Below are 110,641 nucleotides of genomic sequence, written 5' to 3'. Positions count from 1 at the left end.
AGGGAACCAACCCCATTGGAGATACTTATCTATGAAGGGAACCAACCCCATTGGAGATACTTATCTATGAAGGGAACCAACCCCCTTGGAGACGTTTATCTATGAAGGGAAACAACCCCATTGGAGATGTTTATCTATGAAGGGAACCAACCCCATTGGAGACGTTTATCTATGAAGGGAACCAACCCCATTGGAGACGTTTATCTATGAAGGGAACCAAACCCATTGGAGATACTTATCTATGAAGGGAACCAAACCCATTGGAGATACTTATCTATGAAGGGAACCAACCCCATTGGAGATACTTATCTATGAAGGGAACCAACCCCATTGGAGATACTTATCTATGAAGGGAACCAACCCCATTGGAGATACTTATCTATGAAGGGAACCAACCCCATTGGAGATACTTATCTATGAAGGGAACCAACCCCCTTGGAGACGTTTATCTATGAAGGGAACCAACCCCCTTGGAGACGTTTATCTATGAAGGGACCAACCACATTGGAGATGTTTATCTATGAAGGGAACCAAACCCATTGGATAAGAGGACTGGCCACCCTTCATAACCTGGTTCCTCTCTAGGTTTCTTCCTAGGTTTTGGCCTTTCTAGGGAGTTTTTCCTAGATACCGTACACCTGCATTGCTTGCTGTTTGTGGTTTTAGGCTGGGTTTCTGTACAGCACTTTGAGATATCAGCTGATGTAAGAAGGGCTATATAAATACATTTGATTTGATACATTTATCTATGAAGGGAACCAAACCCATTGGAGACGTTTACCTATGAAGGGAACCAACCCCATTGGAGATGTTTATCTATGAAGGGAACCAAACCCATTGGAGATGTTTATCTATGAAGGGAACCAACCCCATTGGAGACGTTTATCTATGAAGGGAACCAACCACATTGAAGAACCAAACCCATTGGAGATACTTATCTATGAAGGAACCAAACCCATTGGAGATACTTATCTATGAAGGGAACCAAACCCATTGGAGATACTTATCTATGAAGGGAACCAACCCCATTGGAGATACTTATCTATGAAGGGAACCAACCCCATTGGAGATACTTATCTATGAAGGGAACCAACCCCATTGGAGATACTTATCTATGAAGGGAACCAAACCCATTGGAGATACTTATCTATGAAGGGAACCAACCCCATTGGAGATACTTATCTATGAAGGGAACCAACCCCATTGGAGGGAACCAACCCCCTTGGAGACGTTTATCTATGAAGGGAAACAACCCCATTGGAGATGTTTATCTATGAAGGGAACCAAACCCATTGGAGACGTTTACCTATGAAGGGAACCAACCCCATTGGAGATGTTTATCTATGAAGGGAACCAACCCCCTTGGAGACGTTTATCTATGAAGGGAACCAACCCCCTTGGAGACGTTTATCTATGAAGGGAACCAACCCCATTGGAGATGTTTATCTATGAAGGGAACCAACCCCCTTGAAGACGTTTATCTATGAAGGGAACCAACCCCCTTGGAGACGTTTATCTATGAAGGGAACCAACCCCATTGGAGATACTTATCTATGAAGGGAACCAAACCCATTGGAGATACTTATCTATGAAGGGAACCAACCCCCTTGGAGACGTTTATCTATGAAGGGAACCAACCCCCTTGGAGACGTTTATCTATGAAGGGAACCAACCACATTGGAGATGTTTATCTATGAAGGGAACCAACCACATTGGAGACGTTTATCTATGATGGCAACCAAACCCATTGGAGACATTATCTATGAAGGGAACCAACCCCCTTGGAGACGTTTATCTATGAAGGGAACCAACCACATTGGAGATGTTTATCTATGAAGGGAACCAACCACATTGGAGACGTTTATCTATGATGGCAACCAAACCCATTGGAGACATGTATCTATGAAGGGAACCAAACCCATTGGAGACGTTTATCTATGAAGGGAACCAACCCCATTGGAGACGTTTATCTATGAAGGGAACCAACCCCATTGGAGACGTTTATCTATGAAGGGAACCAACCCCATTGGAGACGTTTATCTATGAAGGGAACCAACCCCATTGGAGACGTTTATCTATGAAGGGAACCAACCCCATTGGAGACGTTTATCTATGAAGGGAACCAACCCCATTGGAGATGTTTATCTATGAAGGGAACCAAACGCATTGGAGACGTTTATCTCATCACTGTTTTCTCTTGTAACTATTATAGAGATGACTGTTCTTTGTTTACTTACAAACCATTAAAGTGACAGATCATTGATAGATAAAGGGAGAATGATTTATTGCTGCAATTCCATTGATTTATACGGAATCTATTGTTGAAAATAATGATATGGAATCGTGCTATATACTGTAATAAGGTACCACATTCATCTGTACAAACAATCGTACGCAAGTATAAACATGGGACCACTGCTCAGGAAGGAGACGCGTTCTGTCTCCTAGAGATGATAGTACTTTTGTGTGAAAAGTGCAAATCAATCCCAGAACAACAGCAAAGGACCTTGTCAAGATGCTGGAGGAAACAGGTACTAAAGTATCTATATCTACAGCAAAACGAGTCCTATATTGACATAACCTGAAAGGCTGCTCAGCAAGGAAAAAGCCACTGCTCCAAAACCGCTATAAAAAAAGCCAGACTACGGTTTGCAACTGCACATGGAGACAAAGATAGTACTTTTTGGATAAATTTATTCTGGTCTGATGAAACAAAAATAGAACTGTTTAATGGACAATGACCCAAAGCATTCTTCCAAAGTTGGCAAAATGGCTTAAGGACAACAAAGTCAAGGTATTGGAGTGGCCATCACAAAGCCCTGACCTCAATCCTATAGAAAATCTGTGGGCAGAACTGAAAAAGCTTGTGCGAGCAAGGAGGCCTACAAACCTGACTCATTTACACCAGCTATTATTCTGACATTTCACATTCTTAAAATAAAGTGGTGATCCTAACTGACCTAAGACAGTGAATTTTTACTAGGATTAAATGTCAGGAATTGTGAAAAACTTGTATGTATGTAAATTTGCGACTTCAACTGTAGATGTTGCATAGATACACAACTTTTTTCCCATAAATAATTCCAGCTGTGCTGATGATGTGTGACGTGTGAGAGAAGAAGAGGGCTGAATGAACAACATGATAAGTGCATGCAATAGCTGGTGAGCTAACTGTGAGCCATCTAGGGTTTGGTCTCGCCCACCGTCCCAGTCTCATCATTCATTAATAGATGAGGTCTCCCAGGGGGTCGGTTTCCTCCCTCCTCACCTCTTTCCCCATCTCCCTTCCTCCCCATCTCCCTCCTCAGGGCGGCAGGAAGCCTGGCAGGTAGGAGCGTTGGGCCAGTACCCAAAAGGTTTCTGGATCGAATCCCCGAGGTGACGAGGTAAAAATCTGTTGTTCTGCCCCTGAGCAAGGCAGTTAACCACTGTTCCCCGGGCGCCGAAGACGTGGATGTCAATTAACGTAGCCCTCCGCACCTCTCAGATTAATTGCGGAAGACACATTACAGTTGTACAACTGACTAGGTATCCCCCTTTCCCCTCCCCATCTGTTCTCAGTCAGGGCCACCATTTGCATGCCATTCACTATTCTGACAACACAAGCCACTCCTACCACTGAAAAGCACACACCACAGCCTCTATCACCGGGCTTTTATGGTACGAGGCCTGAACTGACTCCTTTCAGGAAGTGACGCAGTGTACCTGAAAAATGGCACAGCAGTGGAAAGATCATCTCGTAATGGATCATCTCGTAATGGGCCGTCTCTGACTGCCTCCGGAGATCAGGTGCTATCCACAAACATCTACAGATACATGACGAGGTCAGGCAGGCAGGCAGGCTGGCAGTAAATCTCCTACTACGCCCAGACAATGTTATGTCTTTCCTCCGCATTAACTAGATGGGCTCGACAGAAGGGTGCTTTTTAATGGGGCTATCTGGTGAGGCTTACTGCCTTGGAGGCAGCCCTGCAGCCCAGCCTGGATCAACGCCCCCTGCGGTCAATCTGCCTTTCCTTCCCCTTGCAGATGCTGAAGAACTGAAGCTTTTCCCCCTGAAAACAACTAAATACATGAAAACTTGACTAAACAGTATGAATGAATGAAGCATGAACAACGTGACTCCTGGTTGTTTCCATGTTGGAAAGAACATGGTCAAAGGGCTTTATAAATACATTTGATTGATGTCTTCATCCATGGAATGAACTTCTCTAAGCAGTCGGAGAATATCAACGGTACTTCTGAAGTGTCTCCTCTTTCTTATTTTTATAATGCACGTCGATACAATGAACATGTCAGTACGGTGAATTACTGGTGTTAAACTTGATCATAATCAGTCAATTAATACCGGTATCATCTATTTTTGAGACTACTGTTAAGGGTTGATAATTGTTTGCTTTACAACCCATTAAAGTGACAGATCATTGATCGATACAGGGAGAATCATTTATTACCGCAATTCAATTGATTTATACTGAGTCTATTGTTGAAAATAATGATATGGAATCATGCAATATAATAACATGATAAGTTACTATCTCACACTGAAATATCAAGTGAGCAAAAATCAACAATTATTTATAACATATAGATGTTGCATATATAAACAACTTTTTTTCCATAAATAATTTCATTTTTTTGAATAAACATGTCAGATGAAAACACATTCCTCTCCATGCACTACCGTGGGTCCAGGTGAACCATCGCGTGAGTGTTCAGATTGTTTACTGTGCTGATGATGGGGGTGGCCGGTAGCCTAGTGGTTAGAGTGTTGGGCCAGGAACTGAAAGGTTGCTCGATCGAATCCCAGAGCTGACAAGGTGAAACTCTGTTCTTCTGCCCCCGTTCATCATCATTGTAAATAATACTTTTTCTTAACTGTCTTGCCAAGTTAAATATAAAATAAAACAATTGTGTGATTGAATACTTCTGTGATAGAAAATAATGTACTACTATCATCTTTGTCACTTTATGCAGTGGTGGAAAAAGTACCCAATTCTCATACTTGAGTAAAAGTAAAGACACGTTAATAGAAAATGACTCAAGTAAAAGTGAAAGTCACCCAGTACAAAAACTACTTGAGTAAAAGTCTAAAAGTATTTGGTTTTAAATATACTTAAGTATCAAAAGTAAATGGAATTGCTAAAATGTACTTAAGTATCAAAAGTAAAAGTACAGGTATAAATCATATCAAATTCCTTATATTAGGCAAAGCAGACGGCCACATGTTCTGGTTTTAATTTATTTACAGATAGCCAGGGGCATGCTCCAACTCTCAGACATCATTCACATATGAAGCATGTGCTTAGTGAGTCTGCCAGATCAGACGCAGTCGGGATGACCAGAGATGTTCTCTTGATAAGTGTGAATTTGACCATTTTCTGTCCTGCTAAACATTCAAAATATAAAGAGTACTTTGGGTGTCAGGGAAAATATATGGAGTAAAAAGTACATAATTTACTACAGGAATGTAGTGAAGTAAAAGTTGTCAAAAATGTAAAGTACAGATACCACAAAAATCTACTTAAGTAGTACGTTAAAGTAATTTAACTTAAGTACTTTACACCACTGCCATTATATGTCTCAATATGGTTCTCTCTCTCTCTCTCTCTCTATTTCAATTAGACAATTCTACATCAAAATGACCCATCTGTACCATGTAGACTAGGGCCATCTAGTCTACTTGTGCATGCTACAGAATGTATCACTGGTAATTCATATTGGCTGAAGATGTAATCATGCGTGCTGACAAGGATTCTCCACCATGCACGTTAAGTTACTCCCACACCTCACACAGCTGCCATGCCTCAGTCAGGCACATTATGGAATTATGTCAAAGTAAACACTGCAGACTGTAAACACTGCAGACTGTAAACACAGCAGACTGTAAACACTGCAGACTGTAAAAACTGCAGACTGTAAACACTGCAGACTGTAAACACTGCAGACTAAGAACTGCAGACTGTAAGAACTGCAGACTGTAAACACTGCAGACTGTAAACACTGCAGACTGTAAACACAGCAGACTGTAAGAACTGCAGACTGTAAACACTGCAGACTGTAAGCACTGCAGACTGTAAGAACTGCAGACTGTAAGAACTGCAGACTGTAAGCACTAAAGACTGTAAGAACTGCAGACTGTAAGCACTAAAGACTGTAAGAACTGCAGACTGTAAGAACTGCAGACTGTAAGCACTAAAGACTGTAAGAACTGCAGACTGTAAGAACTGCAGACTGTAAGCACTGCAGACTGTAAGCACTGCAGACTGTAAGCACTGCAGACTGTAAGCACTGCAGACTGTAAGAACTGCAGACTGTAAGCACTAAAGACTGTAAGAACTGCAGACTGTAAGCACTAAAGACTGTAAGAACTGCAGACTGTAAGCACTGCAGACTGTAAGCACTAAAGACTGTAAGAACTGCAGACTGTAAGAACTGCAGACTGTAAGCACTAAAGACTGTAAGAACTGCCGACTGTAAGCACTAGACTGTAAGAACTGCAGACTGTAAGCACTGCAGACTGTAAGCACTAAAGACTGTAAGAACTGCAGACTGTAAGCACTAAAGACTGTAAGAACTGCAGACTGTAAGCACTGCAGACTGTAAGCACTAAAGACTGTAAGAACTGCAGACTGTAAGCACTAAAGACTGTAAGAACTGCAGACTGTAAGCACTAAAGACTGTAAGAACTGCAGACTGTAAGCACTGCAGACTGTAAGAACAGCAGACTGTAAGAACTGCAGATTGTAAGCACTGCAGACTGTAAGAACTGCAGACTGTAAACACAGCAGACTGTAAGAACTGCAGACAATTTGTAAGTCGCTCTGGATAAGAGCGTCTGCTAAATGACTTAAATGTAAATGTAAATGTAAGAACTGCAGACTGTAGGAACTGCAGACTGTAAGCACTGCAGACTGTAAGAACTGCAGACTGTAAGAACTGCAGAATGTAAGCACTGCAGACTGTAAGAACTGCAGACTGTAAGCACTGCAGACTGTAAGAACTGCAGACAATTTGTAAGTCGCTCTGGATAAGAGCGTCTGCTAAATGACTTAAATGTAAATGTAAATGTAAGAACTGCAGACTGTAGGAACTGCAGACTGTAAGCACTGCAGACTGTAAGAACTGCAGACTGTAAGCACTGCAGACTGTAAGCACTGCAGACTGTAAGAACTGCAGACTGTAAGCACTGCAGACTGTAAGAACAGCAGACTGTAAGAACTGCAGACTGTAAGCACTGCAGACTGTAAATACTGCAGACTGTAAGCACTGCAGACTGTAAGAACAGCAGACTGTAAGCACTGCAGACTGTAAGCACTGCAGACTGTAAGCACTGCAGACTGTAAGAACTGCAGACTGTAAACACAGCAGACTGTAAGAACTGCAGACTGTAAGCACTGCAGACTGTAAGAACTGCAGACTGTAAGAACTGCAGACTGTAGGAACTGCAGACTGTAAGCACTGCAGACTGTAAGAACTGCAGACTGTAAGCACTGCAGACTGTAAGAACAGCAGACTGTAAGCACTGCAGACTGTATCATCAATCAATCAAATGTATTTATAAAGCCCTTCTTGCATAAGCTGATATCACAAAGTGCTGTACAGAAACCCAGCCTAAAACCCCAAACAGCAAGCAATGCAGGTGTAGAAGCATGTATGAATTGTCAAACTATGAATTGTCAGACTGTATGAATTGTCAGACTGTATGAATTGTCAGACTGTATGTACTGCCAGACCTACTCATTTAGCAGATAAGTGTGACTCTAGTCTCGCACACACACTCCAAACCTGTAAATATTGTGACATATCTAAGAGGTGATCATATTGTGACATGTCTATGAGGTGCTCATATTGTGACATGTCTATGAGGTGCTCATATTGTGACATGTCTATGAGGTGCTCATATTGTGACATGTCTATGAGGTGCTCATATTGTGACATGTCTATGAGGTGCTCATATTGTGACATGTCTATGAGGTGGTCATATTGTGACATGTCTATGAGGTGATCATATTGTGACATGTCTATGAGGTGCTCATATTGTGACATGTCTATGAGGTGCTCATATTGTGACATGTCTATGAGGGGATCATATTGTGACATGTCTATGAGGTGCTCATATTGTGGCATGTCTATGAGGTGCTCATATTGTGACATGTCTATGAGGGGATCATATTGTGACATGTCTATGAGGTGCTCATATTGTGACATGTCTATGAGGGGATCATATTGTGACATGTCTATATGGTGCTCATATTGTGACATGTCTATGAGGGGAACATAGCACAGTAGCACCATAGAAAGAACCATCTATTCTTCTGCGTTAAATGGATTATCCTTTTAGTGGTGCACAGCAAATATTTAATCATGATCGGCACCGCAGCACAGAGACCAAGCTAAGCTATAACTAACTTACTGAAGCTCGACCGCAACAAAGCTCTTTTATCCACTAAGTCAACAAGGTGCACAAAAATATTAATCAGACAATATAGCTTACTTTAGAGGCAATTATTTATCATAATTCACAGTCTATTATTAGTACTATAGGCTAAGCATGAAATGTTCATGTTCTTATGCTTAATTCTCAAAGATGAAGAGTACAACTGAAAATGTGGAACAGCTATAACCTGTGAAATACTGATACAAGACCATGACCGTAACACTTCAAGACCATGACCGTAACACTTCAAGACCATGACCGTAACACTTCAAGACCATGACTGTAACACTTCAAGACCATGACCGTAACACTTCAAGACCATGACTGTAACACTTCAAGACCATGACTGTAACACTTCAAGACCATGACTGTAACACTTCAAGACCATGACCGTAACACTTCAAGACCGTAACACTTCAAGACCGTAACACTTCAAGACCATGACCGTAACACTTCAAGACCGTAACACTTCAAGACCGTAACACTTCAAGACCATGACCATAACACTTCAAGACTATGCCACTTCAAGACCGTAACACTTCAAGACCGTAACACTTCAAGACCATGACCATAACACTTCAAGACCGTAACACTTCAAGACCATGACCGTAACACTTCAAGACCGTAACACTTCAAGACCGTAACACTTCAAGACCATGACCGTAACACTTCAAGACCGTAACACTTCAAGACCGTAACACTTCAAGACCATGACCATAACACTTCAAGACTATGACACTTCAAGACCGTAACACTTCAAGACCGTAACACTTCAAGACCATGACCATAACACTTCAAGACCGTAACACTTCAAGACCATGACCGTAACACTTCAAGACCGTAACACTTCAAGACCATGACCGTAACACTTCAAGACCGTAACACTTCAAGACCGTAACACTTCAAGACCGTAACACTTCAAGACCATGACCATAACACTTCAAGACTATGACACTTCAAGACCGTAACACTTCAAGACCATGACACTTCAAGACCGTAACACTTCAAGACCATGACCGTAACACTTCAAGACCATGACTCTTCAAGACCATGACCATAACACTTCAAGACCATGACACTTCAAGACCATGACCGTAACACTTCAAGACTATGACACTTCAAGACCATGACCGTAACACTTCAAGACTATGACACTTCAAGACCATGACCGTAACACTTCAAGACTATGACACTTCAAGACCATGACCGTAACACTTCAAGACTATGACACATCAAGACCATGCCCGTAACACTTCAAGACCATGACCGTAACACTTCAAGACCGTAACACTTCAAGACCGTAACACTTCAAGACCATGACCGTAACACTTCAAGACCGTAACACTTCAAGACCGTAACACTTCAAGACCATGACCATAACACTTCAAGACTATGACACTTCAAGACCGTAACACTTCAAGACCGTAACACTTCAAGACCATGACCATAACACTTCAAGACCATGACCGTAACACTTCAAGACCGTAACACTTCAAGACCATGACCGTAACACTTCAAGACCGTAACACTTCAAGACTATGACACTTCAAGACCATAACACTTCAAGACCGTAACACTTCAAGACCATGACCATAACACTTCAAGACCGTAACACTTCAAGACCATGACCATAACACTTCAAGACAGTAACACTTCAAGACCATGACCGTAACACTTCAAGACCGTAACACTTCAAGACCGTAACACTTCAAGACCATGACCATAACACTTCAAGACTATGACACTTCAAGACCGTAACACTTCAAGACCGTAACACTTCAAGACCATGACACTTCAAGACTATGACACTTCAAGACCGTAACACTTCAAGACCGTAACACTTCAAGACCATGACACTTCAAGACCGTAACACTTCAAGACCATGACCGTAACACTTCAAGACCATGACACTTCAAGACCATGACCATAACACTTCAAGACCATGACACTTCAAGACCATGACCGTAACACTTCAAGACTATGACACTTCAAGACCATGACCGTAACACTTCAAGACTATGACACTTCAAGACCATGACCGTAACACTTCAAGACTATGACACTTCAAGACCATGACCGTAACAGTTCAAGACTATGACACTTCAAGACCATGACCGTAACACTTCAAGACTATGACACTTCAAGACCATGACCGTAATACTTCAAGACCATGCCACTTCAAGACCATGACACTTCAAGACCATGACCATAACACTTAAACACCATGCCTATTATAGACTATGCCAAAAACAGTCCTCAAGTTCTAGGACCAATTTTAAGACTTAAACACTATATATTTTTGCATGGTCTAACATTCAAGTCTACACAAGTGTAATGAGATGAATACAGTTGTAATTGCCTGTTTCAGAGAAGTCTTAGAAAATGAGGTTAAAATGGATGAGAGTGTGGGCTAGTGAGGGGGAGGGCTGGACTGAGGGAGGTAGTATGTCGTCAATCTCATTAGCACACACATTCACACTTCCCTCCCTACCTAGAAGCAATTGACACTGCTACTCATCCCACAATGGCCTCCCTTCCACATACACAAACAAGGACGCATGTACAGACACTTGTTCAAGCAAATACACACACACACACACACACACACACACACACACACACACACACACACACACACACACACACACACACACACACACACACACACACACACACACACAGGTAAACAGGCAGACAGAATGACTGGCGCACGCAGACACAATTACATGGTCACATGCCCACCCAACACACACACTCTACTTAATCAATCGTGTTGGCACAGCAGTCCTTTCACAGCTGTTCTTCCACTTAGGCTGAAGACGGCAATATCTGGCTATTGAAAAATCTGTCCATTTCCAAATTAGGAGACGGACTCATATTACACAGGTCGGAATAAAGACGCATAAATACTTAACTACCTGCATAAATAAATTAACAGAGAAATAAAAAATAACAGGCAAGTTAGTTACAGAAAACACACAGACTCAAACAAAGCCTATGTGGGTAAGCAAGGCAGGCACTGAAATGCAGGACAAATTTGGTGTAAAGTTGGACAACATGGAAGGGTTAGATTTCTGAGAGCATTAGGAAGCTGCATAAAGTTAGTGTCTGGAGTGGAGGACTGTTCTGTGGTAAACAGATGGAAAAATGTACAGAGGCAATAGGATTTTCTCTCTGGAACCTTAGGTACTTGGATTTGTGAAACAGGATTAGGTGATGTGTAATAATATGGGTGCTGTAGGGGTAGACTTGCTTATACTCTGCTGTGTGTGTGTGTGTGTGTGTGTGTGTGTGTGTGTGTGTGTGTGTGTGTGTGTGTGTGCGTGCGTGCGTGCGTGTGCGAGTGAGTGAGTGAGAAAGAAAATATGTGGGTTGAGGAGGAAGTGGTAGGGATTAGAAGATCTCAAGGATGAAATGGGTTTTCTCAGAGGTTTAATAATTTATGTGACTGTCCTAATTTTAGGACTCTGGCTATGGTGAAATATGAATGAGCAGGTTTTGTTGGGATGGCCCTCTCAGTACTGAAAAACTGAACTCTACAATAAGTCCCCAGACAAAGACAGCTACTGCTACACATAACACAGGAGAGTCATGGTTATCACTCATGTTTTCCAATCTCGCTCCTCTATTACTGCGGAAATGTCAGCTTCGCTCGTAACTCACAAGTGCTATCTAGAAAAACACAATTTCCCAGTAATATCGATAGTCTTGTTTTGCGGCATATGGACACTGGTATTAAGGCCCATTTATAAGCTACACTACATGGCCAAAAGACACGCTAACCCTTCAAATGAGTGGATTCAGCTATTTTAGTAACATCCCCGGCTGACAGGTGTATAGAATCGAGCACGTCCATGCAATATCCATAGACAAACATTGGGAGTAGACTGGCCTGTACTGAAGAGCTCAGTGACTTTCAACGTGGCAACGTGACAGGACGCCACCTTTCCAATAAGTCTGTAACATTTCTGCCCCGCCCCAGTACACTGTAAGTGCTGTTATTGTGAAGTGGAAACGTGAAGCGCTGAAAAATCGTCTGGACTCAGCAGTGGCGACCCGTCATTCAGAGCCCCACTTCTTCAGCTACAATTGATTTATTTATTAATATATTGCATATTATACTTTCTTGAGCTGTTTTGCATGTTATTTTGGCATTAATACGTGTCACATAACCATTTGTAAACAATATAAAATATATATAGTTGAAGTCAGAAACGTACATACACCTTAGCCAAATACATTTAAACTAAGTTTTTCACAATTACAGACACTTAATCCTAGTAAAAATTCCCTGTCTTAGGTCAGTTACGATCACCACTTTATTTTAAGAATGTCAGAGTAATAGTAGAGAGAGGGATTTATTTCAGCTTTTATTCTTTCATCACATTCCCAGCGGGTCAGAAGTTTACATACACTCAATTAGTATTTGGTAACATTGCCTTTAAATTGTTTAACTTGGGTCAAACGTTTCTGGTAGCCTTCCACAAGCTTCCCACAATAAGTTGGGTGAATATTGTCCCATTCCTCCTGACAGAGCTGGTGTAACAGAGTCAGGTTTGTTGGCCTCCTTGCTAGCACACGCTTTTTCAGTTCTGCCCACAAATTTTCTATAGGATTTATGTCAGGGCTTTGTGATGGCCACTCCAATACCTTGACTTTGCTGTCCTTAAGCCATTTTGCCACAACTTTGGAAGAATGCTTTGGGTCATTGTCCATTGAACAGTTCTATTTTTGTTTCATCAGACCAGAATACATTTCTCCAAAAGTACGATCTTTGTCCCTATGTCCAGTTGCAAACTGTAGTCTGGCTTTTTTATGGAGGTTTTGGAGCAGTGGCTTCTTCCTTGCTGAGTGGCCTTTCAGGTTATGTCGATATAGGACTCGTTTTGCCGTGGATATAGATACTTTAGTACCTGTTTCCTCCAGCATCTTCACAAGGTCCTTTGCTGTTGTTCTGGGATTGATTTGCACATTTCGCAAAGTACTATCATCTCCAGGAGACCAAACACATCTCCTTCCTGAGTGGTATGATGGCTGCGTGGTCCAATCCAGAGAATGACACACACACACAGCTCTTTTTGTCCAGGGCCAGAGAATGACAGACATTGATTACAAAATGTTCCCACAAGAAGGACCTGTTCAAGTCAGCACAGCATAAGGTGAGTCCAAAATTGTAATGTATGCTGCTGCATAAATGATGTAATATGCCAGGGAGATATGTATACTGTAGATAAGAAAGTAATACTAAGTGTATGTTGTGTAGTAAGCTGTTAGTAGCCCATGTGCCTCACCCTAATAATTTGGTTCCTTTCCCTGTCATAACTTAGCCTACTGTTCTGACTTGGTGGTGCACATGTAGCCTAGAACCTGCTTTAGAGAAACGTAATCATCAAATATTGTAGGAGCTTTCATTGTGTGCTTATATTCCCTCTTTATTTATCCTATAGTTCTGACTTGGTATACAGGGAGAATACTGTAAGAATGGCCAATGTTCTGAATTCTGTTGCTGTACATTTCAAAGGTGCTGAGTAAATAGTTATATTGACTACGTCCATCCTAGATAGCTCATTAAAGTCTTAATTGAAATTACGGATTGCCACTTATCCACTCATCGTTGTTCCCTTATGCTATAGTTTGTACATATCAATTGTCAATAGAAACCACATTTGTTTAAGCAAGTCAGCCATATGAGCTGTTTTTTTAAAAGACAGTAAATGAGGCTGAATGAATTGTTTCGCTGCCAGACAAGGCTTCGCTGATAGCCAGGTGTAGTGGTGGTAAGGATTCACTCCATGGTGCTGAAAAGAAATCTCTGTGGTTGGGACAGCTTTATCTAGACCTTAAAAGTCTGTAGGCACAGTTTGTCACTGTTATATTGTTAACAATTAATGTTATACTGTTAACAATTAATGTATTGTTTAGTGTTGTGTAGTGGCTTTGCTGGCATGCATAAATAAATGTTTGGGAGGGAGTTTGCCCCACCAAGATTTGCATGCTAAAATCGCCACTGGTTCTCGGCTGCAACACTCACTACCGAGTTCCAAACATAATAACTGTTAGTCGGGAGCTTCATGAAATAGGTTTCCATGGCCAAGCAGCCACACACAAGCCTAAGATCACCATGCGCAATGCCAAGCTTCAGCTGGAGTGGTGTAAAGCTCGCCGCCATTGGACTCTGGAGCAGTGGAAATGCGGCCTCTAGATGAATCAAACGCGGCCCTGATGAATCACGCTCCACCATCTGGCAGCCCGATGGACGAATCAGGTTTTGGAGGATGCCAGTAGAACGCTACCTGCCCCAATGCATAGTGCACACTGTAAAGTTGGGTGGAGGAGGAATAATGGTCAGGGGCTGTCTTTCATGGTTCGGACTAGGCCACTTTTTTTCAGTGAAGGGAAATCTTAATGTTACATTCTAGACGATTCTGTGTTTCCAACTTTGTGGCAAAAGGGGGAAGGCCCTTTCCTGTTTCAGCATGACAATGCCACGTGCACAAAGCAAGGTCCATGCAGAGATGGTCTGTCAACATCGGTATGGAAGAACTTGTCTGGCCTGCACAGGGCCCTGACGTCAACCCCATCGAATACCTTTGGGGTGAATTGGAACGCCTACTGCAATTCAGGCCTAATCGGAACGCCTACTGCAATTCAGGCCTAATCGCCCAACATCAGTGATCAAAGTCACTAATGCTCTTGTGGCTGAATGGAAAGGGGGATACCTAGTCAGTTGTACAAATGCATTCAATGAATGGAAACAAATTCTTATTTTCAATGACTGCCTAGGAGCAGTGGGTTAACTGCCTTGTTCAGGGGCAGAACGACAGATTTTTACCTTGTCAGCTCGGGGATTCGATCTTGCAACCTTTCGGAATGAGATGTTCAACGACCAGGTGTCCATATACTTTTGGCCATGTAGTGTTATCTCTTCAATTTGTTAGCATTGGATATATGGCAAACCGCATGACCACAGGCACAAATGAATATCAAAATAAATAAGGAGATTAAAATAAAGCTAGGGTTGTTTGATGGAGTGCCTGCGGGCTGAGCAGTATGTTTGGGCTGACGGCCACCCCTCAGTCTGTTAGCAGAGGGCGGAGAGGCCTCCTCTCTCCCTGAACCTGCCATGTGTACCATCACCACCACCTCCCATCTGTCTCCAAGTATTTACCCAATGTACTGCAACAAAACGGCCACCTCAGTGAGGGCGCCGCCACGCTTCAAGCAACACAAAAACAAGGACATCTGCAGTAAACAGAGGGAGAGAGAGAGGAAGAGAGAGAGGAAGAGAGAGAGGAAGCAAGAGAGCAAACGACATAAAGCGGTGATCTAACACAGAGTGGAAGAGAAAAGACGATGCCTGAAGAAGAAAGAAGAAGCTAGTGTTGTCATAGCGCTGTGCTGCCAAGAAGGCTGGAGACATCCTCAGCAGACACCGGCCTCCACCATAGCGATAGATAGAGGACTCATCTATTTATCTGTGCAATTATAGCATCTGTGACAGCATGGGCAGCGCAACTGAAGCTATCTCCATTCTTAAGTAATCCATTTTCATCTTCACAATTGGCTGATCCCTCCTGATGACACGGTTGGACATGACTCTGACAGGGTCACCAGGAGGGATCCAGCCAATGAAGTTGGAAGTCACACCCAGTTGACTACATCAAAATGGTGGAAGCCCTCAAGGGCGCTGCCCATTCTAATACGGCCTTTTGGCCACAAGAGGCCTCTACCATTCTCTATGGCCTCCACTCAGACCTCAGTCGGTGGCATCAAGGACAGCAGCAGTGGAGCCGCAACAATGACATTTGTTTTCCAGACACTTCGGATGATTTGGCCCATTCTGCCGATTTCAGACATGAACCTATGTGATAAGGGAGCGTCAGATTTTGATACGAGGCTGCATCGTTGGTGAGGCTCAGGCTCGGGCTGAGAGGACCCTGTGGGCCCTACATTACAGTAAGTTGGGGGCTGGTGGGGTTGTGTATCCTCAGGTCTGGTAATGAACACGGTCCCAGGTGGCTGTGGATCCAGAACCCCCCACCCCACCCTAACCCACCGTACCGTTACATCACATAATTAATCACAACATAGACAATATATCAAGTGTTCTATATCTATGAGAGACATTGTCCCTCAGCACCCACTAACTCACTGTTACAGGCTCTGTAACCCCACACAGGCCTAACATGAGCTTTAAAACTACACAGGCTAGGCCTAATATGTGCTCTGTAACCCCACACAGGCCTAACATGAGCTTTAAAACTACACAGGCTAGGCCTAATATGAGCTCTGTAACCACACACAGGCCTAACATGAGCTTTAAAACTACACAGGCTAGGCCTAATATGAGCTCTGTAACCCGACACAGGCCTAACATGAGCTTTAAAACTACACAGGCTAGGCTTAATATGAGCTGCGTAACTCCACACGGAGATCCATGTTAGAAGTGGACAAAACTGTTGCCTATTATCTGCCACTAAAAGCAAGATGAGACTTTAATTTAGTTGTGTTGATGTGCGGAAGCGCTGGTTCTTCTCTGTGAAGTTTTAGCCTGGAGAGCAAAGACTTCTGGAGTTCCTTAGATGGCCTTGCACACTGCAGAGTATCCCCTCCTCTGTTTTCAATGTTATTGTCCATCTTTATGGTTACACGCAATTCTCTCAACTAAATACTGTGAACAGACCGTTTATTTTTTGTCAGTTTGTGACTGGGTTAAATTGTCTGTCTGCTTCTTGGCACATTTGTACCAGAGCTGCCGTCATCTCAGCCCATTATTTGAGGGCCAGCGCTCTTTGCGCAGTGGTCGACCAGTCTTATCCAGGATTAGTGCATTATCCACTTATTTGAGCTGGCTGGTTCAGGCCACCCTTGATAATTGTCCATAAAAACCTGACTGCTTCGTGTTTACTGTCCAGCAGGCCTCGACACACACACGCACAAGTAGGACTCGGTTCTGTTCTCTCAGTTGGAGACTCAGAACGGATACTTTTTTTCCACGGCAGGATGCAAGCAGCCATCTGTTCCCCATGCTGTAGGACACACAGCTCCCTCAGGCAGTGACTTTGGTGATTTTTTCCCACATGGTGGCAAAACTGTAAATTGGGTAAAATAACAGTCGTTACAGAGGTCTTGAGAGGTTTTCTAGAGAGAGAGGTGACTTTGGATTTTTTTTTTTTTGCATTTCAACATCAGGTTCAGAGTGCTCACTGCCTGGTATCTTCACTCCAAAGAGGATGAAAGTAGAGCAAAGGTTTCATTTTTTCCTCAGCTATTCTCCAAATTGTCCTGCCTGCGGCAGAGAAGCATGGAGCAGCTGCCAGAACCTACTCTTAAGCGAGTGACTAACTCATCCGTTTTACAACGGCTTTAGAGCCCATTCTACATGCTTATTATCCCATTAACACAGACGCTGCCTGCTAAGTTTGATACAAAAACAACCAAAGGCGACATAATTGTTAAGAAGGAAACAGCAAATTGAAATGAAAACTTTGTTCAATAAAAATCTTCATAAATGTGATACAAGGTCGTAAAGTGTTTTACTGTCTTTCTCTAGAGGAGGAGGAGGCGGGGAAACGGTTTCTTCTTTTGTTCAGAGCGATGTGGACTTGACAGGTATTACGTGAGGAGGAAGGGATAACGTGAGACCCTGGGAGAGAAAAACCTGTAGCTATCTGTTTTGGTAAAACCTTGACGCTTCATTTAAAATGGCTCCATTTTGTAAAGCTAATTGAAAATAATGTGCTTCATTTAGGAATGTCTGGCCCGCTAAGTGTGGAGATGAGGATTTGAACTGTGCCTTTGCACTTCTATCTGATGAAACTACAGGTGGGGTAAGAGAAGAAATAACAATGCCACTTTTCAGATAACATTTTTTATATTCCTCTAGTGCTTTAGATTACATATACATGATATCATGTTCTGTGTTTGTACATTAGTAACATTTCATCAGCATTCATATAGAAACATTCCTAAAAATAACATTCCCTGAATTTCACCAGCAACATTCATGTTGCACATCGGAAAACACAGGTAGAAAAATAGTTTCATTGAAGGATGAAATGTAGTTGGATTACAGTTCTATACACACACACGCGCACATCCTTTGCTCTCAACAAAACAGGGAAATGTGAGATCTCCCTCATTATACCACCACATTGTTATGATAGGTGTCCTGTCAGTGTGCATGGGGAATTTGAATGACAACACTGCTTCTTCCATAGCTGTCATCATATAGAAACAGAATGGAACCCGCATCAGGTGAGGGAGTCCAATTGGGCTTGAACCGTCTCCAGCTGCAAGGAGACAGAGAATGTTTGACAATTAGGCGAAAGGAAACATGCCTGCGGGTGTTAAGGAGTCAGTGATGTGGAAAGCAGAACCAACGTGCAGCACTGACCTGGTTGTAGAACTGAAGCAACTCCTGGTGGCTGAACTCCACAAACACTTTCTCCACCACACTCTGGAAGAGAAGAAAGATTCACCATGAGTCAACCAACATCACGGCCAACAACACTCCCTCCGCTCTCTATAAAAAACAACACTCCCGTCAAATATTTGTGCACTTCTGTCCATTGAAAGTAAGTACACCTAAACGTCCAGTAATTCATTTCCATCACTGCATGTACACTGAACAAAAAATATAAAAACGCAACATGCAACAATCTGAAACATTTTACTGAGTTGAAGTTCATATCAGTCAATTTGCTATCGTACACGTCAATCCAGAGCATGCTCTATTGGTGACAAATCTGGTGAGTATGCAGGCCATGGAAAAACTGGGACATTTTAATCTTCCAGGAATTGTGTACAGATCCTTTGAGAAATGGGGCTGTGCATTATCATCTGAAACATGGGGTGAGGCCAGCGGATGAATGGCACGACAATGGGCCTCGGGATCTCGTCATGGTAACGGTACATTCAAATTGCCATCGGTAAAATGCAATTGTCTTCGTTGTCCGTAGCTTATGCCTGCCCATACCATAATCTTACCGCCACCATGGGACACTGTTCACAACATTGACAACAACAAACCGCTCACCCACCACGGTTGGAAGGCTGGTTGGAAGTACTGCCAAATTCTCTAAGACAACATTATCCCCAGCACAAGGTGCTGTTTAATCAGCTTCTTGATATGCCACACCTGTCAAGTGGATGGATTGTCTTAGCAAAGGAAAAATGCTCACTAACAGGAATGTAAACTTCGCACACAAAATTTGAGAGAAATAAGCTTTTTGTGCGTATGGAACATTTCTGGGATCTTTATTTCAGCTCATGAAACATGGAACCAACACTTCACATGTTGCAACTATAAAATAGGAAATATATTGTGAAAAAATAACAAATAATAAGATACCAAGGAATTTAATCAAACCAAGACTTTGCTGTGAGAGTTATCCCAGTGTTGGGTTGTACGCACGCACGCACGCACGTAGCCGGAGCTGAGGGGCTGAAGACACAATGGGGGATGGAATGTGTCAGAGCACATTAATGAAACAGATATTAATTAGACCCAACATTATCATCCATAATTAAGAGAAGGGGAAATGTCGTGTCTTGCCAAAGCCCACTTGGTATGTGCGAACATGAAAATGTAGGGCACACACACAGACCCACCCATACACCCACACTTGAATTGAGGTTTGACAAGTTAACAGATTTTGTGCAACCATATTTGCACATTATAAATATGCGACACAAGTCAAATATTATATTGTGGCAAATGAATTCTGGGAATGAACCGGAAAGGAGCATCTACAAAAATCCCAAAAGATGACAAAATGCCAAAACATATTGGCTTTAGAATTGCCCATTCAATCTTCACCCCTTAATACTTTATTTGTTGGTTTCCAGAGACCTCAGGATGATACATAGAGCTGGTTGAACTCTTTAAAATAGCCAACAACAAACTTCCTGTGATGGGGAGGTGAACCAGAGGACAGACCTAAAGGGTGAGGGATGTGATCTTCTCCACTGACATATATCAAGAGGGGATCCTAAACATCAATGTGTCTGTCTGCCTGCCCGTCTCAGTCACAGAGGGGTTGGCTGTGTTTGGAGGTGTCAGTGTACATGTCATTGGTGGTGATGGGGAGGGAGGCACGGTTTAAACACAGCCCAGTGTTTCAGCACCAAGGCCTGAGTAGGATTTGACAGATCTGGGCTAACACTAATGGGTATACTTCAAGAACACATGAAACATTGAGGTAGCTAGGACAAGAGGATCCGGAGATACACCACTGCACTGCATCTCTCTGTTTGCATGGGCTTCCTGTACAAATGCTGGTTAGAGAAGGACAATTAAATTATGTATTGGGGAAGAAATAACCTCTGGGTACAAGGTATGGAAGAGAAACAACCTGTTTTGGGTACCCTCTCACAGGGTACAAGGTATGGAAGAGAAACAACCTGTTTTGGGTACCCTCTCACAGGGTACAAGGTATGGAAGAGAAACAACCTGTTTTGGGTACCCTCTCACAGGGTACAAGGTATGGAAGAGAAACAACCTGTTTTGGGTACCCTCTCACAGGGTACAAGGTATGGAAGAGAAACAACCCGTTTTGGGTACCCTCTCACAGGGTACAAGGTATGGAAGAGAAACAACCTGTTTTGGGTACCCTCTCACAGGGTACAAGGTATGGAAGAGAAACAACCTGTTTTGGGTACCCTCTCACAGGGTACAAGGTATAGAAGAGAAACAACCCTTTTTGGGTACCCTCTCACAGGGTACAAGGTATGGAAGAGAAACAACCTGTTTTGGGTACCCTCTCACAGGGTACAAGGTATGGAAGAGAAACAACCCTTTTTGGGTAAAGGTATGAAAGAGAAACAACCCCTTTTGGATACCCTCTCACAGGGTACAAGGTATGGAAGAGAAACAACCCTTTTTGGGTAAAGGTATGAAAGAGAAACAACCCTTTTTGGGTAAAGGTATGAAAGAGAAACAACCCCTTTTGGGTACAAGGTATAGAAGAGAAACAACCCTTTTTGGGTACCCTCTCACAGGGTACAAGGTATGGAAGAGAAACAACCCCTTTTGGGTACAAGGTATAGAAGAGAAACAACCCGTTTTGGGTACCCTCTCACTGGGTACAAGGTATGGAAGAGAAACAACCCTTTTTGGGTACTAGGTATGGAAGATGATAGTTTGAAGTGCTGCCATAGAGGTTGATCTATGATTTGTAAATGAATCATTATGATTTCATGTTATAATGTCAACCTATCCGATGATATTCAAGCAGCAGGTAGTGTGATTTTATGATAGGCCTAATCTCAGCAGGTGAGGAAAGGTTGACATAAAAATGCACTTTTCATGAATTATTTGTTATTGTGCACTAAAAAAAAAGGTCTGATTTGCAACACTTGTCAAAGCTTTATGGAGCAAGTGCTATGGAAAGGAGAATTGCTATTAGTGATAAAAGCACAGAGCGATAATACAAGACTGCTCCTACTTGTGACGCATCACCCTAACGATCCAAACCATTAAACACTGGACCTAAATAACATAAAAACACCATGTCAGAGATAAAATGTTGATTTAAACGAAGAAAGAGAAAAAAACACTAAGAATAAAAAACATTGTCAGAGAACACTCGGTAGATACCTAGAGAGAAAACGGGAATATACCTAGAGAGAAAACGGGAATATACCTAGAGAGAAAACGGGAATATACCTTGAGAGAAAACGGGAATATACCTAGAGAGAAAACGGGAATATACCTAGAGAGAACACTCGGTAGATACCTAGAGAGAAAACGGGAATATACCTAGAGAGAAAACGGGAATATACCTAGAGAGAAAACGGGAATATACCTAGAGAGAAAACGGGAATATACCTAGAGAGAAAACGGGAATATACCTAGAGAGAAAACGGAATATACCTAGAGAGAAAACGGAATATACCTAGAGAGAAAACGGGAATATACCTAGAGAGAACACTCGGTAGATACCTAGAGAGAAAACGGGAATATACCTAGAGAGAAAACGGGAATATACCTAGAGAGAAAACGGGAATATACCTAGAGAGAAAACGGGAATATACCTAGAGAGAAAACGGGAATATACCTAGAGAGAACACTCGGTAGATACCTAGAGAGAAAACGGGAATATACCTAGAGAGAAAACGGGAATATACCTAGAGAGAAAACGGGAATATACCTAGAGAGAAAACGGGAATATACCTAGAGAGAAAACGGGAATATACCTAGAGAGAAAACGGGAATATACCTAGAGAGAAAACTAGAGGGAATATACCTAGAGAGAAAACGGGAATATACCTAGAGAGAAAACGGGAATATACCTAGAGAGAACACTCGGTAGATACCTAGAGAGAAAACGGGAATATACCTAGAGAGAAAACGGGAATATACCTAGAGAGAAAACGGGAATATACCTAGAGAGAAAACGGGAATATACCTAGAGAGAAAACGGGAATATACCTAGAGAGAACACTCGGTAGATACCTAGAGAGAAAACGGGAATATACCTAGAGAGAAAACGGGAATATACCTAGAGAGAAAACGGGAATATACCTAGAGAGAAAACGGGAATATACCTAGAGAGAAAACGGGAATATACCTAGAGAGAAAACGGGAATATACCTAGAGAGAAAACGGGAATATACCTAGAGAGAAAACGGGAATATACCTAGAGAGAACACGGGTAGATACCTAGAGAGAAAACGGGAATATACCTAGAGAGAAAACGGGAATATACCTAGAGAGAAAACGGGAATATACCTAGAGAGAAAACGGGAATATACCTAGAGAGAAAACGGGAATATACCTAGAGAGAAAACGGGAATATACCTAGAGAGAAAACGGGAATATACCTAGAGAGAAAACGGGAATATACCTAGAGAGAAAACGGGAATATACCTAGAGAGAACACTCGGTAGATACCTAGAGAGAACACTCGGTAGATACCTAGAGAGAAAATGGGAATATACCTAGAGAGAAAACGGGAATATACCTAGAGAGAAAACGGGAATATACCTAGAGAGAAAACGGGAATATACCTAGAGAGAAAACGGGAATATACCTAGAGAGAACACTCGGTAGATACCTAGAGAGAAAACGGGAATATACCTAGAGAGAACACTCGGTAGATACCTAGAGAGAAAACGGGAATATACGTAGAGAGAACACTCGGTAGATACCTAGAGAGAAAACGGGAATATACCTAGAGAGAACACTCGGTAGATACCTAGAGAGAAAACGGGAATATACCTAGAGAGAACACTCGGTAGATACCTAGAGAGAAAACGGGAATGTACCTAGAGAGAACACTCGGTAGATACCTAGAGAGAAAACGGGAATGTACCTAGAGAGAACACTCGGTAGATACCTAGAGAGAAAACGGGAATATACCTAGAGAGAACACTCGGTAGATACCTAGAGAGAAAACGGGAATGTCAAATCCTGACAAACAGCTAAACTGCAATTAAATTGACGTATTGATCATGTTTACTTGTCAAAACAATCGCCAAAGCACTGAGATGCAGTGAGATGCAGTAGATGTCACTACAGTCCCTGGTTCGAATCCAGGCTGTATCACATCCGGCAGTGATTGGGAGTCTCATAGGATGGCGCACAGGTTTGGCCAGGGTAGGCAGTCATTGAAAATAAGAATTTGTTTTTAACTAACTTGCCTAGTTAAATAAAATACGCTGTATGTACCCTACTAAATACTTGCTGTATACTTTCGGTGAACGGGACTAAATTTGGAAACGTACAGATTTCCCTGGAAATCAATATGAACCCCCTAAATAAATGTGCAAGGCATACACGTTTTGCAGGGTTATGTGGCTTGACAGTTAAATGAGGCCATTTTGAATGCTCTTGCCTTTGCCTTGTGAATTGTTGATGGAAATCTTGACAGAAACAGGAGGCAGAGCTGTTGGGTTTCTGGCATCTCACCCTCAGCTCAACATTCTTAATTATGAATAAAAAATCCAACTCCTGGGTTAACCGTTGCCATGGACACAGAGCTCTTAAAAAGCCAGCTCGAAGGTGTATGGTGCTGTCTGTTTTTGGCACAAAATGTCAGACATCCCTGTGTATTTGCAGAGCTGGGAGGGATATGCTCTTAAAGGGAAATGTCAAAAATATACTACTTCATATTCATCATCTCCAGCATCATGCTGCTTTTGCAACAGCTAATGGGGATCCTAATAAAATACCCAAAATACCCAAACATATGTGACAACGCAGCGTTTCTATGTTTTGTAGTAAAACAGAGAAAGATGACGGTTTCCAATTACATCGGTCTGCATTGTGTGATTTTAACCAAATATGAGTAGGCATTGCTTACTAATTGCCTCCTAATTGGTTGAGGATGTCATTGGAATCAGTTATCTTCCTCAAACTTTTTTTACTACAAAACATAGAAACGTGTCATTTTCACATATGTTGATGTTGGGGTGGTGCTGGAGATGACTATGAAATTGTCTTTTTTAAACGTAAATTCCCTTCAAGTATAATTTTTTTGTCAATCATTTCTCACAGGTGGCAGAAAAATGGATATGTGTGAGGGAGAAAGCTGTAATATTCTGTTACCAACACAAGGGCATGAAAACTGCTCAAATGTCAATGTAATTTGTCTTTTAATTGAAGGTGAGAAGAAAATAATTGTCATGCTTGCTGGAATGCTTATTGAATAGTCTGATGAGTCGGGAAAAAACACACGGAGTGGAATTGGTAAAAGCCAAATGTGTTGGACGTTTAGGTCATCATGAATTCTATCAAACTTCTTCATTCACATGTCAACACAACCATTATGTTGCATGACAAATGTAAATGAAAAGTCACAAATCTGACATTCACTCAGATCCAATATACAAGTCAAACAGTCTTCCCTGTCACACCCCCCCTGGAGGGCCTGACACCTGGGGAAAGGTGTCTGCCTGTCGGTGTGCGTCTGTCCGCCTGCCTGTCGGTGTGCGTCAGTCTGCCTGCCTGCCTGTCGGTGTGCGTCAGTCTGCCTGCCTGCCTGCCTGTCGGTGTGCGTCAGTCTGCCTGCCTGTCGGTGTGCGTCGGTCTGCCTGCCTGCCTGCCTGTCGGTGTGCGTCAGTCTGCCTGCCTGCCTGCCTGTCGGTGTGCGTCAGTCTGCCTGCCTGCCTGTCGGTGTGTGCGTCTGTCTGCCTGCCTGCCTGTCGGTGTGTGTGTCTGTCTGCCTGCCGGTGTGTGTGTGTCGGTGTGCCCGTCTGTCTGCACCTATCTGTGTCTGTCAGTGTCTGTCTGGAGACAGTGGTCAGCCCAGGGAGAGACTACATCCTCTAAATTCCATCACACCATAAACATGCCAAGAGACAATGGGTAGGATATTTACAACGCTACAATTCAATGGGATTTTCAACTGTCATAAACAGATGGAGGGTTTGTGCAAATTCCTGGCTGTGGCCCCCAGCATGCAGTCAGAGATGTGTAGATTACGCCCACTGAGCTGAGGGGGCCCCAGGCTGGGAGCCAATGTGCCAATCTGCCACTCAGAGCTCTTCTGATTGGAGTCACCAGAGGCCCAGTCTGGATTCTAATGCCTGGTCTTGGTACTGGTACAGGGAGAAGTGAGTGACTTTTAGATGTCACAGAGGGACACTGTGGTTTATGACCATTAACTAGAAACCATGGGCTTTCGCAACAACCACAACTGACAAGGTTGTTTTGATATGTCTTCACAGAAGCATGACTGGGTGAAGCGTTGCTCCTGCCGAGCCTTTGCAGAGGCAGGACTGTGACGTTACATCTTTCACACCTTTGTTCCTGCTGTTGTAGACGCCCAGGGGCAGAGAGCTGTTTTTTCTTCTAGCTCTGCCTGCATTTCGAAAGCCCACATATAAACAGGCTACCAGAAGCCCACATATAAACAGGCTACCAGAAGCCCACATATAAACAGGCTACCAGAAGCCCACATATAAACAGGCTACCAGAAGCCCACATATAAACAGGCTACCAGGGAAGCATCCATCCATTGCAAGATTGGATTGACATTTGTTGAAAGCTAAGTCGAATCAATCCCCAGATGAATACAAAGATCCAATTAGAGAATAGGAGAGCATATGTCTACATGCTCGGCCAGCCAGACTTGAGCACTGCAGAAAGATAAACAAAAAAATGACAGAGGATCAGACAGAGGACACATCAGACAGCAGACGATCCTAATGGCAGCACTCCTGAAAGGATTGGGTTATCAGACTGTTACAAATGGAAACTCGGGCTTTCTGGAAAATAAGGATGTTTAAATAAAGACCCGTTCTGATGTGAAAACCTGATGCAAGAGGATTTCTCTAGATTAGAATATACGTTCATGACATAGGATATCAAAGAAAACATTCTCTGTGTCTTTTAACACCAGGTTTGACTGACACGCCAAATTCGTAATAGACGATGAGCATATATTTATGAACTGTACAGACATTTGGGATACAAAGGATGTCCTCGGTGGTCGAATGAATATAACAATGGCAGTTTTGCCTATTGGTTTGTATACTAATGATGTCAGAGGCAGAATTCCTGTTAGTGCTTGATTACAATAAACCACATCCTCTGTTGTGACTTCAAAAACAATGAGGCCGTCGCTGTGCTCCAACCACGACATGCAGCGCACACATCCGACTCCGGACCAACCTAATCTGCATTGCTCAACCACAACACAAAACCCTGAATGCTTTATTGAGAGGTTAATGTTGGTCTGAGCTTGAAGCCTCCAGGGAAATTGTTGGGTAATTTTGTTTAGCAGTTAAAGAAATAGAAGTGTCCCCCTTAGCTGACTGACTGACTGTACCCTAGTCTTACTGAACCCCAGCTGACTGACTGACTGTACCCTAGTCTTACTGAACCCCAGCTGACTGACTGACTGAACCCTAGTCTTACTGAACCCCAGCTGACTGACTGACTGAACCCTAGTCTTACTGAACCCTAGCTGACTGACTGAACCCTAGTCTTACTGAACCCTAGCTGACTGACTGAACCCTAGTCTTACTGAACCCTAGCTGACTGACTGACTGTACCCTAGTCTTACTGAACTGCAGCTGACTGACTGACTGTACCCTAGTCTTACTGAACCCCAGCTGACTGACTGACTGTACCCTAGTCTTACTGAACCCCAGCTGACTGACTGACTGACTGTACCCTAGTCTTACTGAACCCTAGCTGACTGACTGACTGTACCCTAGTCTTACTGAACCGCAGCTGACTGACTGACTGTACCCTAGTCTTACTGAACCCCAGCTGACTGACTGACTGAACCCTAGTCTTACTGAACCCTAGCTGACTGACTGTACCCTAGTCTTACTGAACTGCAGCTGACTGACTGACTGTACCCTAGTCTTACTGAACCCCAGCTGACTGACTGACTGTACCCTAGTCTTACTGAACCCCAGCTGACTGACTGACTGTACCCTAGTCTTACTGAACCCTAGCTGACTGACTGACTGTACCCTAGTCTTACTGCACCGCAGCTGACTGACTGACTGTACCCTAGTCTTACTGAACCCCAGCTGACTGACTGACTGTACCCTAGTCTTACTGAACCCCAGCTGACTGACTGAACCCTAGTCTTACTGAACCCCAGCTGACTGACTGAACCCTAGTCTTACTGAACCCTAGCTGACTGACTGACTGTACCCTAGTCTTACTGAACCCCAGCTGACTGACTGACTGTACCCTAGTCTTACTGCCCCCAGCTGACTGACCGACTGTACCCTAGTCTTACTGAACCTCAGCTGACTGACCGACTGTACCCTAGTCTTACTGAACCCCAGCTGACTGACCGACTACCCTAGTCTTACTGAACCCCAGCTGACTGACTGACTGTACCCTAGTCTTACTGAACCCCAGCTGACTGACTGACTGACTGAAGCCCAGCTGACTTGACTGACTGTACCCTAGTCTTACTGAACCCCAGCTGACTGACTGACTGACTGTACCCTAGTCTTACTGAACCCCAGCTGACTGACTGACTGTACCCTAGTCTTACTGAACCCTAGCTGACTGACTGACTGTATCCTAGTCTTACTGAACCCCAGCTGACTGACTGACTGACTGTACCCTAGTCTTACTGAACCCCAGCTGACTGACTGACTGTAGTCCTGAACCCCAGTCTTACTGAACCCCAGACTGACTGACTGACTGTACCCTAGTCTTAGCTGACTGACCGACTACCCTAGTCTTACTGAACCCCAGCTGACTGACTGACTGTACCCTAGTCTTACTGAACCCCAGCTGACTGACTGACTGTACCCTAGTCTTACTGAAGCCCAGCTGACTTGACTGACTGTACCCTAGTCTTACTGAACCCCAGCTGACTGACTGACTGACTGTACCCTAGTCTTACTGAACCCCAGCTGACTGACTGACTGTACCCTAGTCTTACTGAACCCTAGCTGACTGACTGACTGTATCCTAGTCTTACTGAACCCCAGCTGACTGACCGACTGTACCCTAGTCTTACTGAACCCCAGCTGACTGACCGACTGTACCCTAGTCTTACTGAACCCCAGCTGACTGACCGACTACCCTAGTCTTACTGAACCCCAGCTGACTGACTGACTGTACCCTAGTCTTACTGAACCCCAGCTGACTGACTGACTGTACCCTAGTCTTACTGAACCCCAGCTGACTGACTGACTGTACCCTAGTCTTACTGAACCCCAGCTGACTGACTAAACCCTAGTCTTACTGAACCCCAGCTGACTGACTAAACCCTAGTCTTACTGAACCCCAGCTGACTGACTAAACCCTAGTCTTACTGAACCCCAGCTGACTGACTAAACCCTAGTCTTACTGAACCCCAGCTGACTGACTGACTGACTGAACCCTAGTCTTACTGAACCCTAGCTGACTGACTGACTGTACCCTAGTCTTACTGAACCCCAGCTGACTGACTGTACCCTAGTCTTACTGAACCACAGCTGACTGACTGACTGACTGTACCCTAGTCTTACTGAACCCCAGCTGACTGACTGACTGAACCCTAGTCTTACTGAACCCCAGCTGACTGACTGAACCCTAGTCTTACTGAACCCTAGCTGACTGACTGACTGTACACTAGTCTTACTGAACCCCAGCTGACTGACTGACTGTACCATAGTCTTACTGAACCCCAGCTGACTAAATGTAGCCTAGTCTATCTGGGGCGGAGGGAATTTTCACACGCCTCTCCCACTGCCGTTCAGTACAGTACACAGCCTGGCGCAATAAAAGAGCACAAAGGCTGGGATTGTCCCCGGCCGCGGCCTAGCCAAAGAGCTGTAATGACAGGCTTTGCCACACAGAGGCCTCTTTCAGAGCAGGCCTCATCTCTGGGCACCAGCTAGGCCTTGCCTTCCCTCCCGGTGCCCCCACCCCCTCCCAAAATGGGAATTAGGTCTCCTCCTCTCCGGTTCCCTTGACCTCCGCACAACAGGAATACTCCAGGGGCAATGCAGGTACAACGTTGTTGTGACACTCTCTGTTAATCAGTTAGCCGGCTCTTCTGTTAACTCATGCACTGGTTCTTTTTTGGAGAATGGCCTTGACAAGTCATGTTGAACCAATCCAACCAAGACGTTTACAAAAAGGATGAAACCCAACGCAAGCAGATTACCGGACTTCAACTCAAACAAACCACCAGATCCTATATCCCTCTCATCCTTTTCGATCCAAAAGGGGGAGGTTGACGTATCTCCTAGGGTTTAAACTAAAAACTAATCTAAACATACATTCTCATCGGGCAGTAAGCTTTGCGGTGCCTCTGATGCATCTTAACTTCCATGACCAATTTTCTCTCTGGGGACTGCGGTGGCTGGGTGCTGTTGCTCTCTGTCTGAGCTCATTTCGAAAGGCTGACTTTGGTAACTGCTCTACCACATGAGAAATCAACTGGCCTTTGTAACGACCGAAAGCAGCTCTTTATTTTGTCTGGAAACAAGCGTCAGTGTTTTCCTTAAAGCAACGCAGGGAGCTTCCAGTGTTTCAAAGCTGGCAGTGTTTGAGGAGACAGCGCAGATGTCAGAGGAAAGAGTGAACCCCTCCTCCTGTTTACTCAGAGTGACACAGGCTGTAATAACACTCAACACTTTGATTCAAAGCTGCGGACAGAGAGGCTTCGCAGCGGACAGAGAGGCCTCGCAGTGGACAGAGAGGCCTCGCTGCGGACAGAGAGGCTCGCGGACAGAGAGGCCTCGCTGCGGACAGAGAGGCCTCGCTGCGGACAGAGAGGCCTCGCTGCGGACAGAGAGGCCTCGCTGCGGACAGAGAGGCCTCGCTGCGGACAGAGGCCTCGCTGCGGACAGAGGCCTCGCTGCGGACAGAGGCCTCGCTGCGGACAGAGAGGCTGCGGACAGAGAGGCTGCGGACAGAGAGGCTGCGGACAGAGAGGCTGCGGACAGAGAGGCTGCGGACAGAGAGGCCTGGACCCTAGTCCAGAGGCCTCGCTGCGGACGGAGAGGCTGCGGACAGAGAGGCCTGGACCCTAGTCCAGAGGCCTTGCTGCGGACGGAGAGGCCTCGCTACGGACAGAGAGGCTGAGGACAGAGAGGCTGCGGACAGAGAGGCCTGGACCCTAGTCCAGAGGCCTCGCTGCGGACAGAGAGGCTGAGGACAGAGAGGCTGCGGACAGAGAGGCCTGGACCCTAGTCCAGAGGCCTTGCTGCGGACGGAGAGGCCTCGCTACGGACAGAGAGGCTGAGGACAGAGAGGCTGCGGACAGAGAGGCCTGGACCCTAGTCCAGAGGCCTCGCTGCGGGCGGAGAGGCCTCGCTGCGGACGGAGAGGCCTCGCTGCGGACGGAGAGGCTGCGGACAGAGAGGCCTGGACCCTAGTCCAGAGGCCTTGCTGCGGACGGAGAGGCCTCGCTACGGACAGAGAGGCTGAGGACAGAGAGGCTGCGGACAGAGAGGCCTGGACCCTAGTCCAGAGGCCTCGCTGCGGACAGAGAGGCTGAGGACAGAGAGGCTGCGGACAGAGAGGCCTGGACCCTAGTCCAGAGGCCTCGCTGCGGACGGAGAGGCTGCGGACAGAGAGGCCTGGACCCTAGTCCAGAGGCCTTGCTGCGGACGGAGAGGCCTCGCTACGGACAGAGAGGCTGAGGACAGAGAGGCTGCGGACAGAGAGGCTGCGGACAGAGAGGCCTGGACCCTAGTCCAGAGGCCTCGCTGCGGACGGAGAGGCTGCGGACAGAGAGGCTGCGGACAGAGAGGCCTGGACCCTAGTCCAGAGGCCTTGCTGCGGACGGAGAGGCCTCGCTACGGACAGAGAGGCTGAGGACAGAGAGGCTGAGGACAGAGAGGCTGAGGACAGAGAGGCTGCGGACAGAGAGGCCTGGACCCTAGTCCAGAGGCCTTGCTGCGGACGGAGAGGCCTCGCTACGGACAGAGAGGCTGAGGACAGAGAGGCTGCGGACAGAGAGGCTGCGGACAGAGAGGCCTCGCTGCGGACGGAGAGGCTGCGGACAGAGAGGCCTGGACCCTAGTCCAGAGGCCTTGCTGCGGACGGAGAGGCCTCGCTACGGACAGAGAGGCTGAGGACAGAGAGGCTGCGGACAGAGAGGCTGCGGACAGAGAGGCTGCGGACAGAGAGGCTGAGGACAGAGAGGCTGCGGACAGAGAGGCTGCGGACAGAGAGGCCTCGCTGCGGACAGAGAGGCTGAGGACAGAGAGGCTGCGGACAGAGAGGCCTGGACCCTAGTCCAGAGGCCTCGCTGCGGACGGAGAGGCCTCGCTACGGACAGAGAGGCTGAGGACAGAGAGGCTGCGGACAGAGAGGCCTGGACCCTAGTCCAGAGGCCTTGCTGCGGACGGAGAGGCCTCGCTGCGGACAGAGAGGCTGAGGACAGAGAGGCTGCGGACAGAGAGGCTGAGGACAGAGAGGCTGCGGACAGAGAGGCCTGGACCCTAGTCCAGAGGCCTTGCTGCGGACGGAGAGGCCTCGCTGCGGACAGAGAGGCTGAGGACAGAGAGGCTGCGGACAGAGAGGCCTGGACCCGGACAGAGAGGCCTCGCTGCGGACGGAGAGGCTGCGGACAGAGAGGCCTGGACCCTAGTCCAGAGGCCTTGCTGCGGACGGAGAGGCCTCGCTACGGACAGAGAGGCTGAGGACAGAGAGGCTGCGGACAGAGAGGGCCAGGACCCTAGTCCAGAGAGGCTGAGGACAGAGAGGCTGCGGACAGAGAGGCCGACCCTAGTCCAGAGGCCTCGCTGGACGCCTCGCTACGGACAGAGAGGCTGAGGACAGAGAGGCTGCGGACAGAGAGGCCTGGACCCTAGTCCAGAGGCCTTGCTGCGGACGGAGAGGCCTCGCTGCGGACAGAGAGGCTGAGGACAGAGAGGCTGCGGACAGAGAGGCCTGGACCCTAGTCCAGAGGCCTCGCTGCGGACGGAGAGGCTGCGGACAGAGAGGCCTGGACCCTAGTCCAGAGGCCTTGCTGCGGACGGAGAGGCCTCGCTACGGACAGAGAGGCCTAGCCAACGATGAACATTTCAGATTTGGTATAGAAGTTGTATTTTCTTTGATAAAAGTATTGGGATAAGGCTCCATACAGAACATATATTTCTAGTTTTAATCTGGTTAAAGTATTTCCCTAAATATAACCATAGATGAGAATTATCTTCACTAGACATTTTGCATGGCAGGCTCTGACATGCTAATTCGGTGGAAAATATGAATCCAAATGGATTCCTTTTTCCGCCAAGCACATCAACATCCATGCTCCACTGCACTAGGCGTAGAATAGGACATAGAACAGTGCCCACGTACAACCTTGATTCGATTCAGAACAACAAGTCGAAGTACATGGATCGGGCTTCTTCTCTAGTCCAGCAGCTTAATAGTTTATCCACCATGGCCCATTTACCTCCATCTGTTCCTTGTCTGAAACATGGACCTCACTTGTGAAGTCTCCCCATGCAAGTCATTAGTGTGTTTGTTTATGTTCTGCTTGTGGCCTCAAAGGACAACATACCTTGTTAGGAAAGCTTTAAAAGTGGAAATAAGGCTACATTTCTGCTGTCCCACGACGCAAGTTATTTCCATAATGTAGCACTCACGGAGGGCACGTCGGCCTCATTAAGACACTTGCTAAGGACCAGATTAGCACCACATTAGCATACAGGAGGGTCCTACAATATAATTACTTTACAGTAAAGTGCAGAGACGGAGATAGTTTGGAAAAAAATACAAATTTTCAGCTCATAAAGATCTATATATATATATATATATATATATATATATATATAGATGTGTACTCGACATATAGTTATGTACTCTGACATAATGGCACCCTGAAGCTTTGTTATGAAGTGAAATGTCGGACAGTCCTTCGTTAGCCAAGTCAAAAGCCAATTCAGGAGCTCTGCCCTGGATATTGTTTTAATGACGCTACTGCAGACAGGAAAGATAAACTTCCCCCGTTGTAATTAGTGAGAAGTGAAGGGAAAATGACTTACAGCAAGGGGAACGGTAAAACAATGTGTCTACAGAGAGCAGCACCACAAGGCCAGGCACCTCCAGCAGTCTCCATTCTAGTCAATGTGTCTACAGAGAGCAGCACCACAAGGCCAGGCACCTCCAGCAGTCTCCATTCTAGTCAATGTGTCTACAGAGAGCAGCACCACAAGGCCAGGCACCTCCAGCAGTCTCCATTCTAATCAATGTGTCTACAGAGAGCAGCACCACAAGGCCAGGCACCTCCAGCAGTCTCCATTCTAGTCAATGTGTCTACAGAGAGCAGCACCACAAGGCCAGGCACCTCCAGCAGTCTCCATTCTAGTCATGTGCTGCTCAGAGCTCATGTCCCTCTGCTCTACATTGAAAATCATCTCCAATGTGAGCTCCCAGGGACAAGAGATTATTTGTTTTAAAGGTTGGCTAATTCATTAAAAGCCAGTCCATGGCCAATGCCCATATCAGCCAGTTCCCACTAGTTTAGTTACTTACTATGAAATCGGATCTCAAAGTAAGTCTTTGAGATAATTTCTTTATGGCTGATTTGGTTGAATCACATTCGGTTTGAATGGTTCTACACTGAACAAAATATAAAACATGTAAAGTGTGGGTCCAATGTTGCATGAGCTGAAATAAAATATCCCTAAAAATGTTCCATACACACAAAAAGCTTATTTCTCTCAAGTTCTGTGCACAAATTTGTTTACATCCCTGTTAGTGAGCATTTCTCCCTCGCCAAGATAATTCATCCACCTGACAAGTGTGGCATATCAAGAAGCTGATTAAACAGCATGATCATTACACACTGCCACAGATGTCTCAAGTTGAGGCAGGGTGCAATTGCCATAACTGCAGGAATGTCCACCAGAGCTGATGCCAGAGAATTTAATGTCCATTTCTCTACCATTACGTCGTTTTAGAGAATTTGGCAGTACGTCCAACCGGCCTCACAACCACAGACCATGTGAATGACGTTGTGTGGGCAAGCAGTTTGCTGATGTCAACGCTGTGAAATGAGTGCCCCGTGGCTTCGGTGGGGTTATGGTATGGGCAGACATAAGCTACGGACAAAGAAGCACAATAGCATTTAATCCATGGCAATTTGAATGCACAGCGATACTGTGACAATCCTGATGCTCTGGATCGACATGTACGACAGCGTGTTCCAGTTCCCTCCAATATCCAGCAATTTCGCACAGCCATTGAAGACGACTGGGACAACATTCCACAATCAACATCTTGACCAACTCTATGCAAAGGAGATGTCGCTAATGGGGATCCTAATAAATCAAATCACGCTGCCTGAGGCAAATGGTGGTCACACCAGATACTGTCAGGTTTTCTGATCAACACCCCTACTTTTCTTTTTACATTTAAATAAATAAATAAATAAATAAAAGGTATCAGTCAGTGACGAACAAATGCATATCTGTATTCCCAGTCATGTGAAATCCCTAGATTATTGCCTAATTAATTCATTTCAATTGACTGATTTACTTATATAAACTGTAATTCAGTAAAATCTTTGAAATTGTTGCACGTTGCGTTTATATTTCTGTTCAGTATATTATTAGGCACTTCATAGAAATGCATTGTGTCACTGTTGTCTGTTGGAATTCACTCTCAAAACATAATTGTTCCTCTGCCATACAACATGTAATGATTAATACAATTATTTACAGATATAAAAACTAACCTAATTTTGAATTGTATAAAAAAATAATGATCAGTAAATTTGGGCGTAAAACAACTGGAGCGTTGTAGTTTTATACACCAAGGGCAAAATTCTAAGACATAATACTGGCATAAAGTACACACAATTTTACTTTCAGCAATGTTTCAAAACCCCTCTGGTCACCTTTGAACCAGCCCTTCTTTCAAACTCAAGACAGAGACGTGATAGTGGAGACCTGTGTTCTTGCCAAGATGACAGAATTGCTTGAGTTGTTTTTCTACCCTATTTCTCCATCTCAGGTCAGGCACAGTCACATCAGACTTATGTCATGCAAACTCTGTAAATATCTCAAATGTTGAGGTCCGATAGTTTCTCTCCAAAACAAAATTATTTCAGGGCGATAATGGCGATAAGTGCTACCTATATTAAATGGGAAACATTGACTAAATGTTTGAGTCTTTTATATAGTTGGACTAAAATACATCAATTACACAGCAGACTGACAGATTGGCATCTGACCATAAACAGAGTTGTGGTGGCTAGTTTTTCACAACAGAGTTAACTTCAGTTTCTGAGCTGTAGGGATAAGGAAGCCCCAGAAGGTGCGGGTGGAATTGTCTCCTTCGGAATGCTTTTACCAGCACAGCTCTGACTAAAAGGATTCTGGGGCTTTTGACGTAATGGTGAAACTGCATGGTTGAAGTAATAGCCAAAGGCAGAGGGCTTTTTTCTCCCCTTCGCATCTTACCGCCTCATTCTACTCCACACCAATGAGCCTTTTTAGGGGCTGCAGAGCTGTCTGTCTTATCAACGACTGCCAGGTCCCTGCAATGCTGAGTGGAAGCCACTGTCAAAACCACCCTGTATCATTCCTTCACCAGCACAATAAAGCCGACACACATTCTGATTACAGGTTTATCACGCCCAACATAGTCTGCCGTCAACTGGAGGCGCCATTTCTACAGAATTCCAGACAGACACTGTGCTTAATTTGTACACTATAAACAGGGTATATGAAAGCAGTCTAAGAAGAAACGACCCAAGAAATAGTCACATCTCAATCTAGACAGGAGGCTGAATTAAATGAGATTTTAAACATCCTGGTCATTATCATTCAGATAAATGATTAATATAGAGGCAATTATTGGGAGAGAGAGTACAAGTATGAAGGTTAATGATGTGATATGGCAGACCTGTGTCCAATAAGCATCGCAAAATGTTTGAAACATTAGCTAATCATATATAATACCGCATATCCAATAATCTGAATAACACAATGGATCGCAGGGTTCAAAACATTTATGTATTAAAAAAAATGCTCCTTTTTACCAGCTCAGTCACAACCTCCTATTCATCTATTTTCAATGACTTATTATTTCATACTTAGATGTTTTTTTAGGAACCCTATAAAATCTAGTACGTGCAGTAGACGGAATTCATCGGACACGGACACTGCCAAAACAAAAGCACACACACTGTATATAGATTTTTCTATTGTGTTGTTGACTGTACGTTTGATTATTCCATGTGTAATTCTGTTGTTTTTGTCACACTGCTTTGCTTTATCATAGGCCAGGTCGCATTTGTAAATGAGAACTTGTTCTCAACTGGTCTACCTGGTTAAATAAATATATATTAAATAAATATATATATTTTTTAAAGCAGGGAAACTCCAGTTAAAGTGATGCATGACTGCAAAACATATCTTCAACAACACAGGCAGGATTATTCTTTGTCCATTGTTCAAATGCTATCGAGATGCAATCAAAATACCCATATTGTCTTATCACCTGAACCAAGATAACAATCGAGGTTGTAATCACGTTGTTGCCAAGAGATGCTTTTCCACTGCCTTGTAGCACCCAATCACCATGTTTTCCAATTAAAATAGCCTACCATCCTGCTAGGCTTTATATTTGCAAAGCCACAACCAAATGACAAGGTGAGAGAGGTGTGTGGGTGGGTGGGGGGGGGCAGAGAGTAAGCGGAACCCAACTCTTGGCCAAAAACCCAGGATAGATCACCTGCAGGATGAAGTACGCCTAGAGCATCCTGTCTGGGGCCACACCCTTGGAAATATCACTCACCTACATAAAGAGAGTGGTTTGACGGTTCTAATAAGCTATTGAATAGAACAACGAAGATGAGACGACCTACAGCATGTTTTGTCTGTAAAATGCACAATTTGTGTGGAATACAATCATGCAGAAAAATGTACTTAAATCCGAAGAGTTTAAGGAGAAGCCAAAGTCCCCATAATTTTTTTTACAATTAAGATAGCAAATATTTGTCTTGCCTGCTTGCCAGTTGGTAGAAACAATGTTGAAATGAATTCTCAAACACATAACCTACTTATAAAACCACGTGTACAAAAAAAACAAATGCAGTGAACAAATATGTAGCTAGGAGCTGCTTGGTGTGGAGAACAAGTTCTGCTTTATTAATGCAGTATTCTTAACTGTAGGGATTTGAGGATGAGTACATCATTAGTGTGAACAGAAAAAGCTCAGTGTGACACTAACAGTTCATTTCTTAATTATTTATTTCACCTACACTTTATTTAACCAGGTAGGCCAGTTGAGAACAAGTTCTCATTTACAACTGCGACCTGGCCAAGATAAAGCATAGCAGTCAGACAAAAATAACAGTTACACATGGGATGATCAAAACGTACAGTCAATAACACAAAATAATTACAGAAATCTGACTTTAGAATTATGACTGCAATGTCTGTAGAGAGCTGCCAGGTAATTTTTTGAATTCATTTTATTTAACTAGGTAAGTCAGTTAAGAACAAATTCTTATTTACAATGACGGCCTACCGGGGAACAGTGGGTTAACTGCCTTGTTCAGGGGCAGAACGACAGATTTTTACCTCGTCAGCTCGGGGATTCGATCGAGCAACCTTTTGGTTACTGGACCAACGCTCTAACCACTAGGCTACCTGCCACCCCAAATTTGCTACTAAAGAACAACTATTTTTAAGTGGTTAAAAGTCTGGGCTGAGGAACGTAGGCATGTCTGTTAGTCTTTCAGGTCAACTGCAATTCACTTTGCTATCACCCGCCCACAACGCCTGGCGTTTATCTGAAACCCAAGATGATAAATCGGTTGCTACTCTTTATGACTTTCAGAATGGACCGAGGGACCGTCACCCACACCATTAAAACAGATGAACAACAGTAGGAGCGGTTTTAAACAGCTCCCTTCAAATTTGGGATGAATAATTAAGAGGGCACAGCACAGCACATTGATGAAGCTAGCAAATTCCCATGAATGGTCAAAAAACAAAAAAGACAAACGTCTTCAGCTTTGAGCGTGAGCAGTCATGCTTTATCAGCACCTCTGAGCTTAAGTCATCCTTTGTGAGTCTAGTCCATAACGCCAACTCTAAAGGTCAGGGTCTCAGGGGGGTGCAAGCCGGTCCTGTTTGTCCTACTACAGTATGGAACCTACAATAGGATTAGGTCCTGTGTCTAAATGAAGACAAGGGGTAGTATTCGAGCACTGTATATATCCTCAAATTAATCTACAGGACAAACACAGAAACATCCTTATGTAATATCTTGGCTAGCCAGTTGTAAGAACCACTGAGGAGGGCTGTTGTGTTAAATGTATAGGACTAGCATTTTGAACTAACAACTTTATTGACACTTAAAAAAAGGAAGGTAAGATTGTACAAATAAGAGCACAAAATGTGGTTCTGGGTTAACGTGAGTGTACTGTTATGCCGGAACCACACAGACTTTGCGTGTGAGTAGAGCGCGCCAAGTCACATCGCACTGCGTAGCGTATGCCAACTTAACGGTCACGAGCATCGATAATAAACAGTTGTGTTTGTGATGTTCGCTATGTAGCCCTTGTGAATTGTTGTTGCGCGCTCCTTTTGACTCACCTTACATATGTCCTACGGGAGCCACCGTACCTGCCTCCTGTTGTTATGTTGGCTCAGGAACATCAGGAGAGTTGTAGCTAATACACCCTAGCACTTAGAACGAGACTAGCTCAATTCTTTATTTCTACATAACATTTTTTATTTTAATTACATTTTTTAAATTTTACCTTTATTTAACCAGGCAAGTCAGTTAAGAACACATTCTTATTTTCAATGACGGCCTGGGAACAGTGGGTTAACTGCCTGTTCAGGGGCAGAACGACAGATTTGTACCTTGTCAGCTCGGGGGTTTGAACTCGCAACCTTCCGGTTACTAGTCCAACGCTCTAACCACTAGGCTATTCTCTCTGGAACGGAGTTCCTGGAGTTTCCCAGCCGTAGCCTGCCAAGGCTATATGCCTGTGCTCGAAATCAACAAAGGTAACAAAGGTAGGCATAAAGTTATTGTTTTCAAATAGGCAGCTCAACTTAAACACTTAACTATACATTTCACAATTCCAGATGTCAATGCACAAACAGTCCATGTTCTCACTTTACCAGCATTGCTTCACGTAAACGTGAGAAAAAGAGACTGGATGTTCTAATTTGAAACGCATGATGGCCCGTCTGTTGTTTTCTCACATTCACCAGAGTGCATTCTAATTCCAGCGTGTACACGCTCGCTCGTTCACACACACACACACAAAAAAATGCTTTGTTTGATATGGGCTTTACTCGAACCTGGATCTGGAGAAGACAACGACACAGGCAGACTATGGGGCATGCAATCTAGTTCCCCAGGCCCATAATATGTTTGAATGATTCATTAGAATTCACAAAAGGTATTGTTTGGCTGTTTTAACTTTCAGGTTAAATCCTATACATAATTTATACCTGACAAAAGTGACTGAACTTAAAGAAACACAATGTATTCAAGGTATGGCAGGCCCCAGCCAGCCAGCAAACCCTGACAGCAGATAAAAGAAAACTAGCTCCATGTCAATGCTAAGTCCTATTGATTCAAATCCCATCTACAGATACGTGTCTGAATCCAGTATAAATGTCAGTGCTTGAACAGTGTAATTTCCAAATGCTATTTCCCCTTAAATACAGCATAAACAGTTGATCAGTCATGTTTATTAAACACTATTTCAATTAATTTGAGAGGTTTTAGAGATTAAATTAGAAGTGTTTGATACAAAACGCAAGATGTTCATTTGGAGTCACTCTGGATATTTGCGGAGAGATTCTCACCCTCTACTACAACATCTCCACGTCTTTAGTTAAGTAACTAGCGACGCCACAACATTAAAACAAAGATTCCCCTCTTAACATATGACATCTTTCATATAGCTTTGTTTCATATCTCCGCACCACCTATCTGCACTACCTTCGCTATCTAGCACGCCCGAGATTACATTGGAATTTACCATTGCTTTGATGAAGCCTTGATGCAATAAAGCCATCTGGTCTCATCACGTGGAGCTTGCTTGATTTTTCTAAGCCCCATTTCTGCCCGGGCAGATCCCAGCGGATAAACTCCAACAGGGAGTGGGTTCCAAGTATTGTGTCCACACAGCCTTTATGATCCAACAACAGATAAGAAGTCTAGCTATTAATAGAACAATGATGGAGACATATGGCAGAGGATATAGTCAGGGAACGTAAGTAAATTGCTTACATGTTCTTTCCAACCCATCCCGTGTTTCATTGAAAATGCGCAATGCAGCAGAAAAATGATTGGTTAATGCTTTCAGAAGTTCAGTGCCACTGTAAAGCCACATTACTCAGGTTTGATGATGATGAGAGTCGATACACAGGGACCAAGGAGCAGAGATCAGTTTATAGCTATGGATAGACAGAGTATTCCTAATAGGCAATACAGTACTGTACTGACGTAGGCATGCTTTCATTCATTTAATGTTATATAAAAATACACACGTTTTTAAATCAACCTGACGAGACCTGAAGAGAGACATGAAAAGAGCTGCAACCGTATTCTTCAAAAACTTGCCAAAATTGTTTATGCTATAGCCTAAGGGGATAAAAAACATTTACAGTGCATTCAGAAAGACCCCTACACATGGTTACATGTCAGCCTTATTCTAAAATGATTGATTAATTCAATGTTTTCCCCATCTACCCACCCACAGTACCCCATAATGACAAAGCAAAAACAGTATAAAAAAAATCTAAAACAGAAATACCTTATTTACATAAGTTTTCAGACGCCGACAGAGATGGCCGCCTCGCTTCGCGTTCCTAGGAAACTATGCAGTTTTTTGTTTTTTTACGTGTTATTTCTTACATTAGTACCCCAGGTCATCTTAGGTTTCATTACATACAGTCGAGAAGAACTACTGAATATAAGATCAGCGTCAACTCACCATCAGTACGACCAAGAATATGTTTTCCGCGACGCGGATCCTGTGTTCTGCCTTACAAACAGGACAACGGAATGGATCGCATGCAGCGACCCAAGAAAACGACTCCGAAAAAGAGGGAAACGTAGCGGTCTTCTGGTCAGACTCCGGACAAGGGCACATCGCGCACCACTCCCCAGCATTCTTCTTGCCAATGTCCAGTCTCTTGACAACAAGGTTGATGAAATCCGAGCAAGGGTAGCATTCCAGAGGGACATCAGAGACTGCAATGTTCTCTGCTTCACGGAAACATGGCTTACTGGGAAGACGCTATCCGATGCGGTGCAGCCAACGGGTTTCTCCACGCATCGCGCCGACAGAAACAAACATCTTTCTGGTAAGAAGAGCGGCGGGGGCGTATGCCTCATGACTAACAAGACATAGTGTGATGAAGGAAACATACAGGAACTCAAATCCTTCTGTTCACCTGATTTAGAATTCCTCACAATCAAATGTAGACCGCATTATCTTCCAAGAGAATTCTCTTCGATTATAATCACAGCCGTATATATCCCCCAAGCAGACACATCGATGGCTCTGAACGAACTTTATTTAACTCTTTGCAAACTGGAAACCATTTATCCGGAGGCTGCATTCATTGTAGCTGGGGATTTTAACAAAGCTAATCTGAAAACAAGACTCCTAAATTTTATCAGCATATCGATTGCGCAACCAGGGGTGGTAAAACCTTGGATCATTGTTACTCTAACTTCCGCGACGCATATAAGGCCCTGCCCCGCCCCCTTTCGGAAAAGCTGACCACGACTCCATTTTGCTGATCCCTGCCTACAGGCAGAAACTAAAACAAGAGGCTCCCACGCTGAGGTCTGTCCAACGCTGGTCAGACCAAGCTGACTCCACACTCCAAGACTGCTTCCATCACGTGGACTGGGACATGTTTCGTATTGCGTCAGATGAAAATATTGACGAATACGCTGATTCGGTGTGCGAGTTCATTAGAACGTGCGTCGAAGATGTCGTTCCCATAGCAACGATAAAAACATTCCCAAACCAGAAACCGTGGATTGATGGCAGCATTCGCGTGAAACTGAAAGCGCGAACCACTGCTTTTAATCAGGGCAAGGTGTCTGGTAATATGTCCGAATATAAACAATGCAGCTATTCCTCCGCAAGGCTATTAAACAAGCTAAGCGTCAGTACAGGGACAAAGTGGAATCTCAATTCAATGGCTCAGACACAAGAGGCATGTGGCAGGGTCTACAGTCAATCACGGACTACAAGAAGAAACCCAGCCCAGTCACGGACCAGGATGTCTTGCTCCCAGGCAGACTAAATAACTTTTTTACCCGCTTTGAGGACAATACAGTGCCACTGACACGGCCTGCAACGAAAACATGCGGTCTCTCCTTCACTGCAGCCGAGGTGAGTAAGACATTTAAACGTGTTAACCCTTGCAAGGCTGCAGGCCCAGACGGCATCCCCAGCCGCGCCCTCAGAGCATGCGCAGACCAGCTGGCCGGTGTGTTTACGGACATATTCAATCAATCCCTATACCAGTCTGCTGTTCCCACATGCTTCAAGAGGGCCACCATTGTTCCTGTTCCCAAGAAAGCTAAGGTAACTGAGCTAAACGACTACCGCCCCGTAGCACTCACTTCCGTCATCATGAAGTGCTTTGAGAGACTAGTCAAGGACCATATCACCTCCACCCTACCTGACACCCTAGACCCACTCCAATTTGCTTACCGCCCAAATAGGTCCACAGACGATGCAATCTCAACCACACTGCACACTGCCCTAACCCACCTGGACAAGAGGAATACCTATGTGAGAATGCTGTTCATCGACTACAGCTCGGCATTCAACACCATAGTACCCTCCAAGCTCGTCATCAAGCTCGAGACCCTGGGTCTCGACCCCGCCCTGTGCAACTGGGTACTGGACTTCCTGACGGGCCGCCCCAGGTGGTGAGGGTAGGCAACAACATCTCCTCCCCGCTGATCCTCAACACGGGGGCCCCACAAGGGTGCGTTCTGAGCCCTCTCCTGTACTCCCTGTTCACCCACGACTGCGTGGCCACGCACGCTCCAACTCAATCATCAAGTTTGCGGACGACACAACAGTGGTAGGCTTGATTACCAACAACGACGAGACGGCCTACAGGGAGGAGGTGAGGGCCCTCGGAGTGTGGTGTCAGGAAAATAACCTCACACTCAACGTCAACAAAACTAAGGAGATGATTGTGGACTTCAGGAAACAGCAGAGGGAACACCCCCTATCCACATCGATGGAACAGTAGTGGAGAGGGTAGCAAGTTTTAAGTTCCTCGGCATACACATCACAGACAAACTGAATTGGTCCACTCACACTGACAGCGTCGTGAAGAAGGCGCAGCAGCGCCTCTTCAACCTCAGGAGGCTGAAGAAATTTGGCTTGTCACCAAAAGCACTCACAAACTTCTACAGATGCACAATCGAGAGCATCCTGGCGGGCTGTATCACCGCCTGGTACGGCAACTGCTCCGCCCTCAACCGTAAGGCTCTCCAGAGGGTAGTGAGGTCTGCACAACGCATCACCGGGGCAAACTACCTGCCCTCCAGGACACCTACACCACCCGATGTTACAGGAAGGCCATAAAGATCATCAAGGACATCAACCACCCGAACCACTGCCTGTTCACCCCGCTATCATCCAGAAGGCGAGGTCAGTACAGGTGCATCAAAGCTGGGACTGAGAGACTGAAAACAGCTTCTATCTCAAGGCTATCAGACTGTTAAACAGCCACCATTGAGTGGCTGCTGCCAACACTCTGTCATTGACACTGACCCAACTCCAGCCACTTTAATAATGGGAATTGATGGGAAATGATGTAAATATATCACTAGCCACTTTAAACAATGCTACCTTATATAATGTTACTTACCCTACATTATTCATCTCATATGCATACTGTACTCTACATCATCGACTGCATCCTTATGTAATACATGTATCACTAGCCACTTTAACTATGCCACTTTGTTTACTTTGTCTACATACTCATCTCATATGTATATACTGTACTCGATACCATCTACTGTATGCTGCTCTGTACCATCACTCACTCATATATCCTTATGTACATATTCTTTATCCCCTTACACTGTGTATAAGACAGTAGTTTTAGAATTGTTAGTTAGATTACTTGTTGGTTATCACTGCATTGTCGGAACTAGAAGCACAAGCATTTCGCTACACTCGCATTAACATCTGCTAACCATGTGTATGTGACAAATAAAATTTGATTTGATTTGATTTGATTTGAGACTCAAAATTGAGCTCAGGTGCATTCCATTCATCATCCTTGAGATGTTTCTACAACTTGGAGTCCAGTTGTGGTAAATTCAACTGATTGGACATGATTTGGAAAGGACACACCTGTCTTTATAACGATCCCATAGCTGACAGTGCATGTCAGAGCAAAAGCCAAGCCATGAGGTCGAAGGGATTGTCCGTAGAGCTCAGAGACAGGATTGTGTCGAGGCACAGATTTGGGGAAGGGTACCAAAAAATGTCTGCAGCATTGAAAGTCCCCAAGAACACAGTGGCCTCCATCATTCTTAAATGGAAGAAGTTTGGAACCATCAAGACTATTCCTAGAGCTGGCCGCCCACCCAAACTGAGCATTGGGGGAGAAGGGCGTTGGTCAGGGAGGTGACCAAGAACCCAATTGTCACTCTGACAGAGCTCCAGAAGGACAACAGTCTCTGTAGCACTCCACCAATCTGGCCTTTATCATAAAGTGGCCAGATGGAAAGCACTCCTCAGTAAAAGGAACATGACAGCCCGCTTGGAGTTTGCAAAAAGGTACCTAAAGGTGCACCTCAGACCATGAGAAACAAGATTCTCTGATCTGATGAAACCAAGATATAAACTATTTGGCCTGAATGCCAAGCGTCACATCTGGAGGAAACCTGGCCCCATCCCTATGGTGAAGCATGGAGGTGGCAGCATCATGCTGTGGGGATGTTTTTCAGCGGCAGGGACTGGGAGACTAGTCAGGATCGAGGGAAACCTTTCCAGAGCACTCAGCACCTCAGACTGGGCTGAATGTTCACCTTCCAACAGGACAACAACCCTAAGCACACAGCCAAGACAACACAGGAGTGACTTCTCTGAATGTCCTTGAATGGCCCAACCAGAGCCAAGGCTTGAACCCGATCAAATAGCTCTGGAGAGACCTGAAAATAGCTTTGCAACGACGCTCACCATCCAACCTGACAGAGCTTGAGAGGATCTGCAAATAATGGGAGAAAGTGCTGAGCAAAGGGTCTGAATACTGATCTAAATGTGATAGTTTTTATTTTTAATACATGTCCCAAAATGTCTAAAAACCTGTTTTTGCTAAGTCATTATGGACTATTGTGTGTAGATTGATGAGGGGGGGGGGTGAATTCATTTTGGAATGAGGCTGTAATGTAACACAATGTGGAAAAAGTCAAGGGGTCTGAATACTTTCCCCACTGTAGCTTCACCAACCAACATACTGCAGAGCTTCATTTAACTTTCAAGCACATCCTACGCCCCCAGTCTCAAATCGTTGCTTTGGTGTTGAAAAAGGCTTGTTTTGAGTTATGGTGGGGATTGATTCAACACTGATGGCACACAGACGTCAAACAGGAATGGTTTCTGGGGTGTCGGATGCTGGGGCATCTCTTTAGGCCTGCTGAGCCATTTCCCATGGAGCAATCTGATGGGGAGAGCGGAGTATGAAAGTGACATACTGATGCTGCTTCCTGCATCTATAATTAATCTGGTTGCTCCAAACAAAGTATTGTGTGTGGGGTTAAAAACCTGAGTGTGGGGTTTGACCAGATATCCCATGGGGATCTGCCACAACCACACACCACTGAATACAACTAAACAAACCTTTGTATGTACAGTTGAAAGTCGGAAGTTTACATACACCTTCACCAAATACACTGCTCAAAAAATAAAGGGAACGCTAAAATAACACATCCTAGATCTGAATGAATTAAATATTCTTATTAAATACTTTTTTCTTTACATAGTTGAATGTGCTGACAACAAAATCACGCAAAAAGTATCAATGGAAATCAAATTTATCAACCCATGGAGGTCTGGATTTGGAGTCACACTCAAAATCAAAGTGGAAAACCACACTACAGGCTGATCCAACTTTGATGTAATGTCCTTAAAACAAGTCAAAATGAGGCTCAGTAGTGTGTGTGGCCTCCATGTGCCTGTATGACCTCCCTACAACACCTGGGCATGCTCCTGATGAGGTGGCGGATGGTCTCCTGAGGGATCTCCTCCCAGACCTGGACTAAAGCATCCGCCAACTCCTGGACAGTCTGTGGTGCAACGTGGCGTTGGTGGATGGAGCGAGACATGATGGTCCAGATGTGCTCAATTGGATTCAGGTCTGGGGAATGGGCGGGCCAGTCCATAGCATCAATGCCTTCCTCTTGCAGGAACTGCTGACACACTCCAGCCACATGAGGTCTAGCATTGTCTTGCAGTAGGAGGAACCCAGGGCCAACCACACCAGCCTATGGTCTCACAAGGGGTCTGGGGATCTCATCTCGGTACCTAATGGTAGTCAGGCTACCTCTGGCGAGCACATGGAGGGCTGTGCGGCCCCCCAAAGAAATGCCACCCCACACCATGACTGACCCACCTCCAAACCGGTCATGCTGGAGGATGTTGCAGGCAGCAGAACGTTCTCCACGGCGTCTCCAGACTGTCACGTCTGTCACATGTGCTCAGTGTGAACCTGCTTTCATCTGTGAAGAGCACAGGGCGCCAGTGGCGAATTTGCCAATCTTGGTGTTCTCCGGCAAATGCCAAACGTCCTGCACGATGTTGGGCTGTAAGCACAACCCCCACCTGTGGACGTCGGACCCTCATACCACCCTCATGGAGTCTGTTTCTGACCGTTTGAGAAGACACATGCACATTCGTGGCCTGCTGGAGGTTATTTTGCAGGGCTCTGGCAGTGCTCCTCTTTGCACAAAGGCGGAGGTAGCGGTCCTGCTGCTGGGTCGTTGCCCTCCTACGGCCTCCTCCACGTCTCCTGATGTACTGACCTGTCTCCTGGTAGCGCCTCCATGCTCTGGACACTAGCCTGACAGACACAGCAAACCTTCTTGCCACATCTCGCATTGATGTGCCATCCTGGATGAGCTGCACTACCTGAGCCACTTGTGTGGGTTGTAGACTCTGTCTCATGCTACCACTAGAGTGAAAGCACCACCAGCATTCAAAAGTGACCAAAACATCAGCCAGGAAGCATAGGAACTGAGAAGTGGTCTGTGGTCCCCACCTGCAAAACCACTCCTTTATTGGGAGTGTCTTGCTAAATGCCTATAATTTCCACCTGTTGTCTATTCCATTTGCACAACAGCATGTGAAATGTATTGTCAATCAGTGTTGCTTCCTAAGTGGACAGTTTGATTTCACAGAAGTGTGATTGACTTGGAGTTACATTGTGTTGTTTAAGTGTTCCCTTTATTTTTTTGAGCAGTGTACACTCAGTTTTTAAAAAATCATTCCTGACATTTAATCAGAGTAAAAATTCCTGTCTTAGGTCAGTTAGGATCACCACTTTATTTTAAGAATGTGAAATTGCAGAATAATAGAGAGAATTATTTATTTAAGCTTTTATTTCTTTCATCACATTCCCAGTGGGTCAGCCATTTACATACACTCAATTAGTATTATGTAGCATTGCCTTCAAATTGCTTAACTTGGGTCAAACATTTCAGGTAGCCTTCCACAAGCTGGTGTAACTGAGTCAGGTTTGTAGGCCTCCTTGCTCGCACACGCTTTTTCAGTTCTGCACACAGGATTGAGGTCAGAGCTTTGTGATGGCCACTCCAATACCTTGACTTTGTTGTCCTTAAGCCATTTTGCCACAGCTTTGGAAGTATGCTTGGGGTCATTGTCCATTTGGAAGACCCATTTGCGACCAAGCTTTAACTTCCTGAATGATGTCTTGATGTTGCTTCAATACATCCACATCATTTTCCTACCTCATGATGCCATCGATTTTGTGAAGTGCACCAGTCCCTCCTGCTGCAAAGCACCCCCACAACATGATGCTGCCACCCCCGTGTGTCACGGTTGGGATGGTGTTCTTCGGCTTGCAAGGACCCCCCTTTTTCCTCCAAACATATTGATGGTCATTATGGCCAAACGGTTCTATTTTTGTTTCATCAGACCAGAAGACATTTCTCCAAAAAGTACAATCTTTGTCCCCATGTGCAGTTGCAAACCGTAGTCTGGCTTTTTTATGTCGATATAGGACTCGTTTTACTGTGGATATAGATACTTTTGTACCCGTTTCCTGCAGCATCTTCACAAGGTCCTTTGCTGTTGTTCTGGGATTGATTTGCACTTTTCGCACCAAAGTACGTTCATCTCTAGGAGACAGAATGCGTCTCCTTCCTGAGCAGTATGATAGCTACGTGGTCACATGGTGTTTTTACTTGAGTACTATTGTTTGTACAGATGAATGTGGTACCTTCAGGCATTTGGAAATTGCTTCCAAGGATGAACCAGACTTGGAGGTCTACCATTTTTGGGGACAGAGGTCTTGGCAGATTTCTTTTGATTTTCCCATGATGTTAAGTAAAGAGGCACTGAGTTGGAAGGTAGGCCTTGAAATAAATCCACAGGTACACCTCCAATTATGTCAATTAGGTGATCAGAAGATTCTAAAGTCATGACATCATTTTCTGGAATTTTCCAAGCTGTTTAAAGGCAGTCAACTTAGTGTATGTAAACTTCTGACCCACTGGAATTGTGATACAGTGAATTATAAGTATAATATATATAATTGTTGGAAAAATTACTTGTCATGCACAAAGTAGATGTCCTAACCGACTTGCCAAAACTATAGTTTGTTAACAAGAAATTTGTGGAGTGGTTGAAAAATGTGTTTTAATGATTACAACCTAAGTGTAGGTAAACTTCCGACTTCAACTGTATATCTAACAGTATATGAGAGAGAGAAGGAGGGTTATACACACACAGACACAGTCTAGTGCCAGGTAAATACTGAATTAAATCAAAGAAATGTTGGTACTCGTGGGAATAATGGAGCAAAACCATGACTTTCTCAGTTAAAACAGTCTTAACACCTCCTCCTCTCTGTATAGAATATTCGGCTATCATTAGATCTCAAAACACTTTCAGCATGAGTAAGCATCATACAGCGATTAACAAGAAGCACATCACTAATAATGCTCAGGCAAGCAAAGAAGATGCCAGTGATTGTGGAGAGAGAGAGACAGGAATAGAGACACAGAAACACACAGACAGAGACGCAGACAGAGACGCAGACAGAGACGGTCTTCTAACCAATGCATGGATTCACATGTCATGACTCATCTTCTGAATGGCCGAAATAGCGCGGCACAAACAGTATTCAACACTTTCCACTCATTCCATTTCAGATCTCTCATTCAGCCTGTTGGGAAGTCACACTGTGGATGAACGGCTGACTGACACAGAATCTATTGTGGCTGCAGATTGTGAGTGACACATTAATAACATAACACATGAAGCTAGTGTGCTGCAGAGTGATATTCAAAAACACTTTCACCGAATCCTCATATTCTACAATTCCTTTTTTGGAAGTGCAAATTGGAGGATATTGCCACATGGTTTAACCTATTCCGTTGTGGCAACCAACACTTACTTATCTTTCTCCAAGGCTGTCTTCCAGCCTCGCTACAAGAGGCTCAGGTTGGAAAGCATGGTACAGACAATTTAATTCTGCCAAGATGAACACGCAACAAAACAGGACAAGTATAAGCCATAACAAAACGATTAGAGGGAGCTTTGCCTGCTACGGACTAGGCACTATGCACTTATCGCAGTGCCAAGGGCCAAACCCACAGCCCTTTCAAGAGCAACTCAAGCTTGAAACAATGTGCTCCAATTAAATGACAGAAACAGTGGCATGCCAAGGGCCGGGATACATAGACCCACCATGGCCTCCATTTTGAAACTGTATACATGTAGTAGAATGTATGCTTTGGCTCAGGGAGGAGGGAGAGGCGAGGCTGATGGCTGCTATTCACCACTGTAGGGCCTCTTCTGTGTGGCAACCCTAGTGATTGTCTAGGCAGCCAGCTTGAGCCCTCTGGTATGCAGACACCGCGGCTGTGAGAGCCTTGACCATTTTTACAGTAGGCTTGTGGGAAACAAGCAACCACCAGGTCAAACGCCTACAGCTGCCTCCATCTCAAAATCCTCTAGGCTTATTCAACTAAATCCAACCCGATGCCGGACATAAATGGTGTGAAATGGTCAACCAACTAACTATCTATCTTTTGTATAAATCCGCAGCATTGTTGTAGTCATCTCTCTTTAGGGGGAAATACAGGACAAAGAAAATGAGGCTACATGTAACAGTTCAAGACATAATACTCTTGATAACCAGCCTGAAAAAAGGCCTTTAATTTCCATGCAATACTATTCATTATGTAGCCTACCTGGGGCATGTCGATCTTTAAGTAGTGCGGTACATACTATGCATGGAAATATTGTTTTCCTGCATTACATGCAGCACTTTTCAACAGAATCCTCTATGATGTCAGATAAAATAAAAGGAAATATAAGGAAACAACCTTGTCTGTCATTAAAGGGCTGTTGACAGTACCTACCAGGACTGGCAAGGAAAACCATACTGTAATGGCTACCCTTCCACAACCATTATGTGTTATCATATAGAAATAATGGACAAAGATGTTTTTACAACATCGAATGCAGCACAAAGACAGACAGCTAAATAACTATATACACAAGAGAATCCTACAGAGCAAAAGAATCCAAGAAAACAGGTATGGTATATCAATATAAAAATCAGACTAGGTATTTCACCTCACTACATAATGCCACAGGCTTCATTGAGATGAACAGTTCTGATTTTCCTTCCCATTCCACAATCAACAGGGCTTGTTTGAGATCTCAGAATCCACGTAAACGTGTACGGATAGAGAGTCCAGACCACCTTAAACAACACCTTGCGCGTAACTGTGTACTAGCAGAGAGAGAGAGTCCGGACCACCTTAAACAACACCTTGCGCGTAACTGTGTACTAACAGAGAGAGAGAGTCCGGACCACCTTAAACAACACCTTGCACGTAACTGTGTACTAACAGAGAGAGAGAGAGTCCGGACCACCTTAAACAACACCTTGCGCGTAACTGTGTACTAACAGAGAGAGAGAGTCCGGACCACCTTAAACAACACCTTGAACAAAAACATTGGCTAACAACTAAAAATCACTTTGCTATTGCAGAAAGAAAAACAATGTCATCTGGCAATTTCCATTTTGCTGAAGAAACTGTTGTACAGGGCAAAACTAGCTCAGATTTGAGAACCAAGATCTGAGACGAAACAAGACAAACAAATGGGAATTAAATGTGTTTGGATGGATTTGCCACCTTCCCCACTCATGTCTGCATCAAACATGTATCGTGGGTGTGCTAAACAAGCTCTTCAAGAAGCACAGAATTGGGGTATAGAAAATTAGGAAAGGGGGAATCAATGGTCCCCGCAGCAAATAAAGCTGTGACATCATTGTATGGGTACTATTATGCCACTGGGCTGAACACATCACCAGAGGAATGGATAATCACGGAACAATGGGCACCCTGAATGGGATCCCAAAGGAGAAAAAAATAATAATCACCAAGGAGAAAAGAGCCCAAAAGATGGCTGCACAAAGCATCCTGGGCCATGAAGAGGATGACAAGCCCCAGACAAGGCTTTATTGTGCCATGTGACGGGTGGGAGTTTGAAGGGATTTCAGTCTGGCTGACAACATTTTGGTTTAAAAGCGATCCGATATATTGATCGCCTGTTATTTTACAGTTTTAACTCCAAGACTGCTTGTTAGCTCTGTGTTTTTTGGGGGAAGATAGAAAGTCCTGAAAGTTGTTTTCAACTTGTAGCGGATCGTCTGTGGCAGAGACATGTGAGGAAGAGGAGCGTGGATGTTGTGAATAGGGATAATCACAGCACCTATTCATAAGTAAAAATGTTATGTTTAATTGCATTCTTTATCTCTCTAGCTGATAGTAAATGAGGTCACAGTATCACTGCGAGAATTCCAACAAAGAGCTTCCGCTCCTCAGTGGATAAATACATTAGAATCAGAAGTCTTTCAAGTCAGACGCTTTGATACAAAACAAGTAGGTTTGATGAAATATAATTAGTTAGGGCACTCACTGGCTGAGAATAGCATTACAAGGAAATGGCAACCAACAACAGCACACTCATGCATAAATCAGAATGACAGAACAGGAAAATACAATTAGGCATAATCTATTTATCTATACGAAGTAGGATGCCAGAAAACGCTAGTCTATGCGGTAGGGTGCAGGATTAGTTAAGAGATTTGAGGTGGAGATGAAAATGTTGAGGAAGAGAAGGACACGTTTGGCAAGAACCGTCAATATACTGACAATTCTAACAGTTGGATCGAAGCAATTCCGTAGTAACCAACTTAATTCACATTCAACCTATTTAAGCAATAAGGCCAGATGAGGTGTGGTATATGGCCAATATACCACGGCTAAAGGCTGTTCTTAAGCACGACGCTGCGCGGAGTGCCTGGACACAACCCTAAACTGTGGTATATTGGCCATATATCACAACCAGAGGTGCCTTATTGCTATTATAAACTGGTTACCTACGTAATTAGAGCTGTACAAATAAATGATGGCATACCTGTAGTATACGGTGTGATATACCATGGCTGTCAGCCAAACAGCACTCAGGGCTCGAACAGCCCAGTTTATAATATATCTTTGACCTCTCAAATTCAACCTTGAAGCCAGTCCCCCCCGTTGTTCCCCTGTAACCAGGGACTGTTTTAGATGTGGGACACCAAGGTGTGTGCAATGAATTAATCAGGAAGAACAGAAAACCAGCAGGCTCCGGACCTCGTAGGGTAAGAGTTGAATACCCATCCCTGCCTTAGACCATCAGATCAAAGACCTATAAATGAATAACCATTCTATGACTCATACTGAAGGTTAGATTAAATTAGCAAACTGGTAGGTTTATTTTAATTAGCTATGTCTACAAACACGATGTATAATGAGCTAATCCCCAAGCTGGTCCATTTAGAGCAGTGAGCAATGGAATCCTCTAATGCTGAGGGACAGAGAGATGAGAGAGGCCCATAGCCTGTTGAAGGATTTTACCGTCTCAAACTTCAAGTAACATCTGAGAGACGTTGTTTGTGCGTTTGTGTGTGTGTGTGTTAGGGATATGCAACTCCAGCGGCTCCCTGGCTGGCTTGGATGGTGAGGAGAGGAGACAGGTTTCATACTATACACTACTGGAGGTTTGCTTGCTTCTCCTCTGGGATTGGGCTGATGAAGCAAGACACTGATCAGGTGGGAGTTCTCTAACTCCGATGCTTGGCTTCCAAATCAATAATGTACAGCTGTCCTCCCTCTCAGAGATCCAATATCACACTACCTGGAAGGTTATCTGGGTATTATCAAGTCTTCTCCTTTCAAATCAACACGATATACTGAAATGGTTTCAGAGATAGTTGTTATTTTGTTATTAGGTGCATGCAGAATAACTTCTGAATTGAAAATATTTGTTAATGATATTGTGAAACTCTGAAGCCAAACAAGACGATCTACAGAAAACAATACATTATATTGTATATATACACACACACACACACACACACACAACTCCAGTTTAAAGTTGAATCAGAAAACCATTCTCTCTGTAGACAGCAGATCCTGGGAAGGCCAGAAATTGTTGTGGAGCAACAGTGCCCCCTCTTGGGTGTTAGAGGCAGAGCCTCTCAGCAGATTGTGATGAAGTGTGGCTGCTCCTCCCATTAGCTTGGCTTGCCTCAGGTCTGTAGCTATCTATTCCCAACACGGCCCATGTAAGTGGATTTAAATAAATTGATTGATGTTTTTCTTGCTTGGGAGGAAATATTGAGAGAACATTTTTTTTTTTATCTTCCCACTATAGTGTGCATGAGATAAAGAAAAGCACATATTACTGTTTGAGAGTGAGAGATTATTATTATTTTTAAACGTCTTCACATTTTCAAACAGTTTAGTAAGGCCCTCGTCCATAGAGACACATACCAGCTCTACTGGTAGTACTGCTACTACCAGCAGTACTACACCTGCACCTGTTGACGACACACGTTGTTCTGCTTCCACAAGCACATCCAATGCTATCATCAGTAATTCTACATTTGTTGGTAGCCCAGCTAGCATGGACACTGGCAGTTGTGAATCTGATGCAGCCGAAGAGCTACTGCCCCCTTATCCGGGAAAGCACCGAACAACAGACATTGGACCATAGAAGAGGCACAAATATGATGAGAAGTGCATTAATTTGGAGTTCACCTATATTGGGAGTAGTGCCTTTCCTCAGCCACAGTGTTATATGTGCAAAAGTACTCTCTCAGCTCGATGAAACCATCACTCTTGCGCAGACATTTAGAAACAAAACATGCCAATTTGAAAAATAAGCCACAATTCTTCCTGCTGCCATGGATATGGGTGGGACAATGCTGGGGGAAAAGGCCAAACAACCTATACAGACAATGCCTTCATCAAACAACACTGCTTCACGATGCATCAGTGACACGGCTGTAGACATTATGAAACAATTACTGCTTCGCATACAAGCCAGTGAATTCTATGCATTAAAGCTGGATGAGTCAACAGACGTGGCAGGCCTGGCACAGCTCCTGGTATATGTCTGTTATAGCTGGATGAGTCAACAGACGTGGCAGGCCTGGCACAGCTCCTGGTATATGTCTGTTATAGCTGGATGAGTCAACAGACGTGGCAGGCCTGGCACAGCTCCTGGTATATGTCTGTTATAGCTGGATGAGTCAACAGGCCTGGCACAGCTCCTGGTATATGGCTGTTATAGCTGGATGAGTCAACAGCTGGCCACAGGTATATGTCTGTTATAGCTGGATGAGTCAACAGACGTGGCAGGCCTGGCACAGCTCCTGGTATATGTCTGTTACAGCTGGATGAGTCAACAGACGTGGCAGGCCTGGCACAGCTCCTGGTATATGTCTGTTACGTTTATGGGGGGGGTCAATTAAAAAGGGAGACATCCTCTTCTGAAAACCAGGACAGTACTGGACAGCTTTGTGACATCAAATGGACTTCGGTGGTCAAGATGTGTTGTTATCTGTACAGATGGTGCAAAAGCCATGACAGGGGGAGACAGCGGAGTGGTAAGGCGCGTGCAAGCAGTTGCTCCTGACGCAACTTGGGTACACTGCAGCATTCATTAGACCATAATTTTCACTTGTCTGACCGCTTGCATGATGACGAGTTTCTCACCTGACTGGCCTATCTGGGTGATGTTTTTTCTCGCCTGAATGATCTGAATCTAGGATTAAAAGGAACTCGACACAACTATATTCAAATTGTGGGACAAAATTGAGGCTATGACTGACCCTTTCCCTCCTGGACAAAAAGGAACACCTACGTGAGAATGCTATTCACTGACGACAGCTCAGTGTTCAACACCATAGTTCCCCCAAAGCTCATCACTAAGCTAAGGATCCTGGGACTAAACACCTCCCTCTGCAACTGGATCCTGGAGTCCCTGACGGGACACCCCCAGGTGGTGAGGGTAGGTAGCAACACATCTGCCATGCTGATCCTCAACACTGGAGCTCCCCAGGGGTGCCTGCTCAGTCCCCTCCTGTACTCCCTGTTCACCAACGACTGCATGGCCAGGCATTACTCCAACACCATCATTAAGTTTGCAGACGACACAACAGTCCCTGATCACCGACAAACACAAGACAGCCTATAGGGAGGTCAGAGACCTGGCCGGGGAATGCCAGAATAACAACCCATCCCTCAACGTAACCAATACTAAGGAGATGATTGTGGACTACAGGAAAATGGAGGACCAAGCACACCCCCATTCTCATCGACGGGGCTGTAGTGGAGTAGGTTGAGAGCTTCAAGTTCCTTGGTGTCCACATCAACAACAAACTAGAATGGTCCAAACACACCAAGATAGTCGTGAAGAGGGCACGACAAAGCCTATTCCCCCTCAGGAAACTAAAAAGATTTGGCATGGGTCCTGAGATCCTCAAAAGGTTCTACAGCTGCACCATCGAGAGCTTCCTGACTGGTTGCATCACTGCCTGGTACGGCAATTGCTCGTCCTCTGACCGCAAGGCATTACAGAGGGTAGTGTGTACGGCCCAGTACATCACTGGGGCAAAGCCTTGGGTTGTGCCGTGGCGGATATCTTTGTGGGCTATACTCGGCCTTGTCTCAGGATGGCAAGTTGGTGGTTGAAGATATCCCTCTAGTGGTGTGGTGGCTGTGCTTTGGCAAAGTGGGTGGGGTTATATCCTTCCTGTTAGGACCTGTCCGGGGGTATCATCGGATGGGGCCACAGTGTCTCCTGACCCCTCCTGTCTCAGCCTCCAGTATTTATGCTGCAGTAGTTAGTGTCGGAGGGCTAGGGTCAGTCTGTTATATCTGGAGTACTTCTCCTGTCTTATCCGATGTCCTGTGTGAATTTAAGTATGCTCTCTCTAATTCTGTCTCTCTCTCGGAGGACCTGAGCCCTAGGACCATGCCTCAGGACTACCTGGCACGATGACTCGTTGATGTCCCCAGTCCACCTGGCCGTGCTACTGTTCTGCCTGCGGCTATCGAACCCTGATCTGTTCACCGGACGTGCTACTTGCCCCAGACCTGCTGTTTTCAACTCTCTAGAGACAGCAGGAGCGGTAGAGATACTCTTAATGATCGGCTATGAAAAGCCAACTGACATTTACTCCTGAGGTGCTGACTTGCTGCACCCTCGACAACTACTGTGATTATTATTATTTGACCACGCTGGTCATTTATTAACATTTGAACATCTTGGCCATGTTCTGTTATAATCTCCACCTGGCACAGCCAGAAGAGGACTGGCCACCCCTCATAGCCTGGTTCCTCTCTAGGTTTTGGCCTTTCTATGGAGTTTTTCCTAGTCACCGTGCTTCTATACCTGCATTGCTTGCTGTTTGGGGTTTTAGGCTGGGTTTCTGTACAGCACTGAGATATCAGCTGATGTAAGAAGGGCTATATAAATACATTTGATTTGAACCCAACATTGCAGAGTTATGAGCATCCTTTCAAGCACACCCTTCTCATTAACCTGTGGTGAGTTATTCACAATATTTGATTGAACAAATAAGGTTTTATATGGAAGATAGTTAATTAAAGAGTACAATTATAGATTATTATATTATTATTTGTGCCCTGGTCCGATAAGAGGTCTTTGTCACTTCCCACGAGCCGGATTGTTAAAAAACACACTCATTCTTATGTTTAATAAATGTATTGTATAGTGTCTGTGTGGCAGGCTACAATGATGGCAAAAACAACATTTGAGAGTGCGCTGACCCTGGTGCTAGAGGAGGTACGCAGCTGGAGGTTGAATGTTTGAAGGGATACGGGACTATAAGAAGTTTGGGAACCACTGCCCTAGAGAAAACAAACCTCGGCCTAAACATCAGCCACACAGGTAACTTCCACAAAGCTAGGAACGAGCTGAGAGACAAGGCAAGAAGGGGCTTCTATGCCATCAAAAGGAACATAAAATTATACATACGAATTAGGATCTGGTAAAGAAAACTTGAATCAGTTCTAGAACCCATTGCACTTCCTTGTTTTGAGGTGCGGGGTCCACTCACCAACCAAAAATGGGAAAACCACCAAATTGAAGAGACTGCATGTAGAATTCTGCAAAAAATATCCCTTTGTGTACAACGTAAAACACCAAATAATGCATGTAGAGCAGTATTAGGCCGATACCTGCTAATTATCAAAATGCAAAAAAGAGCTGTTAAATTCTACAACCACCTAAAGGAAGCCAATACCAAACCTTCCTTAGCAAAGCCATCACCTACAGAGATGAACCTGGAGAAGAGACCCCTAAGCAAGCTGGTCATGGGACTCACAAACACAAACAGACCCCACAGAGCATCACAATTAGACTCAACCAAATCATGAGAAAAGAGAATTACTTGACACACTGGAAAGAATTAACAAAAAAATTAGCAAACTAGAATGCTATATGGCCCTAAAGAGAGTACACCGTGGTAGACTACCTGACTATTGTGACTGACCCAAACTTAAGGAAAGCTTTGACTATGTACAGACTCAGTGAGCATAGCCCTTCTATTGAGAAAGGCCGCCGTAGACAGACTTGGCTCTCAAGAGAAGACAGGTTATGTGCACTCTGATCACAAAATGAGGTTGAAACTGAGCTGCACTCCCTAACCTGCCTAATATAGGACCATAGAGACACATATTTCCCTCAGATTACACAGATTCACAAAGAATTTGATTTTGAGAAACTCCTATATCGACTGGGTGAAATACCATTGTGCCATCACAGTAGCAAGACTTGTGACCTGTTGCCACAAGGGCAACCAGTGAAGAACAAACACCATGGTAAATACAACCCATATTTATGTTTATTTATTTTCCCTTTTGTACATCGTTACATCACTGTATATAGACGTATGACATTTGAAATTCCTTTATTCTTTTGGAACTTCTGAGATTGTAATGTTTACTGTTAATTGTTTATTTCACTTACTTTGGCAATGTTAACATTTGTTTCCCATGCCAATAAATCCCTTACATTGATTTTGAGAAAGAGAGAGAGAGCGTGTGAGAGAGAGAGAGTGCGAGAGAGCGCGCGAGTGTGCGAGAGAGAGCGCGAGTGTGCGCGAGTGTGCGAGAGAGAGAGAGCGAGTGTGCGAGAGAGAGAGAGCGAGTGTGCGAGAGAGAGAGAGCGAGTGTGCGAGAAAGAGAGAGCGAGTGTGCGAGAGAGAGCGTGTGTGCGAGAAAGAGAGAGTGAGTGTGTGAGAGAGAGCGTGTGTGAGAGAGAGAGTGAGTGTGAGAGAGAGAGTGAGTGTGTGAGAGAGAGAGTGAGTGTGTGAGAGAGAGAGTGAGTGTGTGAGAGAGAGAGTGAGTGTGTGAGAGAGAGAGTGAGTGTGTGTGAGAGAGAGAGTGTGTGTGTGAGAGAGAGAGTGTGTGTGAGAGAGTGAGTGTGTGTGTGAGAGAGAGAGTGAGTGTGTGAGAGAGAGAGTGAGTGTGTGAGAGAGAGAGTGAGTGTGTGAGAGAGAGTGAGTGTGTGAGAGAGAGAGTGAGTGTGTGAGAGAGAGAGTGAGTGTGTGAGAGAGAGAGTGAGTGTGTGAGAGAGAGAGTGAGTGTGTGAGAGAGTGAGTGAGTGTGTGAGAGAGTGAGTGTGTGTGTGAGAGAGAGAGTGAGTGTGTGAGAGAGAGTGAGTGTGTGAGAGAGAGAGTGAGTGTGTGAGAGAGAGAGTGAGTGTGTGAGAGAGAGAGTGAGTGTGTGAGAGAGAGAGTGAGTGTGTGAGAGAGAGCGTGAGTGTGTGAGAGAGAGAGTGAGTGTGTGTGTGAGAGAGAGAGTGAGTGTGTGAGAGAGAGTGAGTGTGTGAGAGAGAGAGTGAGTGTGTGAGAGAGAGAGTGAGAGAGAGTGAGTGTGTGAGAGAGAGAGTGAGTGTGTGAGAGAGAGAGTGAGTGTGTGAGAGAGTGAGTGTGTGTGAGAGAGAGAGAGAGTGAGTGTGTGAGAGAGAGAGTGAGTGTGTGAGAGAGAGCGCACTCTGGGGACAGAATACTAACACCATAAACACGAACACCTGATAAACCTGTTGTTACCATAACAACCAAGGGAACCATTAGGTTCCCATTTTCTGATAAAAATCTGCAAATGCTGTCCATTGATGGACATAAATGGTCGACTGACACTGTACAGATACAGACCCCACAGGACTAAAAGGAAAGCTGGCCCTTGAGGCCATTGTTAACAAGCTCCCTGCTGTCTGGTTTCAGGTCTGCTTCATTGTCAAGAGGGACACATGCAGAATTAGCATCCATTTTGAAGATTGAATGGATCCCCTGAGATCTGCTAAGTAAACAGCCCCTCTGTTTTGAGTGGGTAACAAAGGTGTGTGTGTGTGTGTGTGTTCAACAGTGTGAAGTAGGCTATTTACCTCAGAATCCTCATTTCTGACACCGAGCTCCAGCACTGCATGTGGATCCTTCAACTTGGCTTGGGTGGACTTGGCCATCTGAAGGTTGAGCTGCCATCCGACATGTTCCAGCTATCAACCATACAGAAACCACAATAAAAACATTTTAAATAGTGTTCGTTGTTTGCAGTAACTTCATTGTTGATGCAATATCTCCAGCGGACTTGACAGTTTCACCCATTAAGGATTCTAGCTTTAAGAAATCTTAAGAAACAATTCTGGGCCGGTTTTTCCCGATAGCGCTGGAATTTAGGCTTACGAGTGTTAACGATGTATAGTTCAAAATCTTGATTCTATGTTTTGCGGAGATCTTGTATAAAGTGATGTGGAAGGGCAAGAAAGCACCTAACGACAAACTTAGCTGAGGCAGTCGATAAATAACAAGCATTTAAGTGCAACTTTAGTAACAATGGTTTTGGGAAACGGCTCTGATTTAACGATGCCCCAACGAAGGTTCTAACGATGATCTTAACCTTAAGAAGCTTTTGGGGAAACCGGGCCCTGATCAGTTGGATGGTGCAGTGAAAGCACATTTAAAGCAGAGGTCCAATGGGACCGCTAAGTGGCAAAACGCTCCATTCATCTGCCTTAGCAGTGAAATAGATCAGGTGTGCTGAGAGGAGAGATAAGTGTTTAATGAAGCCGAGTGGCATAATAAACCTGGAGCTCTCTCTGTGTGGTCCCAGGACGTCACAGCACCAAGTGTGATCACACCCACTCGAGCCTCCCAAAGGGGACAATGCTAAAGACTACTTCCCAAATGGCACGCTATTCCCTAATGGTCCCTGTCAAAAGTAGTGGACTATAGCTGGTGTACTATATAGGGAATAAGGTACCACTTAGGACACCCCCGAAGACTGCTGTCGATGAGATTATCATGACAACATCACAGGCAATTGTTTTTTTAAACCAGGCAAGTCAGTTAAGAACAAATTCTTATTTACAATGACGGACTACCGGGGAACAGTGTGTTAACTGCCTTGTTCAGGGGCAGAACGACAGATTTGTACCTTTTCAGCTCGGGGATTCGAACCAGCAACCTTTCCGTTACTGGCCCAACGCTCCAACCACTATGGTACCTGCCTGGTTTGACTCTATTCTATGGTGTTAATATACACAGAGATTTGTATAATTGTTTATGTTCAAATGATCAGCTGGATCTGGCAGTTTCCTGTCCATGCCAACGTGGCTCGGGACCTTGGCTCAACTGGACTGGTTTAATGCCACAAAGAAAGAGCAAACGTTTTCTGCTTTCATTGTTTCGCCACTTGAGAGAGGAAAGCCTAAACCTTGCGTTGTACGCAATGCAATAACGCAATTAGCCATCCTACGTACTTGTGCAGCGACGCAATTTGTAACTGGACGCAACTACGCAAGATCGTAATTTCTCGTAGCTACAGTAATGGCATTATTTCACTGAGTACGTACGATATAAATAAAGCGTAAACAGCATAGCAGGGGCAGAATTATTGCACTGCCGTTGACACGGTTTCTCCTCACCTTTTTGGGAGCAAAAATCCTCTGCCTGACTTTCTCCACGACATCTGGGCAGACAGCGGTCCAGGCCTGGCAGAAGGCCTCCGCCTTCTCTGGGGAAAGATGGATCTTCTCCAGCTGCTGCTTCAGGGATGCAGGCTTCACATTATGATAGACAGCCTGCATAGAGATAGACAATCTGTAATAGTGATAGACGATCTGTAATAGTGATAGACGATCTGTAATAGTGATAGACGATCTGTAATAGTGATAGGGGATCTGTAATAGTGATAGACAGCCTGCATAGAGATAGACGATCTGTAATAGTGATAGACAGCCTGCATAGAGATAGACGATCTACAATAGTGATAGACGATCTGTAATAGTGATAGACAGCCTGCATAGAGATAGACGATCTGTAATAGTGATAGACAGCCTGCATAGAGATAGACGATCTGTAATAGTGATAGACGATCTGTGATAGTGACAGACTGCCTGCATAGAGATAGGGGAGTGACAGATCTGCCTAATAGTGATATAGTGATAGACAGCCTGCATAGAGATAGACGATCTGTAATAGTGATAGACGATCTGTGATAGTGACAGACTGCCTGCATAGAGATAGGGGATCTGTAATAGTGACAGACAGCCTGCATTGAGATAGACGATCTGTAATAGTGACAGACAGCCTGCATTGAGATAGACGATCTGTAATAGTGACAGACAGCCTGCATTGAGATAGACAATCTGTAGTGACAGACAGCCTGCATTGAGATAGACGATCTGTAATAGTGACAGACAGCCTGCATAGAGATAGACGATCTGTAATAGTGACAGACAGCCTGCATAGAGATAGACGATCTGTAATAGTGACAGACAGCCTGCATTGAGATAGACGATCTGTAATAGTGACAGACAGCCTGCATTGAGATAGACGATCTGTAATAGTGACAGACAGCCTGCATTGAGATAGACGATCTGTAATAGTGACAGACAGCCTGCATAGAGATAGACGATCTGTAATAGTGATAGACGATCTGTAATAGTGATAGACGATCTGTAATAGTGATAGACAGCCTGCATAGAGATAGACGATCTGTAAGTGACAGACGATCTGTAATAGTGATAGACGATCTGTAATAGTGATAGACGATCTGTAATAGAGATAGACGATCTGTAATAGTGATAGACAGCCTGCATAGAGATAGACGATCTGTAATAGGACTCGAGGCACTTTCTTTTTATTCACCGTCGCTTAATACATGTTTAGACGCTAAATCTAGGTCTACATTTTTATATTTAATATCACCTTTATTTAACCAGGTAGGCTAGTAGAGAAAAAGTTCTCATTTGCAACTGCGACCTGGCCAAGATAAAGCATAGCAGTTCGACACAAACAACACAGAGTTACACATGTAATAAACAAAACATACAGTCAATAATACAGTAGTACAAAAGAAAACAAAAATATTTGATATACAGTGAGTGCAAATGAGGTAAGATAAGGGAGTTAAGGCAATAAATAGGCCATGGTGGCGAAGTAATTACAATATAGCAATTAAACACTGGAGTGGTAGAAGATCTCTACTGAGCATCCAACCAAGCTTACTGAGGAAAACAGGGACATGTACAGTATGTGGACATACCATTAAGATGTTATACCAATTCTACACGACAACTCAACTCACATTACTCAGTGGAGAAACCTACAGGTGAAGTTTCCTGCAGAATTCTTGGTGAATTGCATTGATGAAAGTCAATGCTTCTGTAGATTGTTAGTAGTCAGCTATTTGGCTGACAGCTGGCGTTTGTGTGAATACACTGTTATGGGGCGGCAGGTAGCCTAGTGGTTAGAGGTTTGGGCCAGTAACCAAAAGGTTGCTGGATCGAATCCCCGAGCTGACAAGATAAAAATCTGTCCTTCTTCCCCTGAACAAGGCAGTTAACCCACTGTTCCCCGGTAGGCCGTCATTGTAAATAAGAATTTGTTCTTAACTGACATGCCTAGTTAAATAAAGTTTAAATAAGAAATACAACAAAGCATGTTCTCTTTCAGGCTTAATTATTTTATATTGTGACAATCATCATCACCAATAGCACCATAGAAGGGTTACAGTGTGCATACTCTGGATACTTGAGCACAGTGAACACGTCATACATCCTTTTTAAAATGGCTCTGTATGTGACACCTAAGAATTCTCAAATCAGCTTCAAACTGGGCAACAGTACACTACATTCTAGACTGGAAATGGTAGGTTAACTGGGCAACAATGAATTGAATATATTTGATTCTAAACTATACAGTGCATTCGGAAAGTATTCAGACCCCTTACCCTTTTCCATATTTTGTTACGTTACAGCATAATTCTATATTCATTAAATTATTTAAATTGGCGAGGAAAAAAACTATTTAAACAATCTAAACACAATACCCCAAAATGACAGAAATATGATTTTTTTTGCAAATGTATTAAACATAAAAAACAGAAATACCTTATTTACATAAGTATTCAGACCCTTTGCTATAAGAACAGAAATTGAGCTCAGGTGCATCCTCTTTCCATTGATCATCCTTGAGATGTTTCTACAACTTGATGGGAGTCCACTCAATTGATTTAGACATGATTTGGAAAGGTACACAAGTGTCTTCATAAGGTCCCACAGTTGAAGTGCATGTCAGAGCAAAAACCAAGCTATGAGGTCGAAGGAATTGTCCATAGAGCTCCGAGACAGGATTGTGTCAAGGCACAGATCTGGGGAAGGGTACCAAAAACAATCTGCAGCATTGAAGGTCCAAGAACACAGTGGCCTCCATCATTCTTAAATGGAAGAAATTTGGAACCACCAAGACTCGTCATAGAGCTGGCCGCCCGGCAAAACTGAGAAATTAGGGGAGAAGAGACTTGGTCAGGGACGTGACCAAGAACTCTATGGTAACTCTGACAGAGCTCCAGAGTTCCTCTGTGGAGATGGGAGAACCTTCCAGAAAGACAACCATCTATGCAGCACTCCACCAATCAGGCCTTTATGGTAGTGGCCAGACAGAAGCCACTGGGAGACTCCTGCTGCAGAAGGCGCAGGACCTCAGACTGGGGCAAAGGTTCACTTTCCAACAGGACAACGACCCTAAGCAAACAGCCAGGACAACACGGGAGTGGCTTCGGGAAAAGTCTCTGAATGTCCTTGAGCCCAGTCAGAGCTCTGAAGAGAGCTGTCTGGCAGATTCATTAAATAGTATCCGCAAAACACCAGTCACAACGTTAACAGTGAAAAAGCGACTATGAGATGCTGGCCTTCTAGGCAGAGTTCCTCTGTCCAGCGTCTGTTCTTTTGCCCATCTTAATATTTTATTTTTATTGGCCACTATGGCATTTTCTTTGCAACTCTGCCTAGAAGGCCAGCATCCTGAAGAAAATGCCATCTCTCAGACTGGTCAATAAAAATAAAAGATTAAGATGGGTAAAAGAACACAGACGCTGGACAGAGGAACTCTGCGTAGAATGCCAGCATCCCGTAGTCGCCTCTTCACGCTTGACATTGAGACTGGTGTTTTGCGGATACTATTTAATGAAGCTGCCAGTTAAGGACTTGTGAGGCGTCTGTTTCTCAAACTAGACATTCTAATGTACTTGTCCTCTTGCTCAGTTGTGCACTGGGGCCTCCCACTCTTTCTATTCTGGTTAGGGCCAGTTTGCGCTGTTCTGTGAAGGGAGTTTTACACGGCGTTGTAAGAGATCTTCAGTTTCTAGGCAATTTCTCGCATGGAATAGTCTTCATTTCTCAGAACAAGAATAGACTGACGTGTTTCAGAAGAAAGTTATTTGTTTCTGGCCATTTTGAGCCTGTAATCTAACGCACAAATACTGAAGCTCCAGATATTCAACTAGTCTAAAAGCCAGTTTTATTGCTTATTTAATCAGAACAGTTTGCAGCTGTGCTAACATAATTGCAAAAGGGTTTTCTAATGATCAATTAGCCTTTTAAAATTATAAACTTGGACTAGCTAACAATGTGCCATTGGAACACAGGAGTGATGTTTGGTGATAATGGGCCTCTGTACAACTATGTAGATATTCCATTTTTTAAATTTAAAATCAGCCGTTTCCAGCTACAATAGTCATTTACAACATTAACAATGTCTACATTGTACTTCTGATCAATTTCATGTTAAGTCAATGGACAAAAAAATAGATTTTCTTTCAAAAACAAAGACATTTCTAAGTGACCCCAAGCTTTTGACCGGCAGTGTAGATGTGCAGCGACGCTCTCCATTCAAACCTGACAGAGCTTGAGAGGATCTACAGAGAGGAATGGGAGAAACTCCCCAAATACAAGTGTGCCAAGCTTGTAGCGTCATACCCAAGAAGACACTAGGCTGTAATCACTGCCAAAAGTGCTTCAACAAAGTACTGAGTAAATGGTCTGAATACTTATGTAAATGTAATTTCAGTTTATTTTTAATACATTTGCAAAAACTTCTAAAAAAAACTATTTTTGTTTTGTCATTATGGGGTATTGTGTGTAGATTGATGAAATTATTTTTTTTAAATGATTTAATAAATTGTATAATAAGGCTGTAATGTAACAAAATGTGGAGGGGTCTGAATAATTTCCAAATGCACTGTATATACAAAAGTCTCTGGACACACCTTCAAATGAGTGGATTTGGTTATTTCAGCCACACCCGTTGCTGACATTTGTATAAAAAATTAGCATAGGGAGTAGAATGGCCAGTACTGAAGAGCTCAGAGACTTTCAACGTGGCACCGTCATAGGATGCCACCTTTCCAACAAGTAAATTTGTCAAATCTCTGCCCTGCTAGAGCTGCCACGGTCAACTGGAAGTGCTGTTATTGTGAAGTGACAACTTCTAGAAGCAACAAAGGCTCAGCTGCAAAGTGGTAGTTCACATAAGCTCACAGACCGAGACAGACCGAACAGGGCTCCGGGCAGCCGAGCGGAACTGGAGGAAAACTCGCCTCCCTGCGGACCTGACATCCTTTCACTCCCTCCTCTCTACATTTTCCTCTTCTCTCTCTGCTGCTAAAGCCACTTTCTACCACTCTAAATTCCAAGCATCTGCCTCTAACCCTAGGAAGCTCTTTGCAACCTTCTCCTCCCTCCTGAATCCTCCTCCCCTCCCCCTCCTCCCTCTCTGCAGATGACTTCGTCAACCATTTTGAAAAGAAGGTCGACGACATCCGATCCTCGTTTGCTAAGTCAAACGACACCGCTGGTTCTGCTCACACTGCCCTACCCTGTGCTCTGACCTCTTTCTCCCCTCTCTCTCCAGTTGAAATCTCGCGTCTTGTGACGGCCGGCCGCCCAACAACCTGCCCGCTTGACCCTATCCCCTCCTCTCTTCTCCAGACCATTTCCGGAGACCTTCTCCCTTACCTCACCTCGCTCATCAACTCATCCCTGACCGCTGGCTACGTCCCTTCCGTCTTCAAGAGAGCGAGAGTTGCACCCCTTCTGAAAAAACCTACACTCGATCCCTCCGATGTCAACAACTACAGACCAGTATCCCTTCTTTCTTTTCTCTCCAAAACTCTTGAACGTGCCGTCCTTGGCCAGCTCTCCCGCTATCTCTCTCAGAATGACCTTCTTGATCCAAATCAGTCAGGTTTCAAGACTAGTCATTCAACTGAGACTGCTCTTCTCTGTATCACGGAGGCGCTCCGCACTGCTAAAGCTAACTCTCTCTCCTCTGCTCTCATCCTTCTAGACCTATCGGCTGCCTTCGATACTGTGAACCATCAGATCCTCCTCTCCACCCTCTCCGAGTTGGGCATCTCCGGCGCGCCCACGCTTGGATTGCGTCCCTACCTGACAGGTCGCTCCTACCAGGTGGCGTGGCGAGAATCCGTCTCCACACCACGTGCTCTCACCACTGGTGTCCCCAGGGCTCTGTTCTAGGCCCTCTCCTATTCTCGCTATACACCAAGTCACTTGGCTCTGTCATAACCTCACATGGTCTCTCCTATCATTGCTATGCAGACGACACACAATTAATCTTCTCCTTTCCCCCTTCTGATGACCAGGTGGCGAATCGCATCTCTGCATGTCTGGCAGACATATCAGTGTGGATGACGGATCACCACCTCAAGCTGAACCTCGGCAAGACGGAGCTGCTCTTCCTCCCGGGAAGGACTGCCCGCTCCATGATCTCGCCATCACGGTTGACAACTCCATTGTGTCCTCCTCCCAGAGCGCTAAGAACCTTGGCGTGATCCTGGACAACACCCTGTCGTTCTCAACTAACATCAAGGCGGTGGCCCGTTCCTGTAGGTTCATGCTCTACAACATCCGCAGAGTACGACCCTGCCTCACACAGGAAGCGGCGCAGGTCCTAATCCAGGCACTTGTCATCTCCCGTCTGGATTACTGCAACTCGCTGTTGGCTGGGCTCCCTGCCTGTGCCATTAAACCCCTACAACTCATCCAGAACGCCGCAGCCCGTCTGGTGTTCAACCTTCCCAAGTTCTCTCACGTCACCCCGCTCCTCCGCTCCCTCCACTGGCTTCCAGTTGAAGCTCGCATCCGCTACAAGACCATGGTGCTTGCCTACGGAGCTGTGAGGGGAACGGCACCTCAGTACCTCCAGGCTCTGATCAGGCCCTACACCCAAACAAGGGCACTGTGTTCATCCACCTCTGGCCTGCTTGCCTCCCTACCACTGAGGAAGTACAGTTCCCGCTCAGCCCAGTCAAAACTGTTCGCTGCTCTGGCCCCCCAATGGTGGAACAAACTCCCTCACGACGCCAGGACAGCGGAGTCAATCACCACCTTCCGGAGACACCTGAAACCCCACCTCTTTAAGGAATACCTAGGATAGGATAAAGTAATCCCTCTCACCCCCCCTCCCCCTTAAAAGATTTAGATACACTACTGTTCCACTGGATGTCATAAGGTGAATGCACCAATTTGTAAGTCGCTCTGGATAAGAGTGTCTGCTAAATGACATAAATGTAAATGTAATGTAAATGATCCTGTGCTTCCAACTTTGTGGCAACAGGTTGGGGACAGCCTAATCGGCCATGCCGATTAATCGGTTGAATCTCTAGTCAGTGCCCGACCTCACTAACGCTCGTGGCTGAATGGAAGCAAGTCCCTGCAGCAATGTTCCAACATCTAGTGGAAAGCCTTCCCATAAGAGTGGAGGTTTTTATAGCAGCAAGGGGGGGACCAACTCCATTTTAATGCCCATTATTTTTGGAATAAGATGTTTGACAAGCAGGTGTGCACATACGTAAGGTTATTTAGTGTAGCTAGAGTTGAGGCGAACATCAAGGCCTACTTACCTGTTCTAGAATGAAGGCAGTTGTATCCAGCACCAGACTGAGATCCTGCTTGTCCAATGACAAAGCACTCTGCAGTTTCTGTTCTTCCTCCTCACTGAACGTGCGCTCTTCCTGAGGGACACAATTAACTTCATCATTCTTTGTAAACACATGTACTGGAAAAATTGATTCAAGTGGGCTGCAGTAGTATCATGACTAAAGCCTGATGTTTGACGGCACTAGAAACACCAGTGCGTGCCACTTGCACTATTTAAAAAACAAAACAAGTGAGGCTTAGCATGCATGATACAGAGTTCGTGTAGCCTGGGTGCCAGTCGGTTTCTTCTTTCTCACCAACTATGCCATAAAGAATTGTCAGGCTGGACAATGACAGCAATGGAGTTAGCAAGAGAGACCAGGCAAGAGTATTTTGGAGCATATGTCTATGTTATGCTAATTATACACCAGCTGACTTGCTCCCTCGAGACACCTACCTTGAGGTGAAGTTTCTGCAGAATTCGTGAAAGCAGTCTGGAGAATTTATTCAGTTCAATTGTGTTGATGGAAGTTACTGCTTCTTTTATGCTGTGGATTGAATAACAACGTCAGATTGTGTGGAGCACAATTAGCTAACTAACGTCAGCTAACAGACATAGATGAAACTGCTCTCATGAATGGATGAGGACTAGCCTAAAAATTCCGACTTTACGCTCATACTGTATAGTTCCATCTCCCCTTAAGAAATTAACTAAAGTCTGATTCTTATGGCTGTAACATGACCTCTTTCTCATGTACATATTGCTATAGAGTGAGACCCTCGGGCAATTTCATAAAGATTGACAAGCAAGATGACTTTTTGACTTATATTTACCTAGCTATCTTACTAGCTAGCAGGGCTAGCTTAACGTTTCAGTTAGAAAACATGTTCCCTTGAAGTAGAATAAACGGACACTAAATGCCTACCTTTGTGTTTCGGTGATTATGGCAGCCATCACGGTCTTGTATGTTGAACAAATATATTATTCGTTTAAATCTGTCACTACAAAATGCAACAGCAGGAATCCTTATTTTCTCTTCCTGTTGTGAAACGCGACCATCTACATTGGGCACTCAGCGCGTTCATTCACTAAACCCCTTTATTACACACAAATACCAAATCAATTTAATAGAACATTGTAATCTATGCTTTTATAATTAACAATAAGGTATATATATTACTGGTTTGCTTACGAACTGAGAATTACATTTTATAAAAATGACTTTTCTGCATTAAAGCTGCGCAAGACTTGGCCTAAAGCAGTCACGTGCTATCATACGAACTGCTTTATGGCCGAACTGCACATACTGTCGTATATTTGTGCATTACTTTTGTTCTGTATCGCAGTAAATTGTGAATCAATTATCATTGGCATTGTAGTTTAGTCAAGTACTGGCCACGAATATATTTTATGATGGCGTATTGCGTCATCTAGTAGCATGGCGCACCAACCACTTCCAAATGTAATCATGGGATCAAATAAAATTCTGTCACATGCGCCGAATACAACAGGTGTTGTCGGTAGTCCTTAACCAACAATGCAGCTCAAGAAAGAGTTCAGTTTATTTAGTAAATATTTTCTTAAGTAAAAAATAATAATAAAAAGATACACAATAAAATAACGAGGCTATATAAAGGGGGTACTGGTACCGAGGCAATGCGCTGCAGTACCGCTTGCTGTGCGATAGCAAAGAGAATAGTCTATGACTTGGTGACTGGAGTCTTTGACAATGTCCATAAGATGTTACCTACTTAGATCAAACTGTGGTCCAACTTGCTCTTCTTTCAGACAAACATACTTAACTGGCTATTATTATATTATTGAATACAATTAAACATTTAACTGCCAACAAAAATTCCAAATAGGCAAAAAAAATGATTCAATAGTTTATTAAGTTGCAAAAAACAAAAAACACATGCACAGATTAAATCAAGAGAAACATTTTTGACAAGATAATTTGTGATAATTTGTTTAAACCATTGTGTATACAGGTAAGACAAAGAAATACAATTCCAGCATATATCGTCATATCAGTGGAGGCTGGTGAGGGGAGGACAGCTCATAATTGCTGGAACGGAGTGAATGGAAAACCATTCCACATATTCTGCTACAGCCATTACCACAAGCCCGTCCTTTCTAATTAAGATGCCGCCAAACTCCTGTGCATCATAATGTATATAAGAATATTCTGTTTGTTTTACAAACCACTACTAAAGTATGAATTTACAATACTGTAGCAGCCACGACATAAGGGCACACCTCCAGTGAGGGTCGAGGAATGGAATAAATAAATACTTCATTTTCTCAAACAGAACAAAGTCACAATGACATTCATTTAAAACCAGGGAGAGAAAGAAAAAAAGTTAACGCCAAAGAAATTCACACAGTACCTTCATGCTCTTTGAGAAAAGTTGGTATTTGTTCAGATTTTGGTTAAACAATTGCATGGTAAACATTGGTCGACTTCTGCACGGTGGGTCTTGCCGGCTATTTGAAGGAGGGTAAGTTTGGCACTTTTATGCTGATGTCTCCAATGTTGATGTTTCTGGGCATTTCGGGGAGGTTCATGTTCTTTACGGCTGACACTGCGCGAGCAGGGGCTCCTGCAATACCAGCCTAGATACAAAACATAAATATAACAGAGTTAAGAGTCCCTAGAAACACGTACACCACTCGACCCTCACAATGGACAGGGACACAGGACGAAACATGCAGCACCACAGACGCCAGACAAAATGCAAAGCATCAACTATTAAAAACAGACATAATGTGCAAATGTACATCCAAATGCCTAGCTTCATATGCACATGCTATATTTGGTTCATTTATGATTTACATCACAACCAGGGCCAATTATGAATCAACTATGAGAACATAGTGCTACATTCATTGATCTTAAAATATTAAATTTACTATTAAAAAGACAAGAGGCAGCATTGCTTGAAAAGTGAACCAAACAAATTCTTAAGGACTGATAAGGATACAAATGCAAGGAGAGAATTGGGTAAAGCAGAAAAAAATGGATTTTGATATGAGGAGGAAATGAAGCTATAGTTATGTATAGAATGTTTACAGAATTTAGGCATGTGACTGAAGTGAAATGTCTTATATAGGCTGTGTCTTGGGAAACTAACTAGAGCAATATCAGATGGCCTAATGTAAATCACTCTACTGCATCGCAGTGCTAGAGGCGTCACTACAGACCCGGGTTCGATCCAAGGCTGTATCACAACTGGCTGTGATCGGGAGTCCCATATGGCGGGGCAAAATAGGCCCAGCGCCGTCGGAGTTAAGGGAGGGTTTGGCCGGGGTAGGCCGTCATTGTAAATAAAAATTTGCTCTTAACTGACTTGCCTAGTTAATTAAAGGTTGAATAAATAAAAACAATCTGTATGTGAACATATCTTACAGCTTAAATATTTCTCAGTGAAATATAACACCATTATTAGAATTCATAATAGTTTCGTAGACCTTTTTATGACCATTCCTGAAGTACAATAAACAGACTGTTTTACCAGTTAGAACATTTAGGAACTTTTTCAAGGATATACTGTAATATATTACGATTTTAACAACTCAGAAGGGAACTCTTCACACGGTAAGGTAAGGACTTAATAGTTGGTAACGGGGGTGACTATGTTCAACCTAGGCTAATGTTTGATTATTAAAAAAGTACATAAAACGATGCAAGCGACAGCTATTCAATGTTGAGTTGAGATTGAGATTTTCACCCAATGACATGTACCATGTGGGGAATTGTAATACTGGGACACAGCAGGGTGTCTACTCTATGGTATACTGAAGGAGAGGGAGGAGAAACACTAAAGCAGTTCATTTCAAAGCATTGTTCAATAGAAAATTCTAAAAGTTTCTAATATAATTTGAGAAAAAAACTAAATTGGTTGAAATGTCAATAGCAAAATAAGTAATGGACATTTGTTATGAATAGCATTTCTTGATCCCTATATTGAGGGATTACTTTAAAAAACAAAATTGCAGCTGTTCTTCAACAGAATCTTCAGTCAGAAAAATGTAAATTCAAAAATGTAAATTCAATCAGCTTCTAGGCTACACTTTCTAGTTGTGAAAATGAGTAGAACTAGGCATCTCTTTTCAACTACCATAGGACCGGTTACAAATATTAATCAGTAGCATTCACTAAATGTTTAAACCAGTTGTTTAGCCATTTCTAAAATTATTTTCCAATGGTTTTGTTCTGAGCAGAACCCTTCGTTCTGTTCCAATGTTCCCGACCAACAAAATAAAGAATTATACCTACAGAGGAGTGGCTTCTATGTAGGAATTTTGAATGTCTTTGAACTTCAGAGTTGGCTTAACGTTGGACCAGAGATGCAAGATCACTAACAAGCTTCTGAGTGCAGAGCGGCACCAAAATTAAAAACACATCTTACCTCTTTGTGGTTAATAAATCCAATGTGAAATGTGATAACTATAGTATCCCAAACTAGCAATGAAAAAGTAAATCCATTCTTCTAATAAGAAATGTCTCTCCCTATCTTCTGAATCACACTTGTAACGTCAGTAGGCTTCAGAGGGGGAGGTAGCCTTTTAAAAAAAAAAATATTTCACCTTTATTTAACCAGGTAGGCTAGTTGAGAACAAGTTCTCATTTGCAACTGCGACCTGGCCAAGATAAAGCATAGCAGTGTGAACAGAAAACACAGAGTTACACATGGAGTAAACAATTAACAAGTCAATAACACAGTAGAAAAAAATGGGCAGTCTATATACAATGTGTGCAAAAGGCATGAGGTAGGCGAATAATACAATTTTGCAGATTAACACTGGGGTGATAAATGATCAGATGGTCATGTACAGGTAGAGATATTGGTGTGCAAAAGAGCAGAAAAGTAAATAAATAAATAAAAAACAGTATAAAAACAGTATGGGAATGAGGTAGGTGAAAATGGGTGGGCTATTTACCAATAGACTATGTACAGCTGCAGCGATCGGTTAGCTGCTCGGATAGCTGATGTTTGAAGTTGGTGAGGGAGATAAAAGCCTACACACACACACTGACAAAGATGTTCAGCTGGCTGGCAGACGCTGGAAGAAGTTTCAGATTGACAGAGGGAGGACTTTGCATAGGCGCTTTATTTTTTTTGTGTGGGAGATTTTTTGTTGTTGTTGCCCGGAACTTAAAATTATAGTATTAACCGGTTCCAATGCTTTAGAAATAACAGTTCGGTTGCGGAACAGTATAGATCACATTCAGTCCAGGTTCTGTTCCCTGAACCGGTTCTAACCCTTGACGTACACAGAATTCTAATTTCATCCTCTGTAATTAAAAACACGAGGTCAGTTTAAGTGTCCTTCATCAATTTTGCTGCCCTCAAGTTGTGACAATACAGAGTAACTACTGTCCTCAATGAGAACAACCCTGGGTTTTTACTGACCTTGGCAGCCAGTCAACTAAATTATACTGAATAGCCTATATGTAACAACTCAAGGGAGATAAATTAGACTTGCTCCTTGCCAGTTGCCGAAAGGCCTAGGTTTCTGGTCTAGTACTCAGTCACGCTGAGTGTTCCATAGGTTTCCCCAAACAGGCATTACTACGGTGTCAGCACTGAGCTGTGACTGCCTGGAAAACCAAATGACTGGCTTGGGATATGGTCTGTTGATTAATGAACACTGATGTCACAACCCAGGGGGGGAAAACACATTTCAAGTATGTAAACAGTAGTTTACACGTCATAAAGCAGTCTGATGAGAGTTATAGGGCAGCAAAGCAGAGTGTGGTGACAAGGACCAGTAGAGATAACATGCGGTGTTGTACTTGGCTAGCTATGAGCCTAGCGAGATGTGGCTTGAATTTTTCAGCACCTGCGAAATTGAGACGAGACCTCGGTTACAAACACAAACACTGAGCCAGACCCGACAGGTGAACAGTATGATTGCACCTCTTAGAGCCTCACCACAGGAGGTTGGTGGCACCGTAATTGGGGAGGACGGGCTCGTGGTAATGTCTGGAGCGGAAGGAGTGGAATGGTATCAAATACATAAAACACATGGTTTCCAGGTGTTTGATGCCATTCCATTTGCTCTGTTACAGACATTATTAGGAGCCGTCCTCCCCTCAGCAGCCTCCACTGCTCTTCTTACTTACTATACTTTTGGTAAAAGTACCGTCGGCTACACGTATTACTCAAATGTAAACTTGCATACTTGCCACGTCTCTCGCGCTACATCTGGAGGTGACAGTTGCCCCCCCTTGAAGCAGGGCAGTGTAAACAGAATGGTCTCATTGAGCCAACACTCCCACAGTATAAATGGTAATAGCGGAGCAATGTTTTTGAAACCGCTGAAATGTGTTATTCAGATTTTTTTGTTGTTGCAGTAGCTGCTGGCTGCACTGAGCCACGTAAAGCTATGGAAGCCCATCCCCACCAACAACAAAATGTAGATCATACGAATAGGAGATGTTTTTTCACTTGTAACACTGTGTCGTGATTACAGAGGTGGCACCACATGTCCCAGAGTGGTGGTGGTGGTGGTGGGCTATGATAGGACCTGTTTATTTTTTGATTCAGGCAAAATAAAAATAAATTAACTCTGGCAGGTATAGCTGACAAACAGTTCTATATGGCTAAGCCTAGTCTGCCCAATATTAAGTCCCTGTTGTCCTAAAAACTATTTACTGTCACCTTACATGGAGGTTTTAAATGATAATTGAAATATGTTAACCAATTTCCTTGATAGTAGCTAAGCAATATGGGGTTTCATTACTATTTTTAAGTAACAGTGATAAATTGTTGGGTCTGCTGTAAAATATAGTTTGTGACGTCGTTTTGATGTTATTAAGTGGTCGGCCCATGGAGAACTAGGTATAGTGTAAATTTGGGAGGTTACAGTACTTGGTTGGAAATTTAGCAGTACCTGTGTCTACCTGTCCTGTCTGGGAGACTGAAAGATAAACGTCTGTAAAGAGAGAAGAATGGAAAGAACTAGAAAGCGTCAGGGAAAAAGAGGAATGAGTAATGTTGTTAAAGCAGAGCAAAGTAATTACAGTTTATATATACACTGAACAACAATATAAACAACATGTAAAGTGTTGGTGCCATGTTTCATGAGCAGAAATAAAATATCCCAGACATTTTTCATAAGCACAAAAAGCTTATTGAGCTCAGATTTTGTGCACAAATGTGTTTATACCCTTGTTAGTGAGTATTTCTCCTCTGCCAAGCTAATCCATTCACCTGACAGGTGTGGCATATCAAGAAGCTGATTGAACAGCATGATCATTACCCAGGTGCACCTTGTGCTGGAGACAATAAAAGGCCACTCTAAAATGTGCAGTTTTGTCACACAATGCCACAGATGTCTTGAGGGAGGCGTGATATTCGCATGCTGACTGCAGAAATGTCCACCAGAGCTGTTGCCACAGAATAGAATGTTAATTTCTCTACCATAAACCGGCTACAACGTCGTTCTAGAAAATTTGGCAGTATGTCCAAACGGCCTCACTACTAACGCAGACGGCAGGGTAGCCTAGTGGTTAGAGCGTTGGACTAGTAACCGGAAGGTTGCAAGTTCAAATCCCCGAGCTGACAAGGTACAAATCTGTCGTTCTGCCCCTGAACAGGCAGTTAACCCACTGTTCCTAGGCCGTCATTGAAAATAAGAATTTGTTCTTAACTGACTTGCCTAGTTAAATAAAAGGTTAAAAAAAAAAAAAAAAAAAAAAAAAAATGTAACCACGCCAGCCCAGAACCTCCACATCCACAGACCACGTGTAACCACGCCAGCCCAGAACCTCCACATCCACAGACCACGCCAGCCCAGAACCTCCACATCCACAGACCACGTGTAACCACGCCAGCCCAGAACCTCCACATCCACAGACCACGTGTAACCACGCCAGCCCAGAACCTCCACATCCACAGACCACGTGTAACCACGCCAGCCCAGAACCTCCACATCCACAGACCACGTGTAACCACGCCAGCCCAGGACCTCCACATCCACAGACCACGTGTAACCACGCCAGCCCAGGACCTCCACATCCACAGACCACGTGTAACCACGCCAGCCCAGACCTCCACATCCACAGACCACTCCAGAACCTCCACATCCACAGACCAGCCCAGAACCTCCACATCCACAGACCACGTGTAACCACGCCAGCCCAGGACCTCCACATCCACAGACCACGTGTAACCACGCCAGCCCAGGACCTCCACATCCACAGACCATGTGTAACCACGCCAGCCCAGGACCTCCACGTGTAACCACGCCAGCCCAGGACCTCCACATCCACAGACCATGTGTAACCACGCCAGCCCAGGACCTCCACGTGTAACCACGCCAGCCCAGGACCTCCACATCCACAGACCAGGTGTAACCACGCCAGCCCAGGACCTCCACAGCCGGCTTCTTCACCTGCAGGATAATCTGAAACCACCCAGACAGCTGATGAAGCCTGTCTGTCTGTAATAAAACCATTGTGTGGGGAAAAACTCATTTGGATTGGCTGGGCCTGGCACCCAAGTGGTCAGTAAGTTCAGCCTATACCCCCCCAGGCCCACCCATGGCTGCTCCCCTGCCCAGTCATGTGAAACCCATAGATTAGGGCCTAATGAATTTATTTCAATTGACCGATTTCCTCATATGAACTGTAACTCCATAAAATCCTTGAAATTGTTGCGTTTATATTTTTGTTCAGTATAAATAGAAAGTGATAAGACCTATCGTAGACCACATTCATAGACACTGACCTGAGAAGCCTCAACATCTCCAAAGTCAAAGAAACAGTTAAGAGTTTTACATTGAGCTGGTTGAGCATGTGAAAGTGAACTAAATCCAATTTGTATTTCTTTTTATTGTACATACTGCTTGGAATTGGTTTAATTTACATCATTCTTATGACTCAGAATTAGCATTGGTGTTGAAGTTTGAATGATTATGAGAAACACTGCGGTCTAGGGTAGGTCCAAGAAGGAGAAGACGGAGCACATCTGTTTGTTGAACAGTCAAAGACTTCGGCTTACAATTCAAATATCAATAATGATTCCATTTGATCAACCACAAAATACGGCCTAAAGTTGTTACCAAAGCATTGTTTAAATTGTTAAACACATCCACATTGCTACAGTGAGGTAAGAAATCTGCAGATGTTGGAAACAAAAAGAACTTAACAGCAAGTTACCTTATATTGTGTAGTAGCACTACATTGCAATAACAGCCAAGCAAACGTAACCTAACAAAATATCTCCTTCATAGAACTTACTGATAAACATTTGTGGCTTTTAAATATTTCGCTTCATATTCATTTATTTAACTAGAGAACTGTGTGTGTGTCAATTTAAAATACATCTTGTCTAAGTCATAATGGCATTGTTCTGCCATTGGCAAATAGCAATGATTCCATGAAACAATCTGTTTTCAAGAATGGTGAAATGTAAAAGACTATATTCAAAGAGATCTGCAAATTAATTAGGAAAAAAAGTGACAACAGCTGCCTGAGAACAAAGCAATATCTAGGCTTTAACATCATGGACAACTCACCTACAAGGTATCAGCTCACAGATGTTAACAAGCTCAGCTCTTGACAACTTTAACATCAGAATGACCACAACTAAACCATTCAAGTCATCCAAACGCTACCATCCCCTCCACATTTAAGCAAAATACACCAACAGGACATTTCCAGTCTGTAGCGTGGGATGAGCAATGTGTCTCATGAGGGTGTGTGATTACTGAGGATCAAGATTACGCAGATGCATTGGAAAATGTGTACATTTACATTCGGTAGAAGAGACGGTGTTTTATGATGATGATTATATCTTTGGGGGTTGGTTGGAAGAGAATTAGCATTCTATGTGGTGCAGCAGTGGAGCTCCAGAGAGCACAAATACTTATCAGGAGCATCACAAGAAGGACATGCAGGGTCCAGCATACACACATGCCTGTATGTACCTGGAGTATAGGAAGTCCTAGAGAAGTACTCTTACCTCCGATTTCTCCATTTTGTTTTGGGCGTCCACCTGTATGATGATCTCATTCATGTTGGTCTCCAGCACCATCCCCCCCATCACCATCTCTGCCAGTATATTGTGGACCTACAGGTTCAATAGAAGGTGATCTATTAACAGGTTATGCTCTGACTGAGAAAACATTCAATTGCTGGGGGGGGCTTTTTCTGTGTGCCTTTGAAACCTACAGGATCTACTTCAAAGAGGAATTATTTTCTTAGACAATTAAAATGGATATTTATTGTTTGATATTGAAGAGGCTAAACAAATGTGAACAGGAGACGTAGCACCCTTGAAAACGCATGACCTGATGAGAGATATACACATGCAACCTCATCTCATGTAAAAACATTCGTTATGCAAACATAAATCACACCAAGTCCCATTTATAATTTGTTTGTTTTATGTAGATTGCTTCGTTTCCTCAAGGCAGATAGGTTGCTTTGGTCATTAACAATGTTCCTGCATACACCAATGGCGTAGCCCTCAGTCTGGGTTCTCAGACTAGGTTATAGATTACTGCTGTCACAATTATCTTGCTTTCTCTTTGCTCATATTACCCTGTGTACACATGAATATCAATGGAATCTTTCTGCGTGAAATGAGGCAACCTGTGCAGAAAGTAACGCAATATCCTGCTTCGCTCGAACAGACGTGGCTAGAAATGACGAGCCAGCAGGACCGAGCGTTATCACAGGGGAGATAAATTCACCTAGACAGTCTTATAGTAAATTAATTACACAATGGCACAGTCAGTGTCTATGGGGAGTCATACATTCACTGTGAACATTTAACTGTCTCTGATATAGGACATATTACAATGAACAGCGCATTGCTAGAATATGGTTGATACAACAGGTTGTACCTTGTCCACGTGGAAAATTAAGTCAAGTTCACAGACATTCTCGAAGCATTTGTCCAATGTTTCCACAAACACCTGTGGAGAGACAATCACATTCACTGAACAGTAATAATCTACCGAGTTAGGTTGGCCATTGTTTTACTCCATCAATGACACGTCCACCAACAACAAGCCAGTCTAAGATGGTGGTACCAAATGTTCATAGTTCGACAACAAAAAACGACCCCCCCAAGACTTGAGAAACATTACCTGGATAAGGTCTAGGATGCCAAGCTCGCTCTCAGAGGAATCGACGCAGAATACAAAGTAGAGCGTGGCATAGTGTCTGTAGATGAGCCTGTTCTCAGATCCACCAATCAACCTGACGACACAAAAACAAAACGAGGGGACAGTCGAAAAGTTCTCTGAACGGGGTGTATTCATTAGTGCACCAATACATACATGGGATAGTTGTCGGCACAATGATCATTAATGAAACACCAATCAGTGTGATGTTTACTACGCAATACTAGGGTTGCAAAGGGTTGGAAACTTTCCATGGGAAGTTAAGCACTGGAATTTTTCTTAAATTCATCAAACAAAGTTAAGTGTATCTTTTTTTGTGGGATACACAAAGCAATTCTAGGTCTTGTGGCATATTTTGGTTAAACTATCTCCAATTCAATGGAATTGCAACCCTCTACATGCACACACAGTGCATTCTTACATCACATTTTTATTTATTTTTTATTTCACCTTTATTTAACCAGGTAGGCTAGTTGAGAACAAGTTCTCATTTGCAACTGCGACCTGGCCAAGATAAAGCATAGCAGTGTGAACAGACAACACAGAGTTACACATGGAGTAAACAATTAACAAGTCAATAACACAGTAGAAAAAAAAAAAGAAAAAAAAAAGGGGGGAGTCTATATACATTGTGTGCAAAAGGCATGAGGAGGTAGGCGAATAATTACAATATTGCAGATTAACACTGGAGTGATAAATGATCAGATGGTCATGTACAGGTAGAGATATTGGTGTGCAAAAGAGCAGAAAAGTAAATAAATAAAACAGTATGGGGATGAGGTAGGTGAAAATGGGTGGGCTATTTACCAATAGACTATGTACAGCTGCAGCGATCGGTTAGCTGATGTTTGAAGTTGGTGAGGGAGATAAAAGTCTCCAACTCGAATTCCAATTCGTTCCAGTCACAGGCAGCAGAGTACTGGAACGAAAGGCGGCCAAATGAGGTGTTGGCTTTAGGGATGATCAATGAGATACACCTGCTGGAGCGCGTGCTACGGATGGGTGTTGCCATCGTGACCAGTGAACTGAGATAAGGCGGAGCTTTACCTAGCATGGACTTGTAGATAACCTGGAGCCAGTGGGTCTGGCGACGAATATGTAGCGAGGGCCAGCCGACTAGAGCATACAAGTCGCAGTGGTGGGTGGTATAAGGTGCTTTAGTGACAAAACGGATGGCACTGTGATAGACTGCATCCAGTTTGCTGAGTAGAGTGTTGGAAGCCATTTTGTAGATGACATCGCCGAAGTCGAGGATCGGTAGGATAGTCAGTTTTACTAGGGTAAGCTTGGCGGCGTGAGTGAATTAGGCTTTGTTGCGGAATAGAAAGCAGACTCTTGATTCGATTGGAGATGTTTGATATGAGTCTGGAAGGAGAGTTTGCAGTCTAGCCAGACACCTAGGTACTTATAGATGTCCACATATTCAAGGTCGGAACCATCCAGGGTGGTGATGCTAGTCGGGCATGCGGGTGCAGGCAGCGATCGGTTGAAAAGCATGCATTTGGTTTTACTAGCGTTTAAGAGCAGTTGGAGGCCACGGAAGGAGTGTTGTATGGCATTGAAGCTCGTTTGGAGGTTAGATAGCACAGTGTCCAATGACGGGCCGAAAGTATATAGAATGGTGTCGTCTGCGTAGAGGTGGATCAGGGAATCGCCCGCAGCAAGAGCAACATCATTGATATATACAGAGAAAAGAGTCGGCCCGAGAATTGAACCCTGTGGCACCCCCATAGAGACTGCCATAGGACCGGACAGCATGCCCTCCGATTTGACACACTGAACTCTGTCTGCAAAGTAATTGGTGAACCAGGCAAGGCAGTCATCCGAAAAACCGAGGCTACTGAGTCTGCCGATATAAATATGGTGATTGACAGAGTCGAAGGCCTTGGCAAGGTCGATGAAGACGGCTGCACAGTACTGTCTTTTATCGATGGCGGTTATGATATCGTTTAGTACCTTGAGTGTGGCTGAGGTGCACCCGTGACCGGCTCGGAAACCAGATTGCACAGCGGAGAAGGTACGGTGGGATTTGAGATGGTCAGTGAGCTGTTTGTTGACTTGGCTTTCGAAGACCTTAGATAGGCAGGGCAGGATGGATATAGGTCTGTAATAGTTTGGGTCCAGGGTGTCTCCCCCTTTGAAGAGGGGGATGACTGCGTCAGCTTTTCAATCCTTGGGGATCTCGGACGATATGAAAGAGAGGTTGAACAGGCTGGTAATAGGGGTTGCGACAATGGCGGCGGATAGTTTCAGAAATAGAGGGTCCAGATTGTCATTCCCAGCTGATTTGTACGGGTCCAGGTTTTGGAGCTCTTTCAGAACATCTGCTATCTGGATTTGGGTAAAGGAGAACCTGGAGAGGCTTGGGCGAGGAGCTGCGGGGGGGGCGGAGCTGTTGGCTGAGGTTGGAGAAGCCAGGCGGAAGGCATGGCCAGCCGTTGAGAAATGCTTATTGAAGTTTTCGATAATCATGGATTTATCGGTGGTGACCGTGTTACCTAACCTCAGTGCAGTGGGCAGCTGGGAGGAGGTGCTCTTGTTCTCCATGGACTTCACAGTGTCCCAGAACTTTTTGGAGTTGGAGCTACAGGATGCAAACTTCTGCCTGAAGAAGCTGGCCTTAGCTTTCCTAAAAGCTGCGTGTATTGGTTCCTGACTTCCCTGAACAGTTGCATATCACGGGGACTATTCGATGCTATTGCAGTCCGCCACAGGATGTTTTTGTGCTGGTCGAGGGCAGTCAGGTCTGGAGTGAACCAAAGCTGATACTCAAGATCTTGCACACTAATGAGTTGCTATTGAGCCCACACTATTTACCCACTAGGCTATTGAGCCCACAGGTAGCCTAGTGGTTAGAGTGTTGGGCCAGTAACCAAAAGGATGCTAGTTCGGATCCCCGAGCTGACAAGATAAAAGTCTGTCCTTCTGCCCCTGAACAAGGCAGTTAACCCACTGTTCCTAAGCAGTCATTGTAAATAAGAATTTGTTCTTAACTGACCTGCCTAGATAAATAAATGTTGTAATAAATTTAAATAAAATGTTTGACAGTCTCCTAGAGCGGAAGGAGTCTCTCCAAGAAATGGCCAAATCACAGTCTGCCGATATGGACAACACCATCAAGGGGATTCTCCTGGATGATGTATTTTGGGAGAGTGGTAAAGCAGCCTGAAACCGATAGCAGTAGCCATTGCACAGATTGAGGGAGACACCGCCATCCTGTCTGATGTTCCGACTCTGCTTACAGATGAAAGAGAAGAAGTCCGTACTGCCCTGCCCACTTCACTGTTGCTCCAAGCAGTGGAAACTGCAGTTCTGAAATGCATCAAAAAGCATGAAGACTTCTGCCTGAAGCCTATACACAATGCAGCGTACATGTTGGAGCCCAAGTATGCTGGCAAGAGCATCATGTCTGGTGCAGAGATCAACAAGGCCTATGGTGTCATCACTACTGGGTCTTGCCACCTTGGCCTGGATGAGGTTCTTGGCAGACTGGCGATGTACACTTCCAAGCAAGGGCTTTGGGATGGAGATGCAATATGGTAGTTATGCCAACATATCTCATCAGCCAACTGGTGGAAGAGACTTTGTGGATCTGAGACTCTTTCCCCTGTTGCCTTCATCATCCTCCAAATCCCATCAACATCAGCTGCCTCAGAGCGCAACTGGTCCTTGTTTGGGAACACACACACACCAAAGCACACAACAGGCTGACTAATACACAGGTTGAAAAACTGGTGGCCATCCAAGCAAATTTGAGGCTTTTTGAGCCTGATAAGCCATCCTCAACAAGGTTGGAAAGTGACAGTGAAGATGAGGCCTCAGAGACTGATGTTCAAGAGGTGGACATTGAGGAGGTCCAGGGAGAAGACATGGAAGCCTGAGAGGAAGTCAACCAAAGCTTTAGTTTCTAGACTATCATTTTACAGATGTATGTTGAAATGTTTTTGGGAGATGCGATGGATCATTCAATATTCCCTTTTTATTGTTCAGTGGAATGACCCCATGGGAAGAGTCAACTCTTTTAATTAAAGTTCAATTCGTAACTAAATAGTTTTTTATTTTCTATTGGAAGGATTTAATCATTTGCAATTATGTCTACTTATGATGAGGTAAAAGGTTTATGTTTCTGTCTCCATATGATATGGTAAATATATCTAATGCAAAAAAACATTTACATTTAATGGTATTAATATTAATTTACATATATTTCTGTTAATTCCCACGGAAGGTTTCCACTTGTGAATATTACCCAAAATGTGCAACCCTACTCAATACACACATTCAATGACATGAAACACAGCCAAACATGTTGGTTTTATGAACAAGTAACTGGGTCAGGAGCTGCATTCACAATATAGCATTTGAATATCCAGACGTTATGAAAAGGCTAAAGAAATATGCCAACAAAAAACTATCCTTTGATATTTATTTCATTAGTACATTATTGATATAGTCCCCCAAAAATGTGCATGTCAGCAATCAAGTTTAAGACATGCAACTTTCAAAATACAGAAATATGGCCCGTAATGATGATATATTTTGCGTATTACATATCTGAAACTTGATTGCTGACAGGCAAAACATTTTGGGACTATATCAATAATGGACTAATGAAACATAACAATGAATAGTTTTTGGGTGGCATTTTCCTTTAACCTGCACTAGCCACTTGGCCCTGTCAATCTGTTGGACAAAAACAATCTGGCCCGTTTGATGCATTTAGCAGCATATGATGCAACATTCATTATTATATCAGCAATGGACTAATGATACATATATCAAAAGGATAGTTTTGGGGTGGAGTTTTCCTTTAAGTCCAGGCCAAGGACAGAAGCCTTGACCAATCGTTGTAAGGCCTGATAAAAGCATGTTGACCTGAGTCTGTGTCGAAGGTCAAGCTGCTTGAGCAACATCGTATTTGTTGATGAGACTAAACTGTAGCAACAATCATATACCAGGGATCCCAGGGTTGTATTCACTAGGAACCAAACATAAGTAAATGGGCAGATCTCTAGGGAGACTAACCTGAATTTGCCTAATAAGTTTGTTGCAAAACATTTCACTACTGGTGTGCACTAATGAATACACCCCAGTTCTATTAGTCTCTGTTGAATGAGAGGACAATGCAATAGCCTAACACCTGGGACTGCTTCATGAATGACGAAGGAATATTCAACTATTCATAATGATCCAATTGATCCCTCCCCTGCTGGTCACCATCTGATAGGTTCCACCTTTCTCCCTTAGCTCTCCCATGCAGTGAAATTTGTCATTGGCTGTTGCCTCGTGGAAAGCGGATTCTACTCGTGGAACATTGATGTAGAGTAGCCCACATCATCAGCTCAAATGTTTGTATTTGTCTACATGGAATTGAAAGGATATGCATTTCATTGTGACATGATCAGGAAGTGTTAAGACAACGCTTCAGCTTAACACTTATGGATTTCAGTACTCCAGTGCAGTTCTCTTACATTCCACCTTCTAGAAAATTGCAGACGTTCTCATCTCTTTTGGACACCAGATGAAATGTTTCTCTGATGATTTGTTGTTCCGTGTCTTCGTTCTGTGGAACATAAATTACAAATACAGTCAGTGTGCATGGGAAAACCAAAATGTAAAGCTTTTGGCACAGGTCTTCACAACATTTATGCTTAAAACTATCCAAATGGCCTTTTTCCACACTCATAACCTAAAAGAAGTGGCAGGACATTCACTGCATACTCTCTCCAGCGTCCACATATTCTTGCAAATGTTCTCTCTGAAATATGTGTACGTCAGGTCATTGCAGTGAAAGGAAATGCCTTCAAGTGATCATGTGAAATGAGTCAAGTGATATGAAGCATGAGACTAGGGGGAGAGGCCATAGCAGAGAGCTCTCCATGCCAACGCAAGCACAGAGACTCTGGTCTAGCATAATATCTCATAAACCTACTATTCACTCTACTAAACATCTAGACACACACTCTCCTCGCTCTAGAAAAAGAAAAGGGCCATAATGCACAGTAGCATATACAGTACGCTGTCAATATTATTTTTGTTTTTTGAGCAACTCTCCTGTTGAAATATGTGAGAAAAAAATACTTTCCAAAATTACATTTAAAAAAAATGTAGGTAATTTCCATGTGAAAGGACCCAATGTTTGTGCTTTTCTAATAACTACATTTCTATGTTCTATTCATGTGCTTTTCTAATAACTACATTTCTGTGTTCTATTCATGTGCTTTTCTAATAACTGTTTTCTGTGTTCATGCAAGTGACTGACTGAAAGAATCCTCACCATCAGTAGCTGCAATTTGCTGCCCTATGTACATAGACATGGAACACTGGTCACTTTAATCATGTTTACATACTGTTTTACACATTTCATATGAGCAGTGCATTTGGAAAGTATTCAGACCCTTTGACTATTTCCACATTGTTACATTACAGCCTTATTCTAAAATGTATTAAATAAATGCTCCTCATCAATCTACACACAATGACATGACAAAGCAAACAGATTATTAGACATTTTTGCAAATGCATTAAAAATGTAAAACATAAATACCTTATTTACATACAGTACCAGTCATTAGAAGACACACTTTAAATAACACATGTAATCATGTAGTAACCTAACAAAAATAAATAAGAGTTAAACAAATCAAAATATATTTTAGATTCTTCAAAGTAGCCACCCTTTGCCTTGATGACAGCTTTGCACACTCTTGGCATTCTCTCAATCAGCTTCATGAGGAATGCTATTCCAACAGTTTTGAAGGAGTTCTCACATATGCCGAGCACTTTTTGGCTGCTTTTCCTTCACTCTGCAGTCCAACTCATCCCAAACCACCTCAATTGGGTTGAGGTTGGGTTATTGTGGAGGCCAGGTCATCTGATGCAGCACCATCACTCTCCTTCTGGGTCAAATAGCCCTTACACAGCCTGGAGGTGTGTTTTGGGTCATTGTCATGTTGAAAAACAAAAGATAGTTCCACTACGCGCAAACCAGATGGGATGGCGTATCACTGCTGAATGGTGTGGTAGCCAGACTGGTTAACTGTGCCTTGAATTCTAAATAAATCACTGACAGTGTCACAAGCAAAGCACCCCCACACCTCTCCTCCATAGTGGGAACCACACATGCGAAGATCATCCGTTCACCTTCTCTGCGTCTCACAAAGATACGGTTGGAACCAAAAATCTCAAATTTGGACTCATCAGACCAAAGGACAGAATTCCACCGGTCTAATATCCATTGCTTGTGTTTCTTGGCCCAAGCAAGTCTCTTCTAATTGGTGTCTTTAGCAGTGGTTTCTTTGCAGCCATTCGACCATGAAGAACTGATTCACGCAATTGATGCTGAGATGTGTCTTACTTTAACTCTGTGAAGCATTTATTTATTGGGCTGCAATCAGAGGCTGGTAACTAATGGATTTATCCTCTGCAGCAGAGGTAACGCTGGGTCTTCCTTTCCTGTGGCGGTCCTCATGAGAGCCAGTTTCATCATAGCGCTGGATGGTTTTTGGCAAATGCACTTGAAATGTTCTGTATTGACTGACCGTCATGTCTGAAAGTAACGATGGACTGTCGTTTCTCTTTGCTTATTTGAGCCGTTCTTACCATAATATGGACTTGGTCTTTTACAAATAGGGCTATCTTCTGTATACCACACCTACCTTGTCACAACTGATTGGCTAAAATGCATTAAGGAGGAAAGAAAATCCACAAATTAACAAGGCACACCTGTTATTGAAATGCATTCCAGGTGACTACCTCACGAAGCTGGTTGAGAGAATGCTAAGCGTGTGTAAAGCTGTCATCAAGGCAAAGGGTGGCTACTTTGAAAAATCTCAAATAAACAAATATATTTTAACATTTTTTGCTTACTACATGATTCCATATGTTATTTCAAAGTGTTGATGTCTTCACTATTATTCTACAATGTAGAAAATATTTTTAAAAATAAAGAAAAACCCTAGAATGAGCAGGTGTGTCCAAACTTTTGACTGGTACTGTAAGTATTCAGACCCTTTGCTTTGTGACTCTAAATTGAGCTCATTCTGTTTCCAATGATCATCCTTGAAATGTTCCTACAACTTGGAGTCCTTCTGTGGTCAATTCAATTGATTTGACATGATTTGGAAAGGCACACACCGGTCTATATAAGATCCCACGGTTGACAGTTGTGCCAAGCTTATAGTGTCATACCCAAGAAGACTCGAGTCTAATTGCTGCCAAACAGTCCTTGACTGTGTTGTATTTTAATATCCAAACTTGTGAAAAATACAAGTTTATGATTGCTTCAGATGTGTAAATTCAATTGATTGGACATGATTTGCAAATACACACACTTGTCTATAGAAGGTCCCACAGTTGACAGTGCATGTCAGAGCAAAAACCAAGCCAAGAGGTCAAAGGAATTGTCCGTAGAGCTCTTAGACAGGATTGTGTCTCGAGAAACAGATCTGGGGAAAGGTACCAAAACATTTCTCTAGCATTGAAGGTCCCCGGGAACACAGTGGTCTCCATCATTCTTAAAATGGAAAAAGTTTGGAACCACCAAGACTCGTTATAGAGCTGGCCGTCTGACCAAACTGAACAATCGGGGGAGAAGGGCCTTGGTCAGGGAGGTGACCAAGAACCTGATGGTCACTCTGACAGAATTCCAGAGTTTCTCTGTGGAGATAAGAGAACCTTCCAGAAGGACAAGCATCTCTGCAGCACTCCACCAATCTGGCGTTTATGGTAAAGTGGCCAGACAGAAGCCACTCCTCGGTATAAAAGGCACAACAACTCACTTGGAGTTTGCCAAAATGCACCTTAAGACTCTCAGACCATGAGAAACAAGTTTCTCTGGTCTGATGAAACCAAGATAGAACTATTTTGCCTGAATGCCAAGCATCACATCTGGAGGAAACCTGGTACCACCCCTACGGTGAAGTATGGTGGTGGCAGCATCATGCTGTGGGGATGTTTCAGTGGCAGGGACTGGGAGACTAGTCAGGATCAAGGGAAAGATGAACAGAGCAAAGTACAGAGAGGTCCTTGATGAAAACCTTCTCCAGAGTGCACAGGACCTCAGACTGGGGCAAAGGTTCACTTTCCAACAAGACATCGACCCTAAGCACACAGCCAAGACAATGCAGGAGTGGCTTCAGGACAAATCTCTGAAAGTCCTTGAGTGAACCAGCGAAGGCCCGGACTTGAACCCAATCAAACATCTCTGGAGAGACCTGAAAATAGCTGTGCAGCGACGCTCCCCAGCCAACCTGAGAGCTTGAGAGAATCTGCAGAGAAGAATAGGAGAAACTCCCCAAACACAGGCGTGCCAAGCTTGTAGCATGAGGCCCAATAATACTGGAGGCTGTAATTGCTGCCAAAGGTGATTCAACAAAGTACTGATTAAAGGGTCTGAATAGTTATGTAAATGTGATATAGATATATATATATCGATGTATTTTTTTTAAAGAAATTTGAAAATAAATTCTGCTTTGTCATTATGGGGTAATGTGTGTAGATTTATGAGGGGGGGGGAACAATTTCATCCATTTTAGAATAAGGCTGTAACGTAGCAAAATGTGAAAAATGTCAAGGGGTCTGAATATTTTCCGAATGTACTGTATTCAGAGTTTTGGGAAAACGTGGACAACAAACTGAGGGAGATTTTACAGAAATTCTGTTACCAAATTTTCCACCCGTGCAGTTTTTCCAGTGAATGTGTAAAATTGTTAAAAGTAGTCATTGTGTATAGAGTTATTTAGTTTGTAAACTTTGAAATCAATGTTTTTTGTTTGTCAAACATTTTAAGTGAAAAATCTGAGTCTCAGTGCAATTATGTTACTGTGGAATTGCCCCTTAAACTAATTCCCAAGGGTAGCTATCTATAACAACATTTAAAGATTATAGCCTTTTGTAAAGTCCTGTGTTGCTAAGGTGGTAGAGCATGGTGCCTGCCACCCCAGGGTTGCCTTCATTAATCTACAGTGGTGGAGAATTTTTTTTGTTGTCATACTTGAGTAAAAGTAAAGATAAGTACTGTAAATAGAAAATGACTCAAGTCAAAGTCACCCAGTAAAAAACAACTTGAGTAAAAGTATAAAAGTATTTGGTTTTAAATGCACTTAAGTATCAAGAGTATAAATAATTTCAAATTCCTTATATTAGGAAAACCATAGAGATTTTCTCGTTTTCATTTATTTACAGATAGCCAGGGGCATGCGCCAACTCTCAGACATCATTCACATATGAAGCATGTGTTTAGTGAGTCTGCCAGATCAGAGGGAGTAGGGATGACCAGGGATGTTCTCTGTTTAGTGAGTCTGCCAGATCAGAGGGAGTAGGGATGACCAGGGATGTTCTCTGTTTAGTGAGTCCACCAGATCAGAGGGAGTAGGGATGACCAGGGATGTTCTCTTGATAAGTGTGAATTAGACCATTTTCTGTCCTGCTAAACATTCCAAATGTAATGAGTCCTTTTTTTTGGGTGTCAGGGAAAATATATGGAGTAAACAGTGCATCATTTTCTTTAGGAATGTAAGTGAAGTAAAAGTCGTCAAAATGTTAATAGTAAAGATGCCCCCAAAAATGACTTAAGTAGTACTTTAAAAGTAATTTTACACCACTGTTAATTTATCGGACTCTACATGGTTAGCTAGTCTGTCCCCTTGTCTACTAGCCTGTGACGAGTAATACATGTTCAGCTTTAAAAAGAAAAACAGCAACAATTTTGCTGAGGAATTAATTGATTGATAGGCAGGAGCACAAGTCAATAACGTGAACATCGGCGTGTCATGTGACGTAAAGCCCTTTGGACAGACAGAACGAACACTCAACATGTTTTACTCAGTGATCAGTGCACGAGACTGTGAGGAGACATGAACATCCCCAATCCAGTAGCTAGCCTGTGTGTGTAAAACGATAGCTATTCCGACACATGCTTAATTATTAAAATAACAATGTTCCTCAGTCTGATATAGCATATTCCAAGATCAATGACATAGCTACCCACGTAAACAAACCAGTAAAGTCTCACATTACACCATATAAACCAGTATAACGTTAGCTAATTAACCTTGTTTGTTTGCAATAATAGAGCTAGCTAGATAAACTAACATTGTTATATGCATGCAAGCTAGCTACAGCAGATTCGAAACAATTCATTGTATACTCACGTAATGCTCGTAGAATTTAGAAAGCCGAGGTTTCCCATGGTTGTTGAATATTAGTATGGCTTTAATCATGATGCTCCGTTTTATGAGGGGAAGAAAAAATTGGATCAGTCTATGAATGACTGTTGTCAACACTCCAGTACCGACCCAGTCTACCTGGGAACCGATTCTAATCCGTCTCAATCTAGCTCAAATTACGGCTAGCAGGCTAACAACATGCCATTTCTCCATCCAGATTTTGCGGAAATAACCACACTCCACGTCAAACCATTCATATTCTTGCAACTACAGCAGCCCTGGTGGGTCAAACTATGATGGCAAACGTTTCATTGGACCAGTAAAAAATGAACATCTAACACCTACAATGCTTTCAGAAAGCATTCACACTCTTGTTTTTTCCCACATTTTGTTGTGTTATAGCTTGAATTTAAAATGGATTACGTTTATATTTTTTGTCACTGACCTACACACAATAACCAATGACGTCAAATTAGAATTCTGTTTTTCCTAAGTTTTACAAGTTAATTAAAAATGAAAAGCTTAAATTTCTTGAGTCAATAAGTATTCAACCCCTTTGCTATGGCAAGCCAAAATATGTTCTGAAGCTAAAAAAGCTTAACAAGTCACATAATAAATTGCATGTACTCACTCTTGTGCAATAATATTGTTGAATTTTTTTTTTTTTAAACACTATCTTATCTCTGTACCCCACCCATACAATTATCTGAAAGGTCCCTCAGTTGAGCAGTGAATTTCAAACACAGATTCAACCACAAAGACATGGCAGGTTTAGTAATACTGTGCAAAGAAGGGCACCTATTGTTAGATGGATAAAAAGAAAGAAAGAAGCAGACTTTGAATATCCATTTGAGCATGGTGAAGTTATTAATTACACTTTGGATGGTGTATCAATACACCCAGTCACTACAAAGATACAGGTTTCCTTTCTAACTCAGTTGCCAGAGAGTAAGGAAACCGCTCAGGGATTTCACAATGACGCCAATGGTGACTTTAGAACAATTACAGAGTTTAATGGCTGTGATATGAGAAAACTGAAGATGGATCAACAACATTGTTGTTGGTTAGTGGTTAGAGCGTTGGACTAGTAACCGGAAGGTTGCAAGTTCAAACCCCTGAGCTGACAAGGTACAAATCTATTGTTCTGCCCCTGAACAGGCATTTAACCCACTGTTCCTCGGCCGTCATTGAAAATAAGAATTTGTTCTTAACTGACTTGCCTAGTTAAATAAAGGTAAAATAAAAATCAGGTATGAAGGTAAGACCCAGATGCAGACCATGACGAATAAACAATTGTTTAATATTCCAATAGGGGCAGGCAATAGACAGGTCAAGGCAGGCAGGCGTCAGTAAACCAGAGGGCAATGGTACCGGGCCGCAGGCAGGCTCAGGGTGAGGCAGAGGTCAGTAATCCAGAGGGGGGCAAAGGCATAGGTCAGCAGGCAGGCTCGGGGTCAGGCAGGCGGACTCTGAGTCAGGACAAGGTCAAAACCAGGAGGGCGAGAAAAGAGAGACTGGAAAAAGCAGGAGCTGAGACACAAAATGCTGGTTGACTTAAACAAATAAGACGAACTGGCAACAGACAAATAGAGAACACAGGTATAAATACACAGGGGATAATGGGGAAGATGGGCGACACTTGTGGGGGGTGGAGACAATCACAAAGACAGGTGAAACAGATCAGGGGGTGACAATTATCAACTTCTTTAAACCAATCATCAGTCATTTGTGTCAGTGCAGTACATGTTGAGTGCCCTTCTCTATAAGCATGCTGAAAGTCTGTTGTTTATTTATTTACAGAGAAATAGCATTACATCTGGTCAAACACCATTTATTTCCAAAAGTTTGCTAAGAGTCGGCAGACAGAGTTTGTTTAACAAAAAAAGTTATATATATATATATATACAGTAAGCAGTCAAAAGTTTGGACACAACTACTCATTCAAGGGTTTTTCTAAATGTTTACTGTTTTCTACATTGTAGAATAAAAGTGAAGACATCAAAACTATAAAATAATGGAATCATGTAGTAACCAAAAAAGTGTTAAAGAAATTTACATTACATTTACATTTAAGTCATTTAGCAGACGCTCTTATCCAGAGCGACTTACAAATTGGTGCATTCACCTTATGACATCCAGTGGAACAGCCACTTTACAATAGTGCATCTAAATCTTTTAAGGGGGGGGGGGGTGAGAAGGATTACTTTATCCTATCCTAGGTATTCCTTAAAGAGGTGGGGTTTCAGGTGTCTCCGGAAGGTGGTGATTGACTCCGCTGTCCTGGCGTCGTGAGGGAGTTTGTTCCACCATTGGGGGGCCAGAGCAGCGAACAGTTTTGACTGGGCTGAGCGGGAACTGTACTTCCTCAGTGGTAGGGAGGCGAGCAGGCCAGAGGTGGATGAACGCAATATATATTTTATATTTGAGATTCTTCAAAGTAGCCACCCTTTGCCTTGATGACAGCTTTGCACACTCTTGGCATTCTCTCAACCAGCTTCATGAGATAGTCACCTGGAATGCATTTCAATTAACAGGTGTGCCTTGTTAAAAGGACATTTGTGGAATTTCGTTCCTTCTTAATGAGTTTGAGCATTCAGTTGTGTTGTGACAAGGTAGGGGTGGTATACAGAAGATAGCCCTATTTGGTAAAAGACCAAGTCCATATTATGGCAAGAACAGCTCAGATAAGCAATGAAAAACAACAGTCCATCATTACTTTAAGACATGAACGTCAGTCAATGAGTAAAATTTCAAGAACTTTTTCCTTCAAGTGCAGTCACAAAAACCATCAAGCGCTATGATGAAACTGGCTCTCATGAGGACCGCCACAGGAAAGGAAGACCCAGAGTTACCTTTGCTTCAGAGGATAAGTTCATTAGAGGTAACTGCACCCCAAATAATTGCTTCATAGAAATCAAGTAACAGACACATCTCAGCATCAACTGTTCAGAGGAGACTATGTGAATCAGGCCTTCATTTATTTTTATTTAACTAGTCAAGTCAGTTAAGAACAAATTCTTATTTACAATGGCAGCCTAGGAACAGTGGGTTAACTGCCTTGTTCAGGGGCAGAACAACATATTTTTACCTTGTTAGCCCAGGATTCAATCTAGCAACCTTTCGGTTACTGGCCCGACACTATAACCACGAGGCTACCTGTAGCTTCATGGTCAAATTGCTGCAAAGAAACCAGTACTAAAGGACACCAATAAGCAGAATAGACTTTCTTGGGTCAAGAAACACGAGCAATGGACATTAGACCGGTGGAAGTCTGTCCTTTGGTCTGATGAGTCCAAATTTGAGATGTTTGGTTCCAACCGTCATGTCTTTGTGACACGCAGAGTAGGTGAACGGATGATCTCAGCGTGTGTAGTTCCCACTGTGAAGAATTGTGATGGTGTGGGGATGCTTTGCTTGTGACACTGTCAATGATTAATTTAGAATTCAAGGCACACAACCAGCATGGCTACCACACCATTCTGTAGCGATACGCCATCCCATCTGGTTTGCGCTCATTTGTTTTTCAACAGGACAATGACCCAAAACACACCTCCAGGCGGTGGAAAGGCTATTTGACCCAGAAGGAGAGTGATGGAGTGCTGCATCAGATGACCTGGCCTCCACAATCACCCGACCTCAACCCAATTGTAATGGTTTGGGATGAGTTGGACCGCAGAGTGAAGGAAAATCAGCCAAAAAGTGCTCAGCATATGCGGGAACTCCTTCAAGACTGTTGGAATAGCATTCCAGGTGGCTCCTATGAAGAATCTAAAAAATGAAATATATTTTGATTTGTTTAAGACTTTTTTTGTTACTACATGATTCCATATATACGTTTTTTCATAGTGTTGATGTCTTCACTATTATTCTACAATGTACAAAATAGTAAAAATAAAGAAAAACCCTTGAATGAGTAGGTGTGTCCAAACTTTTGACAGGTACTGTACATGCTAATATCGCCACTGGCTGGCAGCAAGCTGATTGATCGGCTGTTAGAACCAGTAAAGGGTGATTTATCAATCTTGAGATGTGTTACACAGCCATGCTGGTTATGTCAGTTTCTCATCCCTGTTTTAAACAGACCTGAGAAAACTGGAGAGGCCCCCTCCTAAATCTGAAACCACTAGATAGTTTAAGCAAAATGGCGGAAACTCTTCCTTTGCCAATCAGAAAGGCACAATCACTTTGCTTACACCCCATATGGGTGTGTTGAGTGGGCATCAAGAAGTGTGCACGGTTTGAGGTAAGGGGTTGATTTTGGGTCAAAGAGCCCTTACAGAGGGATGCTTGAGCAACTGTGTAAGCTGAAAATGGAAATATAAAGAAAATATGATAATTGGACGGTGTATGGAGGATCTCACCATCTCTTTCTATGGCAGACTGGAGACTATTTGAGGGTTTTTCAAAGGAATATGTTTTATGATTAAAGTACAAGAGAGTAACATTAAAAAATAAAATATTTGAAGAATGACTTATGGACATGGAGTTGCATATAGTCCATGAGAGCAGTAGGTCTGATCTGACAACGTCATCCATACTCCCCCTAAATATGAAGTACTTTCAAATCTGAAAAGAACTGGATAGGTGTGTCCCAGTGACTTTCCTTGATGCTTTAAACTCATTCCTCTCTGTGTATTCCCACCAGATGAACCAGCAGATGTCAGAGATGAGTCTAAACGAGGCCGGGGGAGCCATGGCCTTTAGGGCAGCCAACCATAGGGGGCTGGGCTGCCTGGCGCCTCCTCAGGCCAGACAATGGGAGATTCTTAATTGGTTTACTGCGACTCCTCGCATCCTCTCTGTCCTCTCCTCCTTTTAAAAAGGTCCAAGTTTATTGAGGAGAGTAGGTGAGGAAACGTGGAAATGAAATAAGTCTCTCCTTCTCCACTCGCATCAGGCAGATGACGTTTACAGAGGAGGGATCCCGATAAGCAACAAGGTGTTATGGGTCTGCATAAAGCCTACTTCATTTTTAAAATGATTTGTCGCTTCATAAGGGATAGCTTACACAGACAATTCGGCTTTGCAGCCTTCTTCATAGGAGGAATCCCAAAATAAATGTGTAAAGTGGTTGTGCAAGATGTATAGATTAAAAACGATATGCTACTTATATTTATATATTTGTGCATGCTTTTCTCCTCTGAGGAAACAACAGTTGATTCAAAGGAGGTGTGGCGGATTTCAAAACGCCGTTGTGAGCTGGTAGGATACACGAGTATCCTCAGCTGGAGGCTATCGAGGAGATGAGCAAACTCCTCAGTTCGCCTTTTAAAACCTCTTAAACTGACAGTCCCCGAAATTGGGCACTAGAATTACTTTAAAAAATATGTATATAATTACATTACTTATTTTATTGATTTCCCACCGTTTTAGAAGTCAGACGACAGCCATCCAGACCTTCTTCCGATTATGTCAACGTCCTCTGTCGAATAGAAGTCAAATTGCCTCTCTCTGGTGGTCAACTGTATCATTACAATTCAATTCAATTCAAAGAGATTTATTGGCATTGGAAACATATGTTGACATTGCCAAAGCAAGTGAAATAAATAATAAACTAAATTGAAATAAACAATAAAAAATGTACAGTAAACATTACACTCACAAAAGTATCATTTGAAAATAGACATTTCAAATGTAATATTATGGATATATACAGTGTTGTAATGATGTGCAAATAGTTACATCCATTTATATAACTTCACTACAACGTTACCTAAAGAAAAACATTTTTTTAGCTCGACTTCTTTCCGGCACAAACATAGCAAAGCAATTGCTGAATTTGTCTTGCGCAGACGGATCTAAATACTCAACTTTCATAGCTCTACGATAAAAAATGTGACCTACACACGTCCTTAAATCCCAAAATAAGTAAAGAAGTAATTTTGTGTGGAAGTCAAACATTTGTTTTCTATTGGAGTCAGACACTTTGCATATTCTCAGAATGACAAAATTGAGCACTTTACATAGCCCTTCTCCCCTTGTCTATAGAAGGGAAGCCCATTACTACATTAATAAAATATTGTCCTCTTGCTAGATTGATGACTAAACTCATAGCGTGCAAAATGTCTGTCAGCTCAACTGGTTATTAACTAATTGATACACTCCTACATATGGCAACCACTTCTCGGTTTCTGGGTCACGTGGGAGAGGAGGACGGAGGATTCAAAGAGAGTACGGACTTTTGCCCAATTGAGAATCTCCCCCTTTCGGATGGAGCTCCCCCAGGGTTGGGGGGGTCAAGGGTCAGTTATCCCACTCTCTCTCCTTTGAGTGAATTGGGAGTCATCGGCGGTGTACTCATTAGTGGCATACAATAGCTAAACATTTTGCACCATAGCAAACCGGTTACTCCAAACACTCTGCAACGTGATGTAAAAGCTGTTGAGTTCCGTTTTGTTGGTAGAGCATGGCGCTTGCAACGCCAGGGTTGTGGGTTAGATTCATACGGGGGCGAGTATGTGGGAAATAAGTATGAAAATTTATGCTGTCGCTCTGGATAGAAGTGTCTGTGAAATGTAAATGATAAGAGTGTCTGCTAAATGACTTAAGTGTTTTGATTAGGGGAAGGGTTACTAACATGCAAAGTATCTAAAACATTGTAAACAGTTGCTAAAATGCTCAAGTTATATGTGATTTGAACATGCAACCTTTGGGTTGCTAGACATTCACGTTATATTCCCAACCTCCCTCCTTTTGTTTTTGGCTTAAGTAACCTTCTGTCTTATGAAACCATACTAAACGTAGCATATCATACTAGCAAAGACATTATAGTAAGAAGAAGAAGGCTAAAAAAGGTTAAAACTACTTCTCGAATAGAAATCCCTGATCACACTTGTTAGTGATGTCATGGCAACGTTAGCTAGCTAGCTAAACTCATGTCTAGAAAGACTTCATCGATATCAGTTTGTCTCTGTAGATGGTTTGTCCTCTGACAAATCAACTGTAAATTTCGGTCTTCCTCAAGGCTCCGTTTTGGTACCAATATTGTTTTCACCATGTATTTTACCTCTTGGTGATGTCATTCGGAAACATAATGTTAACTTTCACTGCTATACGGACGACACACAGCTGTAAATTTAGATGAAACATGGTGAAGCCCCAAAATTGCCATCCCTGGAAGCATATGTTTCAGACATAAGGAAGTGGATGGCGGCAAATTTTCTAAAACTCAGACAAAACAGAGATGCTAGTTCTAGGTCCCAAGAAACAAAAAGATCTTCTGTTGAATCTGACAATTAATCTTGAGTGGTCCTACAGTCGTCTCAAATAAAACTGTGAAGGACCTCGGCTTTACTCTGGACCCTGATCTCTCTTTTGATAAACATATCAAGACTGTTTCAAGGACAACTTTTTTCCATCTACGTAACATTGCAAAAATCTGAAACTTTCTGTCCAGAAATGATGCAGAAAAACTAATCCATGCTTTTGTCACTTCTAGGTTAGACTACTGCAATGCTTTACTTTCCGGCTACCCGGATAAAGCACTAAATAAACTTTAGTTAGTGCTAAACACGGCTGCTAGAATCTTGACTAGAACCAAAAATTAGATCATATTACACACTGGCTTCCTGTTGGCTAGGGCTGATTTAAACTTTACTGCTAACCTACAAAGCATTACATGGGCTTGCTCCTACCTATCTTTACGATTTGGTCCTGCCGTACATACCTACACGTACGCTACGGTCACAAGATGCAGGCCTCCTTATTATCCCTAGAATTTCTAAGCAAACAGCTGGAGGCAGGGCTTTCCCCTATAGAGCTACATTTTTATGGAATGATCTGCCTACCCATGTGAGATACGCAGACTTGGTCTCGACCTTTAAGTCTTTATTGAAGACTCATCTCTTCAGTAGGTCCTATGATTGAGTGTAGTCTGGCCCAGGAGTGTGAAGGTGAACGGAAAGACACTGGAGCAACAAACCGCCCTTGCTGTCTCTGTCTGAAGGTTCCCCTCTCTCCACTGGGATTCTCTGCCTCTAACCCTATTACAGGGGCTGAGTCACTGGCTTACTGGTGCTCTTCCATGCCGTCCCTAGAAGGGGTGCATCACTTGAGTGGGTGGAGTCACTGATGTGATCTTTCTGTCCAGGTTGGCACCCCCCTTGGGTCGTGCCGTTGGGGATATCTTTGTGGGCTATCCTCGGCCTTGTCTCAGGATGGTACGTTGGTGGTTGAAGCTATCCCTCTAGTGGTGTGTGGGCTGTGCTTTGGCAAAGTGAGTGGGGTTATATCCTACCTGTTTGGCCCTGTCCTGGGGTATCGTCGGATGGGGCAACAGTGTCTCCCGACACCTCCTATCTCAGCCTCCAGTATTTAAGCTGCAATAGTTTATGTGTCAGGGGGCTAGGGTCAGTCTGTTATATCTGGATTATTTCTCCTGTCTTATCTGGTGTCCTGTGTGAATTTAAGTATGCTCTCTCTAATTTTATTTCTTTCTCTCTGAGAACCTGATCCCTAGGACCATGCCTTGGGACTACCTGGCCTGATGACTCCTTGCTGTCCCCAGTCCACCTGGTCGTGCTGCTGCTCCAGTTTCAACTGTTCTGCCTGCGGCTATGGAACCCTGACCTGTTCACCGGATGTGCTACCTTGTCCCAGACTTTCTGTTTTCAACTCTCTAGAGACAGCAAGAGCGGTAGAGATACTCTGAATGATCGGCTATGAAAAGCCAACTGACATTTACTTCTGAGGTGCTGACCTGTTGCGCCCTCTGCACTCTCTACAACCACTTATTATTATTTGACCCCACTGGTCGTCTATGAACATTTGAACATCTTGGCCATGTTCTGTTATAATCTCCACCTGGCACAGCCAGGAGAGGAGTGGCCACCCCTCATAGCCTGGATCCCCTCTAGGTTTCTTCCTAGGTTCCGGCCATTCTAGGTAGTTTTTCCTAGCCGCCACCGTGCTTCTACACCTACATTGCTTGCTGTTTGGGGTTTTCGGCTGGGTTTCTGTACAGCACTTTGTGACACCAGCTGATGTAAGAAGGGCTTTATAAATACATGTGATTGATTAATCGGGTGTAACGGTCGAACTGCGCATGTGCAGGCAGTCAAATCAAAGGCGCTCCTTCGATATAAAGTTGTTTTTGACGAAAATGAAAATATGTCAGTTTGTCACCTTCACGAGATTGAAGTAATAACATGTTCAGCTACTTAAGACATTGGCTCAAATCTAGGTTGTGCCTTTAAATTTCGAGAAAATGAACAGCTAAGGAAGAATTTTTCACTTCTCGCATTCTTCTCAAACCCCAAATCCCAGCCTGGTCTGTTTCGCAAACGTTACCAGAAGGCTCGCGATATCAGTCCTCTGGGTTTGGAAACTCTTCGAGACTAATTTGAGTGTCATATACATACATTTACTATGTTACGTGTAGTATTTGAGGCCATGCTAATCCATAACATGTAATGGTGTCACCATTTCCCATTTGGTCCAATCGTTTAATTTAGTAAAGTAGTGAAATAGCTGTGGGAGAATGACATCCCCATTACGCCCATTTACCTGATCAATTGGAAACGGCAATCTTCTGAGTAGTCTACTTCCACACTTCTCTCCTCGCGCCATAATTTTCCATTTTGGACATTACATTCCACCTGGGTTAAGGCCCTAGGTGGCGCAAGAGTCCAATGATTTTGATAAAACGAGAATGAACATAAATTGCATTGGAACGCAAACATCTTGTATGTCCAAAGTGTGTAGAAATTAAATTGGTCATGATGCCTGGCCACAACTGCTCATCATGAAATTCAATCTTGATATTTACGATATATAAAAAAAAAAATCTTACAAACATAAAAATGATAGGAAGTTATTAATTCCATATATTTTGACGAAGATATATCCTCTTTAGACCTAAATGTTGCAATCTATGAGATCATGTGTATATGCCAGTTTATAGTGTACATCACATCACCATGGATACAGGCCTGATACCCTTACATTTGGCAGCATGTCAAGGAAGACAATCGTCCCACTTCCTTTCCATAAATTGGGAACAAATTACACCCTGGCTGACTAATTTATAGGTTTGTGGTGGGAAATTGCATCCATAAACATGGTTTAACTTCACATGGTGTCTCGACTTTAGCGCACAGGATTTGAGGACTTCGTGTTACTTTTTGAATGATCCTGTGAAGATGTGCAGGAAGTATAGCAGCGGGTGATAAAACGATATACCATAATGTAACAGTAGTCTGTACCCTCGCCCATACCCGGGCTCAAACCAGGGACCCTCTGCACACATCAACAATTAACACCCACGAAGCATCGTTACCCATCGCTCCACAAAAACCGCGTCCCTTCGATCCCTTTGGTTACACTAAGGTAATAAATAAAGACACACGTTAACAAAAAGCTAAAATATCATATAACCCTATATATTCTACAACAGGAATAATGCCCCTGCCTATTAAATTATCTCAATTAAAACTCTTTCTCTGAATGACGGATATTGAACCCAGGTCACCGAGTGCTGCAACTGTGCAAGACGCGAGCTAAGCATTGGCAATAGCTCTGGTAAGTAACGTTTCAGACACGTTAGTCATGGATCGCCTGTGCATGGTTCAATTCCAGTTACCACACCATCACGTTACACGTAAACGCATTTGACATCCTACTCTGATAAACTGACAATATAAGAAGAGGTACCAATGGGACTGAGTGGTCTACAATGCGCCACAAGATTGTGTTAGCCCGCTAAGCTATAGCTTAGACATTTGCTTGGGGGAGCTAACGCAACTCTTCAGGACCCAGGCAGGGTTACTCATCAGTGTGGTTCACCTCCCAACAGCCATAATATTGCATTTAAATGACTGGATGTGAGCTCAAAATGGGCAGTTGTTGCTCTCACAGATGATGTATGAAAAGCTTGAGTGGTTCTAGACAATACAATTGCCTATGATCAGATATAAATAGGCATATTCTCCTTATTTAACAAACAATGCTAACAAAACTAAATGAAAATGTTTGTTACAAAGTGATTACATTATTTATGAAAACATGTCATTATGCTTTAAATTCAACTCTTAATTGAATTATCTCACAATTGATATCATGTTTTGTTGTTACTAAAACTCTGCTCTCTCTTCTCTCGCTCTCCATTGTTGACTCAATTCCTGAGACCCGACCCATTAAAAGGTTCAAAGGGGGTTATTGTAGATTGTCAAAGCAAAAATCATCCTGGAAAGGAAGAGGTTTTGTTAATTATCAACTGCAGCCCAAACTAGGATTGGTCCAAGTAACGTTACTTGATGTGGGGGTAAATAATTAAGAATATTATAACACCTCAACCTTAAATTGATCTTATAAATAAAATCCCTGCTATTATTTACAATTGAGGACACGTCCTTTATGGGAAATAGTGATGTTATTCCCATAAAGCGTGTTCATATTTGAACTCATAATACGTTAACCCTTTTTCATAAATGGTACAGTCCAAAAAATATTGGCCCCAAAATGAAGAGGGACCGCTATAAAACTAGGCTACTTCGTTAGTTGGAAAGAGCGTTTTCAAGAACCATTACGCACTTAACCATGGAGAAAACCGAAGTGATGACACCAAAAAGTCTCGATGACCTGATCAAATTGCTGCATAAGCTCTTTGAAAGTGACAAAATCAATGTGGAGGAGGTGCAACAAATAATGGAGGCATATGACAGCAATCCACAGGAGTGGAATAAATTTGCAATGTTTGACCCGACCAGGTAAACAATATTTGAATTATGTTTATTTCTATTTTGAAATTATTATTATTACTATTATACCTACTATATTGGTGTTGTTGAGTAGACCTGTTTTAATGTAACGAAGTAGCCTAGTTTTATAGTGTCCCTCTTCTTTTTGGGGCCAACTTTTTGTTGGACTGTACCATTTATGAAAAAGGGTTAACTTCTTATGAGTTCAAATATGAACAAGCTTTATGGGAATAACATCACTATTTCCCACAAAGGTGGCTATATGGTGTAAATTTTAACATGAAGGGTGTAGCATGAGTGATCAGCAGGCAACATTAAATGTAGACCTATATATATATATATATATATATATATATATATATTTAGAACAACTACATTTAGACCAGTGGAGGCTGCTGAGGGAAGGACGGCTCATAATAATGGCTGAAACGGAAGAATGGAATGGCATCAAACACACAGAAACAATGTTGATGTATTTAATACCATTCCACCGATTCTGCTCCAGCCATTACCACGAGCCAGTCCTCCTGTGATTTAGACCTCAGGATATATATATATATATATATATATGCTTCAGAGGATTCGATGGCAGTGGGATGTCTCATATTTGCAATTATTCACTGTGTTAATAATATTATATTGTTAATATAGCCTACATTTTGAATCTTTAACTGCATAACACATTTGAACAGATTATATTAAACTTTTGCTATGTAAAATAGTCTGAGCAATATATTAAATATTTATCAAATATAGCCTAGCATGCCTGCGCTAACTTTTAAATCTTTTTTAAAAAAAGTTACATTTTAAGATGTTGACAACAGAATGAGACTTTCAAAGTGAGTTTCATTGATTGCTTCAATAAAAAGAAAATGCCATATCCACAGTTTTTCCAGACATGCGCCATCAACTTGGGAATGTTTTGATTCTTGTGGGGGTAAATGGAGGATGGAAACCCGTCCGCATATCAGAATTAGAGACAGATCTCCACTGGTTGCTTTGAGGACGTACTATGATCACACACTGGACCTTGCAGATGCTACAAAATCACTGATTTTCTATGCACCCAAAAACGTGACTGCTGTAATTTAAGCAGAGACATGATCTGGGCCATAGTAGGTTGTTTGAAAGGATCTCTATATCATCAGATATTAACAGTACTCCTACTACATTTATTTAGGTCAATCACTAACGAACGGGCTCTATCAATAGCCTGTATCACTGTGTGGTGAACTACAGAAATTGGTGGGTAAAACGTTTCAGTTAGTTTTGAGCTAAAACATAATTTGAAAGTTTTCTGAATGAGTCACACCACTAAGAACAAAATCCATTGCAATCCATCTGTCCAAACCCTTTTCCTCTGGTCTTTATTCTGGCATTAGTGTAAGTATTTATTCCAGATAATTTGCATGTACGGTATTGGGGTAGTTGCAAATCACTTTGTGGCTATACCATAAGATTCATTGTCCTACATTTCAGTGTAGCTATAACAAAGGCATCGGATGTCCTACCTTTCTTCTAAAAGGATCAGTTGACGTACACCCCACAATGTTGGACACGTGCTGACTAACGTAATAGTAAACATAAGCAAAAATGCTATTAATGCTGCAAATAATTGAATGGGTAAACTCTATTTTTGTTCTAACCTGCACCTCTGTGTTGTGGGTGTGTTCCAGGTACACAAGGAACCTGGTGGATGAAGGGAACGGAAAGTTCAACCTCATTTTACTCTGTTGGGGAGAGGGTCAGGGCAGGTTAGACATTTTTGCAAACAATGTTGAAAGTTATTTGATCTGATCCATTGAAAGCCCTCATACTTATTCCGGTGCTATTTCTACATTTACATTACATTTAAGTCATTTAGCAGACGCTCTTATCCAGAGCGACTTACAAATTGGTGCGTTCACCTTAAGACATCCAGTGGAACAGCCACTTTACAATAGTGCATCTAAATATTTTAAGGGGGGTGAGAAGGATTACTTTATCCTATCCTAGGTATTCCTGAAAGAGGTGGGGTTTCAGGTGTCTCCGGAAGGTGGTGATTGACTCCGCTGTCCTGGCGTCGTGAGGGAGTTTGTTCCACCATTGGGGGGCCAGAGCAGCGAACAGTTTTGACTGGGCTGCGCGGGAACTGTACTTCCTCAGTGGTAGGGAGGCGAGCAGGCCAGAGGTGGATGAACGCAGTGCCCTTGTTTGGGTGTAGGGCCTGATCAGAGCCTGGAGGTACTGAGGTGCCGTTCCCCTCACAGCTCCGTAGGCAAGCACCATGGTCTTGTAGCGGATGCGAGCTTCAACTGGAAGCCAGTGGAGAGAGCGGAGGAGCGGGGTGACGTGAGAGAACTTGGGAAGGTTGAACACCAGACGGGCTGCGGCGTTCTGGATGAGTTGTAGGGGTTTAATGGCACAGGCAGGGAGCCCAGCCAACAGCGAGTTGCAGTAATCCAGACGGGAGATGACAAGTGCCTGGATTAGGACCTGCGCTGCTTCCTGTGTGAGGCAGGGTCGTACTCTGCGGATGTTGTAGAGCATGAACCTACAAGAACGGGCCACCGCCTTGATGTTAGTTGAGAACGACAGGGTGTTGTCCAGGATCACGCCAAGGTTCTTAGCGCTCTGGGAGGAGGACACAATGGAGTTGTCAACCGTGATGGCGAGATCATGGAATGGGCAGTCCTTCCCGGGAGGAAGAGCAGCTCCGTCTTGCCGAGGTTCAGCTTGAGGTGGTGATCCGTCATCCACACTGATATGTCTGCCAGACATGCAGAGATGCGATTCGCCACCTGGTCATCAGAAGGGGGAAAGGAGAAGATTAATTGTGTGTCGTCTGCATAGCAATGATAGGAGAGACCATGTGAGGTTATGACAGAGCCAAGTGACTTGGTGTATAGCGAGAATAGGAGAGGGCCTAGAACAGAGCCCTGGGGGACGCCAGTGGTGAGAGCGCGTGGTGAGGAGACAGATTCTCGCCACGCCACCTGGTAGGAGCGACCTGTCAGGTAGGACGCAATCCAAGCGTGGGCCGCGCCGGAGATGCCCAACTCGGAGAGGGTGGAGAGGAGGATCTGATGGTTCACATTCTATAAGAGTGTATATCGTCAGTTTCAAATAGTATTGGCAGAACCAGTGTAATTACAATGTGTTATGTGACTTGTCAGGTAAAACATCAGTATGTTGTTCTACTGAAATGAAAAAACATGCTCCAGAGTCCAAGGTTCTTGGTAAAGTCAACGTTATGTATGTTTTACAAAGATAAATACATTTGGGTAATAATTTGCCCCTTTGAAACAGTCAGATATTGACAATTGGTCACCTTACATTGCTTGAGGCAGAGATAAAGGTACATAATAGCAGATTGTAGCTAATGTAGTTTGAGAGGTGAAGTTATACTGTATGTCAGTAGACCACATGATATATAACATTTAACACAAGGCAGAAAATGTGTCCTTAAACAGGGCTATTTTGGAACAAATGAACCTGTACAGACACATAACCATAGGTACTAAGGCTGACCCCATATAACACTGTTCTGGAACATTCTAAGAGTGTCTGTTTTTTTCACCACCTGCAGCAGTATCCATGACCACACAGACTCCCACTGTTTCATGAAGATGCTGCAAGGCCAACTGAAGGAGACGTTGTTTGAATGGCCCAAGAACAAAACACAGGATGTTGGTGACATGGTTCAGAAATCTCAGAGAATTCTGAAAGAAAACCAGTGTGCCTACATCAATGGTAAGATTCAAGGCAGTTTAGTATTTCCTCAACATTGTGTGTCAGACAACATAAGGAGGCATTTATTCATATTATTTAACACACATAATATGCATGTATATCTTTATAAACATCCTCCTACAAGTGAATATCTTTACTTTCAAGTATTTGATTATCTGAAAACTAGTTGTACATGTTACATATTATACAAATTCTTAATGGATACTGAATGACTCGTATGTGTTGTGTTCGGTTTAATTACCGTTAGCGGAACTAACAGCTGTGTGATATTTGAATGTTTTACCTTCCGTTGCCTTATCATAGATGTGTGGTGTGTGTCGGTTTTAGATTCCCTTGGGTTGCACAGAGTAGAGAACGACAGTCACACCGAAGGTTCGGTCAGTTTGCACCTGTACAGTCCCCCCTTCGACACCTGCCAGACTTTTGACGAGCGCACAGGACACAAGAACACTGTCAAGATGACGTTCTGGAGCAAATTTGGAAAGAGGACTCAATCTGTAAGTATTCTTAAATTAAGCAACGTTCTTACCCAAGCTCATTATAGCCATCATATCATTATCTAAACATTGGTTTATTTAAGTGTTAATAGATATTACTTCCAATCACTGAAGTTTTACAACTTTCGTTTACCTAAGAGCATAAGTTTATCACTCAAGCCAGTGGAGATTGATACAAGTTGTGAATGTATTGGTGAAAGGGCAGGTTGGCATTTATTGTCATGAATCTTGCCCTGAAGGCAGCTATGCATAGTGGTCAATAGCTGATGCTGCCACAGTCATAAAATATGATTTTAAACCTAACCCTTACCTTAACCCTAAGCTTAACCACACGGCTAACCCTAATACCTAACCTTAAATTAAGACCAAAAAGCTAATTTTGGTTTTTACATGAATTTTTACAATCTAGCCACTTTTGACTTTGCAGCTGCTTCATCTAGTGGGAATCACTCAGTTCTGCCTCCAGCTCAAGATTCATGACAATAAATGTGGTGAAAGGTGCCATAAACTATTTGACATGGTTCAAACGGCTTGCTGTTGAAAGTCCACAGAGTAGGTCTACCATCAGACATTATGTTTCATTTGAACTTAATTGAAACAATGGGACGTTCGTTATTGTCCCTTGAATCACTCACGGATATCTTTGAACAAATAGTGAAATTTACTGTCAGCTTATCTTAACAGTTAATTTTAGAACACAAACATGTTTTGAAAGCTGTAAACTTGGTGTCTGGACCTTCATTAACTATCAGCATTGTTGTAAAGTTGGCTATTGTTTAACTTGACTGAGTGTGCTGAAAGTTCATGATTGGTGACCTCTAAGGAGGACAACCCTGGTCTGTGAGCTCTTTACATTCTGTATAGAGTACCTGTCATGTTGCCTGCTCACACATCCTTACTCTTAGGCTACTTTAACTTTTCCTTCCAAATTGTTTAGATGTTTAATTACGCAGGAAGTCTGCAATTCATTTCCACCCCAGTACAATCAGCAATTCAGTGAAGCCCTTAGTATTTTAAAATACATTTACTGTATTTTTTTAAGTGTGTAAGCTTCCATTTTGTGTTTGTTTTTAATTCAAGGAATCTGTTCCCACAGGCTGATAGATGTGTACCTGGGAGACTGTGTTCCACACAGCTATAGCTTTTAATCTATTGAGCATGTGGAAGCCTGCATGTAATGTTCAGACTGGCTGGCTGCTTTGTCAACAGCAGGGAGCTTATCTAAAATCCGCAAATTGCTAAAGTTTATCTTGACCAAGCCACTTCTGGCCTGCATATTACAACACCGCTAGTATGTTGGATAAGATAAGAGTATGGACCTCAACACTGCTCCTCTCAATGATTTGTTTTTGTATTGTTGTTTTTGTGTTTGAGTGATCTGAAGTTTCTCATATGGCCAATACAGGTTTTGAATATTAATGGTGTATTCCTCTCATACTTCTGTTGTGGTGCGTATCATTATGCTATGTCCTAACTTTCTGCACATTTTATATTTTACAGGAAACTACAGTCTCACAAGAAAACAACTGAGGCGCAGAAGAAAACAATTGCGCTTGGAATGATAGTGTTGTCAAATAGAGTCAACATGAAGCTGCAAATAAGTTAAATTCATACCTAGATATATATATATATAGGGGGTCTTAATTTGAGCCAGTTTGCTACAGAATGAAAATGATTCTGCAGCAACAGGAAATGTGACCTGTGTAACGGCACTTGTACTGTGTAACGCACTTGTACTGTTACGGCATATGGTTGAAGTTTATTATGTATGAGTGGAAATAGGTTGTCTATTACATCAAGGAATGTCATCAACAGTTTTACACTTTTATTGATTTTTACAAAAAATTGTTTTAATTAATACTTGTCAAAATGGTGATGTAACAAAAAATTTTGTGCAGTTAAATTAGTGGCAATTTACATTAGGAAAATGGAAAGCTTTATATGGGGCAGCAGGGTAGCCTAGTGGGTAACCAAAAGGTTGCAAGTTCAAATCCCCGAGCTGACATGGTACAAATCTGTCGTTCTGCCCCTGAACAGGCAGTTAACCCACTGTTCCTAGGCCGTCATTGAAAATAACAATTTGTTCTTAACTGACTTGCCTAGTTAAATAAAGGTAAAATACATGTATAATTTGAAAATGTGATCCCTGTCATTGATATTTCCAGAGTGTTTTGCTTTTTGGGATGAGAAGGGGTGTTAATTGGCATTAGCTATTTCAGTGTCACTCTTGAATGTGTTTCATTGTTTTAACCTCGGTATGAGGAGACTTGTCAAGGATTTTCTGGACTTGTGGGTCGCGGTTGGCTTATAATAAAAACAATGTTCAGAAGAACAAGGCACTCACTTTTTCCTCAGGATTTTGCATGTTTTAAAAAATGTAGATTAATTTAGATAGCATTGTTAGTTAAAATGAATAATACAGTATAAGATATTGTGAATGATAAGCCTTGCTTTGACTGACCATTAAATATTTTAAATCATGAGATACTGTTCTGTGTTTTTTAATCAACATATTAGTATACTCTCACACGAACAAAATGTTTTTGATAGTACTTGCTGATATATAACCTGCTTACTGTCCATAAAGATAAGCAAAAAAGACTGTAGAAAATACAAATACAGTCCTGACCTATATTGTTTGCTCAGAGAAAGAGATTTTGTTTAAGTAATACGGTTTTTCTCTCAAAGGTAGGTGTCAAAATGATTGGCACACCT

At 43.2% G+C, this 110,641-nt stretch overlaps 3 protein-coding genes across 4 annotated transcripts; 1 reads left to right on the top strand and 2 right to left on the bottom strand.

The window, feature by feature from the left end:
- Nucleotides 1-18,295: 18,295 nt before the first annotated feature.
- commd10 (COMM domain containing 10) lies at nucleotides 18,296-70,966 on the bottom strand. The gene is made up of 7 exons (XM_029637149.2): nucleotides 70,617-70,966; nucleotides 70,148-70,238; nucleotides 69,675-69,785; nucleotides 62,395-62,550; nucleotides 60,856-60,966; nucleotides 18,837-18,899; nucleotides 18,296-18,732 (listed from the first exon to the last, which is right to left on the bottom strand). The coding sequence occupies exons 1-7, from the start codon at nucleotides 70,643-70,645 to the stop codon at nucleotides 18,694-18,696; spliced, it is 600 nt and encodes a 199-aa protein (XP_029493009.1). The 5' UTR covers nucleotides 70,646-70,966; the 3' UTR covers nucleotides 18,296-18,693.
- A 598-nt stretch (nucleotides 70,967-71,564) lies between these two features.
- On the bottom strand, nucleotides 71,565-92,254 carry LOC115111269 (AP-3 complex subunit sigma-1). Its single transcript, XM_029637148.2, has 6 exons — nucleotides 91,987-92,254; nucleotides 86,305-86,396; nucleotides 80,798-80,909; nucleotides 80,552-80,623; nucleotides 79,666-79,773; nucleotides 71,565-72,307 (listed from the first exon to the last, which is right to left on the bottom strand). Exons 1-6 carry the CDS (start codon nucleotides 92,053-92,055, stop codon nucleotides 72,179-72,181), a joined length of 582 nt encoding a protein of 193 aa, XP_029493008.1. The 5' UTR covers nucleotides 92,056-92,254; the 3' UTR covers nucleotides 71,565-72,178.
- An 11,207-nt stretch (nucleotides 92,255-103,461) lies between these two features.
- Nucleotides 103,462-110,409, top strand: LOC115111268 (cysteine dioxygenase type 1). Of its 2 annotated transcripts, XM_029637146.2 has the most exons (5): nucleotides 103,464-103,706; nucleotides 105,374-105,451; nucleotides 107,266-107,429; nucleotides 107,757-107,926; nucleotides 109,427-110,409. In XM_029637146.2, the coding sequence occupies exons 1-5, from the start codon at nucleotides 103,537-103,539 to the stop codon at nucleotides 109,454-109,456; spliced, it is 612 nt and encodes a 203-aa protein (XP_029493006.1). In that variant the 5' UTR covers nucleotides 103,464-103,536; the 3' UTR covers nucleotides 109,457-110,409. The 2 variants fall into 2 exon arrangements, with proteins under 2 accessions (XP_029493007.1, XP_029493006.1); XM_029637147.2 differs by lacking the exon at nucleotides 105,374-105,451 and having other exon boundaries at nucleotides 103,462-103,706.
- The last annotated feature ends 232 nt before the right edge of the window (nucleotides 110,410-110,641 follow it).

The sequence above is a fragment of the Oncorhynchus nerka genome, linkage group LG27, assembly GCF_034236695.1.
Source record: "Oncorhynchus nerka isolate Pitt River linkage group LG27, Oner_Uvic_2.0, whole genome shotgun sequence".
Lineage (NCBI taxonomy): Eukaryota > Metazoa > Chordata > Actinopteri > Salmoniformes > Salmonidae > Oncorhynchus > Oncorhynchus nerka.
Note: the sequence above shows the minus strand (reverse complement) of the source record. Positions and strands in the feature narration are given on the sequence as shown.

Excerpts from the sequence above, each read along its gene's own strand:
- LOC115111268 (XM_029637146.2), top strand. The coding sequence starts at position 103,537 with ATGGAGAAAACCGAAGTGATGACACCAAAAAGTCTCGATGACCTGATC. Across the intron at positions 103,707-105,373 it reads GCAATGTTTGACCCGACCAG|GTACACAAGGAACCTGGTGG; the intron begins GTAAACAATATT and ends GGTGTGTTCCAG. Across the intron at positions 105,452-107,265 it reads TGGGGAGAGGGTCAGGGCAG|CAGTATCCATGACCACACAG; the intron begins GTTAGACATTTT and ends CACCACCTGCAG.
- commd10 (XM_029637149.2), bottom strand. The coding sequence starts at position 70,645 with ATGGCTGCCATAATCACCGAAACACAAAG. Across the intron at positions 70,239-70,616 it reads ATAATCACCGAAACACAAAG|CATAAAAGAAGCAGTAACTT; the intron begins GTAGGCATTTAG and ends TTCAATCCACAG. Across the intron at positions 18,733-18,836 it reads TGCTTCAGTTCTACAACCAG|CTGGAGACGGTTCAAGCCCA; the intron begins GTCAGTGCTGCA and ends GTCTCCTTGCAG.
- LOC115111269 (XM_029637148.2), bottom strand. The coding sequence starts at position 92,055 with ATGATTAAAGCCATACTAATATTCAACAACCATGGGAAACCTCGGCTT. Across the intron at positions 86,397-91,986 it reads CTAAATTCTACGAGCATTAC|AACGAAGACACGGAACAACA; the intron begins GTGAGTATACAA and ends TATGTTCCACAG. Across the intron at positions 79,774-80,551 it reads TAATTTTCCACGTGGACAAG|GTCCACAATATACTGGCAGA; the intron begins GTACAACCTGTT and ends TTGAACCTGTAG.